Below are 120,474 nucleotides of genomic sequence, written 5' to 3' on the forward strand. Positions count from 1 at the left end.
TACAAATGCAAACAAGTAAATAGTTTCTTATTGCCTTGCAGAGAAACTTTACTATGCCAAGCACTCTGCTCTTTGTCTGCAAGTTTGTACAAGTGTGCCAATCATCAACTGCAACATGAACTCATTAATGGACTTTGTCACTTTACATTTTGTTTAAGTTAGGGCTTATACAGACAGCTGTGTTCTGGGACCGTGTGTTGTCTTCATTTCAGCTGCTTTCAGTGAGTTTCCAGCATTTGTGCTGGAGAGAATAATGTAATTGGCCACATTATTCTTTTTGGCACAAATGCCAAGAATTAATGAAAAGCTGCTTAAACAGAAACCTAAGTGTTGAAAGTCTATAGTAACTTGGTAGGGTTCTGTCTGAATGCTATATTTAGATTTACACTGAACCTTGGGACGGAAGCTGGGGACGTAGGGAAAAACGAAGTGGGGACGACCCCTTAGATTTCAGGTCAACAGGCAATATGGAATGAACATTACATACTGTAGTTTACAAGATGTACATCAAATGCACTGGGGGAAACCACTGAGGGCGGATTCAGACGAACACTGTTTTCTCTGGGTATGCCGCTGTGATAATCACGGCCACATAACGGGACAAAATGAAACCACTGATTTCAATAGGATTTCGGTGGTTTTGTTTTCACTAGCTCTTTTCTCAGCCGTTAATTGTACAGTCAAAAAAAGATAGGACCAGCCCTATCTTTCCCAGACGTAGTGAATACTACTTGCAAGGAAGAGCGGGTAGCACCTACCCTCCCGCAGAAGGGGAAGAAATTCCCCTCATTCAGGCACAACTATACTCTGTGCTGCTGATCATAGTTATGCCTACGCTCATCTGAAACCGCCATAAGATAGCATTTCATGACATGCGGAGCATGATGCTTCTAATGTATGAGGAAATAACTCACAGAAAAAGAAACCAAATACCCACAACCTAATATACTGCAGGGCAGGCTCAATCACCATACCCCCAAAGAGCATGTAGATAGCCAGATTGCAATACGAGGGCGCTAAATGTTCAGTGCAGACTAATGTGCAGCCACTCACCTCAACCCAGATTGCGGGAGGGGTGACTGCAGACAGACATATTCCACACATATAAAGCAATACCAAGGATGCCAGCCATAGATAAATGTGCAACACTTTACAGGAATACAACCCGCACTGGCAAAGCAGTGGATTGCCCTGTATCACCACAGGGCATCCTGGGCTCCCCCAGAATCTATACCACACTGCATGCAAATAAAACATAAAGATAAATGTGGGTGTTAGTTTGTATTTTGGCCAAAACACGTAAGCTGACGGGCCGCGGCAAGGCCACTACGTATATGAAGAGAAACACTATAATGGAAGCATAAAATAGGCTGATGTTTGTGAGGCCGTTCTCGTGATCCAAGTGACTCAATCTATGATGTGTTTTTTGTTTTTGTTCATTGCCACTTTCAAAGAGTCATAACTTTTTTGATATTCCAGCTGCTATTGCTGCGTAAGAGCTTGTTTTTGTGAAATGATTTTTTTTATTTGATGAGATGCTGGGGTACATATAAGTTAAAGTTTAACTTTTATTTTAGGGATTAGCAGCAATTCTGCCAGTTTTTTTCTGCGTTTTTGTTGTTTTTTTGTGAAATTTATCTTGTATGAATAACATGATAAGTTTATTCTATGGGTTGTCACAAATATGGCAATATCATACACTTTGTTGACAAAAGTATTTAGACATCCACCAATCCTATGTTGTCAGTCTGTGTGAGCATTAGCTATAAAGGAGTATATTACACAGGTATATCCCAGTACAGAAGTCATCAGAATGCAACCAGGTGTTGAGTATGGTGGTGGGACGTCACCTGAATAATCAATCAGTACGGGACATCACAGCGCTTTTGGACCTTCAAAAGTCCACTGTTTGCAATGTTATTTGGAAATAGAAAACATCTGGTGTGTGCAGTACAACCTTGTAAACTGAAAAGCACCTTGTGGGCATCATGCACATTGTCTACCAAAACATTCGCTCAGGAAGTCTCAAAGTCCACAGGTCTCACAGAACATTCATTAACACCAGAATCATCCATAGGGAACTACATGTGAAGGATTACTATAGACAAGGGGCTTCACACAAGCCCAACATCACAGTAGTGAATGCGCAGAGGTGCTGTTATGTTGTGCTCCTGTGACCTATAGTTCTATGGGTTTTCAGGAGCATGCTGCCACAGGTGTGGGATGATTGAGCTAGTTGGGTGTGCATTGCTTCAGTCAGCCAATTATCACCCGTCTGCTGCACATAAATACAAGCTGCTCTTGCTAGAGGGAGCTGGTCATTTATCCTTCTCCTCATACCTCTTAGGACCCTGGTGTTTGGAGTCATACATGTTTTACTTGGTGTTGCTGTATGCATGAGGTCCTGGGTGGGATTCTCTCCTCTGTTGGTGTGAACAGTTTCCTGTTCTGCTTGTATGCCGTTTACTATCTATAGTGAGGCAGGCCTCTAGGTTCCAGCATGGGGCCGTCCCTACTGAGATGATTGCCCCATTTGCAGGCAGGACTCCCTGGGGTTTGAGTTGTCTTTGTAGAGTAGGGACTCACAAAACAATGGGCTTGTGAACTTAATTATCTTGGCCAAAATACGAATCAATACCTCGTACGTACTTTAGTTGTTCCATCTGCTTATGTGTGTTGGTATGTTAGCAAAGTGTTTTGGTGTTTGTCAGTTATTGTTGGATGTCTGCTCACAAGTTCTGTTTACTGTTCATGGTTGTCTTGTTTGTGGTGTGCATTATGCTCAGGTCGGACGTGACAGGCACCTGCGATAGTCCTTGAAGCATGTAAATGAATGGAGGCAAGTATTGTGGAGAGATGAATCACAGTACACTATCTTCCGATCAGATGGCTGCACTTGATTGTGATAGTTGCCTGAGGAGTGGTTTCTATACTACTACATTATTCCAACAGTGAGGTATGGAAGAGCTTCTGTTATGGTGTGGGAGTGTTTCTGCTGGGGAGGACTTAGGCCATTGGTTATAGTTTGGTCAATATGGCATTACCTTCCCATTGGCAAAAATCCCTCCACACATCTACTGGAATTTGGTGGAAAGCATTCTTAGAAGAGTTACTGCAGTCATTGAGGTCAAAGGTGACCCAACACCATATTAAAAAATCTGAATAAAATCAAATTTTAGCCCCGTACATGTGTCTTCAAATACTTTTGTCAACACAGTGTATGTACAGTTTTTTGTTTTTATGTATTTTTTTCACATAATTGAATGTTTTATGCGGGAAAAAAGTCATTTTTGGAATTCCAGGAGACATACTAAAACATTTTCATTTTTTCAGTCAACATGATGTTGTTGTTGTTAGACATTTAGTCGTTCCTGACCCTCAGCAACCCTAAAGGTGAGCTCCCTCCAAGTTTTCCGGTTTTGCACTGCTTCTTTCAGTTGTGTCATATCCATGCCAGTATCAGCTTTGACGGTATCAGCCATTGTGTCCTTTGGTGGCCAGGTCTTCTTTTGCCACTGATCTGTCCAAGCATTATAGATTTTTCTAGCGACTCTGCTGACATTACATGGCTAGTCAATATAGACATATGGTATCTGGTTTATTGTAGTACAAGTTGCAGATTTTATTAGTACCATTTTGAGATACATATAATTTTTTTGGAAGATGGTGAATGGTAAAAAACAGCAAATCCAGAGTTTTCTTACAACATGTGCAGCATGGTGTAAATCAGTTACTTTTATTCTAGGTGTCATTACATGTATACAAGGTATTAGTTTGCACTTTGGCTAAAGTACAAAAGCTCACAAACTCGCATCAAGGGTCCTCATTATCTCGTGAGTCCCTATTCTAGCAAGGCAACTTAATCCCAAAAGTTATGCCTAAAAGAGTGGTGACCATCCCAATAGGGATGGCCCCATGCTGGAAACTTGGGACCTGGCTTGCCATAAATGGTAAAAGAGCAAATACAAATAAGAGAGCAAACCAACAAGCAGGACTTGGTTCACAGAAGGCATCTTCTCACCAACAGACTGACAGACAGACAAAGCAAGGCCCTAGGTTTCGCCTACCAACAGACGAAGGGGACAGGACAAGTCTCGGACATCCACCCACCAGCGGACGGGGAAGGCTTAACAAACATGAAATAGGCATACAACAACCAACGGACTAATGGATCAGAACAGAATTAAAACTGATCGGAACGGAACTAAAACAGAACAACGAACAGAATTCAGACAAGGGAAATAGAGACAAAAACCAAATTAAATAGCATGCATACAGACCACAAAGGAGACTGACAGAACAAATATCTGCACAGCATGCATCCTAAAACCCAGGTAAGTTAGGAGATGTTAAAGATATAAATGACCAAGAGGTGCTGGTATTTAAGCACACAAACTGATGGTCATTGGCTGGTTGGGGAACTCCACACCATCAGCCAACCAAATCAACCACACCTGCCGCAGCGTATGCCTGGAAACTCATAGAACTACAGGTCCCAGGAGCACAATGGGAAAACTCGTTTTTGTGTATGTGCAGTGAGCAGAACCGAGCACAGACCAACAATATGTGGGTTGAGCAGCGGGGAATGAGATGGTAGTCAATGGTGGCTCTACTGCTCCCCTAAACGTTGAAAATTGTGATCTGGTGCGGTATGCCACATGCAGTGGTAAATTTGGCAGGGTAAGATGGTGATACCTCAGTGGGGCACTACCCATGGAGTTCGGTAGCGGAAGGTGTGGTTATGTCGTGATGCCAGTCCGTGTATGGGTAGGAACCTGTTCCATGCAAAATATGAAATACAAAAATTGGAGAACTAAACAAAAATGGGGGTAGCCCCTTTGTCCTGCTGGAGTGCTAAGTGTGGTACCTCAGTGCAAATGGTGTAGATAGAATCAATAGTAGGAAGAGACTCTAGGAATCGGGTGTAAAAGTTAACCAAAACAGCTTTATTCCTCTTGAGCAGAGAAGAGATTAACTTGACTGTGGCACATCATTGTTGAGATACCAGATATGCTACCCGAAACTCATCTCAAGGATCAACCACATGTAGCTTGCCACTGTGTGATCTTCTGTCAGATGTTTGTCCATGGTTCAGTCAGTCTTGGTACACTCCTAATATCATGGTTTGGGAACAGCGATTGTTTCTTAAATACTGGCACCACACCTCCAGGCGCTAACAATCTGCCTCTGGTCCAAGTCACTCAAGTCACCACATTTACCCTTGACAAACGTTGCCTTCTGCTGTAAAGAGTAGAGGTCAACACATCTGAGTGCAGGTCATGACGCAGGCATCACGTGGTACCGTGTAACTGGTCACAAGATGTCATGTGCCAGCTATTCCTAATGTAGTGATCATTCACAGCATAAGCGGTAAAAATATGGTTGTCCAAATTCTTTGCATCCATCAGGTGGTTTTGATGGTGTCATTTTGATTTTACGTACTACTAGTCAAAAGGTTCTATTATATAGTTAAAAGACACAATCAGTGTTGTGTTTCACTCCTTATCAGACTATCTAAGGGCTCTCTTAAACAAATGTATTTTACCGCACATTACGTGGCCATGTTTTGCACTGGTAATATGCAAATATGGAATAATACCTTTGTAGTGCTACCTATTGGAAGGCAGCATTCCTTCAAGCCAAAGTTAGACTCTTTATATAAGCCTTATAACAATGGCTGGAAATTTGCATATTACCCAGAGGAGAAAAAACAACCCCCCCCCCATCACATGGGTGGGGGTAAGACAATAAGAAGACGTTCAATTAAAATGATGCGCTCAAACTAAAAAGTCCTGAGAATCTGATTTCTACTCACTCAGGCCTTAGTCAGACGGGCGTTTTTTGCCGCGATTTGCGCATGCGCATGCGTCCGGCGATTTTATAAAACCATTGCTTTGCAATGGTATCGGACACATGAGCGCTTTTTATGCGCTCGTCCGATAAATTATAGAACAGAAATCGCAGATCGCACCTATCTGCGATCTGCGATTCCTGTTCTCTTCTCTATATGCGCTCAATGGGGCCGGCGGCAGCAGCGCCGACCCCATTGAGAACATATAGAAGACAAATCCTTCTTCGCTGCCACAGCTGTAACAGCTGTGGCAGAGAAGAACGATGTTTGCCCATTGAATTCAATGGAGCCGGCAATACAGCCGACTCCATTGAAAGCAATGGGCTGCCGGCGTGCGCGGGATGAATTGTCAGGAAGGGCTTAAATATATAAGCCCTTCCCTGCAATTCATCCAGAAATGTGTTAAAATAAAAAATATATATATACTCACCTGCTCCCGGCAGCCGGAGTTCCGTGCGGCCAGCCTGCAGTGGGTGTGAAGGGGGTGTGAGTCAGACCTGCCCCCTGATTGGCTCAGCGCTGAGCCAATCAGGGGGCAGGTCTGACTCACACCCCCTTCACACCCACTGCAGGCCGGCCGCTCTGAACTCCGGCTGCCGGGAGCAGGTGAGTATGTATATATTTTTATTTTTACACATTTCTGGATGAATTGCAGGGAAGGGCTTATATATTTAAGCCCTTCCCGACAATTCATCCCACACTCACCCGCAGCGCATTGCTTTCAATGGAGCGGGCTGTATTGCCGGCTCCATTGAATGCAATGCGCTGGACAGCTCCGGCCCGTTTCTAATGAAACGCGGCTAGGAGCAGATTTTCGGGGCGATTTTCGGGCACCGGTCACGCGATTTGCGGATGCAAAACGCCCGTCTGACTAAGGCCTCAGAAGGGGGGAGGAGGGTCAGCTAAGCTGGTAGTATTGTTCCCCCTGCTTGAAAAAGGTTCTAGTACATTAAGCCGAAACGCGTTGCATATTGCATGTTAGGGCCTTCCCCTGAAGGTCCACTCCTTTCTGTTTACCTGTAAATAAAACCTGGATCTACCACCTTGTTATGGAGACGTGGATTTGATCGATTATTGACATTCAAGGCGATCCTGGATTTCCAGGGGGGATAGTACTACCAGCTTAACTGACACTCCTCCCCCCTTCTGGGTGAGTAGAAATCAGATTCTCCGGATGTTTTAGTTTGAGCGCATTATTTTAACTGGACGTCTTCTTAAGGAGAAAAGATAGCGTTTTTGCACTGGTAATACGCCGTGCCAATTCTCTACATTACTTTCAATTGTGCCTCTCCCTCACAGCGTGCTAAATGCGCGTGAAAAATATCCCAGCATGCACTATCTTGGCCAGAGGCTTAACTTGAAGCTCCTGGGCCCCATGGCAAAATCTGTATCAGGGCCCCCAACTATAATGCTTATTCATAGTACTGTGCTCCCTATATGGAGAAGAGAGGACTTATGGGCCCCCTGTGGCTCCTGGGCCCGGGTGCAACCACATCACCTGCAGTCTCTATAGTTACGCCAGTGATCTTGGCGCATATTATGCACGCCAAGATAGTGTATTTTCAGCATGCAGCGAGTATGCAATTCATTGTGCATGTTCTCTGTGCTCCCACCTGAGAAAGATACAGATACAGAAAACACTTGTGTTAAAGCGCCCTGAAGGTTTTACAGTCCATGGCCATGAGAGTGACTATTTGTTTGAAGTGAACGAATTTAGTATTTGAAATCTGATACAGACCAAAGTTTATTTCCTGCTGCCTGGGAGAGATAAACACCTGTGTCCAGTAATTTTCACACAAAACAGTTTCATTAATGAAAAAACTAGTATTCATAGCTGATGGGCAGATAAATACGTCCTCAAGGTACTTTTCTTGTGAATGTCATATGTTAATGACTAGAAAAAGTGGGCATACTTAAAAGGAAAGCCGCACGATCACTTAGGTTCAGAAAGAAGTGGAAAACCCCTTTTGATTGTGCCAAAGCTTCCTAACTCTCTAGGCTACAATTATACAGACAGCTATTAATGATACAGTACATCCCTTGAAGCAAACCGGTATTTCTTTTTTCTAAAAGTAATCTGGAAGAAGGAGCATTAGGTATGCCTCTAGGTGGTGACAGAGAGTTTACATATATACATTAAAAGGAAGGGGGAGTATTCTGCTCCTACTGAGCTAACTCTAATTTCTTCTGTACATTTTCACAAGCATGTGCTCTACGAGAGAGACACAGCACTCACTAACTTTCTGATACATTGCATGGAGCTATAAAGAAGCTGGACTGTCACTGCCCTTCAGATGTCAAAGGGGTTACAAGGACTTCGAGAAAGCCAGGCTGGTGGAAAAAGGCAGCACATATGAAACACTGGATACTCAGGACATTGTGTGAGCTACATTGAAGAACATACCAGGTATGTGAATAGTGTACCTGCAATGTGATAATGTAGGCGTGCGGACTGTGAATGACCGAAAGGGGTCATTTAGGCATTACATCTGAAAAGGGGTCATTTAATCATTACATTTGGAATTAGACTAATCCTGCAGTTTCTATCACTGGTGTAACACATGGAGACCACAGACCCATTCTTTAGCATTGGAGGTCTCAGTGCCTGGTACCCTATATGTGTATATGGCATGTCAGAAACTTTCTAAAACTGTAGAATATTCTGTAAATGTGGTGCTGGCACAAGATGTCCTACTAACTGCTTTTAAACATATGAAGACTGAATTACAGCATTTCCCACCACATTGGAAATTCCAGAATTTATTCTTGGCATATGAGCCCTACACATGAATTTCTTTACCTGTATATAAATGACTTCAGTGGAGATGTATGATCCTATATGGTCTTTGACCTGTTGTATAGAATTAAACAGGAAAGGTTACAGTATGATTATATATAAGCAGTATATATAGAGCCTTAATAGACTGCTGTCCAGGATTATAATTCTATTATGTTTTTACCAGTTTGTAAGTTTTTAAGTGGTTTAGTCTTTTCTCCCTGTCTAAAAATAAAATGGCTATTTTCTTTAAGATTATTCTCAATAAAGGAGTCAGAATAACTTCACAGAGTTTAGTTTCCTATCCAGGCAAGCAGTAGAACCCCAAATCCCCCCAAAATGGGGATGCTGTCTAAAATGTAAATAATTGTAAAGAAAAAAAGAATGCAATGATTTGGAAATCTCATATAAGTATATTTTATTCATAGGAGAACACATATCAGAAGGGGAAAGTGAGACCTTTTTGCATTTCATTTAGAAATTGATGGCAGCGACACATCTCCAAAAAGTTGGGCCAGGCGATGTCTACCATTGTGTAGCATCCCCTCTTCTTTTTATAACAGACTGTAAATATCTGGGTAGTAAAGAGAGAATGGCTGGAGGTTTTTATTTAATAATGCGCTAAATATTTTCTAATTGTGAAAGGCCTGGACTGCTAGCAGCCAGCTCAGCACCCGGACTCTTCTTCCATGAAGGCATGCTGTTTTGATGGATGCAGTATGAGGTTTAGCGTTGTCCTGCTGAAACATGCAAGGCCTTCACAGAGACGTTGTGTGGATGGGTGTATATGTTGTTCTATAACCTCTATATACTGCTCAGCAGTGATAGTGCTTTTCAGGAGATGTAAGCTGCCCATGCCAAAGACACTAATGCAATGCTATATCATCACAGATGCAGGCTTTTGATCTCTGCACTGTAAACAAGCTGGATGGTCCCTCTCCTCCAGTCCGCAAGACACGATATCCGTGGTTTCCAAAAATAAGTTCAAATTTTGATTCGTATGACCACAGAACAGTTTTCCATTTTGCCTCAGTCCATTTTAAATTATTTTTGGCCCAGAGAAGATGCAGACATTAGAAGATTGGGTTGACATTTGACTTCTTTTTTTTTAACTATACAGCTTTAACTTGCATTTGTGGATTGCACGGCAAACTGTGTTCATAATCAATGATTTCTGAAAGTATTTCTGAGCCCATCAGTGATTTGCATTACATAATCATGCCTGTTTTTAATGCATTGCTGACTCAAGGCCCATAGATCTCGAGCATACAATATGGACCATCAGCCTTGCTCCTTTTGCACATGAATTTCTTCAGGTTCTCAGAATCTTTTGATGATACTATGTACAGTAGATGGAGTGATATTCAAAGTCTTTCCAATTTTACGTTGAGGAACATTTTTCTGAAATTGTTCCGCAATTTTTAGACGCAGTTTTTCAGATTGGTGAACCTCTGAACATCTTTGCTTCGGAGAGACTCTGCCTCTCTAACATGCTCTTTTTATACACATTCATGTAACTTAGTAGAACATTGACCCTCCAAATGTTTTTTATTAGTACCACTTACTTTTCCAGCCCTTTGTTACTCGTCCGAACTTTTGTGAGATGTGTTGCTGCCAACAATTTCCAAATAAGTAAATTTTTAAAAATATAATGGAAAAATGTCTCACTTTCACCCTCTGATATGTATTCTATGTTCTGTTGTGAATAAAATATGGCTATGAGATTTCCAAATCATTGTATTCTTTTTTTTCTTTACATATACTTACATCTTATACAGCGTCCCAACTTTTTTGGAACTGCCTTGTACTTTGGCTGAGGTTGAATGAATGTGGGAAATTACAGCCTACAAATACAAGCCCTCCAGCAATTGCTACAATGTCTCTGGAGCTACTGTGTATATAGACAGTTCAAGAACATTCTGCACATAAAGATAAAACCCTTGTCTAGTCCTCCTTTATATACAAATGTAGTATAACTAAATAGATGGCACACTTCAGATCTTATATCTGTATCCATATACATTGTATAGTAGCAAAAATAGATGGGGCCTAAGTTTGATGCTGACATATGTATACAGATATATATATATATATCATAAAGTAAGCAAACATAACAGGCCAGCAAAGTTGTGAGGTAATGTTGTAAACATATAGACCTGTGCCTTGTGAATTGACTGTTGATTAAGTTTATTTGGAGTTTTATAAATAAAGTTCATTGAAATTGGGCCTCATTTATCAAAACTGTCTAGACAAAAAACTGTTCTTGTCCATAACAACCAATCACAGCTTAGCTTTCAATTCTGAAACTGCTTTGGCAAAATGAAAGCTGTGCTGTGATTGGTTGTTATGGACAAGAACAGCTTTTTGTTTAGAAAGTTTTGATACATGAGACTTTCATTTTACCAGAGCAGTATCAGAATTAAAAGCTGAGTTGTGATTGGTTACTACGGGCAACAAGGACAGTGTTACTATTTGAGAGGTTTGATGAATGTGGCTTATATGTGTATATACCTCATTCATGGATGTGTTGGATGTAAACAAACAGCACTGTCCTGGTAAATGTAGCATGCAAGATCGTTTCTCAGGGACCAAATTAGTTCTTCAATGTTACAATGTATTAACACTTTATTAACGATGCACTAATCAACTTTACTTCTAAAAACACAATGGAACCTTTTCAGCAGTCATTGGTTGACAGATAATATATTACATATCCACTTAGTAAAGCCATATATACATGGGGCAGATTAATATCTTGTGTTGTCTTTGTGTCGAGTCTTGTGGCCAACTCTGTTTTGTTTCTGTTGCTCTATGATTCAGCCAGACTTTCTTATCAGGGGTACCAGAGCCCTGCGCTGAAGGCAAGATAAATGGCAGTGAGTGGAGAAAGTCCATGATGACATCATACTTTTTGGCTGGCCACATTTTTTGCCTCCTTTCAAAGCAATGTGACCCTGATAAGTCAGAGAAGAAAACTGCAGATGCAATGCATAGTCTTGTTTCATATAAAATGTAGTTCATAAACTCATAATACTATATTTGAAACAGCTTTGGCAAAGTGACTTGAAAGGAAAGCACTGACACATGATATATGCCCATGAAGTTTGGGAAAGCAAATGTTTTAGACTTGTGTTCTATGAGCAGGGAGGACTAACGATTGTATTACTCCTTTCCATGTGTGCCCCGTATACTAAATATGTCTGAAATCTATCAGGTCTTCATTGATTTAGGCACAAATGCCTGGTTGCTTCTGAATACATTTGTACTCAAATCAATCACTATGGTTCACATATATAAAACGGGATATTCTGCTGCCAGTTCTGTGTCTGCAGATCTCAGGTGAACGCTATATAGGTTCACAGAGATGGTGAAGACATATATGTGAATTTGATGCTATATACTGATGGTTGCCTAACCAAAATCATTCACAGAAGTATAGAGCTAAGGCTGGTTGTATATATTAGATAGCAGTCATCTTCTCAGACCTCATACACTGGCATAAACTAAAGTTTAGACAACTAACATGCAGAACCATCCTATTGCAACAAGGACTCATGCACAGGACTATATTGCGGCTCCTAAGAAGTTCAATGTTGTATAGAAACATAATATGGCACCCATAGAAAGCTATTGTCCCTTACTGTACCCATTTCATCTGGAGACATACATAGACAGAGACAGCATGAAGCTTCTAGGCCCCAATGCAAGGTCTGTAACACAGCCCTCCCCTGCCATGTACCATTTATAATATTTGAGTTTCCTGATATGGCAGAGGAGTCTCTGGTCCCCTTGGGTACCGGCGCCTGGATGTGATTCAGTATTTATATCCAAGTACTTTAATGGGGCAAGCCTGCAGTACTTAGAACAGTTGTTATGAAAAGTATGGCATTGAGTACTTGGATGTAAAGATTGAAGCTGGTGTAGTGGTTGGATGAACACGTATTCGCTCAATCCAGCTGATCGGTTGTGATTCTATGTAGCGGTTCCCCACTTATAAGATATTAATACCCTATCCTGAGGATAGCGCATCAGTTTTTACAACCTGGATAATCTCTTTCGGATTTACTTAGTTTTATTAAACAAAAAGCAGTTTCTTATCAGTAACTGTCTATTGGGAAAATCCATCATAAGATTGTAGATGCACGTAATACAGTTTTGGACCAGTTAGGAGAAGTAAAAGTCTTACCTTTATACTATTCCTGTGTATATAGGATCCAAAATGCATGCACAACTGCACCAAAATCCCACCAAGCCTTACAAAAGATTCCCTATTAGATCTTGTGATGTCATGCAAATTAACGACTGACCAGCAGGCTTTTATAAATGCCACTGAATGTAATCAGCAGTATAAAAGAACATCTAGTAGATTGACACCATTCAGAAAGCAAAAAATAGATAATACGATGTAGAGAAAGGAGTGGAGCTACCTCAGTGGAGGTTAGGTGCAGTAGAGGTGAGTTGGTCCTACTGTAGTTCTGTATCTTTATGGTGAAGTGACAAGAGAGGTATATACTGTACATGGAGTGACGGGTGCAGCCAACCCAAGAAATGGTCAACCCATAAATAGATGTATGTATGCGCGAGATGGTGTAGACCAAAAGGCTGGGAGTAAGGTGCAACCCTTAAATAAACATGCACATACACAAGTGTTATTAAAATTTCTCAGATTTTATTGATAGGCCAGTTGGAAACACATGCTGAGACGCAAGTAGTCAAATCAAAACAAAATGCTGAATAAGAACAACGCATAAAAAACAGAGCCAATACATTCCGAGGCTTAAACTGGATTCCAGCGGTCATAAATCTATGTGCATGCATGGATAACATGTAGTCAGTACAGATAAAATATGATATAACTATATATAGTATACATAAGATAAAAAAAGACAAAATAGCACTGCGGACAAAGAGCTTCGCTAATGTGAAAATGTGGGGGAAATGCAAGGATCTGGGGAGGTGTAATGGGATGAACTGGTCTAGGTGCAAGAGGGTAATGGAGATGGTGTGACACAAGTGGGGATAATGTGCCTAAAAAGTTTTAGAGCACCCCGCTGGAGCGCAGTGTGTGGCTGAGAATGAGTCTGTGGGAGTGCTGCTGGGAGTTTAAAAGTGTGATTTCATCAGAAAACGTGAACGCTTGTACGAGGGTACTTACCGCTGATTAGTGGCAGGACAAGGGGTTGGGCGCATGTGTTACTGAGAATGGAAGTGCGGGAGTTCAGCCGCGAGTTTATGTGTATCTTTTCGTGGCAATATTTAAGCGCATACACGGTTGTCCATTCTGGGTGCTCTTGGCTTCCCAATGTTGTCTGACCGCACAATGGGGGGTAATATGTAGCAGTGAACAGGTGTGAGCGCTGCCTGTGACTGTGTTTATTGGAGTGGGGAATGCAAATGGCTAAGAAATGTCTTCGGTGTTGAGGAGGTGGGGGGAGGAGTATCTAAGGGGTGTCATTGAGTAACTGTGGTAGGAGATGGATGTATAAACTGGATGGAGAAGGGGGGACTGCCAATGGCTGAGAAATATCTTGGGTGGGGGAGGAGTATTTAAGGCACACATGTCAAACACAAGGCCGTCGGGTCGAATCCGGCCTGCTGCCTCACTTAATGTGGCCCACCGGCAATGCAGTAAACCTTAAAGAGTTTATTCAGGCAGCAGCCGCTGTCAGCGCTGGGATACACTGCAGTCGGAGAGGAAGCGCTGCTCTGACCCCTGTGTAGTGACTGGTGCTCACCCCACCTCCAGCTGTGACCACTGATCTCTCCTGACCGCTGACGTCTGTGCCGAGGTAAGAGGTCACGGCTACAGAATCAGCGGTGATTACCGCAAGTTCAGAGCTTTAGGCATGGTAAGTGTAAAGCCTGTATGGATGCTGCAAGGCCAGAGGACAATAGGAGGTTGCTATTGGCCTTTGGCCAGGTAGCATCCCTGGGACTACTATGTTGAGTCACTATTACTACTGGGGCCAATATAGGGGACACTATTACTACTGGAACCACTATGGGGGTCACTGCTGCTAGTGGGGCAACTGTGGGGGTCACTTACTACTGTGACTACTATGGGGGTCCCTGTTACTATTGGGATCACTATGGGGTCACTATTACTACTGGGACCACTCTGGGGGTAACTATCACTACTGGGGCTATTATGGGTGCACTGTTACTACTGTGGTTACTATCGGGGTCATTATTACTACTGGGGCCACCCTGGGGGTTACTATCACTGCTGGGACCACTATGGGGGCACTGTTACTACTGCAGCCCTATGGGGGTCACTGTCACTACTGGGGCCATTATAGGGGCACTGCTACTACTCCAGCCACTATGGGGGTCATTATTACTACTGGGGCACTCTGGGGGTCACTATCACTGCTGGGGCCACTATGGGGGCACTGTTACTACTGCAGCCACTATGGGGGTCACTGTTACTACTGCAGCCCTATGGGGGTCACTGTCACTACTGGGGCCATTATAGGGGCACTGCTACTACTCCAGCCACTATGGGGGTCATTATTAATACTGGGGCACTCTGGGGGTCACTATCACTGCTGGGGCCACTATGGGGGCACTGTTACTACTGCAGCCACTATGGAGGTCACTGTTACTACTGCAGCCCTATGGAAGCCACTATTAGGGCTCATCCACATGGTCATAAGTATATTTCGGTTGTAAAAAAGGAATGGATGTGCCCAAATGAGTCTATACATGCAACACTTTCATTGTAAGATAACAATTGTATGCTGACAGAAGTATGCAGTGTAATATACTTACTGCACTTTACAGTTTAAAGTTCTTCACCCTGGAAAGATGCCACAGATAATCAAACAATAATTGGTATCATTTATTATCTTGCTCATTCATTGGACAGGCTCTTGCATATTTCTAGGAAGTTACATTTGCCTCAAAATTACAGTCTTTGAACAAGGAAATCTGGTTTCCAAAAGCTTTGAAAGGCTATGACTTTACTACAAAATATATTCAAAACTTGCCAAAGAAAAGTCCCAAAATGCAGATAATACTGGGTAATAAAATTGGCCTTACAGCGGTTAAGTGATTATGTCTAATTATTAATCTGAAATACTATACTAATACTTTTGTGTAGTTTTTGCTCTTTAAAGCGACCCTGCAGTCCTGAGAAACAAAGACTACCTGATGTACACTGTGTATTAGTATGCATCTGCAGTCTAAGGGCTACTTCACACAGGTGTATGCACAACTACACTTGCCGCTACAGAGCATAGTTGTGCAGAAACGAGGTAAAAATCTTTTTTTTTTTTACCTTGCAAACTCTGCGCTATTCCGTGCAAGTCTTAAAAAAAGCAGGAAGATGGGTCCTATCTTTCTCGCACGCAGCATTAACTAATGGATAATCAGTAGGAATTACAGCTAGACGAAGAAAAGGCCAATTAAATTAGTGGTGCATGCTTGGTATAGTATAGATCATTCACAATGGCACATGATATGGTGCCATTCTCATATAGCACCACCACAAAGGAAAGCAAGCACTACCAGATCCCTTTGAAGTCAATGGGCTGTCTATGTAATGCAAGGATATGGTGGACCCTTGAGAGCTAAAGGAGTTGTACCAGAATTACAAGTTATTACCTATCTAAATAATAGGGAATAACTGGCTGATTGGTGAGGGTCTCTCTGCTGATACCATGAGCAATCTGGAGAATGAGGGTTCCATGTCCCCGATTCTCCTCACTGCAGGCTTACTGCACCCTTTCCCCACAATTAGGAAGAGAATGAAGCTCCATTCATATATTAATGGCACTGTGTTGATAGCCAAGCATCAAGCGCTTGGGTATTTCCAATGGACCCATTGAAATAAATGGTGCATTGACCACATATGTTTAACCAGCACTCTATTCACTGTATATGTCACTGCAGAGCAAAAAAGCTTGCCTGTAGTGACGAGAAGAGAAGAACACAAGACCCCCGTTCTCAGGATTGTTGGGGTCTCAGCAGACCCCTACAATCAGCAAGTTATCCCCTATCCCATGGATAGGGGATAACTTGTAATTTTGGTACAACCCCTTAATGGAGTTTTAAACAAGATCTTTATCGGCCAAACAAATGTTCTGTATCAATGTTCATTCTTAATCATTGTCATATGGAACCATCCCAGGGAGCAGCCGATAGACTAGCAAATACTTGTTTGGCAGCTGATTGGAATCATTATCAGCACACTTTCCTGTGTAAACAATGGGGTGTTGCCGATAATAATGGAAACAAACAGCTGAACAGACATTTATGTCTAAAGGATAATTCATGTGGTTAGCCATCCTCAAGGATTGCCTAGTGTAAAAGGTCCTTAAAAGTCCAATTATATGTAACTATTATTGCTCAAAATTTGTTAAAATAATGGCATATGAGCGATAATTGTTGAATATAAATGCTAACATCATCCGCCTTTCGTCTGAAGGATGATTTTTAGGTGAGCTTAAATTGTATCGTTTAGACCGCATGCTGTGTTCTCCATGGGAGCAGGAGATAACATTGTATTCTCTCTGCAGCCCATGCGAGAAAACAGACTGCAGGCTGTTATTTTCAGAGGAGCTAAAGATTACATTGTTTTCTCTTAGGAGCCCCTACCAGAACAAAGGAGCTAATCATAGAGCTCAGACCACCTGGCTGAGTACTGTAAGCAGCTTCTGGAGGCTCATTTGCACGCAAATGAAGCTGATAAAGTGCTAATGGGCATTAGTGCCCAATAGTACTTTATGCAAAATGATCAAACAAAACTTTAAATCTTTTAATTGTTTGAAAGATTATCTTTGCGTGTAAATGGGCCTTAACTGAGCACCTCGTGATTGTTAATAAAGTTAGTGGAGGTGTTTTGATATCTGAGAGATGACCTACATGCATGGACACCTTTCTCTCTAGCACCGGTAGTAGGCATCCTTTGTGCTGAGCTCCACCCCCCAGCCTCAAAACCTATAAGAAAATAAAAGTTGCAGAAAAAGTGATTTGTTATTTTAATGCAGTCCTCTGACATCTTTATTAGGAGCTTTAATGCAGTAATAAGAGATAAAGTTCTGTTAAACCTCTTATCTCCTTCTCTACCTCTAGTTAAGTGACAATTCAAGTTGTGAAACAGGTCGCTGCTATGAAGACTGTGGTAGTTACACTGCAAAAATAGTCTGGTACCATATTAGGCCGCCTGCACATGGAGGGGTCGAATTCCGCATGAGGGGTCCCACAGCAGAATCCGACCCTGTGCCTGACTGGTGCCCCCGCGTATCTGTTCTGCGTATGGACGGCCAGCATGCCAGCGCACATGTTCAGTACAGATTTTACCGTGCCATCACTAGGCGATGATGCGGATCCAGCAACCTTTCCACAATGATGATTGCGGAAGGGCCGCGGCTTGGACGGCTTCCATTGACTTCAATGCAAGCTGTCCACATGGATTCCGCCTAGAAATAGAGAATGCTGCAATTTTTCCTCCGCGAGTGAAAAACCGCAATTGCTTTCCGCTCATGTGCAGGAGAAATCGTTTTTCTATTGCATGCTATTGTAGGAATTTGCAGACCCCCATTCCGGATTCCGCAATGCAAATTCGCCCGTCTGCAGCCGGCCTTTGGCAAAAAAATCTAGAAGATGTCAAATATTCATATATTAAAAAAAGACAAAAATATTATAGAGGTGATACATTTATTGGCTAACCTGAAAAACTTTGCAAAAAACAGAGAAGGAGGAAAACGTCTTGGCTGCAGTCAGACCATACTATTCCCTCTTTAGATGAAGCACCTATTAAAATGTGCTGAGATTTTATTTGAAAAGCTAAAACATTGTACCATCTTGTACGAGCTGCATTGCAGGAAATGTGCTGCAGCTTTATTCTGATGAGACCCACTCCTGTTTCTGGCAAGAAAATGAGACCAAAAATATGGCCACATAAAAATAGATAATTCTAAGCTATTATTATTGCTATGAGCTTTGGGATTTTGATGGATTCCAGACCAGGCCAGTCCGCACCCTACTAAATATCCAATTAAGATAAAAAAAAACAAAACTACATTTCACAATCCAATATAAAATCTGAGCAGGAACAAAAGATTAGCTTGTGATGTTTCTGTCTTTGAAAAAGTAACCAGAACAGCTAATGAAAGATTTTATGGCATGATAGGTAACAGTAATACAATGCATTACTTCAGAGCTGGCCTGTATTCCTGGGGTTGCAGTGAACACACAGCACAATGTTCTGGGAGCGCCTGAACCTTTAAGATGCATTTCAATACTTTTATTGCACATTCACAAACTTTATAAAACATACCGTTTCAATACACACGCTAATACGCCCATGTGAAGGGAGCAGCGGCTCTTCAGAGAGCACCATCCTCCCTTCATGGTTTACCAAGCATAGCATTGCCGTGAAATTTATTTAGCAATTTATGCCAGCTTACTTGTAGAGAAAAGTCACAAATTTTGGCACACACTTCATTTGCATAAAAATTTGCTACTCTTTTCAGCTTCGTGTTTTCTGCACTCATTAAGTTTGTAAAATAAGTGGGTTTGGCTTAACCCTTTCCAATCCAATTTGTATCCTGGTTTTCCTAGGGTGCTTACTCTTTTTCTGTCATTACACAACAGCGCTATATGCTGGCTAAAGCGAGTACTGCATGAGGTGACATGTTGGATAGGCTCTGACAGCAGAGAGGCTGGCAATATACAGTAAGAGAACCCTGACGGACGTCTTCCAACATCAGAGCTGTACAGCCTTAAATCATCATCAGACAGTGGATTGGAAAGGGTTAAGGTTATGGCCACTCATGGGCCAAGAAATGTACTATAATTTAAGCTAGAAGCTGGTGTAGATTTCACATTCTGGTGCACTTCACTCTGGATTAATAGCTTCTTCAGACAACTGTATTTGCGCACGGTTTTGTGCACATAAAATATGCACGCTCAATACACAGCGAATAGAACTCAGTGATGTCAATGGGTTTGTTCTCAGTAACGTGTTTTGTGCACACATTTCATATGTGCGCAAAACATAAGACCTGCTCTATCTTTCTATGTATTGCGCAGAAAAGGCCCCCATAAAAGTCTATGGGTGGTGTGCCAATGTGCGCTCAATGTGCAATTCCATGAAATAGAGAAAACACCTGGACCTCATTAGGCTAAATAGCTTTTATAAATCATGGCAGGGGGTGTCGCACGCATGTGAACAGGGGCTGCGCGCACAAAAAGTATAGTACTATGCCCCGAAAAACATGTAAATCCTCCTCATCAATCACATTCATGGCACAAATAGATTGTGTTGAAGAATGCCTAATTAGGCAAACGGTTGTCTGAAGCCACACTTAGAACAATGGATAGAAAACGCTCTAAGTTTCCCTGCATAGTTTATCAATGAGTAGGATGAGTAAACAAGCTTTATTCTGGAATAAGAATTTGGAATCTCTATGATGAATAAGAAGATTGATTTATGAAATGACACGGCTGCAGTTTCTGAAGGACTCGTTTTATAAAAGTGTATACTTAAAATAAAAGAATGAACCCTTGGAAAAACTGTAGCACTTACAATCTGCATAATAAACATGGTGACTAATAAAAACGGCTACAAGTGTGCAGACAGCCTGCCTTGATATCTACAAGCTGAGTACATAATTACTAGGCACAATACTCGAAAAGTATTACTGCCAGGTACAAACATTTAAATCCACTCTCCAATATGCAAACCTCAAGTCTTCAATGCCAAAAGCTGCTGATAACATGTATAGTAACTAGTATAGATAGTTACATATAGATAGTGGTAGGGGAACAGTTTAAGGGCGCCCACCCACTGGCGATTTTTTTTTCTTTGCGTTTTGCGTTTTTTCTCAAGAGCAATTAGAATTGAATGTACTCCTGTCCACTGGCGTTTTTTTTTTGCGTTGCGTTGCGTTTTTTAACATAGGAACTGTCAGTTGCATATGTGTCCTTATTTTTCTCCTAATGCACCCATGAAAGTCAATGGAAATTAATGGAAAAGCCGCAAAAACGCGGCAAAAAACGCCGGGAAAAACGCCGCGAAAATGCAGCGTTTTTCACGCACGAAAATCGCAAACGCCAGTGGGTGGGCGCCCTAAGTCTCAAATGTTTAGTTTGTATGCTCTTTTTTAAACCATAAATTGGAACTAATCTCAGAAGTAACAAGGACACACATAGCCAAAAGGAAAGGATTGAGTACATTTTTCCTTTTATTTTCCTAGGATCTGTTCTATACTTTGGTTTATAAGGGTGACACAACAGTATAGAAATGGACAAAATGAAAGTCCAGAAAATAAGTCACTGGCCAAATATGTCTAGCTTTGTTCTCTCTATGCTAGGTGGTCCAGAAAGTAAGCATAAACTGGTCAGTATATTTAGAGCTATAGACTATACAGACCTATGGTAATAGATGGATTCTAGAGAAGGACACTGAAAGCATACAAGGGCGGGTTGGGCCGGCGTCGGGGAGAGAGATGCCTCAGGGCTGGTGTCCTAGCAGATGTTTGATGTCACCAGTGGAAATCAAGACACCAGATCACCCTGATGCCCACAAGAACATAGAAACTGCAACTAGTACCTTTACTATCTTGATGCAAGCAGCAGATTGATGTGATTTCATGGCACTGCCAGCATTGAGCCAGGAGAAAGGGCACCGTTCTCCTGGCATATCTGCTCAGATGCTGGGAGCAGATATACCAGAAGAATGGCACATGACCGTTGTAGCCTCTGATTGGCTACAGTGGTCACATTGTGACTGGGAGGACTGTTGGGTTGGAGCACTGGATCACCAGGGCTGAGGACTGGTAGGTACAGTTGTTTTTATTGTTTAGGTTAGTAGACCTGCGATCGGGCTAGGACACTCATCTGCATTATGATGGCAAAAATGTATACTTGTATGAAACTGGCTTGAGAAGGAATATAGTTCTTCGTTTCTGTATCTGTATGTATGTTATGTGCTTGATTCTGGTGCTGTATTTGTTATGAGCTTGCTTTTCGGTCTGTATTTATGGTATGAACTTAGTTCTGGTGCTGTATTTATAGTATGAACTTGCTTCCGCTGCTTTTTTTATATACTAGGCCTAATGCTGGAGCTGTATTTATGCTCTGATCTTGGTGCATTACATAGAGTGATGTTAATTCTGGTTCCATATTTATGCTAAATAGATAAACATATTACAGGTAGAAACAGAGCAACTGGCTGCACACTGCCAAACTACACCCACCTGCAGTGGCCACTGGCCTAACAATTTTGGGGGTAATTTGTGCAATCAATGGCCAGAGCGGGTAAGTATGGTTGGGTTGCATGTAGCCATCCGCACTTAAAGGGGTTGTCCCGCGCCGAAACGGGTTTTTTTTTTTTTAAACCCCCCCCCCGTTCGGCGCGAGACAACCCCGATGCAGGGGTTAAAAAAACAACCCGCACAGCGCTTACCTGAATCCCGGCGGTCCGGCGTCTTCATACTCACCTGCTGAAGATGGCCGCCGGGATCCTCTGTCTCCATGGACCGCAGGGCTTCTGTGCGGTCCATTGCCGATTCCAGCCTCCTGATTGGCTGGAATCGGCACGTGACGGGGCGGAGCTACACGGAGCTACACGGAGCCCCTTTCAGAAAAGAAGAAGACCCGGACTGCGCAAGCGCGGCTAATTTGGCCATCGGAGGGCGAAAATTAGTCGGCACCATGGAGACGAGGACGCCAGCAACGGAGCAGGTAAGTATAAAACTTTTTATAACTTCTGTATGGCTCATAATTAATGCACAATGTACATTACAAAGTGCATTATTATGGCCATGCAGAAGTGTATAGACCCACTTGCTGCCTCGGGACAACCCCTTTAAGGTGGTCCTCTACTCATGTGCCAGTGCTGCATGCTTGCCCCCAGGCTAAAATTTGCCTCACAGCCCTTAAAAGTATATCTAGAAAGAGTTTTTCCAGAATGGAACACTGAATGGTATGTTGGGATTAAGCTGCAGTACCAGGCACAACCACATGGATGAGAGTTATACTGCCAGGTACTGCAGTGAAGGGGCTCCTTCATTTTACGGATCAGAAAGTTCTTTAGTTTCTTAACCTCACCTATCCTAGGGACAGTCATCAATGTAATGGGACTACAAACTAACAGCACTTATTTCAACAGGGCAGGTGAGGATACCCCTGTCTGCCTGCAAGTTCTTAGTTATGGTTAATGTGGGTGTAGCACCCACCAGTTTAACCCTTTATATCTAAATTGTATTAGCAATCCATGGATCTTTTCTTGGCACAACATATTATTCCCACATGCTCCAGGTTGAGGGCAATCTGTTAAACACTGAAAAGTAGACACATTGCATTACTACTTATGTGCTTTTACTTTTGGAAACAAGAGTAACAATAATGAGATATTTATTTAAATGTCAAAATCTATACTACAGCTTAGTTAAGGCCTCATGTCCACGGGCAAAAGAAGAATTAAAATCCACACGCGGATCCGCATCCCATAGGGATGCAACTCGCGGGTAGATAAATACCCGCGGATGGTCAATAAAAGTGATTTTAAAAAAAATGGAGCATGAAAAAATCTGGACCATGCTCCATTTTCATGCGGGTCTCCGGCGGGGACGGCTCCCGCGGGCTTCTATTGAAGCCTATGGAAGCCGTCCAGATCCGCGGGAGACAAAATTCGGAATTTACTCACCCGCTCCGGTTCTTCCCTTCGCCGCGGCTCCATCTTCTCTCCGTCGCGGCCGGATCTTTTTTCTTCGGGCCGGCGCATGCGCGGGGCATGTCACTGACGTGCCCTGCGCATCCGCCGGGCCGAAGAAGGAAGATGCGGCCGCGGCGAAGGGAAGAACCGGAGCGGGCGAGAGGTAAGTTTATTCTGATTTTTATGCCTCATGTCCGCGGGGCATGTAGAATCCGTAGCGGGCCTGATTTTTCCCGTGGACATGAGGCCTTAAGGGCGCCCACCCACTGGCGATTTTTTTCCCTGCGAAATTCGCAGCTTTTTTTTCTGCAGGGGTCTATGGGACTTGTAATGTTAAAATCGCGATCGCGCAAAATCGCGATTTCGCGGTAAATTGCGATTTTGTGCGATCGCGATTTTAACATTACAAGTCCCATAGACCCCTGCAGAGAAAAAAATGCTGCGAATTTCGCAGGGAAAAAAATCGCCAGTGGGTGGGCGCCCTAAGACTGTATAAAATTGACATACACAGTGGTTTTACATTTCTCACACCTTTATGATCTTCCTTTCTTTGTTTTTGCCTCAATAGGATGTATACAAGTCAACTTCACAGCTACTGATTATACCTTAGGACTGTGAGGCTTCTGACAGGTTTATTCTTGACGAAGAACACACACATAGGCTCCAGGGACCTTCTTTGTCAAGCTTCCTTTATTATTAGACATTTTGTCCATCACTGTAATAAAGGGATCCCTTGATTCAAGCTTAACCGTGTCATTTAGGAACTTCATAAAATGATTCGCTTCAATTCCAGCAAAAGTTTCTCCATGGGATGATACACTTGAATGCATTGCCCATAGGTTAGCTAGCATGTAGCCACATGTTATCCTGCTACACACAATGTACAATCATAACATCCTAAACCGAACAGGAGAAAGTTAATACCAACATCTTGGAAGCCGAGATGCAGCAAGAAGGGTCAGAAATGAAAGTATTATACTTTAAAACATCTTGAGTTAAAACTGTGTAGGTCAATTCAACATTAACCACTTCCAATACAGCTGATTGCTATCTCAGTTAAACTCAATCTCTTATAATATCAAAATAAAGGGACTAAAGAGAATGTAATATACTGTGGAGAGTATTTAATATGCATGATGTTCAACATAGGGAAGTTTAGGATAAGTCCTAACCTGAAGATCTGAGATAGGTGCATCAGATAGTAAAAGTTGGTCAACAACATGTAGCAAATAAGCTGAGTTTACACAGAGGTAAAACGAGAAAAAAAAAGGTTTGGTACCGTGTTAGCCAGAGGAAGGATCCTGAGAAGTCCGAAAGCTTGCAGTAACATGATGTATTTTTGTTAGCTATTAAAAGGTATCATATCTACAAGACTACTTGGTTTTTCTCACTAAGAACAATCATAGTTTACACAGAAACATATGCTAATGAGGAAAGGAATATTGGGACACGAGCAGTATCAGAGGACAATTGCTGTTCTCTGGGAAATTCCACTGATTACGAAACATCTTCCCTCCCTTACTTGCAGTGCTGAAGATGAACTGGAAACCTTGTTTACAATATATTAATAGCTGCTTGCGTTCTTCCAAAAGTAATATAACTATTTACTTGTTACAATGTCTTTACACCTCAGATTACTGGTAGTCTACTTCGGAAAAAGCTTTAAAACTTATAATGGATACTTCCGCTACTGTGATATGAGCAGGGGTTGGACTAGATGACCTTGGAGGTTCCTTCCAACTCTACCATTCTGGGATTCTATGTACTAAAAATTGTTGTGCAGTTATATTAATTTGCACTGGAAATACAATATAGTGGAAGAAAGAAGTCGGCCGTATTTAAAATTTTTATGCAATAGTCGGATGAAAGATATTTTGTTCACAAATGATCTTTATTTGAAAGAATATTTCCAGAAAGATCTTCTGTCCTTCCTCCGGTGTCCCTGAATATATATAGTTAGTTTGAATTATAATGGCCAGTACAGGCTAAAATGTGTATGGCTGCAACTATAAACCTACTTCTATCAATGTGCATAGCCAACATAAGGCAGCTATTTGAGCACGGTTTTGCGTGCACATTGTGTAGAGAATGGAACCCATTGTTTTCAATGGATTCATTCTCATGACTCTTTTTTGCTCATGCAAAGAAAAACTGTGGCATGCTCTATTTTTGGGATCATTTGTGCACCTAAGACATCATAGGAGTCTGTGGGGGTGCTGAAATGCGCATCCGATCCCTGCTAAATTGCGCAATGAACTGAGTAATTTTGCTGGGAAATCAATAATACCAGGGACTAATTAGGCTGCACAACCTTTTTAATCATGGTGTAGGTGTGAACCCCGCCAATGTGAATAGTCCCCAGCAATGTGGAAAGTACAGTAAAATGCGCTAAAACGTGCACGATAGCACAACCCTCATAGCATAAAAAAACCACGCTACCGCAAGCGTTTTTTGTGCTTATGATCAGACAATGTAGTCCAATGCAATATCCAAATCTTAAGCCGGGCTCACATGAGCGGGTCAGAGTCCGCATGCAGGAAGTCTACAGTGCTTTAAAGGAAAGGTTAGCTATATATAAGTAAGTCAGAAGTTAGACCAGTAGTTAACTTCATAACTATAGTTAATTTGGTAATCATGTCTATGTTACTTAGAGCGTAAACAGATAGGTGTGATTTTATCCCATTTTTGCAAAATGCGACAAAACGAAACCGATAGTTTTGTTTTCACTATGGGGATTCTTGCACATTATTACTATGCACAAGAAAAGATAGTACTTGCCCTATCTTTCCCGCATGCAGTTTTTCTACGTGCGAAAAGTACAGGACGGGACCTATCTCCACGCTTTTTTTTTTTTTCAAACATGTGTGGGATAGCAAAGTTTAAATAGTCAAAAAAATAAAACCTCGGTTCATGCGCTAATATGTTCCATAACAGCGTCCATATTAGCGCATTTTGTAAAGCCCTCACAGATATATTGGCATTTTGCTGTTTACTTGTGACTGCTCTTTATGCAAAAGTGACAACAGCAAGTTCAGCCGTATTGACCGCCACTTTTTAATTAGCTCCTCAGACACTGTTGATAAGTTGTTAGAACATATTGGCAGAATGGCAATTTTTCAGTAACTGAGAAGTTAATTTAAGGGTGACAACCAAAATAACTATATTTTCTGCAACTAAACAGAATAGCAATTTCTCTGTAAGTAAATAAAACATAATTACCAAATGTTCTCTACCTTCTGACTTGGGCCACTTTCACACAGCAGCATGTAAGAGGAGTTCTAAGACTCCGCTTATGCTCCTGGTTTTGGCTTTCAAATACTGATAAAAATACTGTTTTGTGATTAAATTGAATGCCCTTTCCAAAAATGGAAATTTCAGTTTTGCCAGTTGCTGGTGTCAAGACCTCAACCCAAATATGGAGTTTCACAGTAAAGAAATCAACTTGCTGCCTTTGTAGCAGTATTCTACTCCGATACATGCTTAAAAGTGCTTTGTTCATGGCGCAAATGTATTGCGCTGGAGCGTGCTCAATCGCACATACGTTCTTCTGGAGGAGCCCTTACATAGACAGCACACGGCCCGAAAATAATGTGCCTTTAGGCTTAGAAGCATTGAATCAAAGTGTGTAGCTAGTTAAAAGCTCCTGAACAATTGGTACTATTGATTGTCTTGGCAGTCACCTTATAAGACTCGCTTGGATTACTAAACTATCCATATATAGCAATCTATGAACTGCCAAGCATCTGTACATTTTGCGCAAAATGAACATTTCTTTATGATTTCACGAATGCAGTGAAGGTTAAGAAATATTTTCACATTTTATGAAACTTCTGCAATAAGTCCAAAATATAGTTTCTTCATTGGAGTCTGGAAAATTGTTTATGAACAGCTTGTACAAGCCTCTAAAACCGCCCCATAAAGATGGCTTCCTTGTGGACGGTAAAATGGAACTGTATAATTTATTAAATTCAAATGGTTTAAATCGAATGTGACTCTATGGGAAGTGTCAGTTCATCCTGCTACAGTGCGCCAAAATATGTTATAGATGGATTCATTTTTGATAGATCGTATAATCTGATAATACGCTGATGAAATCCATGCCAGTGTGATATGCTGTGCATATATGTAAATGTGAGTGTACAGAACAAGCATTAATTGCCACAGGAGTCCACAAGAAGGCAAGGCTAAGGGCGGCTTCAGATGACTATAAGCGCAAAAACGCTCGCAATAGTTCAACGTTTTGCGATGTGAAAGTTGCGCTATCGTGCTCATATCTGCGCATTTTACTGTACTTTTTGGGCTGCCAAGGACCTTTACATTGCCGTGGGGCACACCTGGGCCGTGATTTAAAAGACAGTGCTACCTAATCAGTCCCCAGCGGTTTTGATTTCCCAGCGTGTGTTGGAGTTCCTGTTATAAAGGACAGCTTCAGTCAACCGTAAGCACATAAACGCTTGTGAAGGTTGCACTATTGAGCATACTTCCTGCAGTGTCGGGGACCATTCACATCAGTTTGGGACACACCTGCACCGTGATTGTAAAGGCTATGCGGCTTAATTAGGCCGCAGTGTTATCAATTTTGCACCCCCATAGATTCCTATGGTGCCTTAGGTGCGCAAAAATAGAGCATGTCACATGGCAGATTTAACAGTGTGAATGAACCATTGAAAACAATGGGTACGACTCTATACTAAATCAATTTTTGCACACAAATATGGTCATCTAAAGACACCCTAAGGCCTCATGTCCACGGGAAAATCAGGCCCGCCGTGGATTCCCCATGCAGAATTCCGCTGCGGGTCCCTCTTTTCCCGCAGACATGAGGCCACAAAATCAGTAATACTCACCTGTCCAGACGCTGCGGATCTCCCGTCCATCGCGGCTGGATCTTCTTTCTTTGGCCCGGCGGATGTACACTGGTAGCGTGCCGCGCGCATGCGCCGTGCACACTTTTTCCTTTTGAATGGCTGCTTTCCCGCGTTCCCCTGGCACAGCAGAAATACAGCTGTGGATGTTCCACAGGACTGGACGGCTTCCATAGGCTTTAACAGAAGCCTGCGGGAGCCGTCCGCATGGGAGACCCTCACTAAAAATGGAGCATGCTGCGGGTGTTTTTCCACACATGCAATCCGCGCATCAGGGGAAAATGACATCCGCAGGTATTTAATTACCTGTGGGTGTCCAATGCATCCCTATGGATCGCGGATCACGTGTGCGGGTGATCCACTGTGGATATTTCCCCGTGGACATGACGCCTAAGAGGTGCAAGCCTCTTAATACATTTGTCACATCTATTGGCACCTTTGTGTGCCAAATGGAAACCTACACCAGCTACATGTTGGTGTAGGTTTCTGTTGTTATGTACAAATGTTTGTGGTACTGTACAGTAAATGTGATAAGCCTACATTGCTACAACCCTAAAATATAGGCCACACCCACTTTTTGAATAGTGCCATCGTAGAGATGAGCGAGCGTACTCGGCCACGCCCCTTTTTCGCCTGAGTACCGCGATTTTCGAGTACTTCCGTACTCGGGCGAAAAGATTCGGGGGGCGCCGTGGGTGAGTGGGGGGTTGCAGCGGGGCGTGGGGGGGGGAGAGGAGAGAGAGAGAGGGCTCCCCCCTGTTCCCCGCTGCTACCCCCCGCACCGCCACGTCTCCCCCCGCCCCCCGGCGCCCTCCGAATCTTTTCACCCAAGTACTGAAGTACTCGAAAATCGCGGTGCTCAATCGAATAATTACTCGAAACGAGTACGTTCACTCATCTCTAGTGCCATGTTGTGGTGTAAAAGCCCCAAAAGTAACAATTTTGGTGTGTAGGCCCAAATTGCAACTTTGCATGTGAGAATTCTGGTGTGCAGGGCATAATACATATAACCCACTATATTTAATATTTTGGGCTACATATTACCCCAATGACATAAAATATACAAATAGTTATAGACATAAAAAGGATATAATGGTAGACAAGCTCTAATCAGATGGTGACGGATTGGTCATAACAGGCTATTAGATAGATAGATAGATAGATAGATAGATAGATAGATAGATAGATAGATAGATAGATAGATAGATAGATAGATAGATAGATAGATAGATAGTAGATATGAGAGAGATATGAGATAGATAGATAGATAGATAGATAGATAGATAGATAGATAGATAGATAGATATGAGATAGATAGATAGATAGATAGATAGATAGATATGAGATAGAAAGATATGGATAGATGAGATAGATATAGATATGAGATAGAAATATGTGAATAGATATGAGATAGATAGATATGAGATAGATAGATAGATAGATAGATAGATAGATAGATAGATAGATAGATAGGAGATAGATAGATAGATAGATACATAGATATGAGATAGATAGATAGATATGAGATAGATAGATCTGAGATAGATAGATAGATAGATAGATAGATATGAGATAGATAGATAGATACATAGATATGAGATAGATAGATAGATAGATAGATAGATATGAGATAGATAGATAGATAGTAGATATGAGAGAGATATGAGATAGATAGATAGATAGATAGATATGAGATAGATAGATAGATAGATATGAGATAGAAAGATATGGATAGATGAGATAGATATAGATATGAGATAGAAATATGTGAATAGATATGAGATAGATAGATATGAGATAGATAGATAGATAGATAGATAGATAGATAGATAGATAGATAGATAGATAGATAGATAGGAGATAGATAGATAGATACATAGATATGAGATAGATAGATAGATAGATAGATATGAGATAGATAGATATGAGATAGATAGATAGATAGATAGATAGATAGATAGATAGATAGATAGATAGATAGATATGAGATAGATAGATAGATACATAGATATGAGATAGATAGATAGATAGATAGATAGATATGAGATAGATAGATAGATAGATAGATAGATAGATAGATAGATAGATAGATAGATAGATAGATAGATATGAGATAGATAGATAGATAGATAGATAGATAGATAGATAGATAGATAGATAGATAGATAATTGTACGTATAAATGATGTATAATATCACATTATAAGAGACCCGGTTGATATAACTTAGTTTCCAAGTGAATGTTTTCTAGAATGATGACAACAAGATTATACCAGAGAAAACGTTGAAGATCTTTACACACAATAATCATTATGTTTATAGCCCCCATCCCCACCCATTTTAACTACAGATCCTTTTCTAAATTGTCTTACTTCACTAATCTAAGGGTTGTAATGCTTTGTTAAATTGAGTAGTAATTCACTACAAGTTCAGACATCAAACATATCTGTAGCATGCAGACGTGTGCAGCGTCATGTTGGAACACAATTAGCTACTGTAATATTACGACTTCCATGCTAATATTTACCGGTCCTGATGGTAAAAATAGCACTTATTCTCCAAACAATAAATGCGCTTCATGTATGTTGAGAGGGAGAAGAGATGGCATTGTTTCTGGAAGGGTCATGGGTAAATGCTTTGATCACATACAATGTCCAAGGTCAACGGCATTCTATACTGTGTAATAGTGATCCAAGATGACTCGTTTAGTGTTAAAAACCGGATCAGCATTCTGCGTGACGCATCATCCTGGTGAGGCAAACACATTGTGGAGAATTCTGGTTTACAATTATTGTATCCTTTGGGATAAATAAAAGGACGCGGACTACATGACATATTTCATGGCACCCCTTCAGGACCCATAGCCTTGACACTGCATTCTACACATCTGTACATTTCCTGACATCTTGTAGTTAATGCAACCTGAATCAATAAGGAAGTTGTGCTGACATGTATCTTCTGTCTGGACCTTTTGTAGTTTTCTGTATGCTAAAATTAATGAAAAATGTGATATATATCCTAATTCACAAGCTGTACTATAGCCAAACTGAGCTTCAAACTGAATTTTCTGCTCAGTGACATGCACAAAGCCTGGGAACAATCAACATTAAAGAGACAAAAATTGAATGATGGGGCCCAAAAATGAACTGTGTGCTCCACAGACAAGGGGTTTATGCATCACATGTAGGAATATGGTTATATCCACATCTGTGCTTGGAGCTCTATCACTTCTGACAGCCTAAATATTGTAGCATGCTTGACAGATCCCAGGTGTACCTGATTATAGGTCCGTGTTATCATTCAGGTGCTGGTTGGATCAGTTGCGTAGTACGGTGCAAAAATGTTGTTTTTGTCAATTAACAAAATGCAAAGTGAGTGAACAAAATAGAAATCACATCACTATTTGGTGTAACGGCATTTTGCCTTCAAAACAGCATCAATAACTTCTAGGTACACTTGCACACAGTTTTTAAAGGAACTCGGCAGGGAGGTTTTTTCAAACACCTTTGAAAACGTAACTACAGATCTTATGTGGATGTAGATGTGCTCAAATCCTTCTGTCTCCTCATGTAATCCCAGGCAGACTCAGTGATGTTAAGATTAGGGGTCTCTGGGGGCCGTATCATCTCTCCCAGGATTTTTTTTTCTTCTTTAGGCTTCACTTTCACAGCTGGCTGATATATGCTGCCCATCTGATGCTATGGCTTACAATGCATCAGTTCAGGTAGACATATTCCCGCGGCATAAAAGCGCCTGGCGGCCAGGAAAACTAGATCAGGAACTATCTTTCTGGACGGAATACGGCGGCAGCTCCCATAGACTCCTATGGTAGCTGCCGGAGAAGGGAGGTGGGGGGGAGTTTAGCAGCATGTCTGCTAAACTCCCACCCCCTTCCCTCTTTCTCTCCGCCCCTTGCCAGCTGTTTGCAATGGGAGGTGGCGGGACAGGGCTGGAGCTAGTTGCTAAGCTTCCACCCAGTCCCGACATCAGCTTAGCACACTAGCTCTGGCCCTTTCCCGCCTTCTCTCCTTGCCGAGAGCTGTCGAGGGGGTTGAAAGGGGGAGGCAGAGTAGCAAATCTAAACTATCTCCTCCCGCCCGATGGCTTTCCGGGCTTGATGTATATGCGCCAGACCTGGGCCGTCTGAACAGGCACACAAACGGCAGATTAGTGCACCCGTTCAAGCGAATTTCAGTCGGGCTGCGGTTGTGACATGGCCGACGGAAAACCGCGACGCTCCTGTGAATGAGCCCTTAGACCTCCCTCACACAGACGTTTTTTTACAGCGTTTAGCACTGCCTTTTCAGTGTAGCGCTAAACGCTCTACAACGCTCCCATTTATTTTAATGGGGCTGCTCACACAAGCGTCAAAACGCAGCGTTTCCAACGCTGCGTTTCGACAGCGATGCGTGTTCTTTCTTTGCCCATTTTCAGCCCTGCGTAGCCCATTGAAATGAATGCACCGAAAATGCGGCACAACTTGGTGCCATGTTTTGGGCAGCGCTAAACGCCCTAGCTACACTACTGGTGGGGGAAAAAAATCCATTCTCACCTCACAGGTGCCGTCGGGGACTCTCCGGACCTCAAGCCGGCAGAGGATCTTTTGCTAACGACGGAGATTAGAATCCCCGCCTCAAGCAAGAGATTGCTCTGATTGGCTGAGCGCCGCTGAGTGACATCCCGCTCAACCAATCACAGTGAGTACTGGATGCTCCATTCACAGCCAGCGCTGGATGCTGCAATGAATAGCTATAAAAACGGCGGCCGATATACGCTCGTGTGAATAAGCCCTCAGGCTGGGACACACATCCGTATTCTAGACATAGAAATTTGCCCGTAATATGTTTATCTGAAACCAACCATAGAATGAGTAATGAATTCTAAGAGATTTCGGCTCTGAAGCTTGCAAAATCCTGAATGCAGCTGATGATAATATACAATAATATACAAATAATGCAAGAAAAGTAATGCATTTTATTTCCATAATTTCAATGTGGATTTTCTATGTAGACTGACAACATGATGTTCCTAGTTCCCTACACTGCATACGTGCTTCTAGCTATACTCAAGACATTCTCAGTCACCCCTTGTTATTATGTCATTATCACCCCTAACACTTTATTCTTGCTACATTCTTGTTGAGAATGTTCTCTAAGATCACTTCAGAGTTCTCTTATGTCTTCAATTACCCAGTCAATATTATATTGAGTTGTCTTATACAATTTTATGCATGCAGACACCTTAACAATTGTCTACGGTATGCCATTGTACAGACTGGTGTGCATTAATGAAGCATGTCCATAGTTGTTCTACAAATTTGCCAGGGGGAATATCATTCCACAACTTTGATTTTCTTTCACAAGGACATTTGGCAGGTGTTGTGTCCAAGGCTGCAATTATCCGGCACTCTCCTTCCTAGATGACAGCCTGTGATAAAGGCATCTCACTTTTTGTTAACCCCCTAATGAGAGAAGTATCTGATACAGCCCTAGGAATGTTTTGCAAAGATTGTGTCGTATAAGTGAAAGAGTCTTTAAAATATACAAATTAGTATCAGGTCAACTTTTAGTTTTTAATATTAAGTATTTGTTGAACTCAATGCTTTGGTTTATGTTTTGAAGATTGTAATCTCTATGTAGCAAGATCTAGGCTCACATCAAGTTTGGCATATATAGTATATGGTGACAAAATCTGATTTATACGTCCAACTTATCCATAAACTCTTTAGCCAGAGTGCTCAGAGCCAAAGAGTGTTCTTTTGGCATTTGTAACTAGAGATGAGCGAGCGTACTCGGATAAGCACTACTCGCTCGAGTAATTTGCTTTATCCGAGTATCGCTGTGCTCGTCCCTGAAGATTCGGGTGCCGGCACGGAGCGGGGAGCTGCAGGGGAGAGCGGGGAGGAACGGAGGTAAGATCTTTCTCTCCTTCTCTCCCGCCCGCTCTCCCCTGCTCCCCGCTGCAACTCACCTGTCAGCCGCAGCGGCACCCGAATCTTTAGCCCCGAGCACAGCGATACTCAGATAAAGCCAATTACTCGAGCGAGTAGTGCTTATCCGAGTACGCTCGCTCATCTCTATTTGTAACTCAATGTAGCTTTGTCTTAACTCTATACAACAGTTTCCATAGAAAAACTCAATACTGTTAAGTCTACTTTTTATGGAAGTGACTGGAAGATGTATTCAGCTGTGTAAGAATACCGTAGCATATATCTGGGCGTACAATGTGAATAGAGATGAGCGAACGTACTCAGTTCGGGTGTTTTTGCACTCGAGCACCGCTGTAAATTTTTCTGCTTATTTTAGCTATTATAACTACTCGGACGAAAAGATTCGGGGGGCGGCGTGGTGGAGCGGGGGGTAGCAGTGGGGAACAGGGGGGAGCTCTCTCTCTCTCTCTCCCCCCCACTTCCCTCTGCAACCCGCTGCTCACCCCCGGCGCCCCCCAATCTTTTCGTCCGAGTAGTCAGTTACTCGGAAAAAGCGGTGCTCGAGTGCAAAAACACCCGAAAAGAGTATGTTCGCTCATCTCTACATGTGAACCTAGGCTTATTTATGTCAGAATTTGAAAAATACAGTATGGTCTCAAAAATGCACACCGTCTGAATGATAATTTATAATTCTCATTCACATTGTTGTACAAGTAACATCCGGCAGGTTGGTGATATTTATTCATTTTATATGTTATTTATTGCATGCAGATATTTCTGTTCTATGGCTCAGATATATTGTAGCAGATATGTTGTATCTGATGTACTCTTAGCATTCCTTTAGATGAACCAGCCAAACATCTTTCTAGGCAACACTTTAAAGAAATGCCTGCAGGGTATTGAGAAAATCTTGTGCTCCCGAACAGTTTTATATACGTTTTGAGTGATAGATATAAAAGAAAATTATAATAGCTAAAATAAGCAGAAAAATTTACATAAGCAGAAACTTGTACATGATTTACTACTTTCAAAAAAGTCACAATGGAAGAACAGCCAAGCCAGTTTCACACATTGCATAGTAGATGTGGAATTTCATTTGCAGAATTATTTTCACGTTATTTTCACCTACTATCAGTGATTTCTGTAGGTCTCAGGCCGGTTTCACACAGTCGACAAAATCACGCTGTTTTCCGGCGATGCGATAGCACAAGAAAATGCATGATTGTGAAACCCATGCTTTTCAATGGTTTCCTTCTCATTAGCGCTGTTTTCAGTGATGCGATGTTGCGAGAAAAAAAATCGTGGTATGGTCTAACTTTCTGTGATGTGTTATATTTTATCTCCCATGTTTCCCTATGGAGCCTCGTTGTTTATTGCATTGCAAAGCATGAACTTGCGATTTTCGTATCAGAGCGATTTTCTCACAGTGATATCGTGATCACCTGTGTGAAACTAACTGCTGGTCACACCATCATGAGGAGTTCTGCGATGTCACTTCTTGGCGCAACAATTCCAATAGGCAATAATGACAGTAGTGTTCCCAAACTACTAGAAGCACCAGTCTCCCTCCTGGTGAGCCTGCAAACAGCTCTTAAGATAACGCTATTCTAAATAAACTATAGATATAATATAATATAATTCTGTCCAGAACGAAAAAAGAAACCTTAGTTACACCCCCTGTTAGTAGAAGATGTACAGTGACTGCAACCCCCATATTGTAGGCTTGACTACGCAGTCCCAGCTAGCAGACACAGTGTCTAGTTGGACTTCAATGAAGAAAGCAAGACACACACGGACATTCCCAGCGGAAGAACACTTGGAATCTGGGATGGTTGGGAGCTATGCATATATTTATGTGCTCTGTCAACATATTCCTTCCTTTACCAAAGGGAGTAGAACATAAACTAGTTTGTGGTTTTGCTTAAAGAGGTTGTCCAGGCATACCCTCCTGGCTTATGTAGCATTGTAAGTGGACAGATACGCATGCCTGAAAAACTCTTTTAAGGAGTTCATGGCTTCAAGAGCATCAAAAAGCCTTCTAGCCTTTAGCCTTGTATTCAGTATAAGAAAAAACTTAGTTTTTTCTTATACTGAATACAAAATAAAACATTTCTCCTTCACCAGGAAGCAGCTAGATGCCATTCCTAATTAATAGTTCTAAGTAGAGACCGAAGGAATGAACTTCTTAAATTTGATTGCTTGTGGAGGAGAATTTTATGCAATTTTTGAGGCATGTAAACAGGATATGGAGTCGTTGAACTCCTGTACACAAGCTTATCTTGCCCATAGAACAGCAAGGAAATCATTTTTCCAAATCCCACTTACAGTAAGTCTTTTTTTTTTCTTAAAAGGACAAATTCTCAATAGTGTTACATTAATATACATAGCAGTCCTAAACTCTCGCTCATGTCCTGAAGGTTGCAGGTGCAATCCCCGGCGAAGGTAGCTGGCTCAAGGTTGACTTAGCCTTCCATCCTTCTGAGGTCGGTAAAATGAGTACCCAGCTTGCTGGGGGTAACAGATGACTGGGGAAGGCAATGCAAACCACCCCGCAAAAGCAGTCTGCCAAGAAAACGTCACAATGTGATGTCACCTGAGGAGTCAGTCATGACTCTGGGTTTGCACCAGGGGACTTTACCTTTACCTAGGCCGAAAAAAGACATATGCCCATCCAGTTCAGCCTCCCCCCCCCCCCCCAATGTTGATCTGAAGGAAAGCAAAAAAGACCCCAATGAGGTAGAAGCCAATTTTTCTCCATTTAAGGAAAAAATTCCATCCCGACTCCAAGTCTGAATTTTAGAATAATCTCTAGATCAACAACCCTTCTGAAGTAATCAGTAAATACTTAATCTGCTTTACCACATCCTCAGGCAAAGAGTTCCATAGTCACACTGCTCTTAGGCCGCCTGCAGACGGGCGGGTCGGATCCGGCAGTGAGGATTCTCGCCGCGGAACCCGACCCGAGCGCCTGCAGAGAAATGTACACACAAAATCGGGAAATGTGTAAGAAACAATTGAAATCAATGGGCTCTCATCTCTGTGTATTGCAGGCCAAAATTTTAGTGAAGGAGCCCTAACAGCAGTGGGTCTCTGAGAGGCTACTCCCTGCTACAAGCTGCCCCGTCTGAATGCTACTCGCAGTGTTACATCGGTCAATTAGTACAGATGCTGCTCTGCCTCTAAGAGTCCTCGGGGCCCCTGTGCCACTACATTCTATGAAGGACTGACTACCCATGGCTGCAAGCATGTGACATGCACTTTACATAATGTTTGGTCCTTAGGCTTTAGTGAGGCTAACGTACCGTAGAAAAGGGTTCCTCTCAATCTAACTTGTAACAACAGTAGTTAAGCACATGGTTTAAAGCACATGGGCGCATATTTGTCCTGCTATGCCGCCATGATAATCATTGGACAAAACCAAACCATTGATTTCAATTGTGTTGTTTTCACTAGCTTTTTTCTTGGGTGTGAATACTACGCCCGAGAAAAGGTAGGACTTGCTCTGTGTTTCCTGCACATATTTAATGCTAAGGCTGGACCTATCTTCCCACAGTTTTTTTTCTAACTCCTGCACTATGGCATGGAGTTTGAACGCCCCGAGTAGGAAAAATAAACCCGATCATGCAGAACTATGCTCCGTAGCAGCGAGCGAAGATGCGCATACAGCCGTGTAAAACCCCCCTAATACAAAGGAGAAGGGAAGAAGCACTATTCCTTAAAGGGGTTCTGTCAGCAAAACCCCTTTTTTAGATATGCCCTGCATCCCTGTAGATTCTAACCCGTTGAAAGAAAACAGTTAAAAAAACAAGGTAAACTTACCTAATCCCGTTGTATTTCTTCCCTGCCTTGTTTACCTGCCATGCGAGGGGTCATCTCCCATCGGCACCTGTGCGCTGTCGCGGACCTGGCCGCGTCTAACTTCTGACGTTCTCGGAGGGTCAACGGTGAGTGTGCAAGCGCGCCGGGAAAGGGGATGCATGCGCACTCGCCGTCGACTCTCCGAAGACGTCAGAGATTAGACGCGGTCAGGCCAACCAGTGGGCGATGCATCACGTGTTACGCGTCGAAGACTGACCCGGGTTGCAGTACTTGCGTCAGGCAGTGGTCGAAGCAGTGGCAGAAGCTGAAACTTTGCCAGCTTTTGCCCTGTGATAGAAAAGCTGCAGGAGGGACAGAAGAAGAGCGGCAGCTTCTTGGTGAATGGCCCGGTAAGGCACATGTGAGTATAAATTTTTTGATTTTGCTGACAGAACCCCTTTAAGGGCTCACTCATACAAGTGTATTTGTGATGCATACTAGGGCCTAAAAAGACAAGCGTGTTTTTCCTGCACAACACAGAGAATAGGACCCATTGATTTTGATGGGCTCATTTTCACCAATTTTTTTCGGGGGGCGCCAAAAAGTTAGACTTGCTTTAATTTGTGCACATATGCATATCAAAGAGCTCCATAGAGGTCTATGGGAGGTGGGCAAACATGGGTTTGTGCTGAGCGCACCGCATACCCACGATCACCGACACTACCATTGGCTTATTAGCCATTTAAATCAGGGTGGAGTGATTTCTCTGCCCATGTGAACGAGTGGTGCCTGCGCAAACATGCTCAGTATTTTGATATATATGCTTGTCTGCTTTTTACACATGTAATACATAATGCTAAAACCCCACTGATTTACATTGTGCTATTCAGACCTCTTGTTTTTCATGTGTCTGCCTTACACATGAAAGAAATCGCAGCATGTCCTGTTTTGGTGCATATTATACATCAAAATAGCCCATTGAAATCAATAGGAAAGCGCAATACACAGTGAATATGTATGATACATGCGTATTCACTGCCAATTGGTGCATTAAATCAATAGAGCAATCTTGGGGGAGGCTGGGCGTATAAATACACGAAAAAAACGCAATACACAGGGAATATGCATAGTTTGGTCACGTAAATACGCCGTGTACTTACATAGTCAAAATACACAATACGCGCCTGCAAGTGAGCCACAAGTTTATTCCAAAAACACATTGCACACTCAGCTCGGCTTAGGTCAATAGGCAACCAGTAGGCCTCATGGTAGCCAATAAGGGGTGCAACTGCAGTGGGTGCAGAGGATATGATTGCACCCGGGCTCTGGAGCTTTAGAAGGCTCATAACGTTTCTCATATGAGGAGACCAGTACTATGACTGAAGCATCATAGATGGAGAGCCCTATTACAGAGCCCAGCAGCTACAGGTTACACCTCTGCAGCCCATTTCTGACTAACTGCTGGTCAGTTCCCCTCTGAGCTAATATACACAGCCCAAACAAGGTTAGCAATGGCTCCCAGTGTCTCTCGGTCTATTTAGCAGCTCTCTGCAGCTACAGTTAGGCCTTGCTGTGCTGCATCATTCAGGCTCTCCTGGTCTCTCTGACTTGCACAGGTACATCTGGCTGCACTTGGGCCTAATTGCTAAGTGCACCCTTAGAAGGCCCCTCAAGCACCGCACATAGTCCACACTCAGCCAACTGATGCCAAACTCTCCCTATTTATCAATTCTCCTACCCCTACATGCAGCATGAGTCTGAACACTTGCCGGCTCGGCAGCATCAGGCTCCATGTGGACCCACTCTGACGTTCGGCACCTCCTGCAGGCTATCAGCTGGGATACCATGTTCTCCAGTGCCCAGCGATCACCGGTCGCCACAACATAAGAGTAAACATACATAGAGGACAACATGGGGCAAAGACGCAGCGAACAATACATTTAAAGGAGAATACGCAAATAGTGAAATGTAGGGGAGCAAAATGAGGTTATCCCCCCTTGCAATCACTTGGATTACAACAGTCATATAGCCCCATATTATTGGGTCTTCACTATTACTGTTGCAAGATTCTCAGTCTAGGAGACAGGACACCGAGGCTGTTTCTTCAGGAAGCATAGAAATGTATTATGCCGGCACCTGGCTCAGAGGATTTGTATCGAGATTCTGAGCAAAGCATACAGAGCAGCATACACTTTTATGAACAAGGCTGATACACAAAAATATTTTCACTTCTCCTTTTTATCTATATGTAAGCTGACTGGTTACAATTTGCTACATTGTCACGCAAGCGCTGTAGCTTCTTTCTTTACAAAGTGCTGTATCATTTCCTTGCCTTTATTAGGCATACTTCTGCCCTCTATTTTATGGCATCCGCCAGCTTACTTGCATTAACTCTTTCTTATCCAGATCCCTGCTTCCACATTCCTCACTTTGATGCTCAATATACCTACAGAACATCATAATTTTGGTCTAGGGGTTTATATTTCCATAAGGCCATAACATGAGCAGTGTTTTTTTTCTTTCCACCATAGCTTCTACAATACCCGTAATAGTGCACATAAGTAGGGGTAGTAGGCAAGGCAGGAGCATATATACTGCCAAAATAAGCAACATCATGCCCACTAAGGTCTTAAATCCCCCAAAGGCTAAAAACCACTTGCCAAGTAAATCATTAGGGTCCCATCCATTACAGGTCTGAACCGGGACATCAGCAACCTTTTACATCCTATCTGTAATCTCTTCAATCACTTTCCCCTCATCATCAATTTGAAGACAGCAATTTGTGAGGTTAAATTGATTCCTAACTTTAGGAAGATGGACATTCAGAAGAAGTATCCATAATAGAGATGAGCAAGCGTACTCGCTAAGGCAAACTACTCGAGCGAGTAGTGCCTTATGCGAGTACCTGCCCGCTCGTCTCAAAAGATTCGGGTGCCGGCGGGGGAGAGCGGTGAGTTGCGGTAGTGAGCAAGGAGGAGCGGGGGAAGAGAGTGAGAGAGAGATCTCCGATCCGTTCCTCCCCGCTCTCCCCCTGCCGCTCCCCGCCCCCCGCCGGCACCCGAATCTTTTGAGACGAGCGGGCAGGTACTTGCATAAGGCACTACTCGCTCGAGCAGTTTGCCTTAACGAGTATGCTCGCTCATCTCTAATCCATAATCCTTCCCGGTTACATCCACGTAGTGTGGCCCCGTTCCATCACTAAGGAGGCTCCATAGCTTACCCTGGGTTTGAGGGTAGGAGACTCATGTGTTCTGCGTATGGGTACAGATATAACATGACAAATGTTGTGCGACCAATGATCACAGTGTAGCTCTGCAGTCTCCTAATGCAGCACAACACAATGCAGTTCATGTTGCAACTGGCAACTAGCTACAATGATGACCTGTAGATCACAAAAAATTCTGCAACGATTTGCAGCCAAAGTCATCATGTAAAGCTGCAATTTTTACATGCATTTTTAGAGCCAAACTATAATTGGATTCAAAGGGACTGAAAATATAAAAAGAATTTGCACTTCTCTTTCCTGCTGGATCTACTTCTTGTTGTTTTCCCTTTATTGCCCATTTGACGTTAATATCAAACACAGCAGGAGCGGAGCAGATGTGGACATTACCTTTATTGTCCCCCATTTAGTTCCATAATGCTGCTGAATGCTGGCTAGTGGAATTTAGTGTGTAGCTCACGACTTTGGGCATTAAAATTGTGTCTAGTAACTGAATCTAGTTTGCTGGAGTTGGATGCAGGCAAGTGAAATGGAGAAGAATGGAGAAAGAAGAATGCAGAACTTAGAAGATTCTAATAGACAGTACTAATGTAGATGTAAATGGAGGGGATTATGACTCCACTGCTTCCCTGAGCTCCTATAGTGTTCATCTGCCACTCATCAAACCCACACAGGCAAGCAAGGAGGCAGATGGATAAGTAATTGCTATAATTGCCATATTATGCATAAAGCGTTTCACAGCCGGAGCGCCAATGCTGCAGAGCTACTGTAAATATTACTTTATATTAGCATAGTTGTTTAATCAGAGCTGCCAGAACTCTTATGTTCACCAGTTTGGTATGTGTTTTCTGACAGGTTCTTTTTTAAGGCATTTTTACTTAAAACGGATGTTGCTGTAAAGTTTACTGAACTGCTGACCTGAGTCCCTGAACCTTACTTAATTGTTGCTCTGTAGTCATATCAGTTGTCAGCATGTTTAACATTCCCTTAGTCGTCTTCTATTGCACAATACGTCTTTTAGTTCTTTCATAGATCTGGCAGTGGAGTGCCTATCCACAATGCAGATCACTTAGCTGTCACTGCCCGAGAGGCTAAATGAGTAAGATTTCTGGTTTTCTGGCTGCACAACAAGACATAACTGGCACCACTGACTTTTATCATTAGGATTAAGTTGATGTATAAAGGAACATTATGATAAAATGAGAAGAAGCTTTAAGTGATCCGAGAGTTAGACTGATATGGGAACTCTCTAATCCGCATAATTAAAGTGAGAGACATTTCTCCATTGGGTAGCGAGATTAGGTACAGTTTAGTGCACTTTAGTGCACTATGTGCTGTCAGTATAACTGTATTATGGCTCTCTGTTGTGCAAAGTTGGATTAGTGTCCCCAGAGGGGGACATGAGGCCTAACTGTACCCCTATATGCCTCAAGTTGTACTGTACATGTGGCTATGCTCCATTGCATGTCATATTTAACAGCTGAGGGGGAATATTTTAGACATGCAGCATTGGAGGTACATGGAGTCCCTACAGCTCCACTTTGTATGTAGGGTGTGGATGTATTAAGGACAGGTGGGCTTAGATACACTACAGCAGTTAAAGCGGTATTTTCATTTCAGCCTATCATGACCAACATAAGAAAAGCTCCTGCATATGTGGCGGCTAAGGTGGCAGGGAGTATTAAAACAGATGAGATCACAGCGGCTACACTACTTCTGTAACTCCCATTCACTTCTCATGGAAGTTACGGGAATGGCATGAGAGCCTACTTGACAGTTTCCATAAGTCCAACTATTCTCACTACCACATACTGCTAGTCCGAGGGGTATTTGGGCTCAGATCTTGAGATAGGTGCAGGTCCCAGAAGTGGAATCTATGTCTATCAGAATTTATGGCATATCTGATGGATATGCCATAAAAGTCTGAGATGAGAATATATCTTTAACCCTTTCTTTATTGCAATCCTTTGTCAATAAATGTACCCCTCATTTTTTTACCTCCTGTTGGTTATCAGAATTGCTGTAAACCAGGTGATCCTTTTGGTCTGTGTAGATCCTCTGAACCACTCAGGGGCCTTTCACACAGGACAGAATTAGGACATGCGGATATTTCTGAATCACAATGTTATTCTGATGGGGCTTAAATAACTTTCTGCTTGCAGAATTGTTGTTGCGGATTTCTAACATACAGATGAAATTCCACGATTAAGGTCTGCAAGACTCCTCAAATTCCACAGAACGCATTCCGCATTTAAAAATGCAACAAAACCTACACTAATTAACAAAATCCGCATCTGCGTTGTGTGCTGCGGACAATGCCGGCCCATGTGGAAGGTTTCTTAGCTGCTGTATCTCTTTTGGATTAAGTTGGCTCTGCTCATGCCTGCGACTCTGGGCTCTGGTTGGTCATGGAAATAACTCTACTGTACTTTTTGCCCTATAAGCTTAGTTCATAAAACTAAAAGTAGGTGACAGATTACTTGGAAACTTTTTATTCTGTATCAATAATAGTTGACTTTCACATATGTAGTTCATATTTGAGCTTCACCTATGAACATCTATCAAAAAACTACTCAGTAAGCGTTAAACAAAATTGAGCTAAAGCGAAGCATTCTGCAAGTGGGCACTTTATCCAGGTCTCCAACTAGCATGTGCCCCTTAAAATACTAGTGTCTTCTTATGTGGCTGAGGAGACTTTAAACCCCTCAGACACCAGGACCCAGGTGCTCCTCAGTAGTTTCCCTTGCACTGAGTCCTATTTAAATGTGTATTCTACTTTCCAGTAAAGAAAAATCCTAGGATCCCCAACTTTATGTTGCCTGATTAGATTTGTTCTGTGGCCCAACTGTACAGAGAAAAAAAAGGGATCTTTAGAGCTTGAATGAATTTTAACTTTAGCCTTATAACATGAAAGATAAAGACCATCGTGTAATATGAAATAGCAGTAACATCAGCATCACCAGAAAAAACTGGTCGTTATACACAGCTACCTTAGGCATAGTGTCTGCGGTTAATGATGGGCGAGTCTCAACAGTGCATAGTAAGGTGTCAGGTCTAAGTTTTGCCTTCAAACAGTTGAGATGCATTCCAAAGTTAAAAGATGAGGCTTTGTGTTGAGCTTTTTGTCTGTTTTTTTTCCTTCCTTCCTCCTGGAATGAAATAAAAGTGCAGAGGAGGGGGCTTGGAAGGGGAGGGGGGGTATACATGCCTCCTTCGGATAAGGAGGAGGACACCCCAGGGCACTAATCACTAGCTTCCACACTTCCTTTAACTATTGAAATTTACTAGTACATAATGTTTACACATACACACCTCGTGTATACTCCATAAAGCTGCGGGTGGGTGTCCGTGTATGAGACCCTCACTATTAATCATTTTCGTGTAAACAGGAACTTACTGTATCGCTAAAGCATAATTGCTGCTAAAGGGGATTAGGACAAGAATGCTATGATTATCTTCTTATACGTTCTGTGAGAAAACTGAGACAAATTATACAGTGAAGCACACCGTCATTTTATTTGTAAAAATATTTATTTGAAGACTTAATTCATGGTGGGATCAGTTCTCTTTATAAAGGGATCCTCTGGTTTAACCAGTGTTAATGTGCGTGGGGAAAATAAAATAATTCTTGGCCTCGTGCCTTAAGCCTTCCAGTTGATTTCTTCTCAGTGGTAGTGAGTAGGATAATATCACAAACCATAGAAAACTGTGGTATTTAACAGTAAAACTCAAGTCTCATATGACAATAAAATAAAGGAGAAAAATAATAATACTATATAATATAAATATAATATATACAAATATAACATATAAGAAAAATATATATAGAATTAAAAGGTGTTTCCGGGCATAAATTATCCTCAGGATAGGTCATAGTCAATCACCAGGAACCCATCACTTGGGATCATCAGCAATCAGCTGATCGCCCAGCCCGTTGTCAGTTCAACAGGCAGACATCATCATAGTGGTCTGGATGGGAAGTGCAATAGAGGGCTTCAGTTCCATTGAAATTATTGTGAGCTGAAGCCGGCTATTACACTTCCAGTCATCTCACCTCCGACACTGGGGTTGGATTGAAAGTATAAAAAGAGGCTGCCGCTCCCATTGATTTCAGTGGGAGTGAAGCCCACTATGGCACTTCCCATTCTGACCCTGATCACAATGCCTGGCCGCTGCACTAACAGTTCCTGAGGATAGGTCATGGATCATTTTTGCCCAGAAAACCCATTTAATTAACTTAAAGGGGTTTTCCCATAATTATCTTTCCTGACGTGTTACATAAAAGTCAAATCAGTGGAGGCCTCGCGACCTGAGTCACCTCACAAACAGAGTCCCGATTCCTATTTTCAGTGTAGAGATAATAAGAATAGCAGCTACAATAGGGACTAGGAACAAAGTAGTTACTGTTCCACTTACAGCTGAGTTGTTATTAGTTTTAACTGGAAGGTTAGAGTAGTATGAATGCAGATCAGTAGGAGACCTTGGTACTAAAAGTAGGAAAAGACATAAGACACAGATTAGGAACCTAATAGCATTCCTCCAAGTCTTCCTCTTTTGGAGGGACAGTCCCTACTTTTTACCCAAGTCCCTCTGTTCCCCCTTGCTCCTTAAATGTCCCTCTTTTGACCTGGGAAATGGGTTAACATTAATAAACCTATTATTATATATTACACCATACATTATCTAGACAGTTCTTAACTGTATCTTAGACTCCAATTTGTATATTATTCCATTATTTGATTCAATTTGGATCTTAAAAGTTTTTATATTCCAACTTCTGTGCTATTATTTGATTGAAAACTATTCAAGCATATAGATATGCATGGAAAAATGCTAATTTTGCACACAAAAAACAGAAGTGTCCTCTTTGAAAAAAGTTGGGAGCTATGAAATAATCATAAACCTTTCATGTCCTGATAGAACCTGGCTCCATTCCAAGATTTGCTATGGAGCCCCAGGGCATACATGCTATAGAAACGTGCTATACATGCTATAACACCCTAGAAGGGAAGGATGGCCCCTTCCTCTTTAGCAGTTGGGTGGTGGGGACATGTACAGGACAAGGTTTACCCTGAATTTTTCTATTTACTGGACAACTTCTCCAAAAATCAGGTAGACCTTTGTTTATTTGAGCCTCTGCTTTGTATAAATCCAGCCCAGTATTAAATGCAGATGGTGGCATTTCATGTTTATGTGAGTAGGTCCTTGTGAACGATATTTTCATGTAATGAATGCAGGTTGAGGACTTGGACAGACGAATGTATGCGGAAATACGCTTGCAGCAACGCAGCACATGAACAGGGTTTGGAGATGGTAATTAGAGATGAGCGAGTATACTCGCTAAGGCACATTACTCGTCTCTAAAGATTCAGGGGCCGGTGACAGGTGAGTTGCGGCGGTGAGCAGGGGCGAGCGGGGGGGAGAGAGGGAGAGAGAGATCTCCCCTCCGTTCCTCCCTGCTCTCGCCCACCGCTCCCCGCCCCCGGCCGGCCCCCGAATCTTTAGAGACAAGCCGGGAGATACTCGGCTAAGGCACTACTCGCTCGAGTAATGTGCCTTAGTGAGTATACTCGCTCATCTCTAATGATGATAATCAGGCTGTTATGCACGTGTAATTCTTGTGCTTGCTAGTGCAGTTCACACGCGCATGTTACTCCCTTTCTGTGGAATTAAATAGCTATTTACAGCCTAATAAGGGCTATCTGTCTTCTTTTCTGTGCGTCGCCCACAGTATCACAGCCTTCAGCTTGGTTGTTTTACTGCCATAGACTTCTATGGTAGCTTTCTGCATAAAACGCAGAAAGATAGGGCAGGTACTATCTTTTCTCGCACACAGTTCCTGCGCACAAGAAGCACGCTCATGGGAACTAACCCATTGAAATCAATGGGTTCTATTCGTCATGTTTTGTGGGCGTGATTTTCACGTGCTCAAACACCTTTGTCTGTTTAAGTCCTAATGCTAACTATTGTTCTTTAAGATATGCATGACTTGTTTAATATAAAACATGTGCGCATTAATAGATCTTATCCATATTTATTTACTCCATCGTTTTGTGAAGTCTTAATATACGAGAACCAACCAGTTTGGACACAGTGAGACTACTGACCTCAGCTCTATGGGTGCCATCTGGATTCTCAGCTTAGGGAAATAGTAACTGGCTAAGTAGGACCTTCTCAGCCTATATATATGGTTACAACCAAGATGAGCCTCATACTTTTTCAGCAGAGCACGCTTTCCTTCCTGAAAAGATGTGAATACATAATTGGTACCAGTATTTTGAATATATTGAAAAAGATTTGCACAGGATTAGAAAAGCGTAGCTGCTACCTTACAAACAGTCTAAGGGCTCTTTCACATGAGCGTCGTTTTAAAGCTGAGATAGCCGTGCTATAGCTGCGCTAAAACAGCACGGCTATCTGATCGTTAAATCGGGTGAATGAATAGCAGCTGCGAGCACATCGCGACTGCTATTAGCGAGTATGTGGCTCCTCTTCCCTTCCCCCAGCCCCCTCACTTTGTCGACCGGCTCCCATAGGAGTCTATGGGAGCTGCTAGCGCTGTTAGAGAGCAATCTCGGCATCAGAAAAACGCGCCCAAAGTGCTATCTTTTGACGCATGTTTTTTTAGCGCATCAAAAAATCTAAAGGAGTTGGGCATCTCACTATCCAGACAAGATACAAACTTGATTCTGAAAATGGCCTTCGGTCTCTCCCCCTGTATATTATCACAAGACAGTCACTACAGTGAGGTGGTACAAAACTCTGCAGTGGCTCTTCGCATACAAGTTAGCCCCACATAACAGATGTTGGAGATGTGATGCAGACGAGGGCACATACCTACACATCTGGTGGGAGTGTCCGGTTCTGACATCCTTCTGGAGAGAAGTTGGTGGCATTCTGAGGAAGGTTTCTCCTGATCTAGAAATCTCCCCAGAGATGGTATTTTTTTGGAGGCCCTCTGCTTCTTTCCACCCGATGAAACACAAATTAATTGATTTCCTGTTGGACGTGGCTAAGGCATTAATTTAATACCTATTATTTGGATGCAAAAAACCTCTCCGTCACTGTCTCAGTGGAGAGAGAAAATTGACCTTATATATAACCTAGAAGAACTATCAAGTTGGTCCAAAGGTAGCCATGACAACTTTGTACATATTTGGGCTTCTTGGCGTACATTAAGAAGCGAGGAGGTTTTAATGAGGTGATCGAAGGGCTCCATGGTGCGATCCGCTTCTTTTACGCTAAGCAGTCGAGATCTATCTCCGTCCTGTGCTGAGATCCACCCCCCCTTTTACTGCCCCGTGTTCTTCCCTGCCCTACCTCCCCAATTACCATATTTCCTCTTTCCGTCCACCCCTCAACCCCCCCCCCCCCCCCCCACGGTTACTAGTATAAATAGGTTTGTAGTCCGTTATACTCATTTGTCTCGTTCTGTCTGGATTTCTAGAGAGAGCGGAACCTTTTATATGATGTTTGAGACTGATTTAAGTCTTTCGTATATAATGTTATTCTACAGCTGTTACGAACTAATTGATTCGATATGTCATGCATAATTGTTTCCCGATTTTGTTTGATGACTCGGATGTGTTGATATGTAACTGAATAAGAAATACCAATAAAAATTGATTAAAAAAAATAAATAAAAATCGTTCATCTGAAAGAATCCATAGGAAACCATAGGTTCTTTTAGATGCGATTTTTTTTTTTACCTACTCAACGTCAAAACAACACTCGTGTGAAAGAGCCCTAAGGCTGCTTTCACACCTGTGTTAGAGATCAGTTCAGGGTTTCCATTTCTTTGCTCCATTTTTGGAAGAGAGAATCTGAAATAAAACTGAATAAAGCATATCCGTTTTTTTAGTTTTATTTCACTTTCTGTCCTCCAAGAAAAGAATTACAAAAAAAACGTTGGGTCAGAAAAGAAAATTAATTACATTTATACTATTGAAAGGATAGAACTAGAGATGAGCGAGTATACTCGCTAAGGGCAATTGCTCGATCGAGCATTGCCCTTAGCGAGTACCTGCCCGCTCGAGACAAAAGGTTCGGGTGCTGGCGTCAGCAGGGGGTAGCAGGGGGAAAGAGGGAGAGAGAGATCTCCCCTCCGTTCCTCCCTGCTCTCCCCCGCAGCTCCCTGCCCGCCGCCGTCACCCGAACCTTTTGTCTCGAGTGGGCAGGTACTCGCTAAGGGCAATGCTCGCTCGAGCAATTGCCCTTAACGAGTATGCTCGCTCATCACTAGATAGAACCCATTACCCAACTTACCTTAATTGGAGGAACAGGCCCTGCTTTCTCCTGCAGATGCCATAATTGATTTCATAAATCCATTTTTGTCATTCTCACATCTTACCCAAAGTACCATTATGAACTTTCAGTCTTAAAACTATGTTGAATTTCTGATAGCAACAGTCAGATTCCATCTGTCATTCAAAAAGATTGTCCAGGATTAGAAAAAAGTGTCTGCTATTTTTCCATGAACAGCACCACTTTTGTCCATAGGCTGTATCTGGTATTGCAGCTCAGCCCTATTTACTGGAAGACACGGCCCAGGAAAAAGAATTGTGTTATTTTTGAAAACAAAATATCCTTTTTCTAATTCTGGATGACCCCTTTAATAAACTGTGCAAGAAAAATGAATGCTAGTATCCAATTGGTTTCTATGGGTAACTGCTTACCTCTTTGTTTCCTTGAGGCCCTCGCTGTACGCACCATGCATCAAGAGCCATATTTATATGCCAAAATATTTGTGCATACCAGTCATTAGCACACACATCATTATCTCCAGAAAGTAAAAGGAAACGCAATAAACTCATCCCATATGCAGTAAAGTTCAGTCTACAGTTGGCTGGATTTACAATCATTTTTGTAGAAGGAATTCTTTCTGTTACATTGTGGTCTTTAAAGTAATGGCATCTATAGGAACAAGTATCACAAGGTATTTTCATGGAGTAATTAGATTCCTTTAATTGAAAACATTATGGCCATTACACATTTGTTTGGTAGAAAGGAATATATAACATACTAGAAGCAGTATGAATCCAATTAGTAGAAGTGCTAACTTGTGATGTGAAGTATTGTTTTACGATTCGCTGATTAGAAGACGTTTTGAAGATGTATTTACCAGTTGGCTCCACATGCTTTAATGAAAAGGCCTGTGGAAATGTTCCATATGCATTGAGGATTAATACATTTCATATGAGTTCTTGTACGTATAATTCAAGATTCTCAAGCACTTAATACTGGTAAACACATGTAAATGCTTTACATCACATATCATTCTGGAAACCGTAAGCTATAAAATATAAAGCTAGGTTTTTTTTAAATCTACCCTGTTGTAGTTTGTAAAGTTGATCGGAATGGTATTTAAATTCCCATAGTGGTTCTAACTTGGCCATCTTTCCAATTCCGTGGATTTAATAACATGGTATGTATATTTATCTTGTAGCCATCAGCAATCTGGCATCATTTGATTTACCAAATATGAGACATACAATGTGATTAGAGATATCCTGTTATACTATAAGACCAGCAGTATTAAGGCTTCCACAGAAAGACATATGTGCAAATACACTTAAGCAAATTTGCCCATGAAGAAGGGTGGTCCGCAGGGTAACACCCTACACCCTGATTTTTTAAACCTCCCATAGACTTCTATGGCACCTTTCTGCGTAACATGCAGAAAGATAGGGCAGGTCCTACCTTCTCATGCGCAGGATCACACGCTCATGGAAATGAACCCATTGAAATCAATGGGTTTGCCTCATCACGTTTTGCGTAAGTTTCATATGTGCAGAAACCAGTGCAAACACATTCGTCTATCTGTCACAGTTAGATAATCTATTTAGTATAGTTCTTCTTAAGAAAGTAGTTGAATATTTATCTACCAAACTAGTGTACAAAAAAAAATCACAATTTTTGATGCAAGCCTGGTTTACACAAAAAAATTGCAACTTTTTGAATTTACTTCAGTTTACGCCACTTCTTTAAAAAGTGTGCATGGCCGCCACAGCCCAAAACATTTAAGTTACATCAGAAGCTGGCATAAATCATACTATAAATCTATGCCAGCTCATGGTTGGTGTAGATTTCTTTGTAAGCACAAGGACAGCCAAGATATGCCTTTGTCTCCGCAAAGTTGGCGTGCACCAGCAGCTTGACTCTTTCTGCTCATTGATCTCCGATGGGAGATGCACATGTAGAAAGAGTCAAGCTATGAAACACAGGTCCCCAGAATCCCCGTTCCCATTATGTAGTTTATGGGGCTCAAAAGGTCATGACAGTGTCCCTTTAAAAAGGGTTTTATTCCCTGGAGATTCACCAAAGTGACAACCTGTCCCACACGCGGGCTACTCGGTAGCTACCAAGTGAGAAGGGATAGGGGGCGAGTGGCAACCTCTTCTGTCAGAGCAGGCTTTATGACCATAAATAAAAAGCAGTTTTTGGAATGATGCTGTAATATGTTTGCTTATTGAAAACTCGAAAATTTGAACAATAAAAAGGGTTTTATGAGATATTGTTTTTTGTAAAATCTTGCTGGCCATCATTAACAATAATAAACTGGCCTATGCTTACCCATTCCTGAGTCCAACAGCTCCATTAGTGTATCTCCATTCTCCACACTGATGCCTTATTTACTTGGGCATCACAAACAGCTTCAGCCAGTCACAGACCTCAGTGGTCCAGGGTGAGTATACGGTAGTTGTTTTTTAAGAGTGGCCACCAGGTTTATGACGTTTGGCTCAGAGCTGAGCTAATTAAAATAGCTGGAAATCCCCCGTTCAAGCGATCTTCAATGCAGTATAGCCGCAATCTTTTCACGCTCCTATACTGCGGTAAAACAACGCTCATGTGAACGAGGCCTAATACCCCATTTACAATAACAGATGATTGCTCAAAAGACGCTCAAACGACAATGTGAGTTTTGAGTGATCATCTTTGCATACTTCACAGCAGGACACAGGCACAGAGAATCTTATCAGCGCAGCTGGCTGATAACAGCCTGCTCCACTGATAATAGCTGATCGCTGAATTCTAGCAAGCTAGAATTTAGTGATCAGCGACTCATGCACGAAAACTGCACGATGTCCCTGCATTTAGACAGAACGAAAAACGATCAAAAGATTCTTTTGAGCAAATTTTGACCAATTCTCGTTGTGTCTAAATCAGCCCTTAGACTGAAAATAGCTGCACCCTTAGGTTCTGTTCACATGCAACAGATCGTGTAGAAAATGCACTGCTGATCCACAGCAGCAAAACAGATGCAAATCTGCAGGGTTTTTTGGTGCAGATTTATCCTAGATTTCAGGGTATTGCAGTGATTGCATTGTATTGCAAAGGGAGAAATCCACACTGAAAATCAGCTGCATAAATTGACACGTTACGGGTTTAACATCCACATCACAAGTCGCAGCGCCATCTTTGAAGGGTGGCACTACATCTGTAGCACAGACTGCCTGGCTCCTTTAAGCCTCACTATACTAATTGTGTTTCCGCTACCATTAACTTTGAATGACAACTGTGCTGCACAAATAGCATAGCCACGCCGAGCCTCGCCGAGCTGTGACTCATTACCGCAGTAATCCGTTAACCCCAGATGAGTTAGTGGGGTTACATTGGTATGTCTTGTAAACCTGTTGCATCCACTGCCTGCTACGTCCAGGATTGCTTTGTATTAAATCACATGATTCGCGCTCAGCCTGGACACAGCATACGCGTATAACATTTATGTCCGTAGTTCCCATTGCATAACTATGCCAAACATGGCAATACTGCCCACTAGTACACACAACCCACTGTTTGTGATAAACAACCCCACATCTCACTTTAATTGTAGCAAAGTAATGGAGACCGATATGCTCCATTTATCACTAATTTACCCCCCTGTGCCAGTAAATATTTTACCATTTAAATAAACTAGAATGTGCAATGTGAACTCTGGACATATTTACGGATATCATCACTTGCCTATGCACTAACACTGCCACCTAGTGGAAGAACTAGATTTTCAACTTGGGTTGTAAAAAAAGGCGTTTCCAAACAAAGTAACAAAATGTGTATACTAACCAAAGCCTTCAGAGATAATGTAACAAAATCTGCAGCAGTTTGGTCATAGGTATATTTACTAAACTACTGCTACAATCCCAATTCAACTAGTTATATATTTCTCTTTTCACTGTTCAGTATTTCTATTTTCATTCCCCTTTCCCCCCTATCTTTTCAGGTTGGTTTTGTTTCATCAATGCAGTATTGTCTTTAGAAGAGAAGCATATTCAAATAGTTTGTTTCAGCACAACATAAAAGCATCTGTGATGTAATATCTGGAGGCGACTGATCTAATCAAAGTCATAAAAAATCATTAACAACATTATAAAATAGGAGTAAAAAAGATATGTAGCTTTTATATTGCTGTTTTATTGCTTATGTGAAACTTGTGAGAGTTAACACCTCTCTGTGCCCACAAGTAGGAATGCTTGTATCCAATGCTTGTAAAATCTAGAACATTAGCTACCGTGAAGTACATTGGCCTAAGTGTAGTAACCTTAAATGGGTTGTCAGGTTTAAACAATTCTTCACAGATTTCTGATTTTCAGGAATCAAGTTGTTTGTGGGGGTCCTACTGATGGGACCACCTCCATCTGTGGCAGTGGCATCTGCCCTGTAAGGTCTTGTTCAAATACTATGAAAATTTCTGCTGTAGAAGTGACCTGAAATTAGCAGAAAAATCTACATGTGCTATGGATTTTGAGGATTTTGCTGCTGATTTGACAGTAGATTTTATTTTCACAAGAGATAAAATCAGCAGAAATTAGCTGAAAATCCAGTAGAAAACCATGACAGCTAAAATTTAGTACTTAGTACTCTCAATAGAGTCTTAAAGGAAATTAAGAGAAGAATTACAAACTGGGATTACAATAGAAACATTGTTACTTGACTTTGAAGAGTTTTACTGGCATTTGTCACCAAGGTATGTAAGAATAATATGAGGTCCACGCAGGGCGTAGCTAAAGGCTCATGGGCCTGGGTGCAAACGTTTATTTTGGGGCCCCCCAACTTCTCTCAACCCCTTAACGCAGAGGCATAACATGAAGCCTGTAACAGGGCCTCCAACTATAATGCTTTATTCATAGTACTGGGCTCCCTACATGGAGAGGAGAGGCCTTATGGGCTCACTAAGGCTCCTGGGCCCGGGTGCAACTGCATCCCCTATAGTTATGCCAGTGGGTCCACTATAGTTTTGTTGACTCCTAAAATCACTATAGCATCACTAGATACGAGAGTCAGAACTCTTATCACGGGGCACCAGGTGTAACCAAATAATACACATAACTTATTTAATACACCAATATTCACACAAAAGAAACGTAAAGCAATCCCATCAGGTGAATTCTGCTGACTTATCTGGAAAGAGAACAGCTGAACTCTGTAATATATAGCTTTATATGAATTAAAGCAAGATTTCTAGGTAAAATGCAGAGTAATTCATAACAAGACTCATAGGAGGGAGAGTGAGAGTCCTGATTACCCAACCCACACGGAATGATTGACTGGTTTCCTTGTGTAAGTATTAGTAGACAGAAGGTTATCAATCACTGTGGATGAGCAGGGTATTCAGGACTCTTATTCTCCTTTCTAGGAGTCCTGTCAGGAATTACTCGGAAATCTCAGCTTTCCGTCTCTATCTCCCTCTTTCTCAGTCTCCCTCTATCTTTTGCTGCTCTTGAATAGGACATTATACACTGAACGATCACTGCATTAGGAACAGCTGGCATGTAACATCTTGTAAGTATTAAGTATAAGTTGACACATGATGGCCACATCACAACCTGCTCTCAGATAATCTGCTGACCTCCTCTCTGTGTAGCAGAAGGCAATATTGGCAGTAATGGGTAAACGTAGTGAGTGGAGTGACTTTGACCGTGGGCAGATTGTTGGTGCCCGGAGGTATGGTGCCAGTATTTTTGAAACAGTCACACTTATTGTCTGTTCCTGAACCATGCTATCAAGACAGTACATAGACTAGTTGAACCATGGACAGACATCTGACAGAAGATCATATAGTGGTAGGCCACGTGTGGTTGATCCTTGAGGCGAGTGTTGGATGTCACGTCTGGTATCTCAGCAATGACATGCCACAGTGGACCAACTAAACCAGCAGTACAACAGCAGGGAAATTATACAAATTTCCACAATGACCATGCAGCGTACCTTGCATCAGCTAGGGTTTAGTTGCCTCACATGAGCCCAGAAAAGATGAGATTAGATTTTGGACACATGACAGAAGGTCATCTGGAGTGGCAAGATGAACCATATGGATGGTCGTGTCCACATCTGGCGTAAACAGCATAAAGCTGTGTCCCATGGGTGCACCATTGGGGCTCAACAGGCCAGAGAAACATGACAATGAATTCTTCACACTCCCTTGGCCACCAAACTAACTGGACTGTAACCCTGTTGAATATGTTTGAGATATGCTGGACCAACCTGTTACTGAGTAGGTATTCCTAATGCTGTAATCGTTCTATGTATATTACCTGACAAATTCCTTTTTAAAACTGTAGCAATCTACAACTGAACTTTAGAACAGCCCAGAATCACAACAATTTAGTATTATAGCTTCTCATGTATAAACAGCACATGACACCACCGTCCATGATGCATCACTAGTAGAGATGAGCGAGCACACTCGCCAAGGCAAACTACTCGAGCGAGTAGTGCCTTATGCGAGAACCTGCCCGCTCGTCTCTAAAGATTCAGGTGCCGGCGGGGAAGAGCGGTGAGTTGCGGGATTAAGCAGGGGGGAGAGAGTGAGAGAGAGATCTCCCCACCTTTCCTCCCCACTCTCCCCCGCTGCTCCCCACCCCCCGCCGCCACCCGAATCTTTTGAGACGAGCGGGCAGGTACTCGCATAAGGCACTACTCGCTCGAGTAGTTTGCCTTAGCGAGTATGCTTGCTTATCTCTAATTACTAGGTATCAGCATCAGCACAAATAATAAAAGAACTGAAGATTTATACATGTAAGAATAGACGGAATTGCCCAAACGTCAAGAAGTGCCTAAATTGTACCAAACTCTGGGCATCTGAATAAACTCCAGTTATAAAAGCCAACAAGAAATCCATAAATTTTCTTGAGTAACAATTTCAGTCCATGCTTGGTTTATCTGCTCTTCATGTGCCATGCATCTACATGGATGTGAATGATACTTGAGACTCAGGATTGAAGTTATAATGGAATCAGATGAGTTGTCTAACGTGCCCTTGTCTGGTTAGACGTCTGTGAAGCATATTTTGTTGTGACAAAGCTTAGTGTGTTAAAATATGGTAGATGTAATTACATGTTTTCCCACTAGAAGTCACTGACACACGTCTTAAGGTATAACATGCATGACAACGCTGATGAAAGACAACATGTTCCTACTTGAGAGCTGTTATTACTAAAGGAAAGGTAAATTCTGAAGTTTTGCCTTTGAAGTCTGTAAAATTGGACTCTTGTTGGAAAAACACATTATCTGTTTTGCTTTAGTAAAGGATGAATGGGGCATGAATATACACACATCCTTAACACTTTACTTTAAATCTTAACACATTCTTCAATGTATGGGGATATCAACAGAAATATATACAGTGATAGAGTAAGGCACATTAGATGGAAATCCTCTTTTTCTGTATTTTTATGTTTCCAGTTTGTGGTCACCCAGACACTAGAATTCAGTGTCAAAATTGGGCTACCCAGGGCCAACGCATGAAATTCATTGTGGGGACCCTTTGTATAGCTACATGCAAATATTACCTGATCTCTGTTCGCAAATTTGTTATAATCTAAACTCAGTGCTTGTGTTCTTACGTATAGTACTCTTCCTTGTTCAGAATTGTAAACCTGGATATAGTCAAGAGAAATTATATTTCTGTTGACAAGATAAAAACTGCCCAAAATCAAAGTCAGACAGCAGATGTAAGTTAGAGGTGAGTGATGATGTGAACTATTTCCATGAATTGTTGTGCAATTTACTTGAAACCTCCAGTATATGCGTTGTGTGGGGCGTAACTATGGGGGGTGCAGAGACAGCAGTCACTACCGGGACCAGGATGTAACTGGTATGTACCCCTGTTACATACCAAGACATCAGTATCTTTAAATGGCACATGGTAGATATGGGGCCCTGTTACTGATTTTGCATCGGGGCCCAAGGGCTCCTAGTTACACCTCTGCTTATATACATTGTTTGTGTGATATTAAATACGGTTAACCCCTTTCCAACCATTTGGTTCTTTCGTTGTTTCATCCCTGCTTAAAAAAACAAAAACATAACATTAGGGCTTGTTTCTTGTAGTTATGCTTTAGGCCGCGTTCCCAAGGGATGGAAATCTCGCGCAATGTCCGCAGTAGGACCGCACGGAAATTCCGCAAGATTTCCACAGCAAGTTTTTTGGGAAAACATAATTCTAACATTGTGTATATTTTCTGGGCCAGTTAGTAAGCTGTGGATTTCGGAAGCATTGTGCCTGTGGCCACTGAAAAGTACTAAATCCAATAAGCAGGGAAACAGTGATGTCCATGAACATCCCAGAATGTACGCCTAGTGGGAAGCGCAACAAGCAGAGACACCTAGTAGAGCGTTCCATGTATGTTCAATGGAACATTTTGTTCTGTTGAAGGTCCATTATCTGCTATTAAAGAGAACTGTTTTTGTGTAACCCTGGCATTCCTTCTTTGTTTGCGCAAAGTCCTGCGGTTTGGCCGGAACACTGTCCAGTCATGTTACACATCAACACAAGCTATGCTGTCAACATCTGAAAAAATATTCATCTTCAATCACAGTATCAAAGAAAGAAGATGTAAGGTTGTTTTCACATCTGTGTTGGAACCTCTGGTTGGAGGTTCAGGCACAAAAGCACTTTTTCTTCCAGCAAACAGCCAAGCAGCTGAGCGGAAACCGAACGGACCGCATTATAGTCAATGGAGTCCATTCAAGGCTGTTCGGCTCCATCATAAGACAAAACCATTCAACTAGGGGATTCTCCTTCCCTGCTCCTCGAATGAAGCAAGAAAATGAAGTGTGGTATGGAGAAATGCTCTATCTTTATCAGCAGGGCTGGATTATAGCATATACAAAAGGGACAATTTCCCTGTACCCACCACCATTGATACTATTGTACCATTATTTGTCACTGAATTGTAGAAATATTTAGGCACCGCATGGCACATTTACATAGTAACATAGTATGTATCACTCTTCGTATGTCTGCCACTGTTGTGATGTAAAGACAATTTAATGACCTGTTACTAATTGTAATAAGGACAACACAGTTTGTATATATATATATATATATATATATATAAAGGGGCAAGAGAAGTAAAAAGTTACAAATATTAGCTAGAAAATGTCATGAACAAAATTTGCTTCTTTTCTCCAGCAGTTGGCATAAACACCTTTATTCACATATTTCAGTAAAATGTCTCATTCAACAGTATACTGCGAAACGTCTAGAAATTTGTAGGAAAAGCTACTTTCATACAGACACGTCACATGTAGCATTGATTATGCAACTGGCATAAATGTGTTCTGTTAACTGAAGTCAAGCAACTAAACTATACAATCTTTGTTCTAAGTGATGTACAGATAATCCATGAATGGCATCCAGAGTGGCAGATAAAGCAAGTTGCTACCACGGTGCGAGTGGGTTGACAAGCTCTCTCTTTTTTAAGTTATACGTTTACAGTTAAAGCATTTCCAGACATGCCCACCTGGGTCATAGTAATAATGATCACGTCTGCAAAGACTCCTACAAAGGTGAACAAAGGCTCATTTTACAGGGTAATTGACATAGAATCATTTATAGTGCGATATGGAAATTGCACATCCGCACATCTGTTCACATAATGACTTTCATTCATTTTTTTATGAAAAACCTAATCCACACACTCCATTAATTCCTACAATTACTCGCTGCTATTTATTGAGTTAACAGTTTTCAACTGTAGGAGCTGTTACTTTGCTTATCCATGATGGACTGAGAATCAACAGAGCAACTAAAATTAGTTGTGTGCTGCATTCAGTGCATTTGTATACGTCTGTTCATATGCTATAACATAGGGTTGAATTAAAAGCCTATCTTCAGTGATACACAACATGGGACCTATGTAATAACAGATACCACATTCCAAATAACATGTTTGCTGCCATTGTCCTGTGTAATGCCCATCCTGCCATTATCCTGTGTAATGCCCATCCTGCCATTGTCCTGTGTAATGCCCATCCTGCCATTATCCTGTGTAATGCCCATCCTGCCTTGATTTATTCCTGCTATCTGTAACTGTCAATCAAATGACGCAAAATGTAAGCGGCCTCCGAGTCCCTTGTATGAGTAGCAGAAAGAAAGTGGAGCACATAGGCTAACCTTGACAGATGTATTGTCTGGCACAGATTTGGCTCCACCTTGCCACATACCGTTTTGGCTTTGGGCTGTTTAAGGTGGCAGAACCTGCAGAACCCCAATTTTTATGCTTAATGCCTCCAAATGGCATACCTGCATTGCTGCGAGGTCCCCAAGCCATTACACACACGGATAGGCCTAGTTGTGTGGCTGCTGACATTGCACTTGATCGGGCACAGTACCTGTAGGTATGAACAGGGGCATAGAGGAGACAAGCTGAAGTCAGGACTGGCAGCAAACAATAGCAGAGTCCTAGATAGAAAGCTGAGGTCAGGGAGCACAGAAATCGGAATGGTCAAAAAATATGCAAGAGGTCAGAACCAGGAAAAAAACTAACCAGGGCTTTGTCACCATGACTATAAGACCAATTTCTTAGATATCCTCTATTGGGGTCAAAGCTTTATATAGCAGATGATGGCTGGTGATTGTTGGGAAACGGGAGCATGTGATGGCTCTTTAAAAGAGGAGTGAGAACTCATGCAATCCCTACAGACAGAGACCTGGGAGCGGGGGCGACAGAGGAGTGCCATGCACCATGTGACAGACGGCGGCATCAGACCGCAACCCCTAGAGGTGAGCAACAATGATGCACCGAGACATATATTTACAGTCATATGGGTATGTGCTATAGGTAAAAGGTGAATATTTTCCTATAGTGTAGTTACAAGTGCCTTATATAGTGGGCATTAACGGGATGTCAAATTGTATGAAAACACCAATATTTGAAAGAAGTATCTGCTGTTGCTCTGACCAAAGTTACAACCACATGCCCAGTCTATGGCTCTGGCATGTCATTGGCTACCCAGCATTATTTCACCTACATCCACCTGTGATTCAAAGAATTCTGTATTATATATTCTCAAATCTGAAATTCCGATGCAAGTCACACACGCCTTTTTAATTAAATAGAGTCTGAATGAATCTTCACGTTTTTCTTTAGTGTAGCCTACGCTTGTTTGGGCCATATGAGATAACTTACTACCTCTCCATTGGTTTGTGTGGAAGGACTTTGAATGGGTAGAGTTATTTTCATGTTAATTCTTTCTATGCAAACATACAACACTCATTTCTTCAATTCTATTAGCGTCACTTCAATGAGCTCGTCCCTAGCTGCTTGCTCTAAGGAAAAATTCAATTAATAGAATTCAGTAAATGAGCAATGACAATGGCTTCAAATTCTGAGGTCCCTAGCGCATCCTAACATCTGCCATATATGCGTTTTATAGCATGTGAGTAGAGCCATTCAATTTACAAGCTCGCTTTATCTGGTCATAAAATCTTATATTCCTCCAGATATATTATGCCTCCCAGAGACATCATTCACACAATATTCCCAGTCCAGGATTTGTCAGTTTTTTCTTAACACACTATTGACCTTTACAGCCAAAACCCATTTCTGTATTTTTATATTTTCTGTGTCGATAACTTCACAGTAAATCTGCTAACAATATACTGCAGAGGGTGAAAGAATAGTTAAATCACAGTTACAATCTAGTAAAATTACGATGCATTGCTCACTTCCACTCCCACAGTCATCTGCTGTGATTGGTTCTTTTCTCGAGGGACTTTCCATTCATAAAAACTGTTTTAGGAACATCTTGGGTGAAATTATATAATTCTACATTCACCCATAGTCTAATCTGGAAATTCAGGTTTGACTACACCCAACCCCAGTCTGTCACTTCCCCCAAGTCATATTCATAGGGGTTCAGGAAGCTGAAATGTGGTCTGCTGTATGTTGACGGTGCAACAGAAAGCTGTTTCATGTGTTCCTGATGAAACAAAATAGACATCAGTGGGTTTCTTTCTGTTTCTAAGAAGCATAGTGTTTCTGAAGAGTGAAAAAAGACTATTTTAAACACCTTGATACTTAAAATACACTACTTGGATACTCAGGAAAGGAAATTCATTGGTCGCTAGTTTCTTTTATTCATTGTGAGTTCTTCCGGTGTGAGGACAACCGGGGTAGACCTTTATTACAATAACCCTGCAAACAGTAGCTCGTATCTCAACATCACGTACACTTGTGAGCATGACTTGTGCAGAAAGGGACTGTATGGTATTAAAATAAGGGTTTCAGAGCATGTCATCCAATTCAGATCTCATCCAATCCATAGATTCTGTCCCTTGCTTTCCTCGTCTACTAGGACATTTCGTCCAATTTCTTTCATCCAATCCACATTTCGTCCAATTGCTTTCCTCGTCCACTAAGACATTTGACATCTCGCCATTGATACTTTATGTGAGGGGAGATGAAACGCTTAAGGGGATCCCTCCCCGATGTCCCCCACTGCCAATGTGTCCCCACTATAGCAGGCAAAATAGCAGGCACAGGTGCAGTAAGGCTAGAGCCACACTGAGCAGATTTTATGAAAGGACAAGAAAATCTTGGACGTAATGTTTGCCTGGATGAGTTTTTCCTTGGACAAACTTATTAAAGGACAAGAAATCTTGAACCAACTGCCGTCAAACCAAATAAAGGATCTTCTTTTTGTTACATACAGCCTCATTTGTATCCATGGGTTTTCTCTGATATTGCAGTTCAAATCCACTCACATGAACGATGGTGAGAAGGGGTACCAGACATAGGCTATGACAGAAGTGGCTCTGTTTTGGAGAAAAGGAAACCCTTTTTGCTAATCTTGCGGGAACACTTGTTTTAAGTCCACTCAGATATCCCTCAGTTTACAATACCTGTGCTTTATAATTATTTTCTTTTCCTAATAGTCCTTACTTGACCGCTGTAAATTGATACTAAACACCAACAATTTAATTATTAGTACTGCAGGGATTGTGCTTCAGAATTTCCCTTGTATGGTTAAAAACTTAGCCGAGCGGCTTAGAATTGGCAGACCCTTGATGCTGGTGTGTGGAAGGTACTGTCAGGGACATTTTTGATGTTTGTGGGTTATATGAGTATAATTCATTAGCTGTGATCTTTGTAGTACAATGTAGAGCAGTCAGCTGCTGGTGAAGAGGCGTCACGGGCAGGAGCATCGCAGGCGCGAACTTTGTTAGACTTACTGTGGCAGAGACCACCAGGCATATTGGATATTCCATCTTCTTCCAGACTGCAACCAGGAAGAGTCTGGCGAAGGCCTAGATACAAACCTTACCCAGGATCATTCAACATGTTGGCACTTCATTATGAAAGGACCATATTGTTCTTTTCTTGCTCAACTAAGAACTCTATTAACAGAAATTTCGTAGCAAAGTCCAAAGTTGGTAAAGATAGCAATGTCCTTCTTTCCAATCTTTTGACAACTGGAGGCTTTATGGTAAGCCTAACTAGTATATGGTGTATAATTTTTTTGTGGAACTGGTGATATGTGACAGTGCATTGCGCCATATTGTATTATTCTTACTGTACCTGTCTTTTTCTGTGTATGTTTTCTTTTATTAATAGGTCAGGGCTAGATTGTTCCATTGGTGATATTTTTGTGTATTCATAGGAATGTATTGACATATACTTTATATGTAGGACATGTGCAGATGTTGCATTTTGCAAGGCAGTTGTAGTTCTAATGCACAACATTTCCCATACACTTCTATGTGTGGCTCAAGCAGGTAAAAGTTGTGCTGGGAATGCTAAAGTTGGAATCTAGCCCTGGTCTTGGAGTTAAAGGGGCTTTGCAGTGAATTAGCAGTGGGGTTAACGATGGCTCTGGAAAGAATTAAAAGATAATTGTATTACTAAAATGTTAATAAAACGCTTGTGACAGCTTGTAGTTTTATGAAACTTGTTTTATTAAAAGGAAAATGGCGGCGTAATAAAACAATGGAGAAAGCTATAACTATAGTGTAACTGGAGTGCGAACACCTTGAATTTCATTGTATGATCAAAATTGAAAACATTTGCTCATGCAAAGCAAAGTGAACACAGTATAAAGTTTATATCTTCTATACACTGTAGTGATATAAAACTATATCTCACATAACATAAGATTCACTTGGAACTTCAGTCCCTTTAAAAGGCAACAAATCCGGTCCCATATGATGAGAGTTAATAGTAAAAGTGCCAGTCATTCTAATGGAAGTTTAAAGATGTTGCACCCTTGGAGTATTTGACTTTCATGTTGTCATTTGTTAGTTCACTATAGCATGAAACAAAGTCCTTGAAGCTTCATATCTCCCACGTCTTCATTTTGCTCTCTCAATCTCATGCCGTCTCCTGTTGCTGTCATGTATTAAGCTCCTATGACCATATGGTCTTTGTGTGGTGCTATAAACTGATTGGCTTGTCATGCAAGTCTATTTGCGCAATGATAGTGTGTGAGTGACTATAAATGGAGTGGTTTGAGCTCACTTTTCTAAACTTACCAGTGCCAGAATGTTACTCACGTCCGTATCTATCTTACCACAACGTCTACCAATTGGGCACTGTCCTTTCTTCTACTGCAGAGTAAGTACTTGCCTCATTGGTGCTTTTTCTTCTCTTTCCTATTAAATATTTGTGTATTGGTACATTGTGGCACTTTTTTTTCACACTGTTCTTACTTGATGCTAGTGGTCTACCTTGATTTGATAGTGGCAGATGTATATAATCACTAACTTTGAGGATTATGCTGAGTAGTAAACTTCTATATGAAATCGTTCTGTAAAGTAGGGCAGACTCTTTCTAAAGCTTCTGTAGGTTGTAATGATTTTGCCACTATAGCAGCCTCTCAGCCTAGAGCAATACTTCCTAATAGTGTAGGACATATGGTTTCCTAAACACTAGGTTAATTGCAGGTTCTATTAGTTAAGTAACAGTTTCTCAAAGACCTTTGTGTATTTCATTGCTAAGTTTTTTATGTGGGTGGAAAAGAGGCAGGGCTGCCAGATCCCTCACCTCACCAGTGAGAGAGAATAAAAGGAAAAAAATGCTTATGCTCAAACCCCAAAATACTACTGTCTTGCCTGGATAAATGCCGGCACTGCCTTTCATCCAGGATTTGTGTCTTCTCTCTGTAAATTGCTTGTGTAAGTATTTTTGGGTAGGTCTCGTGAGTATTTTTCATGTATGTCAGTTAGTATATGTATCCATTATATTCTAGATATATCTATGGAATAGCTATAACACAACATGTTTTTATAGGAATATCATTTGTGTAATGGGAAAATGTACTAGATTAAACAGCATTGCTTTATATGTAGAAGTAAGCATTTATGACTGACAGGTTGGCACTGGGAGGGAGGCACTTTGATCTGACAAGCAACTCTACGGGGAAGGTATGGTAATCTGTTTTATCTCCCTTTGCTGCCAGAAGAATTGATACTGGAAATCAGATAGTATATTTAGTTCTTAAGTTATAGAGTGAATGCAAATAACTCAGCGCATATGTTTAATCATGAGCGTGCCTGTCTGAAGTATGAGCAGTTCTTGTTCGGTATGTTCAATTTTTATTTTGGCATTTCTATACCGTACCTATAAAATATTGGAGGTTACTGTATTGCACTAATCAGCTGGCAACTTTTATGGTAGCCTATGTCTGCAGCATATTATGGGAAAGCATTGCTGTCATACAAAGAGGCCTTCTACAATTTCTTCTGCAAGTTTGGAAATTCCTAGAATCCCTGCTACGTCCACTTGCAAAAGGAGTCATTCATACAATAAAACTATATGATTTGGGATTGTTTCCTAATATGATCTCCAAACTTGACCTTCATATAGTATATATGGATGTGTTCTAAGTCATACACATGTGCTAGCCTTACAATTCAGGGTTATTCCTTCATATTGATAAAAGCAATTAATCCTGCACTACACAAGTGTTTCCAGATCTTATTTAACCTTAGGTAAAAGCCAGTATTCTTCAAAGGATCAACATAAATATTCCCACTGACATCTCCTGCCAAGTCAATTTACCTGCAGTATGTATTCTCTGATCTCTTATTATTCTTGACATTCGTGTTGAACGTTCTGAGAAAGTTAACCCAAGGCACAAAGGAGGGTGCACTTAGGCACAGAGTAGTTTTATTTTGCACACACCCTGCTGGCCACAGACTTACTGAATAGTCTTGAAGCAGGTGAACTTATAGCTGGCATGCACTAGGCAACAATTGAGCAATAATTGTCTATTAACTAACAAATGAATGAAATCATGTTATAATTACTTTTTTTCAACATAGTTTCATAGGTAGCAATGCATTAATCAGGAAGGCATTATTTTGATATATATATATATATATATATATATATATATATATATATATATATATATATATATATATATATATATACCTGTATTACAAGCAAACCACATAATGGTGCTACTGTAATTCATGTATTTGGTTCAGGAGAACACAGGAATCTCCTTTTAGACTAGGGACGTATATATTTGAGATGACTATTTACAGCCTAAGAACTCAGAATTTAAACATATAATAGGATGCACTGTTCCATAGGCATATTAAATTGGCTTGTATAAGACTTTTTTAAAAAGTCAATTTTTTCCCCCAAAACAGCGCCACTAGTGGGCTGCATTGAATAATGTAACTCAACCCTGTTAAGGTAAATAGGACTGAGTTACATTATCAAACATGCCTCATGGACAAAAGCAAAGATATTTTCTTATAAAGTTGGCACCTTGTGTTTCTAATCTTATACAATCCTCTAAAAGGGAACCTGTCATATCTCTACAGCATGATAAACTAAGTTATGATGCTATTAGGGGTCGTGACAAGGAACCAAGTGAGTTATTCTTTATACTCGCCTGCTCCCTGCGGTGCTGACGCATACTGCTGCGTGCCCTAAGAGCACCATAACTTAGTTTATGGTGCTGTGGGGACGTGACAGGTTCCCTTTAAGGATTTGGCTATTACTATTTTATACCACTTAGTGAGTTTAACACAGAATTAAAGTAATTGGAGAGATAGGATAGGTCATCAATGGGGCCCAATTACTGTTACTATTTGAAGGTGCTATGGCATTCAGGCAAGTACTGTGGCCTCTTCATGGCATAACAGGCACATTGCCATACATTCCATTGAGAGTCTTTTATTGCAGCTCAATCCCATTCCGTTGAATGGGACTGAGCTGCAGAAAGGCCATGCAACTGATGGAGATGACATCAGAGGCTGAAGAAGAAGCGGAAGCCTCCAAACAGCTGATCAGCAGCAGTGTCAGGAGTCAGACCCCAACAACCTGATATTGATGATCTCTTCTAAGGATAAATCCTCTATATCTAAGAATTGGATAACTCTTTTTTTAAAGAGCATCACAATTTCATGGATGATTGATAACACTTAGTAGTGCAGGTTTACCAAGGTACTAAGTGTGTTGGGGCTCCTTCCTATGCAGGTAGTCACTCCTTCTACAGGTTAATGGAGGACAGTGTCTGCCCTATTTGGTGTAACTGTAGCTGTACAGGGAAATACTCGCCCTTATGCTGAAAACCCGGTAGCTACTTACCAGCAGGTCTCCAAAGTAAATGTGACTGCTTGGTAATGAACTTAATAAATATTGTGCTTTAATTGGTGGTAATGATTGGACAGAGAGGCTTATTGGTGGTCATGTCTTGTAAATAGTCCAGGTCATCTGCCAACACATGCTTATGACTCCTCTATTCTCCTCCTTATCCCCCAAACTTGTCCTCAAGCATCATCATTTAATCTGTAGGACAAACCAAGTCCTGCAGCACCAACTGGTAAGGCATTGATTGGCAGCATCAGAAAAAGCTGTTACCATACTTTGCAGGGCACAAATTAAATGATGGGTACAATGCATGTACATCAGTGCCTATGTCATGTCAATGGTCAATACAAACGGCATACAGGTAAGACCCTTTTAGACGCAATGATTTTTGCTCAAAAATCGCTCAAAGCCATCTTTTGAGCGGTAATCGTTGTGTCTAACTGCACTGACATCATGCAGTTTTCGTTAAGCCGTCGCTGATCACTTACCTTTCAGCATGCTGAAAGATCAGCGATCAGGGATTCACAGCAGGATACAGCTGATACTATTGTTTCAGCTGTATCCCGCTCCCTGATGAGAGGCTGGGTATGAAGAACAGAGCAGTCCAGTTCTGTTCCCCATACCCCGCTCGGAGTGCTCGGCTGTATAACAGCCGGGCGCTGCAAGCAGGAAGCAGCTGGATGCAGAAGACAAGCGGGGATACCCCTCTTGTCTTCTGCATCCTTTACTCAGAGCGTTCAGCTGTATAACAGCCGGACACTCCGAGCTAAGAACAGCTGGATGCAGAAGACAAGTGGGGACACCCCGCTTGTTTTCTGCATCCTTAGCTTGGAGCGCAAGGAGATCGCTCAACGTTTGAGCGATAATCGTTGTGTCTAAACCGGCCTGTAGTCTTTCACTGATGGTATAATGAAGTATATTCATTACAACGGACGTTTATTTACAATGTGTGGTAGCCTTATCAGAACATAGGATCAGGCAGAGTGTTCAGGCGTTTTTCGTGGCTAGACGTGTGGGTAGCACTTACCCCTTAGGCAATAATGATACACACCTGGAATTAACCTTATGCCCTAAGGATGTTCTTTTTTTCACCACAGCTTCCTGCCTTTGTCCTAATGCAAAAAGCTTGCTTTCAGTGTAGGTTTACATGGTGCAGATTTACATAGAAATAACTGACTTTTTATCCCACACATTGCTTCATCTACATCAATCAGATACTGTTGAGGAATATTTCCTGTGTACCACTGCAGGCTACTATATTACTAATGCCTCAAGTGATTGGCTTGTGAATTCCATAAGCAACAGTAGTGCTCTGGAAGTGCTATACACTCTGTAATTATCCCCGTGCACAAGTACATCTGTGTCAGAGACACAATATGCTTTATGCATATTACCACTTGACACTGTTAGGACTTGCTAAGGGCTGATCAGAAGAATATAGTTAGTAGTCTTGCACAACACTGAAGCACAAATTCATTTTTCTTTTGTCTTTGCGTGGTGCATGGGTTAAACAAATATCTGTTAATAACACACCTTTGGCGCTGTCTCAACATAATCAACAAGGTGGATGCACACATTTTGCCTGACTAAACACACTTCACAGATTCTATCAAATAAGTGCACAATTTACATTATTATGAAGGGGAAACTGCATTTCTGTTAAAGCAAAAAACTAAGAAAAATCTTGATAGGAAGTTTGAAATTGGCTTCTCTTGCCTTTTGTCAATCCGAGAGTAATTTCTTTTCAACAAGTTGGCTTACGGAACGGCTTAGTGTTACCTTAGCTACCTGTCCTAACTAGTTTTATAGCTCAAAGCAAGAAAGAAGGAAAAGTATATGTATTAAGAGATAATCTCCAATCATTCTACAAAGTGTCAGTTGAAGTCAAACTATAGTCAGAGTGCAACTTGATCCCACATGAAAGGCAGCTCGGAAGGATAATGTAATATGGAAATGTTTGGATTTACCTCCAGTTTTACCCCCATCATCTTGGACACTGTGGTATAAATAATTTTGGTTGCAGCATTGCAATTGACTCTTATCCAGTCAGTTAAATAAATACATGTATTTAAGGGGTGCGCTGCGTAAGACAGCAGCACTAAGCTGCATTCCAAAAATGATGCTTATTGTCAAATACCATAAATGTCAAATTTTAAATAAGAACTCATTTCATATTGGGTAATAAAATTATTTTTCTTTATAGGTGCCGCACACTGCAGCAGTAATATGAGCAAACAAGGTGACAGAAAATTGACCCATATTTTCCCATTTATAATGGTAAGTATACCAGGTTTTTATGAGATGATTAAATATATTCACTTCTTTAGCAAAAGTAGCATTACATGGGGCTCATTCGAATCAATGAGCTACAATACATGGCCGAGAGCAAGGACTGTTTTTACTCATGACTAGCTGCTCAATTTATAAAGGACACTATATCTATGATATTCATATGTTGTAATAGGACATTTGGAGAGGGGTCGTCTTCATAAGACATTACCTATAACTCCGACTCCACTGTACACATACAGATGCAGCAAATTTTAGCTTCCTTGTGATAGCATGGTACAGAAAGTTATCTTAGCTTAACCCATTAAAAAGTTTTCGTTTTCGTCTCAAAATCCATTGTAAAGTAATTCAAAGTGTAAACCAGCCACCCAGATAGCGCGGCACACCGTGATATCACATTGTTTTAAGAGTCAAGCTGAAAAAAAGAATGCATCAGTAGTATGATCAGTTTTTTATTTGCAGAATCTGTGTTGAAGGGGCAGTGCAATGATTAAAAGTTATCCCATATTCTCAGGATCGGGGATGACTTTCATATCAGTGGGGGTCCAAATGCTGATACTTCCACAGATCCTGAGAATAGGGCTCTGGCACATCCTGAAATGAAAATAGTGATGGTTGCACATTCACATTGCCTCTCCATTCATATCAGTATGGCTGCTGGAGATAGCAAGCTGGTGGATACGTTTTATTCATGGCACGATCCCTTTAATTTCACTTCTTGCTGCCACACTACAGCTGCCCAAACATATAAAATAACTGTTGACCTACTCGCTTGTTTGTCTGGCAGTTATTTCTCCCAACTCTCTCATAAAAATGTGCATTCGGCTGGGCAAAGTGTAAGACCCGCTTGGTGTCAGGCAGAGTCAGGTGGCGCCATACACCACTGACGTAACTATAGGGAATGCGGTTGCACCCGGGCCCATAAGGCCTCTCCTCTCCATATAGGGAGCCCAGTACTATGAATAAAGCATTATAGTTGGGGCTCTGTTGCAGGTTTTGCATTGGGGCCCAGAAGCTTCAAGTTATGCCTCTGCCATACATATTATAAGCAGGTGGGTTTTATCCAACGTGGGCACCACAGTAGCAACCACTTGATTTCCTACTCTTTGTGACCACAATTTGAATCCGTGTGATAAAGGTATAAAAGTGGTTGCAGGATTCTTAAAGGGGTGGTCTCGCGAAACCAAGTTGGGGTATACACTTCTGTATGGCCATATTAATGCACTTTGTAATGTACATTGTGCATTAAATATGAGCCATACAGAAGTTATTCCACTTACCTGCTCCGTTGCTAGCGTCCTCGTCTCCATGGTTCCGTCTAAATTCGCTGGCAGCTTGCTTTTTTAGACGCGCTTGCGCAGTCCGGTCTTCTGCTCAGCGCGAGCCGCTTCAGTGTGCTCCCCGCTACAGCTCTTCTGCGCATGCGCAGACGAGCTGTCACTGCTCGGGAGCGCGCTGCAGCGGCCATTCTGTACCTTCCTCTGTTAGAGGAAGGTGCAGAAACTGGAGCTGCCCAGCGGAGAAGCCCAGCCCAGCAGCCCCGAGAAGCGTCCCAGGTAAGTGATTTGTCGGGGGGGGGGCTGCCGCTGCGCCGGGCTGCGCCGGGCTGCGCCGGGGGGCTGCCGCTGCGCCGGGCTGCCGCTGCGCCGGGGGGGGGCTGCCGCTGCGCCGGGCTGCCGCTGCGCCGGGGGGGCTGTCGCTGCGCCGGGGGGGCTGTCGCTGCGCCGGGGGGGCTGTCGCTGCGCCGGGGGGGGCTGCCGCTGTGATGGGGGAACTAGCGCTAGGCCGGGGGGGCTGTCGCTGCGATGGGGGGGCTGTCGCTAGGCGGGGGGGGGCTGTCGCTGCGATGGGGGGGCTGTCGCTAGGCGGGGGGGCTGCCGCCAGGCTGGGGGGGGCTGCCGCTAGGCCGGGGGGGCTGTCGCTGCGATGGGGGGGCTGTCGCTAGGCGGGGGGGGCTGCCGCTAGGCCGGGGGGGGCTGTCGCTAGGCCGGGGGGGGCTGCCGCTAGGCCGGGGGGGCTGTCGCTGCGATGGGGGGGCTGTCGCTAGGCCGGGGGGGGCTGCCGCTAGGCCGGGGGAACTAGCGCTGGGCTCCGGGGCCTTCACCTGGGCTGAGGGTCTAGCGCTGGGGAGCCGGGGGCTAGCGCCTTACCTGCTGCCTGGCGGTGGGCGTCTGGTCGGCGGCTGCGGGGCGTCTGGTCGGCGGCTGCGATGCGTCCGGTTGCCATGGTGACACAGCTGGCGGCGTCTCGGGAGCGCGCACGTCGGGCTGCAGCGAGCGACGGGGAAAGAGCCGGCGGCCATCTTGAGGAAACTTTTATAAGTTGCTGAAACGCTGGAACGGTAAGTACGAACCAGCTAGGAATGTCATTTACAGGGGGGCTTAGTAATGTGTACTTAATGGGGGGGACTGGGCAAAAAAAAAATTTAACTGCTTCCTCGAGACATCTCCTTTAACTGCCTCAATGATTCCTTTCAGCTATATGATATACAAGTCTGTATCTAATTCATCCCACTTAGGGCTTATTCACACAACCATATTTCCACACACATTTGCACATGGAAAATTTACACGCAATACACAAAAAATACAACCCATTGATTCCAATGGGTTTGTTCTCAGGCACATATTTTGCATGAGCAATTCTGTTGCACAAAAACAACGCATCATGTTCTATTTTCCTGCGTATTTGTGCAGGGAATAGAACTTCTAAAACTAATTATGCTAATTAGCCATTTCAATTTAACGGGACTGTGACTGTGGGTTTTTTGCGCGTGCAAAAAGTACATTAAAAACCACAGCTGCGCGCAAATACGTAACAGTGCAAATGTTAGTGCAAATACACATACACTCATGTGAATCTGGCCTTGGGGGAGAGGAAACATGAGGAGGTATTATATAGTATATACAGTAGTTGTAGTATGAAAACAAAGGGGAAATATGAAGAAACCAAAGATTATAAATTATATATTGAATGAAAGCTAAGATTATTGGAGACACTTGTGCATCGGATAGGTAAAGGCTTTAGTTATCGTTCTCTGTGAACACCTGATACATCTACCCAACACGGGTTAACAGCATAGGTAGATTACACTATTCTCTAACAGAGGTGTCACTTGAAGCTCTTGGGCCCCTATGAAAAACCTGTAACAGAGCCCCAACTATAATGCCTTATTCATAGTACTGGGCTCCCTATATGGAGAAGAGAGGCCTTATGGGCCCCCAAGGTTCCTGGGCCCGGGTGCAACCGCATCCCCTATAGGTACACCAGTGCGCTAGAGTCATGTCATCAAGATTCAATGGATTTAATCTTCTTCGAAAAAGCTTGAAATCGTCAAAGAAATGAGGAAATCTGGAACTGTAGAGATGTCCTTACTGTCTCTTCTTCTTACTGCAGGTGTCCTTGGTGTATTCAGCTCTGGCCGAGTACTCGAATTGTGGTGAAAATGAATATTATAATCAGACGACGGGTTTGTGTCATAGTTGTCCGGAGTGTGAACCAGGGGAAGAGCCATATCCTGTGAGTAACCAGAACAATGCTGCTCTGTCTTGCAATGCCATTACACACATACATAATATAGAACTGGGTGAGGTTTGCTTATGTTTCTCAGAAGTTCATATATATTCTCCTGTTTACCGGAGAACAAATGCTACTTCATGCACAGGTTACACAGGAAAGACAGATACACGTCACGTGCAGAAGACAATAATTCAATTGTATAGGAAATAGCATGAACATCTTCCATCTTGTCTGCAGCTGAAGCTGTTTAACTGCTGGCAGGACTCATACCAAAAGCCTGTGAGTCCTGCTTCCCCACCCGCAAAAGAGTTATGATCTGCTTTTCCTGTATTATGGCTTCCACAGACGAATATATTTGCAAATACGCTCGCAGCAGCGGAGCATACTTGCAAGGGATGTCCACAGGGTCACACCCTTCACCCTAATTTTAAACTTCTATGGCAGCTTTCTTGCGCGAGAAACATGTTCATGTGAACAAACCCATTGAAATCAATAGGTTTGCTTTGTCACGTTTTGCGCGTGTGAGATTCACGTGTGCAAAAAATGGTGCAAACAGGATCGTCTGTTTAAGCCCTTAGATTGCACTTACATGTTGCTAATTGTGTTGCATATTTTGATGCACACCTACAGCAGATTTCACCCTTTTTTATTAAATTCAAATTGAAGGGGTGAAACCTATTGCAGATCTGCACCAAAATCTGCAGCAAATCAGCAACGTGTGAATGCACACTTAGGATTTATAAAGGGAGAACAGTCATTGTCCTGTCAGCAGTTAAACAGCTTTTTACACGGAAATGCTAAATCATATAATAGAAAACTATATAGCTTTCTCCCTAATCTAGGCTACTCTGAGATAGAGGAGAGTAAAAGGCCTGTGTCATGTGGACGTATTTGTGCGCGCAATACGCAGAAAATAAAACTCATTGATTTGAATGGGTCTGTTTACATGCGCGTATTTTGCATACAAATTTCAGTTGCACAAAAAAATACGCAGGATGCTCTATTTTCCTATGTTTTCGGGCACCAAAAGTCCCCATAGAAGTCAATGCAGAGGAGCAAATGCGTGAGCCAATATACAACGCCCATTCCGCCAAAACACAGCACAAATGTGCAAGCAAATGCGTGTTTGCTCATGTGACAAAGGCCTAAGAGACCCAATAGCACCACTTTATATCAACTGTATCTCCATTGGAAACAAGTAATTACATATTGGTTTGCTGCTGTTTCCTGGTATGTAATTATTCTATGTCATTTCAGTCTTGTGGATATGGAACTAAAGATGAAGACTATGGATGTATTCCCTGTCCTCCTGGCAAGTATTCCAAAGGAGGTTACCAAATATGCAGGAGGCACAAGGATTGCGAGGTACTTTTCCGAGCCACAGTTTTAACTCCAGGGGACTCTAAGAACGACGCTGAATGTGGACCCTGCCTTCCAGGGTAAGATCATATGCACCAAGCCTGGGAAAAAAACATCATAGTAATGTCCTAAAGTTTCCCAAAAATAAAAATGTTATTTACAATGGTTGTCTGAGATTGCTTTTTTCCTAGAAACAGCGTCACACATTTGTCCACTTGACTGAAAAAGGCTGAGCTGTAATACCAGACACAAGCCATGGACTAGAGAGGCACTGTTTCCAGGGAAGAAAACAACAGACCCTCTTTTTATAGTCTCATCATTACAGTTGAATATGTATTTTGAAATCAGTATCTTTATTTATTTATTTGTATTCATATTATAGAGTGGTTTCACATCCGTTCGGGGAACAGAAAAGGGGAATCCCTGCTGTCCGAACAGCGCCGGACAGACCCCATTGACTATAGTTGGGTCAGTCCGCTTTCTGCCCAGATACCCAGCTTTTAGATAGAAGAAAAAGCGCTGCATGCAGCACTTTTTCTTCTGGCATTTTGAGTCGGATCAGTGACGGAAACTCGACTGGAGGTTCCAATGCAGATGTGAAGCTGGCCGTAGTTGTTAAAAGAGCAAGATTTTCTAAAAGGAATTATATCTTTTTTGGTAAACAACAAATTAAAATAGAATGAATGATATAAGGAAACACTTATATTACTATATATGGAGGAGGAAGAATGCTTCCCTCATTTGCATCTTATCTGGCAGATGTCTTGTGGAATAAATATTAAAGGGGTTTCTAGAGATATTTTGTTTGACTGCCAAAATTAATAAAATGGCTATACTCAGCCATTCTGGATCTCTGCAACTCCAGCACTATATTTCCATTCTCCTTGCTGGTGCACTGCTTACAGGATGCTGCAGCCAATCACAGAGCTCAGAGGTTTATTTTTTGGCAGTTAAAAAATATATATATATATTTTTTTTTTCTTTTTTAAACAAACTCCTTTAAAGGAGTTGTCTCATGAATACAACCACTTTCCTTGTATTTTGAAGTTCAAACCTTTAAAGGGGATTTCCGGTCTAAACTATTGATGACCTGTCCTCAGCATAGGCCATCAATAAATTGATTGGCAGTTTCTGCCTCTTGGGATCCCCACTGATCAGCTGACTGAAGAGGCCACAGCTCTTGGGTGAGCACTGAAGTCTCTTTTCAGACCTGTGATGTCCATTCATCAGTCACATGGCCTGAAAGCAGCTCAGTCCCATTAAAGTGAGAACCCTTTTAAGTAAACATTTGAAATGCATTGGAGGTTTGCTACAAAATCTCATAGATTTCATGAATATACAATTTTTACTATGAAATATTTTAAATATTACCATTTTGATCCTCAAACCAGATTCTACATGTTAGAGAGCCGTCCCAAAAGCATTTATGCAATGGTTTGTCATTCTTGCGCCCAAGCACCTCCAAGCGTCAAGGAATGTAAGTAAACCAACAATAACTTTCATGGTATTCTATAATTTAATGGTAGTCATGCAGTAAAGGTAGTATGTTATTTGCAGAAACCACCATACATTTCAGGATATTAAATTAAAGCATGCTGTCTAATGATGAATCATTTAAACTAATTCCATTTTATAAGGGGTTTGCATGATGCTGTCTAATGATGAATCATTTAAACTAATTCCATTTTATAAGGGGTTTGCATGAAGAACCATTCCTACAAACATATAGGGATGTTTATGTCTGGTGGAAATCCCAATTGTAACATAGTCATTGCCAAGTAAGTCATTGATGAAATCAATTTTGAGAGTGGATCATTCAATTGTCGTTGAGGATGAGCATCATAAATGCTGAAAATGAGAACCTTGAACACTACATAGCCCGTTCTCTCCTTTTATAGATACTACGAAGATAGATTATTTGTAAGAAACTCAATAGAAGCTGTATAGTTCTCACACAAGAAATATGAACTTGCTCAAATGTATTGATCGAGTATATGTTATACATGTTTAATGTTACTATCTATGTGAGCTAGAATATATGCAGTCCCAACATGAAACTACAGATTACTCTTGAGCTAAAACAGGTGGGATTATACAGTTTACTAATTAGTCTATTAAAAAAAGGACAAGGTAGGAATGTAAAAGTAATCTGCTGTACATACTATACATGTATTATTATTGTTGTGAAATTACTATTTTTGAATGTTTATTTTAAGACACATGGTAAGACAAATATGTTCATTACACTGAATTCACAAAGCAACACTGTTTTGATAAGGGCTAAGGCCCCCGGCCGGAAATCCGAGGCGTTATTCTGCCGCTATTAGGTTCTATTGAACCTAGTAGCTCAAAGTGCACCGCAGAATTCCGCAGCGTGAAAGAAATCGCAGCATGCTCTAATTGCCACGGAAAAATGCGTGGCCGGCTTCATTGTAGTCAATGGAAGCCGTCTGTCATGTGATACTTCCGCTGTAAACACAGCGGAAGTATCGCATAATTGCATGTCACCGCCCACTGCCGGCCACGTCATTGGCCACTGCACTGTACTGCGCATGTCACCGGCGCGTGAGACGGAATTCACTGGCGGATCCACAGAGGTGAGTAGGGGTCTTTGGGGGCACTGTGTCGGACTCCACTGTGATATTCCGCTGAAGGAGTCTGACACAGCCGTGGGCATGAGGCCTTAAGGTATTAATATTGGTTACTTACAAAACTCTGATGATCACCTTTCTGTTACACATGTGGTTATCATGTGGTATGTTACATGCATCATTTCATAGCAACATATACTACACAGTACATCCTTTTTACACACACACACAGATATAGTAGCATAAAATCTTCATGATCGTTGGGGGGATAAATATGCCCAATCCTTCTTTCATCTGACGACAGTCATCATGGGACAGCCAGGCTATAGTCATGCACATTAGTTTGTTGAGCAATCACAGTGAAGTTGTAGGATTTGACTAAAGTATCTAATGTGTAGGCCTATGTGTACATGTATGCACTGGAGCTAGGCTCTACGGACTGCCTAAAATAAATGTGAACCTAAAACATATAAGCTTTACAGATGCCGGGTTCCTGTCATGTCACAGCTGATACATTCTGTCAACTTTGCAGGTTGTAACTATTTCTGTTGGAATGTGACATAGCCCTGACACTGACTGATATGAGTCAAAATGCCCATTGTATAAATGAGTTCTTCCAGTATGGTAATAGAAGGGTCGGTTTTGGTACGATGATTAGGTTGGTTCACCAAGAGCTCATACCAAGCTTCTCAAGAAGTAATATATCATAACTCTCTAAACGATTCTCTCCAATTTTGTATTCTCATTTGAATATACAGAATTCTATAGTGAAATTTTCTCTGGATATAATATATGCTTGTTTCACACAATACTGGGCAAAAATACCATAGCCTATTTTTACGGTACATTACCACACACCAGTGTTTGCCCAGTTTATACAATTTAGGATATTTTAAAGCTCATTCATGTAACAACTGCACCACATGCTCACGACGCGCTCCAACGATTATGTACTACTGTACAAAAAGATATGGGTTTAGCAGATTTCATAGGTAATGTAGACAATCTAGACCGCACTAAATTGGAAGGATCCAATAAGCACTTCGTTTTTCAAAGAGCAAGTATATGGTATATGCTTTGTATATAGTGATTATACTTTCAATTAAAACAGTGTGTTCAAATGTAGCAACCTACAAGCATTTTGAAGAGAGATTTGGAAGTGTAACAATTTTTCAAGGCACTTGGATAAAATGCTGGTGGAGTAGATATGAATGGTGCATGTGTGACCTTTATCGAGTAGGAATTTACTGCAGAGGCTGTAGACATGACAGTAAATCATGGACTTCTACAGTACGCAAGCCATAAAGAACAACACAGCTGACAATCGGAGAGGACATGTATGGAGAATAGAGACTGTGTATGTAGAGGAAAGGACATGTATCCCATTCAGTATTCAGTTCTTTAGTATTTGAACCTCAACAGTGTTCTTCTGGTAAGCGTGCAGTCATCTTAACTGTCTTCATTGTTGATGAGATACAGACATATCAAGATGTCAGCATATGTAATGCCATTACATTTCCCATGTTTTAATTCAGGCGCTTATCAAACCAGTGATATCATACAATATGGGCTATCATGAGATGGAAGGACAGAGTTCATTAAAATCTGGATGTCATTAGATTGTGTAAGACAAAGGCGTCATGCAGCAGTGTATAACTGTAAAGTGTTTCATTTCTCCACCTGGCACAAGACAACTAGGTTAATCCCTGGTCAAATTAAATATTTTTCTTTATAGCTTATAGGCTAAATTTAATAGTCTGAGGTCATATTGTTATTTCAGCACAATATCCTGTGCATATTTTCTTGACACATCATGGGTGTGGTTGGTCACCTTCTAGCACGTTGTCTGGACATCCTTCACTTTTCAGTTTATTGCACTCAGAAACCCATTAAATATCTGCAGCATAGCCTAAGGTCATGTCATGTATTTTAAAGTGAATACTCGTTTTTTTATTGGTTAACTAAAGGTTTACAGACAGTCTATAATTTAGGAATCGCTATACCTCTGATACATGACTGTGCAATGAAAGTCCAGAGTGTATTCCAAGATTATTCAAGTTTAATCCGGGACAGATGTACTTCTAGTACCTCTTTCCATCCAAATGACGCACAACAGATTACATACCTAAAGCCAATGAACATAATGTGCACTGGTTGAAAGTGGGTAAAGTGAAGCGCCAATTTTAAACATAGAAGCAAATTTAGAATTCAAAGTAGTATAAAGGACACATGATGAGCAGGATAGCCAATTGACCATGCTGTATGGTACTTCGAGAAGACTGGACACAACAGTTACATCTGTTCTAGTATGTTTCTTATAAGAGCTCAGTAGAATAGAATTAAACAAATTAGTAATCATAGGAATCAGTAACAATATCAAGCAACATATGGGTGTGACTTGGCCTTTACTCTTGCATGCTTGGAATGCCTAAGTTTTGTACTCTAATCATGACTTACTTTTTAAGTCATAACTTTCACCAGTTTTTCCCAATTTACTTAAACTTTCCATCTGGCCGGTTGATTTTACTCTGAAAATACAGCAAAGCACCAGAAAGTCTCCTAGATGTACGTAGTCACCTCCTGAGATAACCCACTTCTTAACAGACCCCACACTTCCTCACTGCATGTGTTTTGTTTTCTTCTCAGGTTCCAAGAAGAAAAAAAGAGCACACAAACGTCTAAAGTGTCTTGAGAGCGACTGAAAATCAGATCTTCACTATTGTTTGTCCTTGTCTCACATTCCATAACTCATAGACTGCCCATCACATCTTGTACTATGCAAGATCATTAACAATACTAACCCATAACAGCTAATCATCTCAGCCTCTTTTATCTTCTCAATATATCAATGTAAACAATAAATAAATGTGCATCATTTCATGATAAATCGCAGCGCACTTTCTTAAAAGACTGGATAGGTAATTAGTATATCATTACCATGAGCATCATCCAATGGTCTCCATAAAGAAAGCAAGCATAAAATATCTATTCTGTATCAATAAAGAGCATTCATTCTTACACTACAATATTCCAAATCACTGAAATGAATGGATGGAAGAGAAACATTTGCAAGTGAAACATTGCTGCATACAGTGACCTCATTTGAAGCCCCCAAATATATTAGACTACCATGAGATAGGAAATTTCAACCAAAACAATCATTCGTCAGGTGAAATTTAACAACAAATGACCGTTTTAGCCTACTGATGACATCCTGTCATCATATGGAGAGAAGTAAAACCATGTTTGAAATTTTCATTCAATGGTCGGACAAAAAGATTATGTAATTTTTACATAGATTTTTTTTTGGCCATGAGCAATCTTTCTTTGAAAGAACATTTCCAGAAAGATTGTTTTCCCCTTGCCCGATGTCATTTATGGCCAGTTTGAACAACTGTAACAGCCAATTTTGGCCAAAGTGTGTATGGCTACATCTATGAAACGATCATCCATCAGATAATCATTTGTTCAACCATCAACCTTATATCTTTGTACCAAGATTTAAAGAAGTTGTATGAGATTAGAAAACCATGGCTGTTTTATTCCAGAAACAGGGCCACTTTTCTCAATCAGCCATGTCTTGCATTGCCTCTCAGCCTTATTTACTTACATGAATCACAGTGTAAGTGATCAACTTTGGATTCAAAGTTGATTGTATTCTTTCTATGGCCTCATTTTGTATAAATACATATCTACACAGACCATAAGTATGTGCCAGTTACTTCAACTCTTAGTCTATATATGTATTCTTTATTGGGTTACAGTTTGATAATTAGAAATAGGTAACATAACATTTCAAAAGTGGATTTAGCCAGTCCACATAATAAAAGCTAGATTTTAGTCATTTAGGCTTTTTATTATCTGTCTCAGAAACTCATTACTATTATCTAATATAAAGGATCCCTCTCAACTATAAGATAGTGTGACAGTCCACCTAGTGTATAATAAATCAGTAGTTGAACATGTCCTCATGTTGACTATACACAGGATAGCATGTCAACCATGCTCCCCAATTGTGATCTGCCATACATGCATGTTTATATCAATAGGCAGCTAATTCACAGTTAAGGCCCATGTACACAAGCCCATTCGTTGGCTGACTTTCTTGGTGACACGTCTTGCCACGTGAACGAGGAATTTGCTGCTGACACTGATGATATTATATTGGAGACTAACGATCAATGATCATTCGTCTCCAATACAGCCAGTATTGGACTGTGTAAAGACAGTAAACGAGCTCTGATGTTATTGATCAGCGCATGTTTAAAACACCTGATTGTCTGTTAGTGTAAATGGACCTTTAGACAATGCTAGCAGTGCTCATATGCTGGGGCTTAAGGCATGATAAAGTCCAACCTGTATGACCATCTTACAACAGAGTGACGATAGACTATAGGAAGTACATTTAAGGCCCCAGTGAACATCTACTGAAATATGGTGCTTCTAGTACCATCAGTGTCTCCACACATATAATGTGATAGTGTTGATTATTAAGTGGCACAATAAAGTGACAGCTGGAAGTTCCACTATGATGTTGGTATTCTCTTGGCTGTAGGCTCAGAACTGCACAACATATTTAGCAATAGCTGCCATATTCCTGTGGTCTCCAGTCTTTGGCTCTTCAGCCATTGTACATCGATCATGCCCAGACAATGTGTGGCTGTCTCAGCATGCCAGGAGTTATAGTTTCACAACAGCTGGAGCACACTTTCCTACACAATATCGTCAATTAATTACACTTTTTTAATCTTTAGTAAACTGGCAGTATGGACTATGGCCCTTTAAGATAGAACAGAAATCTCGCGATTCTCGTTTACCCAAGCGAACCAGCTGGTGACATCATCACCAGCTCATTAGCGCTTGGGCAGCCTGTTTAGACTGTACAATTCTCGTTGAGAATCGTGCCGTTCTTGTTCACTTATCTTCAGTTTTTCATATGCCTATATGAAACACTGAACAGTCATTGTTTAAACTGCCCAACAAGTGAACAAACCGGCTGATTTTTATGCCGGCTGAAACTGAGTGACGGGCGATAACCTCATGATTCTCGTCCATCGTTCAGTCATTGGTTTGCGATTAAACTGAATGATTATCGTTCATTTTCCTTCATTTGAATGATTTGGGGAATGATAATCTAAACACACCAGAAAATGATGTGAAAGAGTCCATAAGCCATAGGGTTAGAAAATCATGAAGGCATTTTCTGCTACATATAGATATGTTAAATGTACCTTACACAATAGATGGCTTACTTAGGAAGATCCAGAAGCATATTTAAATGAACAGTAGCTAATAAAAAGGGTGTGTGTGAGAGCAGATATCATGCATTGCAACCTGCTGTATATTTGCTTTGGTTTGTGGGCAGAAAGGAACATTTCCCATTTAGAATATCTTCACCTTGTGTTTAGAACCTTCCTAAATCTACCACACAACAAATTCTGCTCCCACATAATATTCCAGGAACCTGTAATTAGCATGCACATACGGTGTGGAATTTATTGAGGCGTGACCCCTCCTCCCAACTTCAAGGCACGCATTGTTCTGCGAAGAATGCAACCACACATCTTAGCTGATTTTCTACATCACTTAAAACCTTGGGTTTTGTTGTTATTCACATCTGAGGAACACAGGGCCATTCACAAAAGAATTTTAGGAGGTAGCAGCTGTATGTTTACCTCCTCATGCAGGTGCTTTGCTTGGCACCTACTGCAAAACCGCACACGCAGTCAGAACCTGTATAGAGATGCCTAAAACAAAAGCTTTGCGTGTCCCGGTAATTAATTAGAACATGGACTTTGATTTAAAGAAAAAAGTCATATAGACGTTTCATTGGAAAGTATTCCATCATAAAGGAGCTCACCCTCCATCTTTAAAGGTCCATAGAAAAAAATTGTTTGTGCAAGATGTTAAAAAATTGGAATAAAACAAAAATCTCTATCTGAGATTTCCATGGCATATCTACAGGGTATGCCATGAAAGTTTAATGGATGCAGGCCCCACCCTTTGGGACCTACACTTATCTCTAGTTCTGATCCCTACTGCTCCTGGTCCAGCCGAATACGGTGGCAAGGGTGGTCGGGACCTATGGAAACATGCAAGAGGGCTGTGCTACATTGTTTCCATAAGTCCCATAGAAGTGAATAAAAGTTCCAGAAATAACATAGAACAGTGACCTAGCACTTTTGGCTGTCTGAGTAAGTTCCAACCACCCCCAGCTATCATGTTCATTTGGGTTGGGGTCAATGGGGACCAGAACTAAAGATAGGTGCAGATCCCAAAAGTGAGACCGACATCTATCAGGCTTTCATTACACATTCTGTGGCTATGGCATGAAAGTCTCAGATGGGAATACCCCTTTATAGCTTTATATTTCTCATGTTTTATGGATCCACTCTCTGCACCAAAACAATACTGTCAGAACATAGTTTTAAGGAGGGTTTCCACCTGGTGCATCAGCCCAAATATATAACCTTACTTTTTCACTTCTAACTTTAAAGAGGCTGTCTGAGTTGTAATTTTTCTGTAAAATCCATTCCTCATGTACCAACATAACAAACCACATATACTCGCCTCTCCCTGCTCCTGCTGTATCTTGCACCACCAATCGGTGAGCGCTGCTTTCTTTGTTTACACAAAAAGGGGAGAGTAGCGATTATTGCTGGGGCAGCTGTTGGGCGTTTTAGTCCCTAAAAGTCACCCCATGTAAAAGGGCCTTTACTGAAAAGGTGTATAAAAGTCAGTTTGGCTGTTTACATAATCATGTTCATCGGTGATCGGAGTATGCAGATAGGTATTCTCATCTCACCCGTGATATAGGATTATCCCTTCAAAGGCAAGCAGTCATCATAAAAATGCAGTCCTATCTATCAGCATCAGAATGAGCAGACTGATATATAGTTTTATGTAAAAAGCTTCAGTATAACTTGTATTTCATTGATTGAAATCCCTGCTTATTCTGTCTATAGGAGTCCAGTGGGTGGAATGACTCAATGATTCACAGCCTTCCTTGTATGAGCAAGTGTATAAGGCCGCCTGCACACGGCAGAGCCGGATTCCACATGCGGGAGTCCGCAGTGGAATCCGACTCTGGCAGTAGCGGCGCCCGCACATACCTGTAGTTTCTTTTCTTTTTCTTTACTGTGACTGATCCCCACGGCTCACCGTCTGACATGGGCAATACAGATTTTTTTTAAGCTCCTGCTTTTCCTGCGTCATCGTCTAGCAATGACCATTCTGTAATGTCAATTGCGGAAGGGCTACGGGTGGGATTGCTTTCATTAACTTTAATGGAAGCCGTTCGGGCTGAATACGCGCCAAAATGGAGCATGCTGAGATTTTGTTATCCGTGAACGGAAGCCGCAATTGGTTTCCACTCGTGTGCTGGAAGAATCGATTTCCCATAGCATACTATATACAGTAATTGCTGCAGATCCGCAGTGCGGACAGCCGCCATGGATCCCACAGCAAAAAAACCTCCCGTGTGCAGCTAAAGGTAGTTGTTAATCACTAATAGAATCGCCTACTGGACCACTAAGCTCAGAATAAGCAGACATGTAAATGAATAAAATACAAGTTATACTGAAGCTTTTCCCACAAAACTATGTATCAATTTTCTCAGCTTCCCCTGCTTTATGATATGCTGCCTGTAGATAGCACTGCGTGTTCAATGTGACAATTTTCCTTTAAGTACTGTATCTCGCAATTACTTAGCAATTATTATATTGTGAGTCCCATTTGGAGATTAGATTTTTTAAATTACATTAACCTATAGGCACTTCTATATAAAGAATATATATTTTACTTTATTGCCACATATCAACAGTGTTCATAACTAAGACCTCATGCATACATTGGAGCCAGGTGCCCATAGCCTGCATAGTGGCACATAAGTCCCCATCGTTGTATCATACAGAGCTGTAGGCACTCTGGGTGCCACCTCCTGATGTAGACGAATTAAATACAGCTCCATAATATACAATTAATCATTGTGATGGGAAACCTATCTAAGGACATTTGACCTTTTTAGAGATACAATACATTCTCATGAATTTTACCCTTATCTTCTGATTGAAGATGTATGTATAATTTATATATATATATATATATATATATATATATATATATATATATATATATATATATATATATTCAATACCGTTTTTGCATTAAAACCTACAACTGTCTGGGTTTCCATAATTGCCTATGGAGCTTATTTTGTACTTCAGCTAAAAGGAAGTCTTATTACCAGCTCCATATTTTTTGCAGAAATAAGTGACTGAGAAAAGTAGACAAAAAAGAACTGAATCCGACCATATGGCGAAAGCTTTTTCTTCGCTAATCCTGCATCTTGAATAGCGAGGGCCTAGTCTCGGCCTGTGGCCTTTCTTGTAGGCATGTGTTTTCTGTCCTTTCTTGACTTTCATTTCCTCTTTTCTAGCCAATTGCTTTCATCTGGAGCTAGGGGGAGAAAAAAGTAGAATTGCTTTATAGGTTTGTCCCTCTGTTCTAAATAACAGCCTAATGATCATTTAAATATTAGGCAATTCTTCACAGCTCTTTCTTATATATGATGGGATCAGATAATTGAATCTATAGAATCTAGAAGTGTTGATGTTGCTACAGTACCAGTGATACTCCAGTGTAATCATTCCACTATTTCTTCCTTCTTCATGTTTTACATATGTTTCATGTGGACTTTATTATGCATTCATAAAATCGTCCTCTGCTTGCTTTGATCACTAATTTATTTTGTCCTTGCTTTGAAATTCATTGTTCGTTTGATGCTGTAGGTGATTGCATTCACTGGATATGGTAGGAAGATGCATTTTAGTTTGACAGTAAATCAAAAGACATAAGATGGCATATTGTCTTAGCAATGCCCTGACCATAACTCTCTTAGGAATTTAATATCCTGCCAATAAAAGCATGATCCTCCTCATAGTATGAAAAGAACCAGTTCTATGGAATATGCATGGATACTACTACTCAGCCTGACCCATGAAACAGATAACTAGGACCTGACTGCTTTACATCTTTGATTATACTTTTCCTTACTGCTTTGCATCATTACACTATTGTTAGTGATGAAATTACTGCCGTGTTGCTAAAGAATACATTTTGTGGTTTGGGCACATGTTTGCTAATAACAGTGGGTGCCAACAATGAATACTGGAAGTCTTATGTAAGTTATTGACCAAGCCATGAATAGATGCCAGAGCATCTTGTGATGGTATTTCAATGCTGCTCGTGGGCCAAATGCCTCCTTGACTACATCATGCAATCTGTTCCCTCTAATTTTTTAACAAAAGTATTTGTTTTTGCTGCTTGTTGCCTGTTTTTGTTCACACCTTTTCAGCGCCATTTATAGTTTATCTCAACATAAGATTTACAATAACAATCAGTTACTTAGCTTGGATATTTACTCTAAAAACTCCACAAAAGGCCAACTTTTTGTAAATACTACTCTATATCTGAAGGCCTTTTTAAACGCAGCAATTATCAGTCAAAATTTGTTCAAATGGCCGAAAGTGAGCAATAATCGTAAACGCATGCAGTCGTGCATTATTCGTTCACTTATCGTTTGCTGCTGTTTTTTAGCCCATATAAAAAACATCGGCAAGCCGCTCAAAATTTGTTCCATTTGAATGCAAATTGTTCAGTCTTTTGAGCAGCTTGGTGACATCAGGGGAGTAAACAATGTACTCATTGTGTTTGTCTTGCAAACATAATGAGTACACTGTTTACTCATGCCAGACAGGAGACGATGGAATCTGCCAGCCAGATAATCCCTGGCACATAGACATGCCCACCTGAGCAAACAACTCATTCTGAGTTTACTTTAGCTAATGAGGGAATGGAGATGTTTAAAAGCCATTATCTGTACATATAATTTTATGCAAAAATGTCATCAGTTTGTTCAGTCGCTTTGGCTGTTTCAACGATAATTGTTGCGTGTAAAAGGGCCTTAAGTTAGGTTATCTGTGACTGACTTTCAGCTCTGCCATATACTATGCATACTGGCCATCTTCTTTAAAAGAACCACCATTAAAAAACGTTTTTCAATGCAAATTTGGGTCGCATCTCATAAAGGTCTTACTGAATCCATCTTTCTGTCTGTCTATCTTTTTATTTATCTTCCCACATCAATTGAATAGCTGTTCAATAAAAAAAAGTATATATTGTATCCTGTATGCAATATACAGTAGTAAATTTGCCAAAAGGCTCTCATGCATTTTTTGTGCAATATTATCATAGACAGTAACAACAATCTGCTCTGTTTAGCAAAGTGTATATTTCAAGAAAGCAAACGCACCTCCATCGTCTCTGCACAATGTTCCCAGTACTGTAGCCGAAAGGCACAGTTTTTAATAACTTGTAAAATATTGACTGACTTTTTTGTAAGTTAACAGGGATCGGCTAGATTTCCAGTACATGTGGTTTTCTTTATAGGCACATTGAACAGATTGTGTTTTCCATTTTGAATATTACATAAAAATCACAATTTTGTACAGAATAGAAGCACATGAGAAGGCTATTAAATTCTATAGTTACAGTTAGCCAATCTATTCAGCTCAAACAATAGCAGGACCTATCTACGCTTGGCTCTGGAATAGCTGTGGCATGTTGCCTGGTTTAAGGGCTATTTCATTAACTTGTCTGGGTCATTCTCCATAGCAGAATGTTTGGACTGTTGTTAAATTGTTTTCCAGTCTCTTATCATCTGGTGCAGCTCCTGGCAATGCGATCAGTGAGTCTCTGATATCAGTGAAAAGCAGAATAAAAGTAATAAATAAATTCTTTAAAAAAGTAACTAAAATATAATTTTGGAGACATTCATATGCTTCATGCGTAGTTGGTAGCCTCACATAGGTATCTGTGAATTCGAGTTTGTAACCATTTATATGAGTTTATGTATATAGCCGTATTAAAGATCCCAGTTGTATGGAACCGCTACCGATAGTTATCTATAACACCATACTGTAGCCCCATATATCTCTGATTTCGCATGCAGGCATAGAAAGTTTTTTGTATGAATTTGCGAGAAACAAAAGTGTAAAATTTTCAATTGCATACCATAGCATAGAGGTGTCACATGGAGACACCATATAGCAGTACATAAAAGTATGTTGTTGGTCCCTGTTGTATGGTCCTTGGAAGCTCTGCATCTAGTGTTAGCAAATGTTTACTGTACTGATCACTCATTTGGATATACCAACTAGATTGCGCTACATGGTGTGCCTATGGCTACATGATATGGAATCATAGGGGCTCTGAATGTCACTATACAGGCTTTGTGCATGAGATTTGGGCCGGGTGCACATGGGCGTAAGCATAAAAATGCTGCGGGGAACCCTCAGCGTTTTACAGTATTTTTACAGCGGTGGAGTCGGCCATGATCCTGCCTGCTGCTGCGTATGGAGGCCAGATTGTACTGCGCATGACAGCGTACTCACTCATGGTGACATGCGCAGGACACCATTTTTTTAAAAATATCTCCTGCTTTGTCGCAAAGCAATGTAATTGCATATGTATGCAATCAATTAGAACAATGGGCTCTATCTCACATATATACGCTGCAAAATAGAACATGCTATGTTTGCTCTTGCGCTCACGTATTACGCAACTCTGACACACTAATGTGATCAGAACTGCGTAAAGCTATGTAATTGATTGCCTGCGAGTTACCGCGAATCGCATGGGCGTACAGAGCCCGCGTAATACGCAGTTTACATACGCCTGTGTTTGCCTGGCTTTAAATGACACCTAATAATGATAAAAAGGAATGCTGCTACAGGATTACAATCACAAGCTTTACCAGTATTTGGAAAGTATTTTTATATTGTGAAGTGCGGGTGGACTGACAGGAAATGGACTTAGTCACATTGTGCAATTAACCCTTTCTTTACTAAGGATGAGTGAGATACATTTATTAGCAGCGATCTCTGCATTATAACTAAAAGTGCTTTTAGAAGCAACGATTATCGCTTAAAATTCATCCAAGCGGACGAAAATGAGCGATAATCGTTAGATGTAAACGCAGGCATCGTGTTCTTTTCGTTTGAACGATGGATTTAAGTTCACTTAAAATCCATCGTTCACACTTCGGAAAGACTAAGCAGATATATTCCATTTGAATGTACTTCGCCCATCTTTGAAAAGACTGCACAATGTTCAATGGAACAATGGAATGTGACAGCAGCTGTTTGCACAGCCGGACGTGTGTTTAAACACACGCTGGGCTCTGCAAACAACTCGTGCAGGTTCTTTTACATGCAAATGAAGATGATGAAGTGCTAATGGACATTAACATTTTATGAAAATAGATTGCTAAACCTTTCAATCTTTCAGTCGTTTGAAAGATTATCTTTGCGTGTAAAAGGGCCTTTACAAAGGTGCATTTGACAGCCTGTGCAGCAGTCTCTTTCTTAATTGTAGTAGAAAGCGAACTGTGCTGGCTCTTCTCTTATTAGTCTCTATAACCATATCAGTCTATTAAAGCTGATTGGAATTAAAGTTCTCTGGAAACATTATGAACAGTCTTTTTACAACACACCACAATGCTCTGAGCAAGTTGTACTCTTTACCTTCACTTGCCTTCAGCATTGCTATACAACCCATGCCATTTTCTGGTTTGGGTCACTTTTCTGTCATGTTTAACTGTATGATGACCATTGCACTCCTGAAGGAACACGTTGTACATGGAGAGTGCTGGAATCTGTGCAGCTGTGAGGATAATACTTTTGCTTGTGGCAAATTTATTAAGAGGCATAAGCAATCGAAGTAATTATGCCCCTTCATCTTTTCGAAAAGTGTTGTTTGCATATTGCTATTGTGGCCAGCAATGTAACTGAAAGACTTTATCTTTTCAAAGATCATTACACATTGCAGCGGCCTGAGACTTGTACTGTGAACTGTAACAGAGTTGCTGGAGAGTTCCAAACTACGACACAGTATTCTAAAGAGTGTGCGAGGATTGTACAGCTGATTTCTGCAAAGTGACTAACATAATAGCTGCCCAGTAAAGTTATTTGTTCATTTTACGGATCCCTGCTCCATCTCTTATTGGTTCCTGCACATGTGAGGGAACTTTGTGGCTGACCTTTTCAGCTCTGCTCCTCACATCTACTTACAGCTGCCCAGTACTTAAGGTCCGATCTCCTTCCAGCCCTGGTGCCATCTTCTGTGGATTGCAATATAAGGAATTAACATACATTTTGTGACTTAAGAACAATCATGATTTATCATAAAAGTTAACTTAGTAAACTGAATTTACCTACTAATTCACTAGAGGCTTAGATTTCAGTTAGTGGATTGTGTGTTGGATAGAGAAAGTGAATTACATGTTTACAGAGCACATTGCTATATAATCACTTGTACATTGCTTGATTTCTTTGGCATATACTGTGCTATCGACTTTTGTTCAGTATTTTATTATCAGTGCTATGGAAAAGTTTGATATTGTGACAAAATTGGATTTAATTTAGAGGGTTTTTTAAAGTTAATATAAAGCCAAAAAATATTTTTCATAATACCAAACATAGAATAAATGCAGATTCACACGGGTGTATTTGCGTGCACAAAATTTGCACATGCATTATTCAGGGGATAGAACCCAGTCATTTCAATGCAGCATGCTCTACTTTTGTGCACATTTGCACACCAAAGGTACCCATAGAAGTCTATGGGAGGTGCACAAATGCATGTGATACGCTGCGCAATCCTGCAACAAAAAGAATACATTTGCAACTCATTAGGCTTAACAGACATTTAAATCGGGGCGCAGTAGTGTCCCATGTAGGGATGAGCGAGCATACTCGCTAAGGACAATAGCTCGAGCGAGCATTGCCCTTAGCGAGTACCTGCCCACTCAGAAGAAAAGGTTCGGGAGGCGGCGCGGGTGACAGGTGAGTTGCGGCCATGAGCAGGAGGGAGCGGGGGGGGAGAGAGGGAGAGAGAGATCTCCCCTCCGTTCCCCCCGCTCTCCCCCGCTGCTCCCCACCCCTCGCCGACACCGCAGGTACTCGCTAAGGACAATGCTCGCTCAAGCAATTGTCCTTAGCGAGTATACTCGCTCATCTCTAGTCCCATGCACAAAAACCCATGCCTTGTGAGAGCAAAAAGTACAGTAAAATGATATGCGTGCAAAAAAGACTAATTCATAGCGCAAATGTGTTATACTGAGTCGCATCAAAAACGCATACACCCGTGTAAAGCCGCTCTAAGGGTGATCTGGGGCCTCTTGCATCAAAGCTTATGAGCCTGTAAGAGGATTGGAAACGGACTGTCAGCATGTCCACTCTATCACGGCATCTTTGAACTGTGAATAATTACAGTAACTGTTAGCACATTTGCCACTATTATGTGCGGCACTGTTATACATAGTGTACTAAGAAAGGAAAAAGAACTAGTTTTTATAACAAGCTACCCCTTTTTCTATCATATGCTAATACAGAGCTTAGTATAGAAGGGCCAGGGGTCACCATCTAGTGGCTGCTATATCATTAGGCCTTGTGTCAGCAGACTAAGAAACCTAATATCTTAGGTTTCATTATTTGAGTCCTTAAAGAGAATGTATCATCAGAAAATGATCTATTTTATAAATCCCATTTTTGTGTTAAGCATTTTTGGGGATTTTTTTTACAACTTTTGGTCACAATTAGAGATGAGCGAACATACTCGTTAAGGGACAATACTCGAGCGAGTATCATCCCTTTCGAGTACCTGCCTGCTCGTCAGAAAACATTTGGGTGCCAGCGGGGGGCAGCGGGATGCTCACTCCTGCAACCCACCGCTCACCACCGCCGGCACCCAAATCTTTTCTGAAGAGCAGGCAGGTACTCGAAAAGGACGATACTCGCTTGAGTATTGTCCCTTAACAAGTATGCTCGCTCATCCCTAGCCACAATCTATATTTTTTTCAAAATCCTAAAATCCAGCATTTTTCACACTGACCACAGAACCCAATAATAGTCTGATACTTCCTGATCTGCAGAAAAAACTTTGCAGCAGTCATCTCACTAACATCATGGGTAGGATTACACTGAGAGGTAACACCTCTATGTAGATAACACAGGATTCTGCATTCACAATAGGTGATTAGCTGAGATATCTACTCCCCTCCCTGGGAAATGACCTCTGCACAGGTCACAGAACATGTCTAGAACAGTCTCCCATACAAGTCAATGCGCCCTCTCCTTCCATTGTGTGAATGACCCATGAAGCTGCTGTAAGGAGTATCTTTAAATGCTGTTAAATGTATCTCAGTAAAGATGGATGCTCCCATAGTACAGCCAACAAAATAAAAAAAAGTCTACAATTAGAAAATAAAAACAGATTAGAAAAATGGAAAATGTTTCTCTAGCAGTTTTTTATTGGTAAAACTTTTTAAATGATATATTCCCTTTCAGACACTCTTAACTGGATACTACTACTTGGGCAATGTATGGTGGACTCATTTAGGACCTCTATGACATTGCTAGTTAGCCACTATATAGAACTGTTATTTGGGCTCCGAGGGTGGAACTGTTTTAGGAACGGTGTATGGCAGTATTATTTCTAAAATGATTAGTAATTTGTGTTAGCCCATGACAGTACATGTACAATTTTCATCTTTCATTCTCATCTTTTCCCAATATCAACCCTGTGTTAATCCTGTGTATGGAAATATAAACTACTTATTTCAGCTAGTGCCCCTGGTTTGGTCAGCTCTCCCCCCGATGACCACAGTACCATCTCTCTGACTCATCAGCTTATTGTTCTGACGTTTTAGAAGCCAGCCAGGTAAACTAAACCTTTGGCTTTCAGCCGTCATTGCACTCTCCACAAAAATGTTACCAGACAATCCATGCCAAGTCTGAGAAATCTAAAATTGCAAACCAAGTCTTTCAGGCCACAGCAAGCCATCCCTATCTCCTCATATTTCCTTTAATTATCAGACTCAAATGAATTGATGTTTTGTCTGATTCTCGTATTACCAGCATGTTTTAACTTGCTATCCGTTTTAACAGACTGTTCAGTGCAGTTCACCAGCGCTCCAGCTGAGATCTGACATGCATCGCATTACATTACACTATCCGTTCTGATGACTCCCTCTACCCACTGATCTCATCCATAATATGACCACATGTTGTGTAGCACCTGCTTAGGGGCCCTTTTACATGGGACGGTTAGCGTTCAAAAAAGTTGTTGGATTGTGCGCAATTTGAACTATAATGGTTCAGTGTAAACACAACCAACGATTGAACGGTGAACAATAATGTGTTTGCTTATCATTTGTCATTCATTTTATGCCATCATAAGAATCATTGTTTGCTTTTTCTGTGTAAATGGCGATCGTTCAGTCTGGTACAGTGAATGTGAATGACTGAATGATCAGCCAATGAAAATTCAGCGATTTACCTGCCTGTATAAATAGTTCAGACTTTGCTTGTTCGCTCATGCAAACAAGTTATCGCCCCATGTAAAAGGAGCCTAACACAATGCAGTTTTCCTATGAATTACAAACTATGTTAAATCTACTTGTCAGGTGAAAATTGATGATTTTTCTCCCTTTCTACAGACAATTACTTTTCACTACACTAATATTGTTGCAGATAGTTTCTTGGTGATTTTTGCTCATTTTTTAATTTCTTCTCAATATACCCTGTTTCCTCAAAAATCAGAGTTCCCCCGAAAATAAGCCCTAGCCTATTTTTCGGAGAGACTTGAACTATAAGACCTACACCTAAAAATAAGCCCTAGTTACACTACATTAAAAAAAAATACATTACCAGGTCCCTCCCACTGCTCTCTAGAGGTTCGGCATGGTTCTCGCAGTCCTTAGTCACTTGTACAATATAATTTCCTGGTTACGAGATTCATAAATCCCACCTCCAGGAAGCGATGGCTGTGATTGGTTTATCGACCACTGCTCAGCTAATCAATGCAGAGCTGGATGACCCAATGCCATGGCTGTGATTGGCCGCGGCTCAGCCAATTCATAAATCCTGCCTCTACAACGCGATGGCTGTTGACTGGCTAAACAGCGGTGGAAGAACCAATCAATGCAGCACTTGACGAACCAATCACAGCCATTGGCTTCATGGAGGCTGTATTTATGAATCCCATAACCAGGAGGTGATGTTGTATGAGCGCCTGAGAACTGTGGGCAATGTATCGGAACTGTGGATATCAGCGTCAGGGACCTGGACCAAGCCTGCTAGGTAACTATAATAAGACATCCCCCGAAAATGAGACCTAGTGCCTCTTTTGATGAAAAATTAATATAAGACAGGGTCTTATTTTCTGGTAAACTCGGTATAATTCAACTTTGCATAGTTTAATAATTATTTGCTCAACACCTATGGTTCACAAGTCCCTAATAAATATGTCAGAGGATAGTCGGGTTTTAAAGTAATTACCATGGTCACTGTCTTCTGCACCAGCTGTAGTTCACCTACATCCTTCTACGTGGTCTGAGTAGTGAGGCAATAGAGGCAAACGATGTTCTTTTCATGAGCATCTATGAATCTTTTGAGGAATCCTATGACTTTATTTGCCTTGGCAGCAGATGCTTGGCACTGGTTGCTAAAGTTAACTTTACTGTCCGTGGCAGAGGAAAAACAAAATGAAAGTTGACTTGATCCCAACAGAGACGCATTTGGCAACAACTCAAATCAACCATTCATGCAAATACCAATATGCCAAATTAAAACAGTTCTGTGAAAAACACTAAACTAAAATGATTCAACAGTGGCGTAAAAAGACTGGTATTAAATTCTAGGCATGTTTGGTTTTCAACTATTGCTGCTAAAGATGGTGCAACATGTTATTAGGTTTAAAGAGGCAATTTCTCACATGGGAGAAATTAGTATTAGATGATTTAGTATTCTGTCAAATTGATGTGTTGCCCTAATTTAAGGCAACATATACTGTACCCGCCATTTCTTCTTTCCTGGAGGTACAGGACATGAATATCCAGTAACATCCCTATATATCCTTCTGGCCATTTCTGAATAAGGGACTGCGTACCCAAAACGCGTTATTTGTGCTGGCTATAATTTAATTAATATAGAAGAAATTGGGTTAATGCCTTTGCTTTTATGCGCTTTATATCACAAGGGTGGCGCCCACGGTCCATCTTTTTTTACCTTTTTACAATTAAACATTTCTATGTCCCGTTACCTATGGTGACGGTTATTGGACTGGCAGCACCCTAGTAACTATTCTACAAAAACTATTCTGAATATTAGGATCACATCCCTAATAGGAGTCTCTCTACCCTTTCTCTTCTCTTGTTTTCCATGGGGGTGACGCTGTCTCAAAAGTTAGCTTCACAGACTAGTTTTATCTTGCAATTAGCCTGAAATTATATAATTTTGCAAAACATGTTTGTCTGAAAATACCCTGAAAATTGCATAATACTATGAGAAAATCTTCATGCTATGGCATTTTCTATGGGAGGCAGTATATTATGTTTGAAGGCTCCATGTGCTTATGGACTAAATCTTAAAGAGACATAGCCTGCTATTCCTGTAAAATAGTAATAAAAGCAGTACATAAACAGAGTCTTTGTATGTGTCTGCTATATTAATGTGTCTGGTTTTCCCAAACTTTATCTCACCCTCAGATGGCAGCCTCTATATAAGAGTACATAGGAAGCCTACCATAACCCAAGGAAGGGAGGGGTAGCCATTTATGACTTGGTCTGCCAGCACCAGTAATAAATCAAAAACTATATTAGGCCCTGTTCACACTTGTACTATGGTTTACTTATCTAATAGAAACTATTGTTTGACTTGTTGGACAACTTACAGGGTTTTGATAGAACTAATAGGTCTGCATGCAGTGTATTATTCCCCCCATATCTGCTGGGACTACTGATGGCAACATAAGCATAGCCTTATCTATTCACTAGGGGTCCATTTGTCTAATATTTTAGTTGTTCCGAGGTCATGAAAGAATTGTCCAGGTATGCAGTTCTAGAGGATGCCCTTAAAAATGCATGGTCTATGAGATGAACATTTGAAGCCACCCGTTCTTCTGACTCCTCCGATAATGCAAATATTAGCTTCTAAATGATGTGTTGTCATTTGTTTACATTACCTAGTTTTGTGGTTATTGGCATCTTACCATTGTTAGTAATGAATGGAGGTGCAAATTGCCATTACACATTCTGTTCTGGCAAGTTCAAGGCTTTCTTGTGATTTTACAGGCGTGTACAATGCAGTGTCTGCACTTTATTGTTTTATTGATACCCTTTATGTGGATGACAAATCCTAATAACACATTTCTCGAGAGACTCAATAATAAGTCTTGCGCTTATCTTGGTTATTCTCCAAAATCTGCCCTTAACACCCAGATACTGTACAGGGAGAGAATTCATCACTGTTTAGGAAAGACAAACAATAAGATCATCTTACTACGGATCTGTTCTCGTTAATTTTGACTTCAAAAGTGAACACATTTCATTGGCAAATGGAACATTTTACTCTACGGTCTAACATGTCGCTGTTAATGGATTTGTGACTCATGAATGTGAACCCTAGCTTTGCCAATCAAGAGCTCTCATTGTTCTGTGCATGTGAAAAATGGGTTCCTGCTGACTTCTTGGTCACATGGTATATACTAAGTCATATATTGTCATTTATTAAGTAATTATACATTTATACATTACATTCTGGTTGTAGAGGGAACAATTATTTTGCATATTTGTCAGAAAGTATAATGTTTTAAATAAAGAATTTGATTGTTTTTCAGGTATTGGGACCCCACACTACATACCCGGGAGTTCAACAAAAGTTATGGGTTCCAGCACTACCTCTCCATTCCACCATGCCCAAAAAGGTGAGATAAAAAATAGGTATTGGTTAGGGCTACAGAGTGGCAACTGTTGATCTCCTCTCATTTTGCCATTCTTTATGTAGAAATGCATTACAGGTCTTTTGCATTCGTAATACAAAATCTATACAGAATCTAGGCCATTGTGTACCACATTGTTACATTGTTCCATTAACTCACAACGGAATATAGCATACGGGTGGAGCACATATAACATACAGATATACCTTCCCATAGCACTACATTGCCTCATTGTATACAGCACTAGAGGTTGGTAACAATCATGAGTGGATAGATCACCGCCAAGCTCCTCACCCTTAAGGCCCTTAATAATATGGTCTATCAATTGTCCCCAGAGTGATCCTTAAGCTAGAGATTTAGTCATAGCCAGTACATTTTTTAATAACCAACAGCTTCAAAATAGATTACATGACCTGCAAAAGGATATTTCCAAGAAATACATCAATTATTATTTCTGAACACTTAGATGTTAAATGTGGCATTTTGATATCTTCCTATGATGGGATTTAACTTTAAACCTTTTATGTTCCCAAATGGGATCATTACTTTCCAATTTTTTTAGGGGCCTAAATTTTACAATTTTTGTTAAAAAAAATGTGTCCACTTTTTATTCAAAAAAAAATTTGGCCTATTGAATGGCAAACACACATGGATAAGGGTCATCTCCTAGTATGATACCGTAGTAGTTGGGCAGTGAAAGTGTTTTATTATCATCATGGTTTATCACAGAGCATGAGACGCATTGACTGTACTATGAGAAGTAAAAACTATTTCTTTTTCTTAGTGGATGTGGCAGGGCAGGGACATCTGGCAACTGCTCTTATTATCGCTATGTCAACTATATTCATCATGGCCATTGCTATTGTCCTCATCATCATGTTCTACATGGTCAAGACCAAGCCATCAGTACGAGGTAGGGGATGTGATTTGAATTAGAAGAAAATGGAGAACAAGCAGAGAATAAGCAGACATAGTCATGTAACTCATGTAATGTTATTGCTGGTTAGCGTTAACTACAAACTTAGGGTGCTTTCAGACTGCCGTATGCACAACTGCCCTCGCCGGTATGGAGCGTAGTTGCCCCTAACCTTTTTTTTTCCTCGCTGGCCGTCCAAACTCCGCACCATAGCATAGGAGTTTGAAAAAATATAGCGTTAAGATAGGTCCTGCCCTATCTTTCCCACATGTGCTATGTGCAGGAAAGATAGGGCAAGTCCTATCTTTTCTCACTCATACAATTAATGGGACGAGAACCCCTACAGTGAAAACAAAACCACTGAAATCCATTGAAATCAGTGGTTTCGTTTTGTCCCGTTATGCGGCTGTGATTATCATGTCCGCATAACAGAGCTATAAAACATTAGTCTGTTTAAGCCCTCAGAGCTATATAAAAACCCTAAAGCTGATGTGGCATTAGTTGTGTTTAAGACTGTGTTCACATTTCCATTATGTCTTCTGCTTATAACTGAAGCCACAAAGCTTTGCCAGATCCATTACATAATGGACACCAGCGGTGCCTGGCAGTCGCCAATGACTCATATTGGGTTTTGTCAGGTTTCATTAAAATTTGTGTCACCTTAAAAGGAATTATTTTGCCTTTCATAATGCTGATTTAAAAAAGTTGCCTATGGCCAGCTCAAAGTGCACCAAATGTAATAAGAGGCTTGCATAGAGTTCATATTTGTGCTTGTTTTTTTTGTGTCTCGCAATGCGCAATACTTGGGCGAAATTCTCGCCTATGTGAATAAGCCCTAAGACTGGCATGTAAAACCCGGGTCTTAGACAGAAATGTACCATAATATTTTCGAAGACATGTGCTTTGGCGTCATGCTACTATATTTTGCCCTTTACATAGCATACAGTTTTATACTTTTTTCTTGTTCTGTCTATACGTTTTATTATTATTCAGATTTGTTTAATTAGCACTTTGTCTGTTCATCAGCGTGCTGTACAATACATACCAAGAGCGTAGAGGCTCAAGTCATTCCACAAGAAGAGAAAAAGGAAGTGCCAGGTTAGTATTTCTACAAGCATGAATATAAAAACCTTCAGTTTATCATTTTCGCAGATTTATACTTTGGTATTTTATAACCTGGGTTAATGTATGAACTGAACCATGATTTTTTCTTGAGTTCAAAGCATAAACAGTCTGCAGCAAGTTTGGATGGAGGCACTAGAATTGCATGATTGATCTATGCTAGAGGATATTTGCATCAGAAAAATCGAACTTCAACCACTATAGATAAATATACATTAACCCCCTAGTGATTGCTTATACAAGTTTATATGGCAGTCACAAAGGGGCATTAGACTAAGCCACTGTAAAAATAGTGGGGCCCCGTGCTGGTTAGAACAGGGTTCAGTTGTCTACAGATAGCCAGGTGTCTACTCTAACAGCTTGCAGAAGAGAAGCCTCTGACCTTGGCCATTTAACCCCTTATATGCCATGGCTAATAGCTATTGGTTTTTAACCATGGTATGGTCTGATAAAAGAGCAGTCACAGAGTTGCACTATTTAAGTAGTGCAGTGTAGTATGACAGCAGTTGAACAATCATATCTTCAAATCCCGTTAAGGAAGAAAAGAATTATGAAAAAATAGAAAAACGTTACAGTTTGATTAATAAAAATCCACAGTAAAAAAGAAACAGTAAATATAACAAGAGATCACAAAGTTTCAGGTACCACTGATAGAACTGAAGCTACAGCCATTCAAAGTAGTACGAGCTCAGTTTGTTCAAAACTGTAATGCCTTTTTCCTGTAGAAGGAACAGGGATCATCCTAAACAGTAGGTGGGCAGAGCTGTACACATATAATGAACTGTAGTCATATGATGTACTGTACAAGTTTTAAAAATCATTTTTCGTTTTTTTTTATATGTCTGTAGCAATTTTATCTGTGTTTGATTTTTGGCTTATTTTATTTACCAGTCTATTTTGGAAAAGCTCATTTATGCTTATTAATTGTTTGACCTTGATACTTGCCACAGTGGAAACTGCATATAAAGAATATGAATACTTATAAGATATTGCCTGTAAATGTTCAATATGGTTAATGCTAATAGAGATGAGCGAGCACCCAAATGCTCGGGTCTGCGTTATTCGAGTCAAGATTTTCGTAAAATTCGAGAGCTCTACTCAAGTAACGAACCCCATTGGCTACAATGTGAGACTCGAGCATTTTTGTATGTGGAACGCCGGGTGCCGAGCTTTTTTTTTTTCCTGGTTCGTGTGTCTGTCTTTCGCTCTCCCCCTGCCTGCTAGCCAAAAAAATTTGCCATTGATGCGTGCGCTGCGTCGCGGCAGGGTGGGACCAAAACAGGCACGTCACAGCGGGCAGGAGCCAAAAAATGGAGCAGAGTCGAACATGGCTTGATGCTCGTTCAAGTAACGAGCACCATCGAGTACGCTAATACTCGAACGAGCATCAAGCTCAGCAGAGTATGTTCGCTCAACTCTAGTTGCTAAGTTATATATTAATAATAAAAATGTTTATTTGTATAGCGCCAACGTATTTCGCAGCGCTTATATTAATAAAATAACTGCATTTATAAGAAAACTGCTTCAATCTTTTTGAGTCTAAACAATGAATGTTTTACAGCAGAAAATGTTGTCATCTATGCTGAAAAAGATGAATTTGAAAAACTCTCAGAAACACAGACAAAAACTGAAAAAAGGTGAGTACATGGTCTGGTCCACAATTAAATATGTGTGAATAAATATGGTGTTATACCTAGCAGACTGCCCGCTCTCATCTATCTATCTATCTATCTATCTATCTATCTATCTATCTATCGTATCTATCTATCTATCCATCTATCTCTCTATCTCATATCTCTCTATCTCATATCTCTCTATCTCATATCTCTCTATCTATCTCTCTATCCCATATCTATCTATCTCCTATCTATCTCTCATATCTATCTATCTATCTATCTATCTATCTATCTATCTATCTCATGTCTGTTTATCTATCTATCTATCTATCTATCTATCTATCTATCTATCTATCTATCTATCTATCTATCTATCTATCATATCTTGTCTCCATTGGAAGGAGGGGTGGAGACAAGGGTAGGGTGGCTTGACAGCCAGGGGATGGCCACAGATGCTGATTGGCTGCTGATGGGCTGGTAGCCACTCTCCTTACAGTGTAGTGAGCGTCTGGCATATGATGTGCCCATACCGCCTACCTGGCGGCCTGCCATCAGTGCTCCATGCGCTGTGTCCACAAGTGTCAAATTGGCCGCAGCTCTGCATCTTCTGCTGCCTGTTGCAGCCCTCATCCCCTGCTCCCAATGTAGCCTCTGGCAACGGAGTGGGGAGGTTAATGACAGCCTGGATGCCTACAGCAGCCGCACAAAGAACGAGAGCAGAAAATAGGTTTGAAGCTGAGGGAGGAGTTATCAGGGCAGTACAAAGGCGTTCCCTGTCACTGGCCAGGTCTCCACCCATATTTGTGGTGGAGACAAGATACAACAATGCCCTATCTATCTCTCTCTTTCTTTCTCTCTCTCTCTCTATCTATCTTGTATAGATTCCTTGAAAAGAAAATAAGAATCTTGCCTTAATTTTCTAGAAGAATATCTGTTGCTTATTTTCTAATTGTTATTTTGATATATGAGACATCAGGTGATTTCAGAAGATGATAATGGTTTGCAGGATGTAAAACTGAATGGTTGTTTCATCCTTACCCAGTGAAAATGATGCCTCCTCTGAGAATGAACATCTTCTGAGCCGAAGCATGGATAGTGATGAGGAAGCGGCGCTTGACAAACAAGGGACACCCGAACTCTGTCTGCTGTCCTTAGTTCACTTGGCAAGGGATAAATCAACCACAAATAATAAACTGACTGGGGTAAGAATCTTTTAACACACGAAAAAGATCAATATATGTTATTATCTGGAATTTATTTAGTCACTGATCGAAACTGGTATGGCCAAGATCCATACTATGTAGGCCAAAGGCCGTGTCAGGGGGCAGCCAGCAGTTGCCCTGAGTATATTTCTTGCTTCTAAAAATGCTGAAAAGCCATTGATTCATTTGTGGAATAACCAACTATGTACTATATAATGAGGAAACTATCATAGACCTGTATATGATGCAACATGTTACAACTATGAGTTATCCTTACACCTGGCTACCTCCAGTTTTAAGTCTCAAAATAGTATTGAGTATCTCTTGAGCACCAACACAGATCTGTACCATGGCCAACCACTTACCATATGCCATTTATAACACTGGTGTCTTCTTATAACCTTCTTATAACCTGGGACCATAGGTAAGCCTCTGAGTATGTTTTCCAAATAAGTAGCCATTCCTACAATCCAGTACACAATCCTCCTCCACCGATTACTTACTATCATTACTATCATTGCAGACTCTGCTGGCTCAAGTCTTTTCTCAAACTATAGTGCCAAACCTAGATAGACTTAATTAATATCTTACTATTACTTCTATTTATAGGCCAGTCACAAAGCCACTTGCATTGTCATGACCATATCCTTGAGAAGTTTGTTTCTTAGAAAAGATACACCATCTGGGTGGGTTTTGTATACCCTGTACTCTAAGCTCAATTGATATTTAGAATATGATTAATTATTCATTATGAGGTTTTTAGTGTAAGAAGAGATGTTGGGTAAAATCCATGTTGCATTAAAGGTCTTCCCTCACTAGACAGTTGCTTTAATTTTAGAGAATTGTATTGGGTGAACTACAGTACAGATGATTTATCCTTTGTTGGGGTTAATGTTCCCATGCATATTAAGGCTTATGCATATGGCCATATTATGACTCCATAGAACCTGTACGAAGCAGCAAAATGGCAGTTACCGTATACGTCTATAGGGGTTCTACTGAACCTACATATACATTAGACACAGGCATATAGAGTTTCTTTGCTGTCTGATTCGTACAGAATCCATGTGCCACTGTGTTCATGAGCCCTTATGATAATGAGGGAACCTGGGCTCTCTTGGGTAATCAGAAGTGACAGATACCCATTAGCAATAATACTTTCAGGATATTTTGCTATCAGTGTGCCATCTACAGGCTTCATCACTAGTCAAATCCATATTGTCTGTCCATAGTGGCATACTGTATATTGCTTTATATTTAGTTGAGTAATGATCGGGTATGGCTGTGGACCCTTTGTAGGACACTGCTGTCATCTCTGCTTTACATCCATGAGCCTTAATTGCATTGCTAGAAATCTACGGCATATCTATCATGTTACTTGCACTCGAAGTCTTCGTAAACAGTTTAAATCAACTCTTTTCTTTATATATGCTGTGAGCTATTGCATTGTTGGCACTCATTTTGGACAGAAGTATCTCAACCACAGTATAATAGACTACACCATTTATCATATTTTGAGTTTGACAGCTTTTACCAAGACCATCCAGAACAAATTTCTCTTTGTTGGCGCATTGCAATTGGAAGTCACCCAAACCTATAACACTCAAAAAACCCTGCATACATGCCTGCCTTGTTTTCCTAAGCTAAGTAAATTCTTATTATAACAATTAGTTATTTGTACTGAAATGAGTTAGCCACCAAATATTACTAGAAAAAGAAGACAGTGTTTAAGGGTTAGACGCTGGCCCTTGAATAGTTTTTTCAAATGTGATTTATTGCTTAACCTACACCTAAAAGCTTAATATGTGCTTGTAGAAAAGACAATATATTGCTGAAGGGAAGGTATTCCTTCAAACCATATAAAGACCCAACTGAAAGGGGTTGTCTCAACACGTCTGGCACTTCTAGAATCGGCAGCAAACTGCATATTTTACTGTAACGTCCACTGCAGGAGAACTGTAGTATTACATGGAGCTGCCTAGTGCTCGTGGCTAGAAGAGAGAACGCCTGCCCAAGGGACCCTTCTCTATGATCTCCATTTGCTTTAATAGGGCATATGGACATAATCATGGGACAACCCATTTACAGGGATTAACTCTGCAGCTTAAAGCAGATTTGTTAGCATGTTATGCTACTTAAGGGCAAGAGTAGATACTACTATACCAAATAGCACTAAAGTAACAACTAACAGAAAACAACGGACTCATAGCTCTGAGTCCAGTCTACTATTGAGGCAAGCGCTCCTCTTGTCTTCCAACACCTACTCCACCACACTCCTCCACCTGTGAGCATGTCCGCCATGTACAGATACATAAATAGTCATCTTACATAATACGACATCACGGGATCCTCTAATACCGCAGCTCCGCGCTGTCAATTTATACAATGCAAATCTGAAACAGATAAGAACCAACTCCATTTTTAATGAGTTAGAAAAGACCATTCTTAGGTCTCACTCACATGGGTATTCACGCATGTAATACACAATGCTAAAAGCCCATTGATTTATATTGGGCCATTCAGACATGCATGCGAGTAATATGCAGCCCCCATGAGTGAGCGCTTATAATGGGTAAAATCACCTTTCCCTGCTTTTGGTAATGCCAAAATGATGGTTTGCCTAAGATTCGGTGGCTTTCTTCAATTTATTTTTTTAGAAAAGCTAATAAAGGATTTGTCTTCTTTTCACAAACTTGATGTTGTATGGATTTGTGCTTTTTATTAGAAGGGTTATCATTCTGAGATCTTTAAAATCTAAGGACATAGATAAATAGTAAGGTACAAATAATGCAGGTGACCTCTCAGCTAATTACTAGTTAGAGGCGTGAATATACTGTATACCAGAGGCGTAACTTGAAGCTCCTGGGCCCCACGGCAAAAACTGTAACAGGGCCCCCAACTATAATGCTTTATTCATAGTACTGGGCTCCCTATATGGAGAAGAGAGGCCTTATGGGCCCCCCGAGGCTCCTGGGCCCGGGTGCAACCACATCCTCTGCACCCTCTATAGTTACGCCAGTGCTGTATACTGTTGTAGCAACTGCTACTTCTGCGCCCCCTGTTACTAATCAGATACTAGCCACTACCCTAGTAGGACAGGAAAACACAACAGTAAAGTTGAGGGAGATTATTTATTAGTCTTTCGCATATCTTAAGGCATACACAGATTTCGGCAAAGGCGTGGCTCATGGCCAAATAGTACATGCACAGAAAGTGTATACCTCACACTTATACCAACCAATATACAGTGTTTGGCAAAAGTATTCACACACGCCTCAGTGGTTTGTATATTTAGCTGCATTACAATCTGGAATTAAAATGGATTTTAATTTAGATTTTATGTAATGGACCTGACAAAATAGTCCAAATTGTTACAGTGGAGTGTAAAAAAAACTTGTTTAAAAAGTAAATACAGAAAAAAATGAAAAGATGTAAGTGCACATGCATTCACCCTGTCTGCTTTGAAACCCCTAAATACGGTCTAGTCCAACAAATTAACTTCACAAGTCACATAATTAGTTGAATAGGGTCACCCTATATACATTCAAAGTGTCACATGATCTGTCACTGTTCTGAGAGGCCCCTGAGTCTGCGACATCAGTAAACAAGTAGCATAGAGACCAGAGAGCTCTAAAAGAGGGCAGAGACTAAGTTGTGTAGGAGTATAGATCAGGGTTAAGTTATAGAAAAGTATCCCAAACTAGAGGCGTAACTTGAAGCTCCCGGGCCTCGATGCAAAACTTGTAACAGGGCCCCCAACTATAATGCTTTACTCATAGTACTGGGTTCCCTATATGGAGAAGAGAGGCCTTATGGGCCCCTAAGGCTCCTGGACCCTGGTACAACCGCATCCCCTGCACCCTCTATAGTTACGCCCCTATCCCAAACTCTGAACATCTCCAGTAGAAATCATGGATGCATTCATCTTTCTCATGAGCAGTGGAAAAAAGTGTCCTACTTTTATGGACAGTCCAGGAATTTTCAGTTGATCGGCAAGAGAGATGAAGCAGGAGGAGTGAGAACACAAGATGGAGGTTTTTAACCTCAAAACCCCCAACTCGCACCCTTGTATGTGACCTTGGTGTAGACATTAGCAGACTGCAAACAATCCAAGCTGACAGCGGACTTCTAACAGTATAATGCCAAAAAGTCCCCCAACTTTTCCTGTTAGAGTAAAACACTCATCTGACAGGTAGGACTTTTACAGGCAAAATTTGAACCCCTTCCTGACACACATGGCTATGTATGTCCTAACTGCATATGTCACTGCAGATAAGGCATATATAGACGTCTGGGTGTCATGGCAGCCTGGACCCTTCCAAAGGCTCCCAGGGTTGCCATGTTTGCCTATTAAGACATGCCAAAAAAAAGGTATGGGGGTCAAAAGATGAAGACAGATTTTTTTCATAGGTATTTTTCTTTAAGCAGTATGACATAAAAAAACTATATAAATTAGCTATCACCATTATTGTACAAACGCACAGAATAAAGATAACATGTCATTTTTACTGCACTACGAAAGCCATAAAAACAACTTCCCCATAAATGATGCGATTTTGTGTTTTCCCATTTCACCCCACTTAGAAATTTAAAAATGTTTTCCAGTACATTATATGGTACATTAAATGGTACCACTGAAAAAATAAACTTGTCTGGCAAAAAACAAGCCCTCTTGTATTTCTATTGCTTGAAAAATAAAAAAAAGTTATTACATTTTTAAAGGGGAGATGGGGTGACATGCCAGAGATGCAAAATATGATGTTGACACGGGAGCATCAATGAGCCAGGGTCATGAAAGGGTTAATTTCTCCTGTAGAAAAGTGGTCAGAGGTATTCCTGCAGTGCTTGTTGGTGGATGAAAGGGAATACACCATTCTGCACCCGTAGACATGCAGAGTATATGTACGACTATATTATAATTTAAAGCAAAGCTTTTTAATTATTTTGGCGTATATTTACAGTAGTGCTTGAACATTTGTGAACACTTCAGAATTTTTCATATTTCTGCTTATATTTGACCTAAAACTATATCAGATTTTCACAGAAGTCCTAAAAGTAGATAAAGAGAACCAAATCAAATAAATGAGTTAAGAAGACCTGGTCATTTATTCATTGAGTAAAATGATCCCATATCACGTCTATGAATGGAAGAAGTATGTCAACCTTTGGGATTAGCAGATAATTTGATAGGGAAATTGGAATCAGATTTTTCAATCATTGGGATGACAATCAGGTGTGAGTGGGCGACCTGTTTCATTTAAGGAACAGGGATCTATCAAAGTCTGATCTTCACAATACGTTTTTGGAAGTCAACCATGCCACGAATAAAGGAGATTTCAGAGGACCTCAGAAGAACAGTAGTTGATGCTCATCAGGCTTGGAAAGATTAGAAAAAAGGGGAAAAAAACTGTATTTCAGCATAAAAACTCACACCATCTGTGAAACACAGCAGCATTAGTATCATAGTCTGCGCCTGTTTTGCTGCACTTGGCTCAGGACAGCTTGCCGTCATTCATGAAACAATGTATTCTAAGTTACACCAGCAAATTATAAAGGAAAATGCCAGGACATCTATCTATGAGCTAAATCTCAAGAGCACATGGGTCATGCAGCAAGACCCAAAGCTCACAAGACGTTCTACAAAAGAATGAAGAAAAATAAAGCGAAAGTTTTGGAATGGCCAAGTCAAAGCTCTGACCTTAATCCTACAGACATATTGTGGAGGAACCTGAAGCGAGCAGTTCATCGGAGGTACCCGCCAACATAACAGAGTTGAAGCAGTTTTGTACGGAGGAATGGACGAAAGTTCTTCAAAGTCGATGTACAGGACTAATCAACAATTACCAGAAATGTTTAAATGCAGTTATTGTTGCACAAGGAGGAAGTCACACCAGATACTGAAAGCAAAGGTTCCCATATTTTTACTACTCAAAACATGTCATATTGGGTCATTTTCCTCAATAAATAAATAATAAAGTCTAATCTTTTTGACTCATTTGATTGATTTGGTTCTCTTTATCTACTTTTAAGACTTGTGTGGAAATCAGATGTAGTTTTAGGTCAAATCAGAGCAGAAATCTGAAATAGTCTGAAGGGTTCACAAATTTCCAAGCACCACTGTAAGCTATTATACTTCCACTAACATAGAATCTCATTGTCTGCCAATTGTTTCTGTCACAGAACTAACCGGTAATACAGAATCTGGAAAAAAAGAAGAAAGAACAGTCATTAACAATTAGGAAATGCCTCTGAAAATAAGTTGTTTTTTTTTTTTTTTAAATCAATGAAAGATTCTGAAATTCTGCAGTTCTGATGATATACACTTTAAAATGAGACATAACTTTCGTTAATCTTGTTCTAGATCAGATGAACACATTAAAAACAAATGAATGCTTAAATCTGAATGCTTTTATATGTCCTTTCCAAAAGTTAGTGACCAGAGTTGCACCATGTATTCCCGAAGAAGTCTTACCATGGACTTATATAGAGGCAAGACTATACTTTACTCACGTGAGTCTGTTTAGTTTGTTGGCTTTGGCTGCCACTGACCAATATTGCTTGCTGCTGGACAGATTATGAACCGTAGCTATAGTTTTTGCCTTATCTGTGCAGACATAGTACCAAAAGAAGAAACTGTAGCTTTCATCCACACCAACTAACAATCTCATTATTGATTATATATCCTGCTGCAGGTCCGTATATAACTAACTCCACAGCACTCCATAATATTAAAAAACTTCTAAGAGTGCCACTAAGTTCAGAAGTTTGATCAGCTTATTATACATGTCCTTGCCAATATTCAATATCAAGATATTTCCTACTGAACTTTTTCTTGTTGCCCAGGAATGATTGAGCGGTCACCTTAATTAATGAATGAGAATACCAATATACAGCTACATTCAGCGGAGTCACATTATTATGACCACCAGCTAATATCCAGAATATACTGCTGTGCAAATTGAAACTTTTTCTTCCTAGCATAGGTGCAATGACCATCCGTCCGCATCAGTGCCCCATACATAATAGCTTTCGCTCAACTCTTGTTTTAGGCACACGTGTGGTAGCCCCTTGATTCATTGTCATGGTGAGCTGCTCGACTGTAGTGTATCGGTCGGCCCTCGCGCACCTTCGTAGCTGATGTTCCCCTCTCACATCAAGGGCATGTGGTGCTCTGCAGTTTCCATGTCATTTATTCCCATTGGTGCTATGTTTCTACCTATAGTACAGTTTTTCACCATAGCACCTTACATACTCACCAAGCCAGCCCATGACACGTCACTTCCATCATGGACTACACACTCTCAACGTCAAAAGTAGGAGGTGGTCATAATAATGTGACTCCATTTATGCTAGTAAGACACATTACTTAAAGGTCTATAGATGTTTTTAAAAGGATATTCCCACTGTATAGAGAGGTAGTATATCAGTAGGATATGCCATCACTTTATGATGGATGAGGGTCTGACCTCTGGGGACGACCCACCAATCCTGAGAACGAAAGTCCTAGTATTCCAACACTGCTGACACTTCATTCTCAAGATTGTGGGGGTCTCAGGGATTGGTCTCACCAATCCTAAAGTGATGACATATCCTACTGCAAAACTACACAAAGCTGCTGCTAAAAGCATGGAGCTGTCTCTAGTAAAGAATGCAGGGAATGCAGCACTCATTACAGCGGAGTTGAACCTTCGAATAAATATAGGTCATCAATTTTAAACAATGAGGTAAACACTTTACCACAGTATTCCAAATTAATTTAGTACTACAACTACAGTCAATCATTGGAACATTTGGATAAGCAAACCAACCCCTCAGTACTTGTGATAGATAGATAGATAGATAGATAGATAGATAGATAGATAGATAGATAGATAGATAGATAGATAGATAGATAGGAGATAGATAGATAGGAGATAGATAGATAGATAGATAGATAGATAGATAGGAGATAGATAGATAGATATGAGATAGATAGATGTGAGATAGATAGATAGGAGATAGATAGATAGATAGATAGATAGATAGATAGATAGATATGAGATAGATAGATAGATAGATAGGAGATAGATAGATGGAATTATTACTTGTAAGAAGAAATCCAGTAATAGAGTAATTTGAGTCCAAGCTTATTGCTTGATTACATTATTAAATTGACCATCCTTGGAAACACTATGATATAGATATACAGGGTGGTTCAAAGGTATGCAGGCATCTGAATAAATGGAAAAGGTTGGTTAGAAGGTGGAAAATATGTGAGGCGGGATATCCATTTTGGAAGCCACCATCTTGGAACCAAGTCGATATTTTCAAATGGGAAGAGTTTCCTTATGCACTGGATGGAATTAGGTTTGGTGGAGACCCCCATCACACCTCTGGGACTCAAACTCCACCTAACCCCCAATAGCAGCCACATGTAGAAGAGACTATACATGCATGTGGCCCTCTCCACTGGAGAAGACAGTGACTCTCTTTGACTTTAAAAAAGAGTATCCCTACCAAATGGCTATCATGGACTGTGGATGGTAGAGGCCCTTAAGTACTGAAGGTGTTGGAAGTCCCAGGGCATGTGGCTCATTCCCTCCGTATAATTAAACTCTACTAATGCATAAAGATTCTCTTAGCATTTCATAGGAGACATATTGAAGTTAGATCCTGAATTTCTGAGTGAAATATGCACAGATTTCTCACTTCGCTGCTTGGAATGTTGTGAACAGGTAGCCATTACACATACACGCACTACTTTGTTTGCTATTTTGCATGACCCACTCTGCTGCAACCTTTCAGCTATGGTCAAGAATGAACACGTGCAAAGCATGTTGGTTTCTTCAGCTATATCAAGTTAATGGAAAATGTATCCATATGTTTAGACAGACTATAAGTTTAAATGTACCAAACTTTTTTAAACCAACATCTTGTGCTGATATTAAATACCTTCATACAGGTTGAAGCTATAAATCTTTCTTTCATTCACCATGCCATAAAGTTAATGAATACATTTTGGCTGCCTGCTGTCACCATAAGGGGAAGTGTACTGAAGATGGATCATGCAGCACTCATTGAATTTAAAGGGGGATTCTGGGCTTTTTTAAATGACCTATCCCCAGTAGTTGATGGACTGGAGTCCACTGCCGTGTATTAGCTAATCATCTGGCCCACTGTCCAATGCAGTGGGACAGACGTCACCATCAGTTAAATCAATGGGAGCGCTAAGTTGACTTTTCACTTCCTACTCAGGACAGGACGTGATATTCTGACCATGGTCCTGAGCGTGAAGTGTAAGAACAGCGTGGCGCTTGCATTGATTTCAATAGAGTGAAGCCAGCGCTCTAACTTCCTCCTTTGACCAGTGATGAGGACATCCAGCCAGCAGCATTGACAGCGAGACATACGATCAGCGGTGCACCCTCATCCATGAACTACTGATGACCTATACAGGGGATAGGTCATCAATTCGAAAAACTTAGAATACCCCTTTAATAATGAATCTGCCTTTGATAAGCACCCGGGATCCCTCTAATGGTGAATGCAGACAGATGGAATGTTATCAGTCCTACTCAAGAACTAAAGAAGGACTATGTTTGCTGGTTTGGGGGGGCCGTCACCAGCACTTTCTCAAAGCTCTATGTTCTGCAGTTAACTGCAGGACACGGAGAGTTATCATAGTACTAGTCATGTGACCTGGAGGCTGAGTACAGAATACACAGAATACAGAGTCTGGGGAGGACTAGTTATGTAACTGGATTCTTCACAGCAGAAGTCAGTGATATCATGATGACAACCCCCCCCCCCCCCCCCCACCTCCCGAAAGCTGAAGGAAAAGAAAATCCAGAGTGTTCCACATCTGTTCCACAGCAAATTGTCTTCTCGATGATCGATGATGACTATAAAACTGACACTGCTGTGTGGAAGAGAACAGAGGTTCTCTGAAACCCCGGCCTCTTGGAAGTCCGGGGGAACATATAGGCTGTGCCGGGTTGAGAAACATTTTATGATATTTTATTCTTGAACCCGCTTTTTGAATCACTGTTAATCTTAAGGCAATATGTTGTAATATTTTATTGAGGTGTAATATACTCCGCTATAGCACTTTGCACATTTACTTTAATCAATTCAGTTTCTTTTTGTAATAAAACTATGGTACTTGCATGCCAGGGGTCTTTCTCTGCATTCAGTATAACTAGTCCATCCATAATGTTACCAATAGATAGATGCAATTTTTAATAATGGACTACTTAAGACTGGATCTCAATATTGTTTTTTGTGTGTGTTTTCATCTGTATCTACATGTGTAACCTATGTGAGATATCATATCTGTTAAATATACTCATATATTGGGTGAACACATCTTTTTTGTAGCTAACATTACTCCATTAGTCAGATTTGGAAGGTACTTGCGTTACGTAGTTGACCTGAGTCATGTACAACCCAACAATAAATGTTATTACATGGGCAATATATGATAGACTTGCTCTGTAGCAGACATATGTGCTATTATAGACTAAAGCTTAAGATTACTGTATAGCGGCAACATATTAGAATGCAATTGTTACTTTTCCTTCATAGGATGTATAGGCATTAATGCAGTCAAAGTGTTGTTGTTTCATGATATCCACTGTCACTGGGTTATGTTAAAGGGCATCTGTTAATTGGATGCCTTACCAAAGTAAAGTCCTTGGGAGCATTTGCTCCTAGTAGCTAGCCACTTAATCTTCCAAGATCATGACATTCTGATTAAAAACAAAGTAACAGTAGCATATCTTACATTAGCAATAACAAGATAATGATTGCTTTTGTGAATCATTAATTCTGACAGCACAATTTCCTTCCTCCACAGATTCAAAGTCGCAGGAAAAAGATATTAGACCTGTATGCAAACGTGTGTAATGTTGCAGAAGGTAAGTGCACGGTACTGTTACATAAGATTATACATTTATTCTGCTGTTATGGGGCACACAGTGACAAAGAACCAAGCTGAGTTTCCCCCACACGCAGAACCCCCTATAGAGGGGGGGGGGGGCGTGTATTATATGAGCATCCATACATATGAAAAGTGACAAGTAATGCTAAATGCACAGCAAGACGCAACATACCTCTGTGATCAACAGGGGTTAGCTTGACCTATTTTTAAATAGGGAGTAATTTTCATCAGACTATGAATTCTGTAGCAATTGTTTTAATTGACTTGCTTACTATATTGAAAAGCGAACAAGTCGGGTGAACTCTGTAAGTTTTAATATAGGGACCCCTCATGGTTACTAATTATACCTTTCATCATTGTAGTGTTTGACCATCCCTAAGAATGCAAGCTTCAGCATTTATCAGTATTAATATGTAGCCAAGAGGAGAGTCTAAGGTTTACTTTATGAAGTATTAGTCAGACTTCAAATGGCATAGTGCGGCAGATTTATTAATGATGATGTCCAATATTAAAAAGCATAAAGCTAGACCAGTCAGAAGCGGTGAAGAATATATCACAATGGCATGCAATTTGTGATAAGCCTGTCTCATTTTGTTAGATACAATATAAATGTCCCTCTTTATTACACCACTTCTTGGCCGGCTTACTTTGCATCAATATTTTGTGTCAAAATAACGGTGCTTACAGCTAATAAATCTGGTGCAATATATAACTCTACCTAGCCTCTCTCCCTTTTCCTAGATACTTTTCAAAACTGTCTACTAATGCGTACAAATTGTCTAAAACACATAATAATTTTGACACATGACATGTTCACCAGGTTTTTGGCACAATTTGAGCCAGAATTCTTCAACATATTGCTTAGTAAATTTCCCAATGTGTTGACTTATAGAGGCCCCGCCTACAAAAGGATACCAATAACATAATAGTATATTCAAAGGCAGAAGGGATTTGAAACCTTTAAATATATAAAAGTTCCAAGTTCAGGGGGGCACCTTCCAAAAACAGTGAATTAAGAATAAAAAGCAGAATATAAAAGGAGGAAAGAAGTAACTTTGGTTGTAAATTTTAACTGTGAAAGTGGAAACATCAACAGTAGAGTATTTTATATAAATCTGTCAAAGGAAAGATAACGAGATTCAAGTATACCCGAATTTTCAAAACTTTTCAAAATCAGCTCAGGCCTTGATTGGCCACTGCTTTGCTGCTGTTGGCACCCAGTTAGAGTTCTATCAATTCAGTTTTTCGTGTAGTTTTCCCTGTTTTTCTGCTGCCATGCTATTTGCAATCCACTTACGAGTGGGGTGGTATGTCCTAAGCCAGCCATTCCACCAGTACTGTATTGGCAGGGACTTCCTCACTTCCCATACAGCCTTGCATCTGAATGCCTACATCTTGTTGTAAGTAGTAATTAGCGGAGTCCCAGGTCCCTGTTAGTAGAAAAGCCAAATGCCTAATGACTGGTGGTAGATTACAAAGATGCTGGAAGGCAGATCCCTAGTGGCAGGCATTTCTATCTTCAAGTTGCAAAACAAAAAGTGTTTTAATGCAAGTTTATTACAAGATTGATGATACACATGAGCATAAATTGTGTGAAGAGTTGTTCTCCATTTCAATCTGCATAACTAAAATTATATCACAGTCTTAAGAATGTGACGAAGACTTAAAATCATAGAATAGTAGAGTTGGAAGGGACCTCCAGGATCATCTGATCCAACCCTCTGTGCAGGATTTACTAAATCATCCCAGACAGATATTTGTCCAGCCTTTGTTTGAACACTTCCATTGAAGGAGAACTCACCACCTCCTGTGGTAACCTGTTCCACTCATTGATCACTCTTACTGTCAGAAAGTTTTTTTTAATATCTAATTTGTGTCTCCTCCCTTTCAGTTTCATCCCATTGCTTCTAGTCTTTCTTTGTGCAAATGAGAATAGGGCTGATCCCTCCGCACTGTGACAGCCCTTCAGATATTTGTAGACAGCTATTAAGTCTCCTCTCTTCTTTTTTGAAAGCTAAAAATTCCCAGATCCTTTAACCGTTCCTCATAGGACATGATTTGCAGACCGCTCACCGTCTTGGTAACTGTTCTCTAAACTTGCTCCAGTTTGTCTATGTCTTTTTTAAAGTGGGGTGCCCAGAACTGGACACAGTATTCCAGATGAGGTCTGACTAAGGAAGAGTAGAGGGGAATATTTAACTCACATAATCTAGACTTAATACATCCCAGAATTGTGTTTGCCTTTTATCTGCTGCATCACATTGTTGACTCATATTCAGTCTATGATCTATTAGTATATCCAAGTCTTTTTCACATGCTGCTGCTTAGCCCAATTCCTCCTATTCTGTATGTGCTTTTTTCATTTTTCTTGCCCAGATGTAGTACTTTGCATTTCTCCTTGTTAAATACCAGTCGCTGCCCACTGTTCAAGGTTTTCTAGTTCTTTTTGAATACTCTCTCTCTTCCCTAGTGTTAGCTATCCCTCCTAGCTTTGTGTTGTCGGCAAATTTGATCAGTTTCACATCAACTCCCTCCTCCAGATCATTTATAAAAATGTTGAACAACACTGGGCCTGTGACCCAGCCTTGTGGTACCCACTTGGATGTGCAGCCATTTATGACCACTCTTTGAGTACGATCACTCAGCCAGTTGTGAATCCACCTAACAGTTGCCTTTTCAATCCCATATTTGTGTCATTTTTTTTCAACAAGTATAGTATGAGATACTTTGTCAAATGCTTTACTAAAGTTAAGATACATATACTAAAGAGGATGTGTGTTATCTTTCAGGACTGAGCCCTACAGAACTGCCATTTGACTGTCTGGAGAAGACTAGCAGGATGCTTAGTTCTACTTATAATACAGAAAAGGCAATAGTGAAAACATGGCGCCACCTTGCTGAAAGTTTTGGTTTGAAGAGAGATGAAATTGGAGGAATGACAGATGGACTTCAGCTTTTTGATCGGATCAGTACAGCTGGGTACAGCATCCCAGACCTGCTTACTAAGTTGGTACAGATTGAAAGACTGGACGCAGTGGAATCTCTTTGCACAGATATTGTGGAGTGGGCACAAGCTACTCCAACCGTCACACCACCTACAGTACCTAATAATGAAAGTTTATGAAGAGATATTGGACTGATGATGGACCTTATGATGGAATGTAAGAGGACAGATCTTTCCTCTGAAGATGATGCGGAGCCAGCATAGTCTTGGCTAGGCACTACAGGAGGTCAAGAAAGGAAACTTAAGCCATGATATGTAGCATCAGGAAGCATATATCACTTTGTAGGAGGCAAAAGAACATATAAAACTCTTTGCAGTAAAGAGTGAGGACATGTGAGGACAGTGACCACTGAATAACATTATTTAATACTTATTTTCTTTAAATTAAACCTGAATTCAGAAGGACTATTTCTCTGGGATTTATAGTTTTTGATGGACTAAGAAACAACCTTTCTAAAACAATCCACTTGCATTTATACAGGTTTATTCAGTTGGAAATCAAGCTAAATACAGTATGTATTTCCATGTAAGTTGATTATTTTTTGCACCTAGGCTGTAATTACACTTTTAAAAATCATGTCAGTTATTTAAAGCTATAGATCATGTTATTTCTGCCTTTGTCATTGGGCCTCTTACTTTATAATGCAAAGAATTTGCAATCCATGTATGATCGAGATATTTAAATTAATAGGGGGCATCACCACAGACAGCAAGGTGGACATCAGTTTCTATGTGTTTCCATTATTTAAACAGTGTGGGACCCAGTCGCAGGTTTCCCGAGAGGTGGGCAGCAGCTAAATCAAGCCCTCGAATACTCTTGATATAAGTACATACAATTATACAATAAGGTTGTCTCTTGAAGCTGATTGCCATGTGTTCAACTTCAGACACCCAGCAGCTAGCCATATGCCTTTACTCTGAAGAACCTACTGTTAGGGGGAATGTAGTATTACATGCCAGACATTCAAATGTTGACCATGTCATCTATGGATGGACCAGAGTAATCGTCTCTCTTTGCGAGTGGCTTTCTACTCTGCCATAGACAGATAGTCTTCAGAAGAGCATTTCTATCTATATGCTATAATGTCCAGTGTTGAAAGGTACTTGACTTTGCTGATGATTAACACTACCCTAAGCAAAAATAAGCTGTTTTGGGGGGAGTTCAGTAATCCCAACCAACACTCATGTCATTTTCACTTCAGGTCAAGAGCATTGGAGATGTAATTTTAGCTAAGCTGTGAGTTGTTACTGTGAATCAATGTAGACCTTCAATCTCTCATACCGTAAAACACGTTTCTTAAGTTTTCTAAGCAACATACAGTACTTTCAAGTAAAAACAAGAAATTAAGCCAAAATTGCACCTCTGACATTACATTACACAGTCCTGTACATATTAGTGCTGTACTATTTTTCCTTAGTTACAGATGTCTTGGCTTTGATTTATGTTTGAGTTGCTGAAGTTAGCTATCATTTTACTTCATATGACTTCGCAATCTCAGTTGTAAAGAAAGTCAGTGCACTGCCGCAAGCTTTTCACATGGCAAAGTGCCTCCATTACAGTGTCGGCCAGAGTCAGCACCAAGTTATAGGGAGAACACGCAGGGTATGAAGCCTCAACAAGCTCAGAGAGCTAAGGGTCTTTAGTGATCCTATCCTGTCATTTGGGTGGTTCTCTCTTTTGAAGTCTAAGGAAGTCTCTGTCTTAGTTATTTCCAGTATATTCCAATAATGAGGGCCATACGCATCTTCAGCAAATCTATCTGTAGATGCTATAGAGGGTCTTTTGAAGTCCACAAAAGTTGAGTTTTCAAACACAACTACCAGTGATTGTTCACATATACCTTCTTGTTCTTCTCAATACATGCAATTAATGACAAAATTGCTTCTGTGGACACAAGTGTGTATAGTGCATGACTTATCCCAAGTTTTGCAAAACCTTGACATTGACGTTTAGTGAGTGCAAATTGGGAAATGCAGCATCTGGAAACATGTAATACATTTAATATGTACACCCATGCTGTAGATCATTACAGCATAAGAGCTTCTTCAGATGGGCGCGTTTTAGTTCCGTCATGCGGCTGTGAAAATCATGGCCACATAATGGAATGAAATAAAACCAATGATTTCAATGGTTTAATTTTCACTAATGGCATTCTCGTCGGGTAATATTACGGGCAAGGAAAAAATAGGACTTGCCCTATCTTTCTTGTATGTAGTTAATACTACATGCTAGAAAGATAAAGCAGGACCTATCTTCCTGCAGTTTTATTCAAAATTGCACGCTATGGTGCGTAGTTTGAATGACCCAAAAAAATACCCCCCCCCCCCCCCCCCGGGGTATAGCGTAACTACACTCTGTAGCGGCAAGCATAGTTTTGCACATGCCCATGTGTTTTTGCCCTAAATGTGGAACGGGCCCTACTTACTTCTGTAGCTTGCTGAATACAATAACTGGAGCCAAGGATGATGGGTAATGTTAAACATTGGTGCATGACAAGTAACCTTATAAACACACTCGCATTTAATTGCTGAAAATGTATTTGTGTTTATTTACATTTGAAAGTGATTTAATATCCGTTTGTACTTTAATGTGAGTAGATCACAAGATACATTTGCAAGGATGGAAGTGTTGATTAAAACTCATTTTCTCCTTTTTCATGGTTCATCCATTTACATTGTATCATGTAAATCTAGTGAGCTGTTCAGGTTGACAAAGCAATGTTCAGATTTACAGTTTTGATAACCAGAAGTAATATGATTTGGATCATTTTTATACGAATTTAGCAATGATTTCCTTTCCACTTGCAATAAACAGTACAACTGATGTGATGTGAATGTGGCCACTTTACATTAATTTCAGATATACAATGCCTTGATCTAGTTGTGTTGAATAGAGTATCATCATCATCACTCCCGCAGTGACAGACAAGCAGGACGGCGGCCGCAGGCTGACATACTGATTTATAGATCCAAAGAGAAGAGCTTGTCTTACTCAGTATTCATTTCAACATAGACTATTCAAGGTTAAGCATATAATTCTCCATTAACATCTCTTTTAGGTTGCAGCCAGCATACGTACATTGTCATCTACAATGTCCTTGTAGCATTGTTGGACATGCTAAAGATAATATATGGACAGCGCTATAGCACATTGTCTATCTCTAGAACATTAGCCACTATTTTGTCAGTGTCACTTTAGTAATATCAACTTTTCATAAAGTTAGTTCAACCATGTAGTTGGTAGGCAATAGCAGAGGCGTATCTTGAAGCTCCTGGGCCCCAATGCAAAACCTGTAACGGGGCCCCCAACTATAATGCTTTATTCATAGTACTAGGCTCCTTATGTGGAGAAGAGAGGACTTATGGGCCCCCTAAGGCTCCTGGGCCTGAGAGTAACTGCATCCCCTATAGTTACGCCAGTGGGTAATAGTCTCTGTTTGATTATCTAATGTATAAGAGCAGCCCAACTGATTAAGTAGCAGTCACTATAAGGCTGGATTCACACGAACGTATATCGGCTCGGTTTTCACGCCGAGCCGATATACGTCGTCCTCATCTGCAGGGGGGGGGGGGGGGGGGGGATGGAAGAGCCAGGAGCAGGAACTGAGCTCCCGCGCCCTCTTTGCCTTCTCTCCGCGCCTCTGCACTATTTGCAATGGGCAGAGGCGGGGCGGGGCTAATCCTCGAACTTAGCCCGCCCCCGTTCCACCTCCTTTCATTGCAAATAGTGCAGAGGGGCGGAGAGGAGGCAGAGAGGGGGCGGGAGCTCAGTTCCTACTCCTGGCTCTTCCATCCTCCCCCCCCCCCCCCCCGCAGATGAGGACGACGTATATCGGCTCGGCGTGAAAACCGAGCCGATATACGTTCGTGTGAATGCAGCCCACAACTAACATGTCAGTTAAAGGGGTTAATTAATTAATCTAGAATAGATTTGCAATCATGTTTGTCTATAAAATAACATGTTATTTAGACCTGTGGTTTAAATTCTTCTTATTAGCATTCCCTTATGGGTCCCGCTGTGTTCTGGTGGCGGTGGTACATAGAGGATAGAACGCCTTCAACCACATAAACACTGTATTCCCCATGCTGAAATTACCTCCAGGAAACCGGCTGTTGCTCATATTTCACTGAAGCCTTTCTCTGGCAGGCTTCTGTGCTCCTTCGTCTCATGTGCATAGACATACTGCATATTCTTAGGACCTGCTTCTGTACAAGAGCTGCATAGGCGAGCAGCCAGGATCTGTCGTTGAGTCTGGATATGTAAGGAAGGAGGTCTTAGCCAGTAGTAACACAAATAGAATGGCAAAAAAACAGCATTCTTGTATCTTGAAAATGTTTAAGGGTGGATTTACATCTGCGCTTGAGGTTTCCATTTTTCCTGTTCCATTCGGGGAGTAGGAAAGGGGAATCCCGGTGGCTGAACGGCTCTGTCTTAGGACGAAACCAAACAGTGTCAAACGGACCCCATTGACTATAATGGGGTCTGTCCACTTTCCACTCAGCTGCCCATCTTTTTTTCTTCCGATATTTTGAGCCAGATCTGTGGCGGAACAGCCAACCAGAATTTCCAAGGCTGATGTGAAACTGGCCTAATAAGTGTGAATTAACAACGTGTTTATATATAATATATTGCTATTATGAAAAGTTTTTGAACCATACTGTGTGAAGTGTATTTTATGTTTCATCACTACAGCCAGGAACACTATCTTTTCTCCTTAGGGAGAGCACCTAGAAGGTGAGTGAGTGAGGGGACTTCTAAAGCCATTCCTGCTTCTCTGGGTAATATGCAAATAAGGGAGACGGAATAATACCTCTGCAGCGCCACCTATTGGAAGACAGCATTCCTGCAAGTCAATGTTAAACTCTATACAAGCCTTGTAACAATGACTGAGAATTGAAACAAATGGCTGCTGTTGCAAAAACATAGTAAACCCAAATGTGAATATGGTGAGGTTAAATTTAACCCCTTATTTCTGAACACCAGCCCATGTAATTAATACTAAGGCATCAGCTTTTCGTTTTACTGTTCTGCCATGAGAACAGGAAAACAGAATGGCAGCTGGGAACAGATCCATCCTATAATGGAAATGAATGGCGCCGGACGGGCCCCTTTGACTATAATGGTGTGATTTAGGCTTCCGGTATTTTCACGAACAAAATCCTG

The 120,474-nt window shown here is 41.0% G+C and overlaps 1 protein-coding gene across 6 annotated transcripts; it reads left to right on the forward strand.

Annotated features, from left to right (window-relative positions):
• Positions 1 to 8,043: 8,043 nt before the first annotated feature.
• Positions 8,044 to 118,139, forward strand: EDAR (ectodysplasin A receptor). 6 transcript variants are annotated; one of them, XM_066577354.1, is made up of 13 exons: positions 8,044 to 8,258; positions 69,139 to 69,212; positions 72,621 to 72,743; positions 74,001 to 74,182; positions 75,494 to 75,579; positions 96,431 to 96,517; positions 97,317 to 97,445; positions 98,475 to 98,546; positions 100,132 to 100,207; positions 101,229 to 101,388; positions 107,818 to 107,898; positions 112,223 to 112,283; positions 115,096 to 118,139. In XM_066577354.1, exons 2-13 carry the CDS (start codon positions 69,162 to 69,164, stop codon positions 115,428 to 115,430), a joined length of 1,443 nt encoding a protein of 480 aa, XP_066433451.1. In that variant the 5' UTR covers positions 8,044 to 8,258; positions 69,139 to 69,161; the 3' UTR covers positions 115,431 to 118,139. The 6 variants fall into 6 exon arrangements, with proteins under 6 accessions (XP_066433451.1, XP_066433457.1, XP_066433434.1 ...); XM_066577360.1 differs by lacking the exon at positions 8,044 to 8,258 and adding an exon at positions 63,816 to 63,941; XM_066577337.1 differs by lacking the exon at positions 8,044 to 8,258 and adding an exon at positions 64,380 to 64,501.
• The last annotated feature ends 2,335 nt before the right edge of the window (positions 118,140 to 120,474 follow it).

Source organism: Eleutherodactylus coqui, chromosome 1 (assembly GCF_035609145.1).
Source record: "Eleutherodactylus coqui strain aEleCoq1 chromosome 1, aEleCoq1.hap1, whole genome shotgun sequence".
Taxonomy (NCBI): Eukaryota; Metazoa; Chordata; class Amphibia; order Anura; family Eleutherodactylidae; genus Eleutherodactylus; species Eleutherodactylus coqui.

What these genes read in the sequence shown, in the direction of transcription:
- EDAR (XM_066577337.1), top strand. Translation starts at nt 64,447, where the DNA reads ATGCCGGCACTGCCTTTCATCCAGGATTTGTGTCTTCTCTCTGTAAAT. An exon ending in TCTCTCTGTAAATTGCTTGT is followed by an intron (nt 64,502 to 69,138) that starts GTAAGTATTTTT and finishes TTTTCTTTATAG; the next exon opens with GTGCCGCACACTGCAGCAGT. An exon ending in ATATTTTCCCATTTATAATG is followed by an intron (nt 69,213 to 72,620) that starts GTAAGTATACCA and finishes TTCTTACTGCAG; the next exon opens with GTGTCCTTGGTGTATTCAGC.